Here is a 135,725-nt window from a genome sequence, read left to right on the forward strand (position 1 = left end):
TCATTTTTACTAACAGGATGTTGCCCATTGCTGCTTCCATGTCACTCAACAGGTTCAGACACCTTACCATGTGTAACTTCAGACACAATGCACACAGATTATAAGTATTCCTGCATCAGAAATACTCTCTTTACTTGGCTGTGACTCTCAGATATGTGTTTTATTGTTTATGGAAATCAAATGAGTCAGCCCCAAGTGGCCGCTCAGTGAGCTACAGCCTTAAGCTCCTTGACAATTTCCTCTCCCTGTACTGAAAGATACTGTTTGGGTCAGACGCTCAGACATTTTGAAGGGCAGGAGCTAAAATAAAAATAAAAAAGGCATATACAGCAGCTTCTTGTCACTGAAGAAGGCGCTTTCAAGCATGCATTTTGCCACCATAGAGGGCAGTTTATCATGCTTTAACCAGCTAAAGGGGCAGTTAGGTGTGTGTTGCCGGCCTGGAGGGCATTTTAGCACGAGTTTTGGCTCTGAGAGCACATCAGCATATGTTTTCAACAGCTGTGCCCTGCACACCACTGGTTTGGGTGTAGAAAGACACTTTTCATTCATAAAACACACACACAAAAATGTTTAGTGTAAAAAGTTAAATTATTGAAAGATTTTCTATGCAAGGTAATAAAATGAAAACAGGAAATAGGAGTTACTCTAAAAAAATATAATGAATGGAAAAGAAGATATTCTTCCTCCCTTTTTCATCCTGCTTTAACTATAACTTGAAAAAAAAAGAATAAAAAATCATTTAGGAAAAATGAGAAAAACAAGGACTGAGGGAGTTTTCTGTTTTCTGCTCTGGGGGGAAGATGTTTGCATGGAACAGCTGAACCCTGCGCTCAGGTACACGCAGCCAATGAGCGCTCAGGAGGGAGTGCTCATCAGAGAGGAGGCGGTCCGCCCCGGCGCACACACCGCACACCTTCAGATGGAGATGAAGTAAGAGCAGCAGTCGATCAGCAGAGCGTCAACAACGTCTGTCCCGCGGATCCGGAGGCTTTCTTTTCTTCAGGGGGGACAGGTGACGGACATTCACTCAGCTGCTTCATCGTCCATCGGTGGAAATTACCGCTCTTTCGCCTCCCCTCCTCGTGCGCACCCACCGTTTGCCAGTAGATGTTTCTCAACTACATGCATTCCGACCTGATCATCTAAGCCCGGTCCACCACCATGGAAAATGCGCACACTAAATCGGCGACCGAAGTTTTGGACTACTTCGGCGTGAACGAAAACACTGGGCTGACTCTGGAGCAAGTCAAAGTCAATTTTGAGAAATATGGACCAAACGGTGAGTACTTCAGGGCATTAATTCCCTCTTTATCTCAGCTGCTGATGCGTAGTACACAGCATGAATGGATCGATTAATTCGCCAGGAAATCCTTCTACTACCGCTTAATGTCAGGCTGTTGCAAAGTGAGCGTAAAAAAACAACCATCCTCCCTCTGGCGCTCTTTTATTGCCACACTCATTGATGCACATGCGTGTGTTGAAAGCAATTATTGCGTATCAGACTTTAAAAGTTGGCACACCTGAACGGAGGACGCTGAAAGTCCTATATTTAAACCTCTAAAGCGAGTGTTTTATTTCCCTCTTCACCTGTGGTCACCTCATGTCGAAGAATGTCAAATAGCATGAACAGTATTTCAATAAAGAAAGCTTTATTGTCTTTGCAAACAAACCTGCAGCCCTCCCAAGCCAGATATTGACACAGTAATGTTGCTCCTGTGCGTGTGTTTATGAGTGTGCATGTGTGTGTGTGCGTAAAGACAGACATCCCTGGCTGAGTCTCAGGGATCAGGAAGTGCAGAGCAGGCTGGCTCAGACTGCTGGAGTGGAAGAAAAAGAAGAAGATGAGGTGTTGGAGATAATGAAAGAGAAAATCTTGAACAACCTGTTTTCACTTTCAACAGTTGTTCCACACATGGCGTACACTTTCCAGCTCCAATTACAAGATAACAGACAGAAATGATGCATGAAGCCATTAAGAGTGATACACATCAGATAAATAAGTGATGGCCAAACAAACTGAGGTTCAGATAACCTCGCTTCTGTCAGCTGCAGCTTTCATTCACAACTCCCCCCAAAATGTCATCCTCTCAGACTCCCAGCTGGTGTTTTTATGGGTATTTTTTCACGCTGAGCTCCAACCTGACATTGCCACACCTTTCCTCCCGGCCTGTCATTTGCATGTGTGGCCAAGCTGTGGAGTGGAGCGGCATATTGTGCCAGTCGAACAGTAGCCCTTTTGTTGCAGCCAGCCACTCTACCCAGGGGCTTGTGATGACTTCATGGAAAGAAAGCAACGTCTTGCCACAGATAACATCTCTTTCGCGCTTGCTGTGAACTTCCTGCCTGTACCGTGTGAGCACGGTTCAGATGCATGCAGCAGGGAGGGGATACCCTTGTTCCCTTTTTGGGGTCCTCTCCACGCTCAAGCTTGATCCTCTGTAATCTGAAAAAGAGGGAGAATTGCAAATAACCTTGGAGTTATTTCTCATCTTGGTGCATGTCAGAGCAGAGTGATAAAGATCTGTTAGACATCTCTTTCCCCTCTCAAGCAGCAGACTCTGAGGAGTCATTATCAGCAGGATCATTAACCTAAATCAACATGTCCACAAACAAGACCTCATCTGCGCAACTCCTCTCACATGGTCGACGTATGTCAGAGTACGGGCAAGAGGAGGCAAACAGGAGGTGAGACTGACATGATCTGCTGTCACTCCACCGCCGACGCACTGCTCAGAGTGTCCGCAGGAGGAGGTGCTGATGAGTTTGAGTCAGGCATCGCACTCCTCCTCCTCCTCCTCTTCAGTGAGACAGTGGAGGCTTTACAGGCCTCTTGATGAGGGAGTTTAATCACTGTTAAATTCTAGAAACATCCGAGAGCTGAACGAGTATCAGACGAGCCCCCATCAACCCAAATTGTGTGATTCACTAGCGTGCTAGTCAATGCACCTCCGTAAATAAGCCTCTAAGTACTTGTTCTTCTTGTCTTAACACTGGCCTTACCAGCAGAGACATAAACCATGGCTGCCATTAGCAACTTCTGTGCAGGAAAGACGATGAAATTTGAGGTAAGCTTTCAGAAAACAACAGCACAGTGTCAGTGGAGGGGTTTTCATGAGCCAAAAGTAGCTAAATTATTAGCAATAAATGTTTTCCATTTATTTTAAAGGGGGGGTATTGTGTGTTTTCAGGCTTTACACTGACCCTGCTGTTCCCCTGTGGTAGCTGTACATGATTGAATTACTTTGATTCTCTCACTGGTGTTTTAGAAAACCCTTATTTCAGCCTCTGTTTGAAACACTTTTTGCTGCTGTTTCTTTAAGACTCCTCACTCATCAAACCCCCTTCACTCTGATTGGCCAGCCCTCTGGAGGCCTGTTGTTGGGATGGAGCTCTGGGCAGGTCTGAGTGTTTGAGGCCTGCCTCTCAAACGTGTCATGAAACAGTCAGCAGATCCTCATGTGATGACTTCATCATTTCAGCTCATTTATTTAATATTGTAATAATTATTATTATTTTTCTACTACTTAAACTCTATTTTTCTACTCTTGTAATTCTATCCATGTTTGTACTGAGAGAGTGCAGTTTAAACCGGAGTCAAGTTCCTTGTATTCTTGAAAATACTTGGCCAATAAAAGTGATTCTGATTCTTCTGATTCTGATTCTGATTCAGAAAGTCGCTACCTTTAGAACAGAGCATTTTGATTGGTTTAAAGACAGATTCAAGAATTTTGTACGGCATGTGAACATGAGGTTTGAAATCTTCATGAATTTAATCCGAATATCCAATATTATTACTTTATTCCCATATTTCACATATAGAAAAGCATGATTACCCCTCTTTAAGGTCACCTTGTTGCTAATATTAGCCTAGCATGTCATTCAGTGCCCTGAGCCAATTCATGCTCACTTGTTGGTCATCATTTTACATGTTAACAGGATTTTTGTAATGCTGTGTGTTCCTCTAACAAAAACTGGTCACATATAATTCTGACTCATGCATAGCAGTGAAAAGAGTCCCAGTTCTTATCTACAGTCTTATCTCACATCACAACTTTTCGGCCCCTCACTGTGGTGTTGTTGACATTAACTCTGCTCTTTTTGGGGCACTTTGTGGCTCAGACATTGTGATTAATAGTTAAATGTTTTTCCTGAAATTTTAATTATCTCAGACACGGGTGCTGCCTTCACTTTGCTAATCTGTAATTATTTCCAAAGGCTTCTGTCAGTTATAGGCATGCAGTGCCCCTGATGGTAGGAGTGCTGGATCCAGTATCATCTTCACATGGGGTCTGTTTCTTATTGTACCACATTGTGAGCTCCTCTGTGATTCATACCTTCAGTCGGCTCAGTATCTGGAGTTTCTTTGTTCTGGACAACACTCAGGATCAGGTTTTGGATTCAGTAACACAGAGAGAGAAATGGCTTCAGACCATGTCTGTGTAGATTTATCTGTTCTCTGCTCTCTCAGCCCAGCAGGTAAGATGTAATGCGAGTGTTCAGCCTCATTACTTCAGTGGAAAACTTATTGTTATGGTCTGGATATAGGCTTCTTTTCCTGTGTTAGTATGCAGGGCAGCATCTTTTCAAACTTACGCCTGATCTCTCTCATTAATTATTCTTTAAGGGCTCCTAGTTCTGGCAATGGTCTTATAAAGAGAAAGATTTGACCTTGAGCTTTTATGGTACAGATGCATTCACTTTGGAGGCTTGTACTTAATCTTACTGACACATAGGAATGGGTGCCGAATTACGAACTATTATAGGTACTGACTGAATTCTGTCTGTAGTACCAAGCACTGATTCACATAAAATCAATCAAACAGTATAGAGATAGACCAATATGGGTTCTTTCGGGCTGATACCGATTATTTGTTGTCAAGGAGGCCGATAACCGATATTTGAAGCTGATATTAATTTGCAGTCAAAGTACAAATATTGGCGTCAAAATTTTGAAGAATACAAACTCCAACACTTAACTTCATTCAAATACCTTTAAGAATGAGTTTGTTAAACAGCTCCTAGGCTTAGCAGTATGTTTTAAAAAGTTAAATGAAAACTTAAAAAAATTAATAGCTAAAGTTTTTTACAGTAAATATTGGTGTCAAAAAGTTCAGTGTAACTGCAATAACTGTAATAACTGCACTGCTGATTGGCTGTTTCCCAAGCCATGGCTCTGCTTGTAACCAATCAGATGGTAGTAGTAGAGTAGTGATTGCATTTAGCAGAGCGGCTGCATTAGAGCTGCAACAACGCAGTTTTAAGTTTATTTCTTATCGACCATCTGATTAAAAAAAGGCCGATGCCGATATGCCTCAAAATTCCAAATAATCCTCCCTGATAATCGTTAATCGGTCTATTCCTAAAATGGTACCATGTTTACGATACGATACAATATACTTTATTGTCCCCCTTGGGAAATAGGTTTTGGACTCGCCTGCTGCTTACAAGTCTCCGCAATCTGATAAAACAAACAACACAAAATTGCACATCACCAGTGTTGCACATACAGACACATATTGCACATATCCCACAATAAATAAAAGAAAACCACATAAATATTGCTCAATCCCTGCAGCCTTAAAAAGCACCATTCAAACGCTTAATGGAAGTAGGAACAAATGAGTTTTTTAAATCTGTTTAGTTTACAGTGGGGGACTCTGTATCATCTGCCAGAGGGTAAAAACTCATACTCCAAGTGCAGGATGTGTGATGACTCAGTGACACAGGTACCTAAATGCATCCCTGTGACTGTGAGGGAGTGGGAGAGTAGGCGATTTTCCTACTGGACATGAACACAGCATTCCAAGTTTATACATTCAGAAATATGTTAAACTGATTATCGGCCGAGCCAATTATCAGGGCCGATAATTGGCATTTTGAGGCATATCGGAACCAGCCTTTTTTTTAATCCAATGGTCGTTAAGAAACACATTTAAAATTGTGTTGTTGCGGCTCTGTTGCAGCCGCTTCGCTGTCTGCAGTCTTTACTCCGTCTCCAGCACTGTCCCACCCACAGCACCATCTGATTGGTTACAAGCAGAGCCATAGCTTGGGAAACAGCCAATCAGCAGTGCATTTATTACGTATATTAATGTAAATTAATATCGGCTTAAATAACGGTTATCGGTCTCCTTGACTTCAAATAATCGGTATCGGTATCGGCACCGAAAAATCCATATCGGCTTATCTCTAATATTTATTATCACATAAACACACAAAAGTACCAAAAATCAATACTGTTGGGTTCTGACCAGGCACCAGTAATGTATCATTCCAAATGAGAAAGGTATCCATCCCTACTTATACGTAATATCACAGTGGAAGGTGAGACCAGCGAGCAGTGAGGCTTCATGTCTCTGCTCTCTGAGCTAAGACTGCTGCAACATCTGGAGACGCTGCTGTGCAGAGAGGAGCCTGCTGACCTTTAACTCACACCTTTCATTAATGCTCCAATGTAACAGCTCCTTTTTTCCAGCATATAAACACACATACACACACCCCAAAAAAATGCAGCTAATTTACTGTTTACAAGCACCTTAATTTACAAGACACTTTATCACTTTCATTGTGAAGCAGTCGGTTCTGATGTTGTGGGGAAAATAAAAAAGCCTCTCAGCTTCTCTTTCTCTCTGTCTCTCTCACACACACACTTTCACACACACACACACATTTTCTATCTGTGTGTGGGTGCACCAAGAATGTTTGTGCTGTTGCAGCTCGCGGTGCCTGCTGATTGGTTCCTGTACTCTTTCTCTCCCTGTCTCACAGCCCTAATTTAAAAAATAGTCTGTTCAGTTTTATAAGGTGTCAGTGAGGGGGAATTGTCCTCATAAGTAATCACATTTTTAGTGGGGTGTGACCTATAAAGCAGCTTTTTCACCCTTTTTTCAGCTGACGCATGAGAGCAGAGTCTCCAGTAAAAAAAGTGGAGTTAATTTATTGATCCCTCTTCTTCCTTTAAACGCTTTGGAGAATATATTAAAACTTTTAATCTTTATTATTTGACTTATTAAAGCCCAGTGTCTTCAGACTTATGAGTACAGATCGTTATAAAGTAGATGATGAGGAATTAATATTAAAAAACATAAATTAATCAGCTCTCATCTCAGAAACATTTGAAATTAAAGGCAGTGTGTCCTGACACTCCCTCGTGAAGAACACAATTGCGCAACATTTTCTGGTTAAACAAGCTGGTGATGCTTGTAAACACACTGTAGCGATACAGTGTGTCATTTTAGATTCGATGTGGATTTTCTGAACTTATATGATGCTCCAAACACACATAAAACACTCAGACACATGTAACAGGGCTTTGGGTCGGCTCTGTCTGGTCACACAGCGTCTGCTGAGGTCACAGACATTAAGTCTTGATAATCATTTGATTGGTTTGATCACTCTGAAAGTGGAAATGCAATAATCCCTGTTCTGTCAGTAATCCAGGCTGTCAGGTGTCTGCTACCTTGCTGCTTGCTAACAATTTTTAATGCTACCCTCCCTCTTCAGTTGTGAAGCTTTTCACTCTGGTGTTCAGCACAAACAACAATTACTACTTCCTGTAGTGAAACCTCACTCTGTGTTGTCTTACTTCCTGATCTGCAGCCTTACATAAATGCAGCCCGACTTATGTTTGCGACAGTTTCCTGCTCCTCCTCCTCCTCCTCTCTCATACTGACACACTTTTTATGCTGTGAATTATTTGCTGTTAATTTCACTTGAAGTGAAAACGGTCCAGTTGAGAGTTGGACTGAGTTGGAGTTGTGTGTGGGCTGAGGAAGGAGAGCGAAGTCGTAGAAAAGTAATTTGAAGTCCTTTGGGTGTTGAGTCACTTCCCTGTTCTAGTGGGCTCTGTGTGTGCCTGCCCGGCTGCCTTCAAAGACGCTCTGATCCTGTTTGAGCTTGTCACTAGTCTTATTTTCCCTCCCACCTCTGCAGCTGTCACTCACGGCCTGTTGGCGAAATGATGTTGAGTCACAGAGCTCCAATTCGCTGCTAAAAACACAGCCCGGTCCGCTGAGGAGATGTGTACTTAAACATGTTTGTGTTTCGAGCAGGGGGGTGTGTGTACACAGAGCACATGGTGTACAGTGTGTGTCTGCCTTCAGGGCACCATAAACTGAACAGGAGGTAACCTGACACAGAGACATAAGCTGTGTGTGAGGTGCAATAAGCTGCATGTAAAGTAACTTTTGTAGCTCTTCAATGTCTGTGACAAAAAGTCAACACAAGCTGTCATGAGCTCTGAGCCGAGGAGTCAAAAAGTAAACATGCTGTGTGATGGGAAAACAACTGTTTCTCAACTGTTTATCAGCATAGAATTTGTCTCAGATTATTTATAATATTTTCAGGCTAGTTTGATTTCACGCCACCTTGCACAACCTTTCAGACGCAGAAGCATCCTGACTTCTTCTTCTTCTTCTTCTTCATCTTTTTTACAGCCATTAACACCCAAGATGGGTGCATTTAGACGACTTAATGATTTGCTGTTTTCATCCAGCCAGTCAGCAACATTACTGGTTTCATACATTTATTTTTATTTCATTTAACCTTTATTTTACAAGGAATACTCCCATTGAGATGCAAGAGCTCAAAATGTATTTATTTATTTATAAAATTATTTATCATAGCCCTGAAATACAGATCATTTATTGTTTCCAAGGTGTAGTGCAGCTTTAGCTCCATCTGATACTGCTGTTTGAAAATGACGTACAACCTGGATGTAAACAAGCACAGATGGTGTATTAAATCTTGCCACAGACAACTTCTCTAAATGAAGAGATTTTTTTTTTCAGATTTAGAAAGTGGAGATAAAGTTGTTTTTAGGATGTTTGGTTAAAGTGGTGTATTACCACTCAGCCAGCCTACCAAGCAACCAGCACGAGCATTACAAAGCTAGCCCGCAAAGAGGAATGTTAGCTCTGCTCTCAACCCGATTTCACATTGTTGACTTGCAGAATTTGTGTCTTTGTGTTGAATAAGTTATTCTTGGTTTTGTCTGTTTGAAAAATTGTTTTGCTTTTTTCTGGTTTTTGGACTAATTTGAAATTTAATGGTGGTTCAAATCATGGGAAATTAGTTGCTTTGGGACATCCCTCATTATTCACTCCATCAATTATCTTTTGGATATTAGACTGGAAGTATTTCTCTTGTTTTTTTTACCCCCAAATCTCATTAAAAGACCGAGATGAAAAATAAATATAATTATTGATTTTTTGATTTCAGTCTCACTGGGCTTTGGGGTTACAGAAGCTTAAGTATTTTTTTTCTATTAAGATGTTAATCTTGAAAGAAAAAGTTCATTCTTTAACAGCTAAATAATTCTATATCTATTTATAATGTACATGTTTGGCACTACTTTTATCTTTAAAGAAATGCAACTCATAGAGCAGAATTTATGTCTTGAGCATTTCCAGCTTCTTTCATGTCTTTACTGACCTGGGCCTGTGTGCACGTCCAGTCATGACACAAGCAGGACCGTTAGCTTATTTTGACATAGCATTAGCCGCATGCACGAGTGCCAAGAATTGCCTGTTACCTAACTGCACCATGAAAGAGAGGCATGGGCAGAAGATCATATGTCAGTGGAACCGCCTTTATAAACAGTGATAAATATGGTGAGCGATAAAGGTGTCACTGGGAAAAGAGCATGAAGAAAACATATTTCTGCCAAGGAAATTGACATTTTAGAAGAATGTAGTCTGAACAAACAGCTGTTCTTGCCACATATTTCTTCTTAAAGAGTCATGTCTAAGCATGATGTTGTCCATCTTCAAAACAGCCCAACAGGTGCAGTGATCTTTTTGTTAGTGCCTGTAATGATGGAGTCCACTGCTATTAAATGTAATGCTTTGTAGGGGTGCCAACCTGGCTCATACATACCCCTAATAATTTAATTTTACTACTAACACAACTGGTCCAGTTTCATTTCTGATGGCTGGGCATGTATACAGATCCAATGCTCTGCAGTTCAGGATTTCAGTGACAGTTTCTTGTGGATTTGCAGTTTAACTTTTGGCCAAGTGTTGACAGAAATTCCTTACAGAAACAGGAAATGATTCTTGACTGACTTCAGAATCTTAAAGAGAGGTTGCTCCTGAAGTATCTGGTTGTTTCCCATCAGGGTTACATTGGAACTTCAGGTGGCTTTATGCTGTCCTCGCAGAACGTGTCGTGAGTGCAACTAGACAGCTAGCTAACAGGGATCCACACTTTTGAAAAAGACACAGGGCTTGCTTTTCCAAGACTTTACTTAGGGTTGAATCCACCACTGTAAAACTGTAACATCACAGGGGATAAAACCAAATCAGTATGAAACACTGACCAAGCTATGTAGCATTCACAATTACAAAATGAAATTGACTAATGTTCTTGCGTGCTGTACTTAAAAAGGGTCTCCAAGGCTTAAACGTCAAGAAAACGCATATAAATCAGAGCAGAAATCAAGTGGGATAGCACAATATTCGTAGAAAGAAGCAAAAACAAAACACAAGCTAACAGGCTAACGGATATGTCAGAGATCGTCTACAGAACAGAGTGCGCTAAGAGCGCTCACTACGACGCAACTTTACAAAACCAAAACATAAACCATGACAGAGGAGTCACTCTGGCACTTGTTTCCAAACTGAACTGAAACTGCTTTTAAAGTCAGCACAGGCTTCTTTAGTCTGGTTTTACAGCTGCAGGTTGATGTATGTGGAGTTATCAGAGAACTACAATACCCAGGGTCACCTTACCCAATCCAACACTGCTGCTAACAGAGGTGCTTCAGAAGTTTTTGGACAACACCAAACCTGTTTCCATTGAGCTATTCAGTTAAGTTTGTCTTGGTATGTCACGCCTTTTGTGGTGTTTCCACTGACTAATCCTGGGACAGATCCCCAAATAACCGGGACAAGCCGCCCCACTTTTTGAGACCCTTCTGTTGGGATGCCAGACTAAACTGATCTGACCCTAGGAAGTGGAGCTACAACACGCAGTCCATTGACTGGTCGAAAGAATCGTTACTTACCATGAGACAGCTGCCGTGTTTCTCCTCGGGGCACACAGTCTTCTCTGAAACAAAACTTGATTGCACCACATGGAAAACACATCGTTACTTTTTGTTTAAGGTGTCACATTGTTTTTCTTCTTTGTTGGATTTATTAGCGATGTACGCTGTGTTGTGTTGCTATTGCATCACCATATTATGGAACTGTTGGGGCTTTCGGTGTCTAACTTACACACTGCCTACCATGAGGGGGCGCGGTCGTCTGTGGAAACGGCAACAGAATCGGGCTTAACCGATCCAACCGGACTGAACCAAACCGATCCAACCGGACTGAACCAAACCGAACTGTTTGGTGGAAATGGGGGTGAAAGTCTCTTTTTGACAAAGAGGACTAAAACACTTTATTTCACAACACAAAGCGTTTTAAAAAGATTAAGTCTTTATCGATATCAAATGAAAGAACAAAGAATTTCACTAAACCATTTTCAGTGAAGTTTTTGTAAGTTGCTCCAGTTTTTACAGTTACATATCCAGTGATGTAGTGGTTGTATAAATATAAACCCTCCACAGTGAGATGTTGATGAGTTTGACTGTCGTCCAGTACTGCAGAGCTCAGATCAGTAAAGTTGTTCTGTACCGGCCGTCTGATTGGATAAAAGTGCCGCTCTGGTTTCTAAACCTAGAATAAACCCTAAAAATAGTGGGGTGGTAACACAGATATTTCAGTCCGCCGTTTGGGGCTTTGCTGACTATTTTTCACAGCTTTCAGCCTCTGTGATTGGCTGCTGCGTGGCTGGGTGCCATCCTCTGCGCTGGCCTGTTGGGATGTTTAAAAACTGGTTCTTTTCACAGCTGCGACCTTGAAGAGGAAGCTGCGAGCCCTGACGAGATACCAGCTCTGTGCTAATCACCTCATGCATGTCCTGAGCGGTTGACAGGCCTTTTCCTTTTTCCTCTTTGCCACCACGGTGGAACTCATCGTTCTGCAAGGGACAAAATGAGCAGCTAGATGAGTGTTTCTCAGTGGCCTGAATTTGATGTGCAAACAGGCAGTGCACGCATAGATAAAAGATCTGATGCAAACCACAAAGTCGTAAACACAGTTATCTGAGATGATCTATTTCCTCGTGGTACATAAATTTCCAGTTCAGACAAACTTGAATGTTAGTTTCAAGATAGAGCATCAAGGAGTGAGCTTTCCTGTGAGAAAATGTTCATCTTGATTGTGTGAGTCCTCAAAATGTGCATCTTAAACACACACACACACACACACACACACACACACAGGTCAAAGACAGAATGATACTGCTGTGTGCATTCAGCAGGCAGAGTCCTGCTCGACACCAGGAGGAGTCTCTTTTTCTTTCCCTAACCACAGCGTGGTGATGTCAGGAGCAGCTCAGCCTATCAGCAGTCACAGCAGCCACTGAGCTGAATCCTGTGTCATTTTCTTTCTTAATGGGCTTGAGGGGATAAAATCTCCACTTTCAGACTAATTCTCAGTTTCTGACAGGACGGCCTCATAAAAAACTTATCTCAGTGCAGCTTTGACAGCTGGTGGTATTTCCTCTTTGTGCTGCCTCCACCGAGGGAGTTTCAGGGTGATCGGCTTATCAAACTCTGCAGCCATAAAATTGTATTGAGCAGGACATCTCATCAGCCCGGTCTTCTGTAGTCTCTCCCTGAAACGAGACCATTATTGTCCTTCTTTTGTTCAAAGTGCACTGTGCTGAAGTCAAAGTCATTTCAGCCAGAGAGTCTGGATGTGTCAGCAGGTTTCTAACATTTGGCCGAGGTTGGTTAGGAGATGTCCCTGCAGCTCAAAGTTATTCCCGTTTCTGTGAATCGTTCAAATCTTCCCTCACTCTGTTTTTAGGATGTTCTGAAAATGTTCACTTGGCATTTTCAAAAAGTTAACCTCGTCTCCCCTTTTTCTTAGGGTTCTTACTTTGGTTTTATGTGTGTATATGAGACTTGGATAGTGTAGAAAACTTGAAAAAAGGGTGAAGGATGATGGGACAAAGGCAGAGGAGAGGAAAGAAATCAGGACTGTTCAGCCTCTGCACACAACTTCACTGCTCTCTTCACCTATTTCTTTAAGTTTGAAGAATTTATTTTTTACAACTTCCTAACCGAATGAAACAGTAAAACAAAAGACTTGATCCTTTCTTAACATGGGCACTGCCTCTATAAACCCTTTAATATCAAACAACCTTAATCCAGTTAAAATAATTTTAACAGCTCAAGAAATGCAGTCAGAACAGTTGTCACTGATGATAGTAACTTAATTGTTTTTGCTTGCATTAGCCATGGCTATTGGGATCAATTATGTTGATCCCTTGGTTGGTTTATTGGCCCATATAGGATGAAAGAAATCCTGTTGAACTGTTAAGGCTCCTACCTATGAAATACTGTGCATTCATTGTCCCCAGAGGATGAAAAACTTTGACTGTCTCTAGTTTCTAAAACCACCGCAGGGTCAGAAGTTTCCTATAAAGTTCCCTTAAAATTTGTGAAATTAATTTCACTGAAAATCATAAAGACAGTCCCCTGAGGATACACCTCTGTGCCTCAGTAGTGATTCCCCTACATTTCTTGTCGTGCTACCATCATTTTATTATCTCTTAAATACTTCATTTCCAAGAGAGGGATTTCTTTAATCGTATCTTCTTGCAGATGGGGCAGACATTTTTAATCAAAACACAGTTTAACAGCAGGATGGTGCCACACACTGCCAAAGATGTAAACGTATTAATTTCTTTGCTTGCAGTGATACTGTTGCATTGCAAAGATATCCAGACCTGATTTTTGTGAATTCTGTTATTTTACTTTATTTAAAGGTCCCATATTCTGCTCCCTTTCTGCAGTTTAATATGAATCATTGATGTCTTCATGAAATGATAGCAACATGTTTTGGTCCAGAAAGCCAATAAATCAAGCACAGCAGCATTGTTTCCAGGCTCTCATAGCCCCTCTGTTCAGAACGCTCTGATTTAGTGGGCGTGGCCTTCATATGTAAATGAGCCACAGATGATACCACCCCGCTCTTCAGCGTCACTGAGAGCGGCGCCACAAGCTCTGAGTGCACAATGTTTAGAAAACAGCGAAGCTTGTTTACCGTAACATTACAGGCTAAAACAACAGGCTAACCGCAGCTAAAGTTAGCATCCTGAAGCTAACACAGAGACAGGGGGGACACTGAGGAAAAGCTCTTACATCTGCTCCACAGCACACAGCATTTAAAATACTCACATTTCCAGGGTCCGAGGTTTGTTGGCAGATGGTTGGTAATGCGCCGGGATTCAGGACCAGTCTATTCGCTAGCCCTCTGTTGTACGGTCCAAAGTTGGAAAAGCAGCCGGCTGTGAAGTGACTAGCACACACATGCACATTTTACTAAGTGTAGCTGACACATTTCCTTGATAAATGAACTCTAGCCACTTAGTCTTGCCTTCTTCTGAGATGGGAAGCTTGTGCATGGAACTATGTGGCTGTTTACAGCCAAAAACAAAGCAGTGATGGCTCTTCAACCTTGGCGTTCTCCTACCCGCGGCTGAAGAGATTTTTCTCCAGCAGGGGGGAGGGGAGTGGGCGGGGAGGGGGTGCGGGGATTTCTGCTTAGGTGGACCAATCATGTCAGACTTGCTCCTGATTGGTCAAAAGAGGGACTTGCTGTCATCGGCAGATCCCCAAATTCCAAACAGCTTTTTTTAGGTCAGGATTTTACATTCACAAGCACTACTAAGTAGAGGTTTTGTCATTAAATGTCACATTTTGTGGGCTGGGAGGAAAGCCAAAGACCCACTAATTTAACTTAAAGACTTAATAAAGTAATCTTGCATTATATGGGACCTTTAACCAAGAGGTTAATCCATTGAGATCAAAATTCTTTTTTTTTAAGAGTGTAAAGCCTGTACAAACGGCACCACTGCTAACAAATTTTCAGTTAAATATTAGCTGCTATACCACCAAGAAAATGCTTAAAACAGTGAAATAATCCAAAAAATGAGCCAGAAGACAGGAATGATAAGTGAACCATCAAAAGCCAGATGTGTTTGCTGTAGAAGATCCTGTTTTCAAGATGATTTCCCCAGAAAGGATCAATGTTACGCTTCACAAGTTTTGGTTTTATAACCATTGATGGTAAATTCAAGACCTTACATAGTTACAGTTTTCTTTATTGTTTTTTTTCTCCATGCAGCCCTATTGTAGATGATTTTTTCCTCTCCTTTTTCTTTGTTTGTCAATACTCAGTGTGAAGGTTGTTCAAAACTTATTACTTTCCTTAAAATGATTGCATCTGCAGTATTCTTCAACACACCAACATGTCAGAGTTGTAGCCTGATATTTTCTGTCAGTTTGTCCCAGATATTTGGATGCTAGGCTAAATGCTACATGCTACCCTTTAACTTGCCAAATTTGAAATTGTTGCAGTTAATTATGATTTCACCTTATCTTCTCAGCACATTGTTTTACGTATTTTCACCATAGACTGTAAAAAAAATGGATGTCATCTTGCTCAGCTCAAAGTGAGGTCGCCTCAAAAACTGCTCCCTCTGGTGGCTGGCTGCAGTATAGGTCAAAAAATCCATCTCTCCAGTCATTTCAGATGAGCTGTGGTCAAACTTTGAAGAAATCAATACACCTTGTAGAAATGTTTCTCATGTCTGGTTGTTGCGGTGATTCGAAGATTACATTTGGCTGCCTTGTATTCAAGTCCTCTTTTTTCTGAAAAGTTTAGTTTTCATTAGTTATACGAGGTTAAAAACTAGGTTTTACGTCACATTTAACAATGATTGACAGCTGCTGTTCTCGTGTATTTTTTTGGGGGGGGGATTGTAAAATAAGTTGGGAGGTAGAGTCAAGAATTGATTAGACTCTTGGAAGACAAAAAATATATATTATTTTTGTAACCTGGCTCCACTCATATTCTCCCAGAATCCTTCACAGTCTCTACTACGCAACTCTAGACTCATGAAGTCAGGCAGACTAGTTCACTAAAAATCAAGATGCTGATTTCAACCAATCAGAAACATTCAGTTGCAGGAAGCCCAGCTCACAGAGCTCCTCCAGTTTGGAAAGTACAACCAGCGAGAGACTTTCAGGTTGAACAGTGAACCTGAAACCTGAAGTGGAAACACGCTGAGTTTAAAGCTTTGTAGTTTCTGGGGGAAATTATTGTGATGGAAATGTGGCTTTTTGAGATAGTAGCATTTAATGCAGCGGTCATCCTCCAGAGAAATGCTAGCTTGGCTGTAAACTCGTGGTCTGATTGATTTTGGTGTTTAATTCAGCAGCTTTAATCCAGTGTGAGAGGTTTCAGGGCTTGTGGTGACCGTGGTGTGAGTGGATGTCATGGCATCATGTCCTCACTGCAGAGGAGCTGACTTTGTTCACTTCCTCTTCTGCTCCTTTTCTCCTTCTTGAGGTGACCGTTCAGAAGTTGAGGCTCCTTAAAATAATTGTTTACATTTAGCCACTTGACATTGAGTTGTGTATGACTTTCCCCCCTCCTCTGACATCCAGTTAAATGAGGAAAATATTGACTTTGTCAGGCGGTGGACGGCCCCTCTTCTGTTACCTGCCATGCCTTCTAAGCAGCAGAGATAACAAGGTTAGGGAGGGGAACATTTATAATTCACATTTGATATGGTTAATGCGTTCAGAGCTTTTTTCCGATGGGGGAAGACATTAGGAGAAGAGCGGATATAGGAGGCTATAGTAGACTGTTATTAGAGGTTACATCATCATGATATTTATAGGCCTGTTTTACATTCTCGTGGTTTGTGGATGGAGTGAGATGCTGGAGGAGAAGCCGCAGCTGGGTTTAGACTACAAGAAATTTTAGCCTTTTAAGACTTGATATATCCCCCCATCAATCATAGGAGATGCCTGGTTTGGACTTGGGTCTGTGTGGATGTTTGGCCCAGACAGTCTCACTCAGCAGTCTGAATAATTTGATGCATGTTTAAGATGCAGATTGTGAAATATATAGGTTTATGTACTTCTAACCCCAATACTATATAAGAAACTACTGGAGAGAAGGAGGCGGGGCTATTGATGGTAGCTCCAAGCAATGATAAACAAAGGAGCCGAGGCAGATGCTAGTTAGCATGCTAGTGTTGACAGAAAACAAACATGTATGACCTTTCTTCAGTTCTTTACAAAAAAATAAAATCAACATCCAGTGTTGACTGAGGTTCAAAGACATTTTCTCACTCAGACTTGTTTTGCTGTCTGTTTTTTTTTTTTGGAGCATTACTCAAACAGGTTGTAGTCAGTGTCCTTTTTGTTGGCAGCCACAGTATTTTGAAATGTTGAGCTGGTCCATTGTTTCCTTAAACTCAGATATCATACTGTTATCATGAGGTTGTTTTCAAACTGTGCTAGTTCAGTCAGTCTAAAATCGACAGGTTCATTTTATATTTGGTGAAGCTACAATTCCTTTAAATCTTTACATCCTGTACATATCTTGTTGTATGATAGTTTAAAGTTAAAAACCTAATTGTTAACATCAGTAATCTCCAAAAGCAGGATAAAAAACGTCTACAGGAAAGAATCAATGTGAAGCGTTCTTGCACTGAGGCTAACGTTAGCTAGCATACATCTTTTGGCAGAAAAAAATGGGAACAGTGTTAGGCTCAGTATTTGCTGAGTAATCAGCAGCCTGTGTTGACTCAGTTTTTTCATCCAGATCTGTTCTGCCTCCTTATTTGTATTACCTTAGAAATACAAAGTTATTTAAAAAAAATCAAATCCACAGCTAAATCGAGCAAGTATGCAGTCTGGAACATCAGTGGTTTTTGGCCCGAGGCCCCGTTTAAACGACAACGTTTCATCTGAAAATGCTGAAACGCAGTGAAAAAATCTGCATTTACACAGAAACACAGAGGGACTGAGAATGCTGTAGTAAGCATGCCAGGCATGTAGGTGGTGCTATAACTGTCTTATCCAGTAGCCGCTTTTGGGAGATCTCCACCAAAGTAGAGTTTAACCAATCATCTGGTGTATTGGGGAATACTAAGTTCAACAGTGGAGCAACAGATGCATATTTTGTATAAAGACAGTCAGCAGATTGAGCAGCACAAGCACAACACAGTAGTTCGTGACGATCGTAACAACGGTACTGTTCTCCTATTGTATGCGCTTGCGTGAAGCGGAGTGTGGCATCAGCGTTTCCACTGAAAACGCTGGCTTACTGTTTACTTTTATGCTTTTTATGACCGGTGAGTCTGTGCTTTTGGGGCCAGCCTCAAGTGGCCACTTGGAGAACTGCAGTCTTCACTACTTCTGCATTGACTTGAGTTTGAAAGATCTGAGGTTGCTGCTTTACTAAGATGAATACATGCATATTCTTCTGATTCTATTACTTCTTCTTCTACTCCTTGGTGCTATAAAATTAGTTTTTCAAATTTGGAAAGCCCGAATACGACTTGCCCTCCAACCTGAGGTTCCTTTTTCATGTCCCCAAAAAGGAAAAAAGGTATGATAATATCAGGACTTTCCAAGCTTGAAAACGATGACCAAATCAACTGACAAAGTTTTAAAGAACAGATAATGTTCAAGCTCTAGCAGCTAACTCTTGTTAGCATACCACTATCTGTGTTTGATCAAGATTTGTTTAGCTCTCTGGGTAATATTTTCTAACTACTAGAGCAGGCTGTTACCTACTTTAGTTCACATTTTCTTTTCTTATGACCAACACTGATCTCAGTATTTGGTTTAAATTTTGAAACTCCTGTATCTTTACCCTGGCCTTAAAGCAGCACAAGTCTCGCCTGACCTGGTCAAGGTGTGCCTGCTTGTTTTCATGCTAGCTGTTTATTAGCAGCATGTGGAGGCTTAAAATGAGCTTTATCACAGCAGAAAGTGTGTGGGGAGTTTGATGCCTGCGTGCTGTATGTAATGATTGCATAACCAGTATTTTTGGTAATTTTTGACAGACATTGGCACATTTCCTCCTGAAACATTTTTAAAGAGGCTGAATGAGCAGAGTAACTATGGTAACAGCCGAAAGTTTCTCATGTTTGAAGTTTACAGAGAGGGGTCTGAACTCAAGCTTGTTAGTACAACCCAACCTCACTCTGATGTGATGTTTACAGGGGGCCCCGAGTAATCCGGCTGTAATTTGTTAGTGGACATGGTCTGACAGAGGGTGTTAAAGCTGCTCGTTGTTGGATTCATAATCTTTAACAGGGAGGATGCCTCGCTGCATGGTGCCAATACAGAGCATGAAGGTGAAGGTTTGAATCTTTAGAGCTGCCCTGAGTTGAGTTTTTAGTTCTTTTGAACACAGTTTTTTTTTTTTTTAGGTTCTTTTGGTGCCTTGTTGTAATGCATTTCTCCTGTCAGTTGGTGGCTGTAGCACACCCAAAAGCAACATGCTTACAGTCTGCTTCAAAAACAGTTTTGGTCTCAGTACTTAATCAAAGATGCTGTGAGGAGGATCTGTTTTAATTGGACTCCCTCACCACCTTCTGGCCTGGGGTCTCATGCACACTGTTGTAAATTACTTTTAGTGAGGCATGTGTTTGTTTTGGAATTAAATAGAGATATGAATGAGACTAATTTTATTTGTTCAAGACAACTTTTTACTGGATACAATGCGCAGAGGTAAGGTATTAATCAGTACAGTTATAAAGCAAATGACATCAAGCTAACGTTGTAGTAGCTGGCTATATGTTAGCCAGGTGCTCTAACGTATCTGTAGGCTAAGTAAAACTGTCAGTTTATACAGTAGTTAAGTAGCTGTTTATATTTAGCACAGCTGGCAGCCTGGTGCTCTAAGACATGTCTGTAATGTGTAACATTAGTGAATCCTGGTTATGTCCTGCCAGTAATCTACCAAGCAGAGCTAATGTAACCTCACTCTTCATTTCATTGATAGACTCTCAAGTTTGAACAGACCACTGCAGAATAACTGCTGACTAATGGTTGGAATCGGTTGGAATCAAGCTTTTTCAGTATTACGTCAAAAATAGGCCTCGAAACATTGTATCAGAAACAAATGGGTGATGTCAACAGCTGAAAGCAAAAGAAGGCACAGTATGGTACAAAATTCAGAGACAGGTCATTTAAGAAATAAAGTATGGTTGACATCTTTAATTGATTTATGTTGAAACAAAGTGTAATGAGCTCGCATATTTTTTTCTATCTGTTCATATTAGAATTAACATTCGCTAAAGCAAAATAGATTCAATGAAAGTTTTATTCATCACTGCTCATCCCGTATTGCAATATGTTTGCACATGGAGGCTGGTCTTACATGAACAATGACCAATTACATACCAGTGACTATAGAGTTGTTTTTGAGCTTGAAAATCCCTTCCTTAACTCATACGGTGTGACAGGATGTTCAGTACAGTCACATGGACTTAGCCTGAGTGATGTCATACATTGGTTCATGAAGAAGCTTTATGAAGTGAGAAAGCTGTCACTGCTTTTGAAATGTTGGCTCCAACAAATGTTAGTCTCATTTATATACAGACAGTGGAGTGAAATCTATAGCCAGGCCAATTTGTTAAATCCCTCCAATCATGCACAACTGCCAGCTTTGATAACATCAAACTAAATGAGTTGCAAAAAAGTATATCCACTGATTGTTTGTATTAGAACCTAAATCCAAGCCTTCACAACATAGCTATTAAATGAAACTGTGAGCATGTCAAATTCTGTGGAAGAAAAAAAAACATTTTAACAAAGAGCCTGATGGGATTTCTTAGGTTTTGGAGCAATTCCAAGCGGACACGTAAGCAATTGCTGATTTTTAGTCTTTTATATTGACACTTAAGCCCCATTTCCACCAAGTGGTTCAATTTGGTTTGGCACAGTACGCATTTTACGGTGTCTCCACCGACTTATCCCAATTGGACAAATCCCCAAATAACTGTGACAAGCAGTTCCACTTTTTTGGACCCTTCCTTAAGGGTGCCAGACTAAACCGATCTGAACTCTGAAGATGGAGCTACAACACTGCAGACTGTTAATTAGTCGAAAGAATCGTCACTTACCATGTGACAGTGGCTGCATTTCTCTTGGCGGCACACAGACTTCTATGAAACAAAACTTGATTGCATTTTGTATCAAAGAGCCATCGTTGCTCTTTGTTTACTGTGTTGCGTTTTTCTTCTTCGCTGGATTTATTAGCAGGGTACACAGTGTCGCGCTGCTATGGCATCACACTGTTATGTCATAACGGAGCTTATAGGTTGCTGTGTGGTTCAGTAACATAAAATCCTATAACACCACAGTTTGGAGGATACAGTTAAGAACATACAGTATTTCTACTCATCAGTATGATGTGGGAAACTGAGTGCAGCTTAGTTTATTGCCAGCTCTTGACCTTGACTCTTGACCTTTATTGTGACAGATTTTTGTTTTTAATCTGGTGTCATCCTATTTCAGTTGGTGTTGTTCCAGAGTTGACAGCTTTGCATCATTGAAAGCTTCTGTATTTATCAGCAGCTGGTTAGTTTGCAGAGAAACAGACGTCCTGCCTTCCTTCCTGATGTTCTGGACTCAGAAACCAGCTCCCCGCTGTTGTTGGCAACCGTCTCCAGGAAGTGTCTCCCCTCTCTGTGCTGCGCTGCGTGTAAACAAGCTCTTTTATTCATTGTCTGGGCCAAGAGGGGTGGGTGGGGAGGTGCTGTGGGGACACGGAGAGAGAGATAGAAAGAGAGGAAAGGGAGGAAAGGGAGAGTGAGAGGGAGGTGAAGTCAGTGTTGAGGAATGCGCCTGGGCAAGCCCTCTGGTTGACACAGCCCAGATGACTGTGAGGGAATCCTTGGCAGAAGGAAGCCGGGGAACCCCGTTCACCACCTCCAGCCTTTCCCTCCCTCCCTCCCTCCTTCCCTCCCTCCTTCCCCTTTAGTCTGTCTGGTCCTTTCACTCAATCCGTCTTTGTCTGCAGCCCTCAGCCAGCCTGTCTGCCATAAAAACATTATACAACCAGGGAGGCGCAGTAATGGGGAAACCGGCTTATGTCCGACTGCTGGAGCATGGAAAACAGCAGAACCCACTTCTCCACATTTCTGCTGCCGCTGTGGGCAGAGTGCAGCCAAAAGTCCTCCGTGAGTTCATCCGTGTCCAACCTGAACTCTGAAAAGCTTCCAGACGGCAAGTTTGAAAAGCTTTTCACAATGACTCATCAGCTGTGATTACACGGGAGGAGGACGGGCTCTTGTGGAGCAGAGACACGACCTCTACGACGGGTCAATCTGTTCAAAAATTCAGTTTCATGGAGGCGTTATCGAATCAAAGCGCTCGTTTTTATGCCTTTTAAGTACTTGACTTCTCTTAAATAGCTTCTTTGTGATGCAATAATGTGCTCTCTGGTTTTTATTACAAACCAAATTAGGAAAGTTATTCCATCTACCAGACAACTTTTTCATTACCTCTGGCAAAGCCTGCACTCTCCCGACCACCCAATAACAACATTTGGAAGCACTAGAGGCGTCCCAGGACTCTTAACGTGAAATGAATTTCTTTCCGCCAGTGGCACGTGTAATGCATGTGGCAGCGAGGTTTTCTGTTTTTGGAAGGAGGCTATAAGCTCACGTCATGGCTCTTCCCCTTTCCAGCCGCTCTCCTCACAGGGTCACGTTTAAGACTCATGTAGCCTGGTCCTCCCAAAACATGCAGAGAAACACGAGGTTTCCACTGCTTAAAGGAGAACTCCCACTCCACCAGAGAGAACAAAAACAAAGACTTTAGAGGGAAAGAAAACACATCAAACTGAGCCTAAATTAACTCCATCAGCTGAATATCACCAGTCTTCAGAGAGGATGGATGGTGTTTGTTACATCACAACCTGTTTGGTCTTTCTTGTGTTTCTGACAAACTCGGTGACTAATCACATCTGTGTCTCTTTTATGGTGACACAAATCAACAGCTCCTGTCGATAAAAATGGTTTCAGATAGTGACTGATGTGTTTTCTGCTCACACTGACTCATGTGTTGTGCTCTGGTTATCAAATCATCAGAGAGGAGAAGATGCCCAGTCTGTCTAAAACGCTCCTGAAAATACAGCTTTTCATTTGAAGGGACAGATGAGGAATGACAAGACGATGTGAAGGAGCGAAGCCGAGTGTTGTGTTTACCGAGGGAGTTTATCCCCATGTACTGATGATAGAAAAGGGAGGTTAGCGCTGCTGATCACTGAGTAATGAAGTCAGGCTGTTCGAGGCCGAGTCTGCAGCATGAATGTCAATGACATCACCCAAGTCTGGAGAAGGGAAAGCGTTGACTAGATGAGCCGACCAAGGCTGCTTCTTTCTAAAAAAGTCTTTTCAGGTGGCTCACAAACTATTGATTATTTCCAACATCGAAGGTAACTTTTCTCTTTTTAGCAACATCTGAAGAAAGTCACCTCTGAAATAAAATATCAGAAGGGCAAGAAGCTGCAGCCTGTCAGGTGTTAACTGTAGGCTTATTTCATATAAGGAGAAACCAATGGAGCTTATATGCTTCTCTTAACTTTAGCAGCAGGAATCTACATATTTATATCTTGGCATCATGATTTTTGTGCATAATTTCTTCATCCATAATGACTCGACGAAGCCTACATTTTTTGAATTGAGTTGTTAAAGGCTAAAAGTTATTAATATTTTGGCATAATCAGAGCTGTGGCTGATTTGGGCACATTGTAGCCATCGCTTAAGAGGCGCACCAGCTCTGATCTGTGGCCATTTCTAGATTGGATGTCAGTTGTAAAGAGTCATCAGTTTGGCCATCTTTACTGTTTATAACAGCTGTTCTTGACACTGCCTTCTAAACTAGCTGTACACACTGATTTGGGAAAATTTAGTATGTAGGAAAAAAAAATTCTGTATCCCAAAAATATCCAGATGTCCGACTGATTAAGAAAAATTCGGTCTACCTTGCATACTTCTTTTTCTTTTTCTGTTCATGGTGTGGCACCCAGTTATAGTAGTAGTCCTACTTAGTAGGATGAGTTAGTACGACTACAAAACTACGATTCTAACATTCAACAGCTGGGTTTAACAGTTCAATACATTCACAGTGGAGTAATGTTAAAGAAATACCCACAGGTAACTGCTGCTGTTACAAAAACAATTCAGCGATCAAATTAACTTCTGTTTTTCCAACACTAAAAACCATAACAGCCAAAAAAACACAGATGGCGTTATTGTATATTTCATATTTATAAGACATCATCAAGATTCACAGTGGACTACGTCCTTGTTGAGAACAGCTGATGCTCAAAATTCTTCTACTTATCACCTGCTTTTTTTTTTTTTACAAACTTCAAGCCCAATGAAAAAGACACTTAAAGGAGCTGTGAGGAGTTTCTAATTGATCTTATAAAAAGTCTCCCGTCTAGATATATGCCTGATTGTAATACACACTTCAAAATGAGATTATCAGCACCAATATAGCTGGTTACGGGTTATTTAAAAAATGCTACTTCTAAGCCTTACGATCAGGTCGAGCAGGACCGGGTTGATTTACAGCACACCTAGGTCTCTATGACAACACCATGCTGGCTAATTTTGTAGTGATGGTGGACACTGGAGCCTAACTGTCAGACAGAAAAAGGACAGAAGAGCAGAAGAAAGATAAACAGGAGAGAGATACAGCGCCAGCTAAAGGCTAACACAGGAGCTAAACTGTTTGTGATAATGTTCATTCCAACCCACAGTCAGCAGTTATTCTGCAGTGGTCTGTTCAAACTTGAGAGTCTATCAATAAAATGAAGAGTGAGGTTACGTTAGCTCTGCTTGGTAGATGACTGGCAGGACATTAAGAAGATTCGCTCACGTTACACATTACAGACATGTCTTAGAGCACTGGACCGCCAGCTGTGCTAAATATAGACAGCTACTAAACTACAAACAAACTGGTAGTGTATACTTGTTATCACGTTAGCCTGCAGATACGTCTGAGCACCAGGCTGCCAGGTCGCTAACATATAGGCAGCGACAACAGTTGTTTGATGTCAAACCATATCGCTACCTAACTGTAGTGATCAGTCCCTAACTAACTCCCTAACCCATTTGTTTCTGATACAATCTTTCGAGGCCTATTTTTGACGTAATACTGAAAAAGCTTGATTCCAACCGATTCCAACCCACAGTCAGCAGTTATTCTGCAGTGGTCTGTTCAAACTTGAGAGTCTATCAATAAAATGAAGTGTGAGGTTACGTTAGCTCTGATTGGTAGATGACTGGCAGGACATAACCAGGATCCACTAATGTTACACATTACAGACATGTCTTAGAGCACCAGGCTGCCAGCTGTGCTAAATATAAACAGCTACTTAACTACTGTACAAACTGACAGTTTTACTTGTTGTCACATTAGCCTACAGATACGTTAGAGCACCTGGCTGACATATAGCCAGCTACTACAACGTTAGCTTGATGTCACTTTTCAAACCGTATGTGCTATATAACTGTACTGATTAATACCTTATCTCAGCGCATTGTATCCAGTAAAAAGGAAATTTGTTTTGATCCGATCTCCATTTAATTCCAAAACAAACACACCTCGCCAAAAGTAATTTACGACGGTGCGCAGAGACTCCTGGCCTGAAGGTGGCGATGCAGTCCAATTAAAACAAATCCTCATAGCATCTTGAACTAAAATGAAAACCTGAAATCATAAAATGATTTTTATTTTTTGCTTTGTTAATCACCTCAACAAATGAGCATCAAAACTAATCTGAAACAGTGTTTAATCACCATCAGCTGATCTAAAAACTGTCGTCTGTTTCTGCACCACTTCCTGGTTTGTTTGTGTGCATCTAAAAACAATGTAAACAACACATTCAGCTAACTGGTCGCTACATAAGTAGTTTTGAGTGGGTGACTCAATGGTGGTTGTAGCACCAGTTTAACCTCTAAGCTGGACGGGACATTTTTCCCACCTGTGCTCAGACGCAGAGAGTCAGTAGACAGCAGTATTGAATGTATACTTCGATAGTGACCTTCAGTGTTCATCATTTTGATAAATCCACTCTACAGTTTTGGTATTGACACCATGGTAATTTATTACCCATTACAGTATTGAAATAAACTATTCTCAGTATACTGGCATAGTGCGCATCAACAGCAAAAAGGAAGTAGTATCATGGTTTTCTATTTTCTTTCTTTTTTGTTGTTTTGTTTACATCTTGTACAGTATGGATAAGAATGTGAAAGAAGTATTAATATTTTTTTTCCTTTTTTTGAATTTGTGTTTGCTTGTAGATTGTAGTTTGTCTTTTTGGTGTTTTTGTTTCTTTATGTGAAGGCAGCTGAGGCGAGTTTTGACCACAGAGAGATTCATCTGAACAGACCGCACTCCTCCATCCTCTTCACAGAAGATATATTGAGTCCAATCCTGCAGATGATTTAAAAGCATTGGGTAGCTGACGGACCCTCAGTGATCTCAGATAACCTTTTGCAGGAGCAGGATATGAGCAATCAAAGTGGTATCAGAGGCCCTGGTTAGGTCTTATGAAGCTGTTTGTTATTACACTGTCTGTATGCATCAGGTTTCTCAGAACCCAGAGGCTACACGAAAGGTATTAATGCCTGAATTTAAGACATACAGAGTAGAGAAGAGGTCGTTAATAGTTCCTCTCTGTAGCATACTAACAAACAGACAAAGCAGATGAAAAACAACATGCTGCCTCTGTTTTTCAGCTTCAATCATCTTTTACCAACTGATAAATGTGTGTGTCTCTGCTTTTTACAGCCAAGCTCAGTCGATCAAATGTATTAACTGATTTCTTTTTGTCTCTCTCCTCCACCCTGTCCTGTCCGGCTGATCCCTTTACAACCGTGGTGGTGTGACATCCACAGAGCTCCCAGCTGAAGAAGGTAAATATTGATTTTTCCTGTGAGCTGCAGGTCCTCCTCCCTTTTACTACCTGATTAAGTGTCTCACTGCTTTTCTCTTTGGTGGACTGAAGGGCTAAACTTTGGGAGGGGACACCAGTGAAGCGCACACATCACTTCTCTTCTGTAAACACAGGGATTGTCTCTCTTTACAACTGCTTATGTGTAGCAGAGAAATAAAGTTGATGCATACGGATACTTTCCGCCACTTTTAAGTACTAAAGCATACTCTGGCTCCTCTCCTCTCCTCTGTGAAATCCTTTATTTTATTTCACTGCCATGCGTAGAAATGATGTGCATTTGTCTTTGCATTTTCCAGGGAAGTCCCTGTGGGAGCTGGTGGTGGAGCAGTTTGAGGACCTCCTGGTCAGGATCCTGCTGCTGGCTGCCTGTGTCTCATTTGTAAGTACGACACAGATCATTAAAACTCCACTAGCCCTCATCTTATTTGTTCTTAATCTTGATTCTCAAATGTACTCTTCCTGTGGGACTTGGAAACCAAATTGGACAGTGGACAGGAAATTGCCACTTAATAGAGTCCTCCATTAGCTTTAGGTAGCAATTATTCCTGTAAGAGCGCTGCTCGCCTCGGTTAGGGCGCCTCGTTCATGCTGAAGATTGTCTATTACAGCTTTTCTACACAGTGTTGTATGGTTCAGCGAGAGGCTGAGGTCCCTCAAGTACTCAGATTTCCAACCTGAAGTGCCTGAACATCTTAACAATGGGCTATATCAAACAGGACCGTCACACTTTGTATCTGAAGAGATGTTTTAGAGCGCCACGACAGCGGTCACCATGTTGGAAATAGTGTCTCAGCTTAACTTTGGCTCAAACTTGAAAGGGTGAAGCTGAGACAGATCACAAGTTTCCTTCACTTTGATCACCTGCCAGCTTCCTATGTCCATAGTTGTTCAAAAGTCAGCCTCAATAAAATCAAATGTTTAGATGATTGGGTTTCTTTACAGACAGCCTCAAGTGGACACTCAAAGAACTGCATTTTGTTTTTGCTCTGCCACATCGGCCTCATTTTTCCACAGCAGGGATCACTGTTTGGTCTGATAACCCTGCAGTCTGAATGCCCACATTGTTTTTTTTTTTCCCAATGAAAAATAACTTGCTCTTTATCACTTCCTTCAATATTTGCTGTGTGAATGTCAGTGTGAGAATAAGATTCACTTTATCTTAAAACTGACCCAGCAGCAGTTACAGGCGTCAAAAGGCTCTATGTAATAGCAGTTTTTAGCCGTTTACAACATTTTCTAGCAAGAGTTTGAATTTAGTTTCATAAATCATCAAATATCAAGACTCTTTTTAGGATCTGCAGCCATCCATGCAGTGACCTGAGTAGGTGGGGAAACTAAGAACAGGAGCACTTGCATCGATCTTTGGATTGCGTCTCTTTAAGTCCTGAACTCATGAACAAATTACATAGTGCATTTTCTTTGTCCTGTTGAACGTTAATTATCACAGTTCTACATACAAAAGCTTTGAACTGTCTATTTTCTTTGCTTTAAAACACTTTAAAGTGACTTAGAGATCACATAAGACATCTTTCACAAACTGATGTGACACAGAGTGCAAAACCCAGGATTGCTCATCCATACTCTTATCGAAGTGTTATAGCTCAATCATAAATGTACATTGCACTTTAGACTGTAGATCATTAACTCAATACGACTGGTTCTGAATTACAAAACAAATACACATCTTAAGAACATTTAAACTAGAGATAGACCGATATGGATTTTTCCGGACTGATACCGATTATTTGTAGTCTAGAAGGCCAGTAACCGATATTTGAAGCCGATATTACAGTCGAAGTGCAAATATTGGTGTCAAAATTTTGAACAATATGAGCTCCAACACTTAACTTCATTCAAATACCTTTAAGCATGAGTTTATTAAACAGCACCCAGGCTCAGCAGCATGTTTTATAAAGTTAAATGAAAACTTAAAAAAAATAGCTAAAGTTTTCAACGGTAAATAAAGTTTTCCAAAATTTCAATGTAACTGTAATAACTGTAATAACTGCACTGCTGATTGGCTGATTCCCAAGCCATGGCTCTGCTTGGAACCAATCAGATGGTGCAGTGGGTGGGACAGTGCTGGGGACTGAGTAGTGACTGCAGACAGCAAAGCCGCTGCATCACAGCTGTAACAGCAAAGTTTTAAATTTGTTTCTTATTGGCCGTCACATTTAAAAAAAGGCAGATGCCTATATGCCACAAAATGCCAAATATCGGCCCCGAGAATCGGTCCGTCCCTAATTTAAATGCACCTAAAGTCACATCAGGAGCCGTCAAACATGAATGGGAGCGTTATGCCAAGTATAAAAACACTACAGAGATTAAACAAAGTGCAAGACTACATTTTGCCACCCCGATTTCCTGTGATTCAATAAACTTATGTTTAATTTAATACAAACACAAACTGAAACTACAATCTATGTCCTGCAAAAGTAATATGAAGCTTAATGCTTTCATTTACTGCGGTTTTAACCGGCTACTAACCTGTAGAACAAAGGTAGAGTCTCAGAGTCAGAAGAACAGAGCACTTGTATCTTTCTCCAGATTGCGTCTGAGGGCAGGACGTCTGTCCACAGAAGGCAACCAGAGTGCGTGACTACAGTGACAAAAAGGTTCCGCTTTTATGTTTCTCTCCTCTACTCAACAATGTGTTCACAGTGACACATCTTGAAAATACTACATAATACTCTTGTCATATACAAAACATATTTATAAAGACTGGTGCTTGACAAAGGTTGATTTATTGATCACAACAAAAACAGCAATAACACTAAATGTAGTTACACATGTTTAGGTGTACCACAGATGCAGAGGCGGAAAAGCACCGAAGCAAACATGGCGAGTGCCCTAGGGGATCCTGTACCTGCACACAGACAAATGCCTCTTTACTAAAATGTGAATGCTTTCACAAAGTGGCAGCATTACAAATTACAAAACTTTTTTAAAGATGTGTTTGTGAGGAACAGTGTCACACCAATCTCAGCTCAGTTATGCTGACTTTTGTTACTGAAGCAGTCTGAGGTGAGGCGATCTTCACAGACAGATTAGCACCAACTGTGGACAAAAATTGAGTACATTTTTGTTTGTTTTTGTATTTTACAAAAAAGCATCTGGTGTGTCCATCTCTAACCTGTGACCTCTTGACTCTGCAAAGTAAAACTAGAAGAATCAGGGAATCGGAGGATACAGAATCACTTGTGAAGTGATAGCGGGGTGAGCTTTGCATGCATGGCTATGCAAATCAATAGTCCTTAAGCCACAGGTACAAATTCAAATTGACTTCCAGAGGTGATCTTTTCCTACAATGTATGTTACAAAAACAATTCAGAGGTTTCAAGCAACCATACTCTTACATATCCACACTGAAAAATGTGTTTTCACGATATGAGACCTTTAACAAAATAAGTATGAGACTATAAAAAGGGCTTCTGAAGGTTAAAAAAATCAAACAGCTGGATTAATTTAGCTCAAAGTAGAAGTTATTATAACTGTGTTAAACAGGCATGAGTAAGAGAAGGAGTGCAGTTTTAACTCCTGAACTGAAGAAGACATAAAAAAATACACATGGATATATTCTGGCTGTAAAAGGTAGAAGTCAAAAAGAGCTCCTTTGAGGGACATTATTACAGACCTTCATCTACAGATAGCTCAACCATACTTTTCAGAGACTTTCATTTGTAACTTTAAACTCTAAAATATGATGTTCGTAATAAAAAAAAGAACAAAATTAGATTCAAACTACTAAAAAGACCTGTTTGTGTTTATCACTTGGAAAGGAGATGTTTTGCCTGATGCTTTAAATTCTTTTCCAGCACAGTAAAAAGTGTTTATGTGAGATACCACCATCTCTGCTGATAGGAAACAGGTAGAGCTTTTCAGCCACGCTGGAAACACAACCATCCATCATAACTCCATCTGCCGCCGCTGCACCTGGCACCGCGGTGACCCTGCTCTGTGAAAGTCTGAGAGGGGTGGAGAGGGGGAATCCTGCCTGCATAATGACTTTTTTCCATCTGTTACGACACGTCCCCGGAGTCCCTGGATGGAATTGCTGTTTCTATTCCTGAAAGTAGGAAAATTGCTCTATAAATGTATATGACACAATGTATCCTCCCTGGTTGTTGGTGAGAGGCTCTTCGAGGAGGTGTGGGCGGGTTGTTAGAGCAGGACTGTGCAGTGTGGGCTCACTTTACCTCATGTAAACCAGGCTGTCCTCACTTTAAAAAGCTGTTTTGAAGAGGAACAAAGCCTCTGTTAGACTCTTAAAGCTGTTCGACAGCGTCAGCCCTGCCTGCTTTGTTTTTAGTCAAGTGACCTGATCTGACTTTAAATAAGGAATATATCACCCTCTGCAGATCCTGCCTGTTGATAAATCATACTTTTTTAATCCTTAAGCTTTTAAACTTTTCCACTGGCTCTCAGTTTTGTCCTGGGTATTATCCGGGAGTGGCAGGAAAAGAGAGGACAGAGGAGTAAAAGTTGAACCCTTCCCTGGGACTCATTTGGCTGAAATTTTGAATATTCAAACTGCGATGATTAGACTCTGCTTTGCATGTAATGAGACTGAAGCACATTATCAGACAAAACGAGGCCGGCTCTGGGACACGTGTGGCCTTCATATTTTCCACTTTGACACACAGACTACAACAATTCATATGAAAGAGGGAATATTATCTGAAAATGAAAAGCTATGTTGCAAAAAAAAAAGTTTTAAAGTTCTGCTGAAGGAATGGTCCCTGGGTTCATTCAGTTTGTTATTTATTTTTTGCCAGATATGATTAGACATTTCCAGCATCTGCACAGGCCTAGCTAGAACAGTTTGTCAGTAAACAAGCAACGTACAAAAATTTAGGATTCTGATGATATGCCAAATAAACACAAAAAAACTTTTTGCTGAAATATGCAAGGTTGGGCCTTTAGAAGACCTTGTCTCAATAGCAAAATATCTCTCTCACAGACCTTGTACTAATTGTTCAGCATCAATGGAGCCTTCCCAGATAAGTAAGCTACTTATGTCATGGGTATTAATGTATCCCCATACCTTCAGAGTTGCTTGATAATTCGCCAGGCTGATTATTTTGGCCAATATTTGGCATTTTGAGGTATATTGGCGTCGGCCTTTTTTGTTAGTTTGACGGCAGATAAGCAATAAATTTAAAACTCTCTTAATGTTTAGCTCTGGTGCAGCCATGCTTCTCTGTCTGCAGTCACTGCCCTGTTCCTCGCATTGTCCCGCCCACAGACTCCTACCTCCTACCATCTGATTGGCTGCTTTTTTTTTTTTTTTTTTTTTTCTGTCTTAAGTACTGGGTACCAATACTCATGTATTCATGTACCTTGTTAGGTACCTAAATGCATCCTTGTGGGGGAGTGGAAGAGTAGGCAATTTTCCATGCTGGACATGAACACAGCATTTCAAGGTTATATATTGAAGAATAAATATGTTAAATTGAAAATAATATATTTATTTTATTGTCAAATAAATTGATATTTTTTACCACATAAACACAAAAAAAGTACCAAAATTTGGTACCATTGAGTACTGGTACCAATTCCCAGGTGCCAGGCATCGGTACCGTATCGTTTCAAATGTGAAAGGTACCCATCCCTAATCTCTAACTTGATTTGAACTGTGTGTTCATAAAATGTTGGTTCTTCTCTTTAGAGTGCGAGCATGGCTGCGTCCATGTCTTCCAAAAAGAATGTCAAACTTTTTTGCTCAACTACAGGATAGTTTTTACTTCATCTTAAATGATCCTAAACCAGGGACTACAAAACCTTTCGGCCTAAGACCTCAAAATAGTGATGCCACATGAACAAAAATGATATTTAATTTTCGTGATCGGCAGAAAATCCGACTACCTATGTGCACATATTTCTGTTTCCTAAATTAATCTGCCTCCAATGTTACCCCAGTTATCCTGGTTAGATCAAACATTTTCTCATTTCATGGTTTCATAATAATTCGAACCCCTTGTTTTTTGCTTATATTTTCCCTAATGTTGTTAAAAATGCAATTATAAATATAAAGTTTCTGATTGAAGATATTTTGTGAACCCCATCCTCAGGGAATCTTAACTGACTCCAAAAGGTCACCACATGTCTAAATTGTATCTGTGGTATCTTTAGTGGATGCAGCAATAGACTGAGTTCATGTCTGCTTTTAATGCAGAGACTTCCACTACAGAGTCATGTCTGCTTTTGTGCCTTAGGGCATTGAAAGTAGAGCTATCCAGTGTTTTTTATTTGCCCTGTTCAGAGATGTTTACAGATTCTCTTGTGTATTTGGTGATATTGTGTGCTTTAGATGATAAAACCCTCAAATCTTTTGCAGTATCACCCTGAAGAGCATAATTGGGGGTTTGTTGGACCAACACTTCAGATACTCAGCGTCTCTGGAGTGTTCTTCACACAACTTTACCAGTGTCTCATTGTCCCTGTCCCCACATTTGAGGCTGTAAGCTTGCAGTCAGACCACTCTCCGATATGACTTTTAATAGAGTATGGCCTCACCAAAAGCCACAGCCGCCACCTGAAACAATCAGAGCACTTCCTCCCTTTGAGCTGAGGAAAGAAACATGGTTGAGCTTTTATTTAGTTTTCCACGTCACTGCACCAAGCCGAGCTAATGCTGATGAGGTCAGGAGATTGAAGCAGGAGTGGACTAAAGGGCCGAGTCACTCTTAGATTACATTTTGATACTTCTTTGTTTGCCGTTCATTTTTCAGTGAGTGACCTTAAGAGTGTTCCTTTGGATCAGCGTGCTATGACTTAATGTGTTTTTCTGTTTTGCAGAGCTCTGTGTGATGCTCAGAACTCAGGAGATATTCAGTCATAATGGGCCATCTGTCTGCATGTGTCTCAGCGTTCAGTAATACATGTGGAGTGTGAGAACTGCAGTGTTTTAAGCTCTAAAGGGTTTTTTTGGTGATGTCTCAAAAATGTTAAATCGTTGCTTCATTTTGCCTGGGAGATAAATTTCCTCCTCAATGAGTTCTGTAAAACCAGAAGAAATTCTCAATTTGAAGCCTTATTCAGAGCTGGATATGGAAGCCTCTCTCTGAATGAAATGTCTTTGAATGGTTTTCTCGGAGAGGACTGCTTTTGTTGCTCTCAGCTCAGTCAGAAGGGAGATTTAGTGTCCCAAATCACGTGGAATGATGAGCTATCGACCAGGCCCAGGCTGCCGTGACGTAGGCTCCTGTGCTCAATACTCTGCAGAGAATATACTCCTTTATCATGTGATAAGCCCCATCAGATCAAGGAGAAATACATCCACATCATCCCTCCTTTTCTGCCTCTGCCTTTGTGGTGCTGTAATTTTAGCCTCTGTACCTCCCATTCATAAAATAATGGGCATGGATATGTGGGGTCATTTCTGTGCTGCAATGATCTCCCTGAAATGTAGTCCGGCATTCTTCATATCAGCTATTTCAGCCATTCCTGACACTTTTATAATCTGTTTGGTTCAGCATTCGTCACTTGATATTTCTGGCTGCAGATGCATGACAGAACTATAGTAACAGAGGAGTGCATGTTTTGTTTGTTTGCCGTCTCTATGGAGAAGAAGCTGAGGCTCCTTTTTATAAAGTTTCATAGAGAAAGCTGCTGTTTGATACAGTGGGGGAAATAAGTAATGAACGCATCAACTTTTTTCTCATCACATTTATTTCCAATTCAAACAAAATTTCTACCAGACATTGGTATTAACTCAAATAATCCTCACATGAAAAGAAATCATGACATTCAAGTCCATAAATAATGATTATGTGGAATTAAGTACGATAACACAGGAAAAAAGTATTGAACACACCATGGAAAGGCTGTATACTTTGGCAAGGAAATGAACCATACCACCTGAAATCTGTCAGTAATTATTACTTGAACTTCCAATTAGTGCAAACCAACATCAGCTGGGCTAGAGCAAATTGATGGTCCTATAAAAAAGGTTGTTTTTCACCAAGCAGTTAAATACCACACACCTCATGATGGGTAAAGGCAAAGAGCTCTCTGAAGACATTCACAACCTGATTGTTGCTCAGCATCAGAATGGAACTGGTTACAGACTTCTATCAAAGCACCTGAATATTCCAGTCAGCACCGTAGGGGCCATTATTCACAAGTGGAAGAAGCACCACCTTACCATCAACAGGCCACGCACAGGAGCTCTGTGCAAGATTTCTGACCAGGGAGTCAGAAAGATAGTCAGAAGAGTACTCAACGAGCCAAGGACCACCCTGAAAGTGCTCCAGAAAGACTTGGAGGCAGCAGGTACAATTGTTACAAAGAAAACAATAGGCAATGCACTCGACTGCCATAGTCTCTATGGACGCTCAGCCCGCAAGACTCAATTCCTCAAGAAAAGGCTGGTTGAAGCTGGTTTAAAATTGGCTAAACAGCATCTTGACAAGCCTGTAGAATACTGGGAGAATGTTGTCTGGTCAGATGAGACCAAAATTGAACTTTTGGGCTGTCATACTACATACCATGTTTGGAGGAGAAATGGCACTGCACATCACCCAAAAAACACTACACCAACAGTGAAGTTTGGAGGTGGAAGCATCATGGCATGGGCTTGTTTCTCATCTCATGGTGTTGGCAAACTTCATATAATTGACGGAGCAATGAATGGAGCCATGTATGGGGAAATTCTTGATATGAATCTGCTGCCATCCACCAGGATGATGAAGATGACACATGGCTGGACCTTCCAGCAGGACAATGATCCAAAGCACACGGCAAAGTTGACTCTCCAATGGTTTCAAAAAAAGAAAATCAATCTGTCAGAATGGCCTAGTCAATCACCTGACTTAGATCCAGTTGAACATTTGTGGAAAGAAGTAAAGAAAAGGGTTCACCAGAGGGCACCAAAGAATATTCCAGATTTAAAGACAATCTGTGCAGAGGAATGGGCCAAAATCACACCTGAGCAGTGTGGGCCATTAGTTAAAACATACAAGAAGTGTCTGGAAGCTGTCATTGCAAACAAAGGCTTCTCCACTAAGTATTCGATGAGTCTCAGTTAGTGTGTTCAATACTTTTTTCCTGTGTTATTGTACTTAATTCCAAATAATCATTATTAATGGACCTGAACGTTGTGATTTCTTTTCATGTGTGGATTATTTGAGTTAATGAATGGTAGAAATTTTGTTTGAATTGCATCTTTGGAAATAAATTTGATGAGAAAAAAGGTGACGTCTTCAGTACTTATTTTCCCATTGTACGACTTAAGAAAGCAACTCTAAATAACTCACAATTGCAGTTTTATCTGAAATCTGCTGTTTCTCCTCGTATGCCTGAGCATTTTGAGGCCTTTTGGCTCAGGTTTTGGTTTGCTACTCCAAAAGTGATTAACTGGCATCATCATTTTCAGCCACAGAGAGCAGCTGTTGTCAGCTGTAAAATGTCTAAAAAAGCATTTATTTGTTTTCAGCCCAGTGCCAAAACCCAGCCAGACAGAAGTTAGCCACTACCTGTTGAACATAATTGAGCATTTAGCAGCTGAACAGCCAGGGTTTCATCTCCTAGAGATGAGTAGAGACAAATTAAGAGCTTTGAGAGAAGGGTGCAGATTAATTTAACATTCATCAGATGAAAACAAAAAGGAATCAGAGCTAATTTTTTGGACAGATGAATGTTGAAGATGATTTGTTAAGCAAGGGATAAGTGAGCTGGATGGGACTGCAGAGAATCCTCACAGAGTAAGAGACCCTGATGTGAAGCAGAGGGGTGTCATCTCACCCTGAGGGGAATCTTATTTTGCATAACCACCCACTAACTCTACATTATCCCATTAATGACCTGTTCACTATCTCAAGACATTTAGAGTCTATTCATTAGTTTTTAAAAAAGATGGATTAACACAGCTAAAACAAAGTCCCTTGTGTTTTTACAGATGGTAAAGCTTCCATAGAAGCAGCATCTTGTCATTGGCTTCCTTGTTAGATGAATGAATATATATTAGATACGTCGTTTTTATGACGCATGATTCATCGTAATGCAACGTGACTTGAATGTAGGTACAGTGAATAAATAAGGAGTAAAAAAGTTGTGTTATTGGTAGCTTTCTTTTTTTTTAGTGCAGGTTGGGGAAATGGGACTGTTCTGATCTGTGACACTGACTCGAAAACTGATCTGAAACTGAACTTCTGCAGAAATATTTTTGTTGAGCTTTGACTTTGACTCAAATTTTTAACAGGAATGAAGCAAATTTCTCAATTTCCAACATTGTTGCTCTTGTCACTATCTATTATATGTTTTTATAAAAAAAACTTGTTTATTTAGCGGTAACAAATGCATGAAACATTTTCTCATAAAATAAACAAAGTAGATGCCATGAATTCAGGTATCTAGCCATGGCTAGTTTAGGGATGCATCGACCCAACTTTTCTGGTACCGATACTGATACCTGGGCTTTGGGTATTGCCCGATACTGATACTGATCCTGATTCGATACCAACGTTAAGTAATAACCTGCATGCTCTACTGTGGAATAAGACTGGCAATGTTTTGAGTAATAGAAAAAATGAGTACATATGGAATTTCTGAAGTTAATATTTATTTAGACTATAAGTGTTTAAATGTTTAACAGCAGTTTGGTTTAAAAAGATGCTTCATAATTTACAGAAATGACTATTTGATTGTAAAATTTTATACCCTGTAGACTAAATCATAGTTTAGCCTTAGTGTCAAGTTTGGAGTGATTCTTTTCCACCAATACCTGATCCCGTTTTGAGGGGCTGGATTGGCACCGATGCCTAATACCAGGCTAAGCTAGTTTGCACCTTCTGTCCCTGGTTAGATCTCTAAGACTTGAACAGAAGTTACAGAATGTTGGGATTGAGATATTTTTCTGTCGTATTCGTTGTATTTGTCTCACACTGTTTTGCACTGACTGAAGGACAAATAAAGTTCTATTCTATTCTAAACAACAGCTGTTACCTTTAATCCACACATGTAGCGTGAGCGCTGGGCTGAGCAGTGCATGATTTTTGGGTGCATGCCAATTCATACAGGATACATCTATGAAGCACAGGCAGCTAACTAGCATAATTTTCCCACTCTGACACCAGCATGAGACGTTTCAACCACAGTGTCAACAGGCTGAGGAGGATTTTTAAAATCTTATTCTTATTCTAAATCTCTGAAGTGATTTCACCAGATGTGTGATCAGATTGTGCTGTGAGTTGTTTTTGCTGTTGAGGATGAATGTAAGTGGTTATGGGCTGAAAGATGTAGTTCTTCGAGTGTCCACTTGAGGCTGGCTGTAGGAACACCAGAAACCACTTACACAACCAGTTCAGAGAGGATGATTTTTGCAGCAAAAATAAACATTTTTACAGCCTGGCTCAAAAAACGCTTTGGGTCTGAATAGCAATCTATGACAATTCAACTGTTAAGAAGATGTTAAGATTTTAAACTTTGTCCAATAAGAGGCACAGCTGACCTCACTGGCAGGAGGACACCCTGAAGCTGTTCGTGAGGAGACTCAATACGATGCAATGTTTCACTCAGCTTTAATGTTTTAAATGTGAAAAAGCTTCATTCTTTCAGGTTTTTCAAGACTATACATCGAATTTCAGAAAAAGAAAATTTCAGAATTTTTTTCTTGATGCCCTCAAAGATGTCACTGTTTATCACTGTTTGTGGTAAATTCTAGTCGCACTTGTGTCATTTGTGTGACAAGCATGACTTATTAAAATCTCCAGTTGGAGCCTGATCTCTCTCAAAGATCAGTCTTCATTTCCCTAAAGCCTTAAACACTTAGTTTGTACTCCAACAAACTTTATGGTTGTGTTTATATTTTAAAACGTACAGGTTGCTGTTTGTTTTAGCCATCAGCTGTCTCTGCTCGGGGTGATCCTCACAGAGACAGAAACTGGTTATATGTACAGGTTAGAAAATATGAAAATACAGTCGGTCTACAAACAGCCGGATAAGGATCACCAGTAAAACAGGAACTCGTACCTCCTTTAAGAAAAGATAAAGTCATAATCTGGACAAGGTCAGAGAACAGATCCTCTGCTGTGACATCTGCAGAGTGAATAATACTCATGGAAACCTATTTTTCATCACATCAGTTTTTAACTTCCATCAGGACTCAATGTGAAGGTGTTAATTACATGTGAAGGTCAAAAGTGCTCCACATTATTATTTGAATGAAGTACATGTAATGAGACATGTGTTAAATATTTGTGACTCATTAAAACCCCTCATCTGTATTTAAACCTGCAGGTAAACAAAGCTCAGGTTTTTCACAGAGCATTCCCTGCTCGCTGTTTGAACTATCACGCTGCGTGAAGTGTTCAGACTTCTAGTTTCTGCGCACGCTCGCCTGAACAAATATGGCTCCTCAGAAAGAGGAAGATCCTACAAGAGTCTTGTGTAAATGTTAATTCATGTTTAATTTTCCTACCATCCAGGAGCCTTTGTGTTCTGAATCTTAACCAGGCCGGGCTGCTAAATGCACTCCTGCACAGCTAAGCTTCTTAACAACGACTTCAAATAAGCTTTTTTTTCATGCAGGGGTGATCCCAGTTGTTTAATTTTCCAGAGATTTCACTTTCTGCAGGATTTCATTTAATGTTTGTTCTTGTCCTGACTTTTTTAAGGCAGATTCATTCTGCTCTGGGTTTCCTGAAAACAAAATTATGATTCTATTGTCACTATAACTGGAACAGTTTACCCCCTAAAGACATCAGGACACATGGGAGACACATTTTACAACTGCAAAGTTGTCCTAGGCTAATTTGAATAAGCAATTTATTGCAAACAGGCTGATGAACAACAGGCTGTTCATCTGGGGCCAGTTATTCAAAGAATTTAATGCGGATCAAAATGATCTGGATTTGGAAATCCCATTTCTTGCTATCCAGGATCATGTAAGCCACCTCAGTTTATTACTGGTTTTTCAAAGGAACATTGGATTGGATCACCCTGACCCGAATACACAGTTTTTAAGATTACCAAATCCAGATTACCAGTGCTTTAAACGGGACAAAATATCAGCTCTGTAAAGAAGAACAGGTAGGAGAGCCAACATGGGGTCATTGTAGGTGTTTTTTTTTATTTTGGAAACCAAAAAAACAAAAATAACATAAACATCCAGTCCATTTTAATTTCTTTTATGACCCCTCATCTGAGCCACAACATTGTACATTAAAAAAATACATGGGGGACATTTGTCTGAAATGTTTTTTTTTTAAAGTTAGCAAATGAATAAAAAATGTTCAGGGTTCTTCTTTATCTGTGAAGGAGAGCCCAGCTTTCTGAAGCTCTGCTTCCAGAAAGCGAATCTGAAGTTTTTCTCTGGTTTTCTGCAGTTTGCTCGGTTTGATTTGTTCCTCTGCCAGGAGTATCTCTGCTTCTGCTCTTTCAGTTTCTCTTTTTCTTTACTTTACTTCACTGAAAGGCTTCAGTGGTAGCCTAACTTACTTTATCTACTTTATCACTGTCACGGTCAAACAAGTCAAGTGCAAAATACATTTAAAAGTGTTGACACTAAATTTAAAAAAATGATGTATTATTTGATTAGTTTTAAAGTTTTAACATATTTTCTTACTGGAATCCACCTTAAAATCCTGCCCCCTGTTGGGATCAGGATAATCCTATTTTTTAGAGTAAAGTGATCCAAATCCTACTGAAAAGTCTTGAGCAACACAAACTGAAGGTTTGATCCGGATTAAAACTAGGATTGGACATGATCCAATCCCATTTTGAAATTCCTTCTTTCCCTTTTGAACAACCCATTTTCAGGATTTAATCCTATCCAATAACCAAAATCTGATTGGATTACCTTTGTAAAACTGATCCCAGCCGATCAAAAGTACATAAAATACAAAAATACAAGCAGTATTAATAGTAGTGTTACGAGTAGTACATACAGAAGAAAAAAAGCAGAAATTAAAGTTTCCAAGAAGAACTCAGCAATGAGTAGCTCCACCGTTCTTGTTGATCACTTCAAAAGTTTGTTTGGGCATGCTTGATGTGAGTGTTTCCAGGAGGCAAGTGGAAAAGTTGCTCCAAGTGGCTTCATGAAGGGCATCAACTGTCTGGACCTGATGTCTATCTCTGTAAACGTCCCTCTCCATCCATCCCCAAATGTTCTCAGAGTGATTTAGATCAGGGGAACATTGTGACCTGCAGCGTTGTCCTGTTGAAAAACCCAGTCATTACCACACAGACCAGGGCCCTCAGTCATGAAGGAGGCCCCCTGCAACATCTCCACAGAGCCAGCCGCTGTTTGACGCTCCTGACCAACCTGAAGCTCCATTGGTCCATTGAAGTAAAAAGCCCAGATCATGATGGCGCCCCCTCCACTGTGCCACCATGAAAACATCTCCAGTGGGCTCTCCTGGTCATGTCAGTAATGTTGAAGCCATAAGGTTCAGGTTTTTCTCCTTAGAGAATAAAACTTTCTCCACGTTTGCTGCTCTCTGAAAAAGTCCAAGTGGACAGTTTTGTGGCGTTGACTGAGACAAGGCCTTTGAAGAAGATTCCTTAAAGCTCTTCTTTCTCAGATGTCGTCTGATGGTTATTGGGCTGCAGTCGGCTCCAATAGTGGCCTCAGTTTGGTTCGAGTATCGTGCTGTGTCTTGACGGACAGCCCATCAATCCTCTGGATAAATGCTGGTGAATTTTTTTGGATCTACCTCTTGACTTTTTTGTTCCCTAACCCTCAGGATCTCTGAAGAAATTCAAAACGACTCTTTTACCACATCCAACAACAGCAGTGATGGTCTGTTGAGGCCTTGCTGATACAGGCTTTTAAAGGATGTGGTCTTAAACTTTTGATCAGCTGATGAACAGACTGTTTCAGTTTAATTGTTGTTTGCAATAGATTGCTTACTGAATTCTGATCTTACTCCCATTTCCTTCCTGTCTGAATTTTAAAACTGCTTAAAAACCTTTCAAGCTCCAACAGGGTTGATTACAAGATTCTGTAATCATGACTGTTTGAACCTTGTCCCTGAAAACGAGCGACCACGTATGAACGTGAAATGTCATCTAACTGATTCGTGCTCTGTGTTTATCTAGGTGTTGGCTCTGTTTGAGGAGGGAGAGGAGACAACCACTGCCTTTGTTGAGCCACTTGTCATTCTTCTTATCCTCATCGCCAACGCTGTTATCGGAGTCTGGCAGGTGAGATCCACCTTTCATCCTGTCTGTCTGTGTAAATGGCACACTCGTGAGTAACACTGTCTGTCTCTGCAGATGGTCACAGAGGCTCAGAATAAACAAGAAAACTCTGAATGATCAAACTGAAACCTGTTCCCCTGCTCTTCAAACAAACATGAATCCACTCTTTGTGCTAAAATCTGCAGGACAAAGTGTTTTACTGTATTAAAACTGTTCAGGAAGAAGCTCTTGAGTCTTTGTTACAAATTAGAAACAAACCAGCGACCTTGTGCAACGTGCCCTTTTTGGTTAGAATGAGTGAAAGCAAAACAACTTTTCTTCTTTGGTGTGAAAAAATGACTCAGAGATGGAGCAGGGATACTTCCCAGGTGTGAAGGATTGTTATATCAAAAACGTTTACATCCTGCAGTAATTCTACAGCCAATTCAAAGTGTAGAAAAAGACGTTAAAGACTCCATGGAGATAATTCTGTCTGAATTTCTGAACCAGCTCAGACTGATGACAACCAATAGGCAGGTAACAGCTCCAGATCCACCTCAGTTTCTCCTTCTTTTCCCTCCATGCTCAAAAACATCAGCACCAGACTTGTCTCTGTTTAGTTTAGTAGAAGTTTACACATCCACCCCATCTCTCACCAGTTAGCCTGGTATACTTGTTGCTTTGCAGTGGCACAGATATGTCGAAGCCATGCTGATGTGTACAGCTTCTAACTTTTAGCTAAACTTTCTTCCCATAGTATCCCAGCTCATGTGGTAATGGTCCCACTCCTCTGCCCCCGACGCTTTTTGTACCTTTATTCAGAGAGGAGAGTGGACAAAGCAGAAAGGAGTGTAAGACTGGAAAGTGTCACAGCTAGGGCTGAACGATTGGGACAAAATATTTTATCCTCATGTTAATGCCAGATATCTAGATATCAACACAGTGCGATATGACTATGGGTTCAGTAAAAACTTGCCATTTTTCCAGGAAAATAAAAACAATATAATACAAAGGATGTGGAAAGCAGAGAAAGACCGATATGGATTTTTTGGGGGCTGATACCGATACTGGTTATCAGTAGGCTGGTATTTGAAGCAGATATTAATTTGCAGTCAAAGTGAAAATATTGGCATAAAAATTTTGAGCAATACAAACTCCAACACCTAACTGGATTCAAATGCCCTTAAGCATCTGTTTATTAAACAGCTCACAGGCTTAGCAGTATGTTTTATAAAGTTAAATGAAAACTTAAAGAAATAAATAGCTAAAGTTTTCTATGGTAAATAAAGTCTTCCAAAAAATTTTTATGTAACTGCAATAAAACTGGACAGAATTGAGTTTGTGATGCCTTTTACAGCCATGTGATGCAGTTAAATTGATTTTCTGTTTGGTTTAAATGACTGATTTAAAATGTTTTGACCATCCAGGGCTTCCATAGTGTAGACAAGGAGAAATTCTGTGCAGAGAAGCATCAACAAGCAGCTCCTGAGTGTCTCCAGTTTAAAACATTTATCATTCCTTAAGAGGTAGAAAAACATATTCCTGTGTGTATTGATAAGAGGAGTGATTTTTGTGTCTGTGGAAGTTAAAATAAGCTCATACACAGTAAGATAGTCACGATGCTAATTGCATTAGCCTGTCAATGGGATTTTCCATTGACATTAGCATTGTCAGCCATAGGATTAAAAAAAAGTCTGATGCCGATATGCCCCAAAATGCCAAATATCAGCCCAGATAATCTGCTGGCCAAAAATCGGTCCATCCCTAGTGGAAAATGCAGTTTTATTGCTAGATTTTACTTTAAGTCATCAACATTAACATACAGACACCAGTAGTCATGTGACTGCCTGAACTGTACATGCAGGGAGAGAAGGAAAAATCTTTATTGTTGATTTTGCAATTTTAATGTATTCTATATAGAGTTCTTTATTTAACCAGGTAATAAGCCTCGTTGATATTAAAATCTATTTAACCAGAGTGACATGGGATGTTCAGGTCTAAACAAAGATACATTAAAAATATACCTTTCAGCCTGAGTCACAGCTTAGATTTTAACCTGGGCTGTCACCTCACAGGGGCGTGCTACCTAGCAGCAGGCTATTCCAGCGCCCCATGCTGCATCTCATTACCAGGTTAACTTTTTAATACATAAACAGTTTTCAGTTCACAGTGTTATGTTCATGCAAATAATAACAAATTAATCTAACATGAGCAGAGCAAACTAGTCATTGAAGAAAACTGGATGTTTATGTCTGATTTATTTATTTTGATGGGGATGCAGCAACTTTTTAAAAATGTTGAAAGAGCTTACAGTTAAAAATGATAATTGTTCCACAGAGGCTTCATTCTACTTTTGATTAAGAAATACATTTTGCATTTTTTTTCCAGCCTGATCTTTGTTTTTTAAAACTAGGGATGGGTACTGAATGAGGTTCTTTTATAGGTGCTGACTGGACTCTGTCTGGAGTACCAAGTACCAATTCACACAAGTTTCCCATGTTTGGGTACCTGTATGCATCCTTGCGACTGTGAGGGAGTGAAAGAGTAGGCGATTTTCCTACTGGACATGAACACAGCATTCCAAGTTTATTCATTGAGAAATAAATATGTTAAATTGAAAAACTTTGAGATTTTATTATTAATCAAATTAATATTAATTACCACATAAACACACAAAAAGTACCAAGAATTGGTACCGTTGAGCACTGATACTGTTTGCCAGGTACTGGGCTTTGGTAATGTATCATCTCAGATGAGAAAGGTACCCATCCCCACTTTAGCTTTAAATTAAAACCTCAGAGAACCATTGTGAGCATACTTTTGATGGCATCCAGGATAAAACATAACGCAGGTTTATGACGAGTAAAAAAACAGACAAGAAAGAAAAGAAAAAAACGTAGGAATAATGTTTCTCGTTTTTGCTGCACAAAAAGTTAGAGATGGTTTCTCTTCTCTAGTATCTGCTCGAGAGACTTTAAACATTAGCCAGCCACTGGATCGACGAGTAACGACTGTAAGATAAGTTCAAAAAAGAAGAAATGCATGATGGTTAATTACCAGGAAGGAAAATCCTTGTCAGCAAACTAATGTGCTTAACCCCGAAAGTCCAGGTCATATATGAGACAGCAGATCTTTCTCCTCTTAACATAGAAATGTGTTGTTTCAGTGTATCAAGCCCAGAACTATAAACTAGTGGAAAAGAAAGTATTTCGGAGTGTAACAGACTGTTTTATGGGGAAATGAAAGGTTTGGGGCCCTCCTTTAAGACCACTTCCAGATTGTCTGACCTTTATGCAGGGGTATTTGCACTTTAGCCTGTTGTTCTTCAAATGTAATGCAGTGCTTTTCATTTGTAGGCTACACAACAAACTGCTCCATCTCCCCTGTTGGATATGTTAATCTGTGGCCTTGGTAGTTCTTGTGGTTTGTTTTTATTTTCTGCTTTAAAATCAAGTAAAATATTCCACTGAATAATAATTTTCTGAAAAAGAAAGCAGTAACAACCATAACAGAATAAACACTGGAAAAGTTGAGATGTTGAGTTTGTGCTTGTTTGAGAAAAAGATTCAGGACCTCCATCCGTATTTTTCACCATAGTGACACATTGCACTATCAAACTAAGTGTTTTTTAAGCGTGAGTAATAACTTTCACTACTCTATGCCTCACATTAGGAGAGAAATGCAGAGAACGCCATCGAAGCTCTGAAGGAGTATGAGCCAGAGATGGGGAAAGTGTACCGCATGAACCGCAAAGCCGTCCAAAGGATCAAAGCCAGAGACATCGTGCCAGGGGACATCGTAGAGGTGGCAGGTAAGCAGCAGGCCAAACTCTGGCTGTCACTCACTGAGACTAATTTATGCTCAAACACTCACAGGAGCCCACTCAGAACCCCGCTCAGCCTCAGCCATCCATTCATGAGTCTGGAAACGCTGTAGGAATATCTCTGACTGGATTACATAAGAGTCTTTTCTGGATGTGCAGGTGCAGCAGCTGCTGTTTGTGTGTGAGGGTCTGTGTAAGTGGCTGTGGTCACCCCTTCGTATTTAAAGCCCAGTTTGATTTTCCACAGCTTTCCCCCGTTTCCCTCTGCTTTCCATGCGCTCAGTCTCACCACCTGGACACTGCTGGATGTTTGTCTGCTCCTCATTCACACTCCTCCAGGTTACACTCACACATACGTACAATCCCCTCGCTGTGCGCCCGCCCACGTGTGGGCAGCCCGGTCTAAAAATAGCCACCCTGTCACTCTGCTTCCAGAGCATCTGAGTGTGTCAGAGTTGATGAAGGAGCACACACACACACACACACACACACGCAGAAAGATCAGTTCAGGGTTAACACGGCTGGTTTGCAGGGTGCAATCCTGGGCTGCACGTGGAGCTGATTGGGCCGAGACGGCTCAGAGTGATGTGAAGGAGAGGAAGGGAGATGAGAGCGTTCATTCATAATCACAGCACGCAGAATCAGGGAGAGGGATTTTACACGCTACGCTGGTTACAGTGGAGTCTCGGCGCTGTTCGATTTCAGCTCCAGGGCTCAAAAATGGAAATGAGATCATCCATCCAAATAAGCATCACTGAGGAATCCTCAGAGCGGCTTTCCAAGAAGCCCTGCTGCAGCCGGGCTCACACAGACTTTTGGTTAATGTTTGTTTTTTGAACAGAGATGAGGTGATGAAGCCGATAGATGTACGTCATCCTTTACCATGGCAACACAGGCTGCACAATAAATCATAATGTCATTGTTACTGTGATATGAATATACACAGTAAACATGTTGAAAGAAACTTCGTAAATTGGTTAATTTGACGCAGTGTTTTGATGATATTTATAAAGATTACTCAAACTTCAGCCTGAAAAATGATCTCACTTGTGCAGAAAGAGAAAAGAGATGAAAATGTTGGAAACAAAGACCTTGCGGTGGGAAAGAACAGTTATTATAAACTATTTTGATCCAGAAGAAACAACTTTTAAAAATTGGAAAAGATGCCAAGTGTGAGCAGGAACAGAAACTTTCAAGGTCCCCAATAATGAAAAACATGTTTTTCTTACCCATAGAATCATGAATACATACTTTTATCATCTTTGGAGTTGAGCCATAAGATGTCTAACCTGACACGCCAGAAAAACAGTTTCATATATCCACCAGGCCATCTGGGTAGCAGCTCTTCAGATTTGTTTTCAGAGGCGGGACCTTCAAAAAATCAGCAACTGGTGATTGGACGACCGTTCTGATTGACACACTCACCACAGACCAATCCGCATCAAGCCACGGTATGACGTCGATTTTGTGTGTCTGAGAAACAATAGACGAACAACTACAGGAACATGAGAAACAGCTGTGATAATGGCGTTAGACAACTGCTGCTGTTTTTGTAAAGTTAACTTAAGAATCAAAGGAACCCTGACAAGAGCGAAAGTCTGCTGACTTCACGTCTGCTCCCAGAGCTCCAGCCATTAAGAATTTAGCCAATGGAATTCATTGGTCATTGGAGCCTGGCAAGATGGATCTGCAGGGTTCCAGAAACTAAGAGCGTAATCAAACCTGGACTGTTTGGTCCACTTTAAACGGACCAGGGTTCGTTTCCCACGCTGGTGCAGACTTTTCATGGAGGTGTGAATAGATCCAAACGAACTCTGGTGCGGACCAAACAACTGGACCGAGACCCACTTTTTGAGGTGGTCTCGGTCCGCTTCCAAACAAAGTCTGGTGCGGTTCGTGGTTCTCCGATGCAGGTCTGAATACAAACCAAGGTCCATCCGAACTAACTACAGGATACATGCGCCTTTTGGGCCTATAAGGCCACCGTAACCTAACCATCTTTAGTTCATACCTGATCCTCCGCCTTCTGTTTAGCCACACTGTTGCTAGCATGTTGTGGGTCAGGACACGCAGAGCATAGCGTCTCCTTGCTGCGCGCTTTCGTCTTTGCTGTTCCAAAATTGTAAACGTTGTTGTTAAGCCTGCTTTGAAGGAGCTGCTCTTGAAACTGGAAATGATTTTGCAGCTCTAATAAGAGCACAAACTCACGTTTACCTCCATTTCCGGGTCTGTATTCTGTGTGCCGCCTTTGTCAGTGCCGTCCAATGAGAGCACTGATCGTCACACGTGGATGTGTTTACAGAATATAGTCCACTTGCAAAAAGTACAATCTGAATACGAACTGCACCAAACAAAAAAAATAAAGTCCACTTTTGGTCCGGACCAAACAAGTGGACCAAAGGACTTTTCTGGTCTGAATACAACCTAAATCAGGCAGGTCCATCTGCTCTGCAAGGTGAGAAGATGTCCATGTAGAAAACACTTTCAGATGCTTCGGCTGAAAACAAAGATACCGAGGTTAGAGAGGATCTGAGAGACGTCTCATGCACTTCAAGCAGCTAACGTGTTTCTCTTTGGAAACATCTCTGCAACCCTGAAATTGAAAAAAGACACAAACCCTCTTTGTTGATTTTGTGGCCCACCTGCACAGACATTTGTGTTAAACCACCCCCACTCTTAAAGATGCTCTGCTGCCTTCTGTGCCTGTGTGGTTTTGATTTGATATTGCTGAGTCATGGTGTACACAAAGGGCAAGATAGTAGGATTTACACTTAAACCAAGTCTGCAACAATGTTACAGTTGCGTCCTCCTGCTCAGGGTCAGATTTTAGATCAAATGCAGCATTTCATGCACATAGATGTGAGGGGTGCTTGAAAAGATTTCAGTCATCCAATCATATGTCAGTTATTTACATTTCAGGATTTCATTTTTTAACCCCTGAGATCAACACCTGCAATCAACGTGATAAGCAGTCTCTCATTCTGCACTAGATTAGTCATGGTTTGTTGCGAAATCACATCATCATCATCGTCAACAGGCCGTGTCCACGTGCAGATCATCTATCGTGATAACAGAATATGGAGTGAAAGATTTCAAATGGGAGTTGTATCATTTGGGAATCTTACTGAAACATGCTGTTAATGAAGGGTTGTAACAAAATTTGAAGAACCGAACAGGTGACCTTATAAAAATACTAATAAGACAAATAGATGACATAATACCATATAAATAATGTATAAGGGTAATGTCTTCAAAGCCACCACCTCTACTACAACAGGTGCAGCGTCATTCAGTGGGAAACAGACGTGTGGTTTGGTGTCAGGTCTGGACCTGTTAATGATTTTGGAAAGTGATTTGGAGCTATGTAAATAAAGATTGATTAAATGAGAGTGTGTAGTGACTCTTCTGGTGTACTCGGCATATTTGTTTTGGCGTTTGAGATTTAAAACCTTATTTATGAAACAGCTTGGCTATGTTGTAAAAAAAAATTAATAATACTTTTATACTGAACTTAAAAGTTAAAGACAATGTGCTTATGAGAGTGTCTTATCACACTTCATACCATCATTTCAGTGTAAAGCTGTTTAATTCTAAAATTCAGATTGTTCTCAAAGCAATGCAGCTCTTATGGCAAACATACAGCTTTTGTAGCATACACCAAAGCCCACTAGGTCTGAGGGGCAGGATTTTCTATTTCTTATACAGAACAGAAGTGGAAACCTTACCTAGTTTGGCTCTTTGCACCCTGGGACTGACACCATTACAAACTAGACATTCTCAGAAAAAGAAGCTGTAACAGTGATTAACTTTAGTGTTGTATATCCTGTTGGTCTTAGTCGCAGGAAGTAAAGCCAAAAGTCTTATCACTGCAATCAGTGTATTGAGTTATGTATATTTGTACTAAAAATCAATGTGACCTTGCCACCAGAAACACTTGGAAGAAGTTCATGAATTTTGACCTTGACCCAACTGCAACATATCGAACTGTGCCAAGAGCTGGTACAAACTTAGAGTTTGATGTAAAGGACTTAAATTATCCCTTACAGTGTTAGCATAAAATTTTTAACCTGGGGCACAGAAGTAAAGAGGTTTCTTAAAAAAGTCATTTTGGCTCATCGATCTTGTCAGGAAAGGACTCAAAGACATATTACATGTCAGGAGATTTTAGTTCACTTAAGCATGGTGATAAGTTTATTAAAGAGGAGCTGCTGTGCTTTTTCAATTCTTCATTCTGGTAGCTTCCCATGATCTGTAGCTAATAATAATCCCTAGTTTTCCCTCCCATGTGGTGTTTTAGAAAACCCCTATATCAGCCTCTCTCTAAAGCACTTTGCTTCAGCTGCTGTCTCTTTAAAGCACCCTGCTCCACTAACCCCCTTCCCTCTGATTGGCCAGCCCTCTGAAGGCCTGTTATGGGTGAGGCTATGGGCAGACCTTGGTGTTTGAGGCCCACTCCATCCAATGTATCATTAACCAGTGAAGTGATCCTTATGTGATGACATCATCATTTCAGCGAGTCTTTTGAAGACTTCTTGAAGATTTTGGGAAGATCTCGTGTAATTTTTTTGGACAGAGCATTTTGATCAGTTTACAGATGGATTCAGGGATTTCTACAACATATGAATACGTAGAAGTTTTGAATTCTGCATGTTTAGTATGAACTTCATGTACATGTTGAAATACAAGAGAGCAGATTCCCCCCTCTTTAAATATTTTCCCCTCTTCTTACATGGAGCTTTGTGAAGGTCATAGATGTTGGTAGCGGTCAGAAGCACCTCCTGCGTGTGGCTGTTCATGTGACAGCTCACACTAGTGTGGAATTCAGGCTTGTTTCAGCTGGTGTCCTTATTCACACATGTGTGTGCAAACACTGCCAGCCTCAGACAAGCCCACACAGGTGAACCTGATCCAAAAGTACTCCACGCTCAGCTCCCCCACTATCACCTACCACCACCACCACCACCACCACCACCACCAGCCTCGTCACTGTCAACACCAACTGTGTCCCCATGACAACGCTGTGTGCTCATTCATCTCATTTCCGTAACGCTGAAGTTCACGAGGGGTTTAAACAGCGTTTGTAATGACGCCGTGGAGCAGAGACTGATACGACTTCAAATCAACCATCTGCTGTTTGAATAAAGGATTTGGAGTTGTTGCTGGTTTTCAGCTGCTGCTGGTGATCTGTGCTGTTTGTCAGGAAGTGAGGGGCAGGAAAACAACGCTGACACCTTTTTTTTATTTAATCTTCTGTGAGTGTTTTAACCCTGTAACAGCTCAGAGTGTAAATATAACACAGAGGTGGGGACATGAAGGACATATGGTGTTATTCAGTGAAACCATAGGATACAGGTGTGAATCATAGGAGAGAAAACTGGGGAAAAAACAGTTAAGTGAAAGTCTCAAATTACCACAATATCATAAAAAACAATGAGAAACATGTGGAGATTCACTTTTTGAGCTATGTAGTCTCTTTATTTACAAATCTAACAGATATATGATAATTATGAAGACAGTCTTCAATGGACTAAGACACAGCTAAATGATCAAACTTTATTTATTGCGATGAAAATAAAAGCTGTATTGTTGAAAACACAAAGTATTAGTTTTACAGAACTTCACTGATGACAAAGTGATTTCTAGTCTTGTGTTTGTTTACGTTGGATTAAGTGTCTCTTGATAAAAGAGACAGATTTGGGGATGTGAGGTAAAGTTTATTCAGCCTTGTTTCAAGAGATGTTCCCTGTCTATATATTTTTGTTATCATGGTGAAAAGTGTTTTCCAAAAGAAAATACAACTAAATGAAATGAATTAAGATGTAGTTATTTACATTACATAAGAAAACAATCAACCATTATGATGTAAGGGGAAATCAGAGCTAAATGTAGCTCATGCGGTGACTCCCACTACAGAGTCATGTCTGTTGTTTACACAGTACTGCATGGGACTCCGGGGGAGGAAGGCCATCTAGCGTTGGTTGAGATTTCTCCAGATTCAGAGCACAGTGTTGAACCAATAGACTTTAAAAAAAAAAAAAAAATGGACGTCATATTGCTCGGCTTGAAGTCAGGTCTCCACAAAAACTGCCCCCCCCCTGGTGGCTGGCTGAAGTATAGGTCAAAAAATCTGTCTCTCCAGTCATTCCAGATGAGCTGTGGTCAAACTTTAAAAAATTAATTCACCTCGTAGAAATGTTTCTTAAGTCCGATTGTTGTGGTGGTTTGAAGATATTGTTTGGCTGTCTTGTGTTCAAGTCCTCTTTTTTTCTGAAATGTTTCATTGTCATTAGTTATAGAGGTTAAAAACGAGGTTTTACATTACGTTTCACGATGATTGACAGCTGCCGTTCTTGTATAATTTTTTCTTGAATTATAAAATCTGTCGGAAGGTAGAGTCAAGAAGTGATAAGACTCTTGAAAGGAATTTTTTTTTTCTTCACCTGTCTCCACTCAGATTCTCCCAGAATCCCTCACAGTCTCTACTGCACAGACTCTGGCTACACAACTACTGCCAATGGCTGCGCCTGTGACGGGGGTATTTTGGCTTTAAAACCGTACAATGGCAAATAGTGGAGCCACGCTGTCCACTCTATATACATAACCAAAAGAACAAGATTGCGGCTACAATCGGCTGAAATTAGCTTTCTCCGTAGAGCGTCTGGGCTCAGCTCAGACAGGGTTTGGAACTTAGACATCTGGGGGAGGCTAAGAGTAGAGCCACTGCTCCTCTACATTGAGATGAGCCAGATGAGGTGGTTCGGGCATCTGGTGAGGACGCCTCCTGGACGTCTCCCTGTGGAGATGTTCCGGGCATGTCCAACTGGGAGAAGACCCTGGGGTAGAATAGGGCTGGACGAGTAATTGGATTTTAATCGTGATTTCAATTTTGCCATCTGACAATCATAAAAACAATATAATCGAAGAAAAACAATTAAAATGCCACACAGTGTAGATGTATGCAACTTCCTGTGCTTCAAAGCTCTTATTTGTTCCATGTGCAGCCACAGCGAGTGTGTGTGACTTATGTGTATCAATAATACTGTATGTGCCACTTGCTGGTTCTTTAACGTTGTGTTTAAATCAGTACTGAAGTTTTTGAATAAATGAATAATTGTGTATATTAATTGTGATTTCAATATCACTTAAAATAATCGGGATTCTTATTTTTACCATAATCACCCAGCCCTGGGGTAGAACCAGGACATGGTGGAGAGATTATATCTCTCGGCTGGCCTGGGAACGCTTTGGAATCCTCTCAGAGGAGCTGGTGGAAGTGGCCTGGGGACAGAGGCCACTGGTCTTCACTGATGGCATGGCTGCCTCCGCAACCCCGGACCGCAATAAGCAGTCGAAAATGAGATGACATGACCTGAGTTTGGAGATGTTCCTCCAGGTGTTTTTGTTAGCAGAGGACAAGTTTTTCAGTGTTTTGTTGTTCTAGTCTCAACTTTTTTGAAACCAGCCACTGGAGTAAAGTTTACAGTTGACAAACATTTTCTAAAAAAAAACAAAAACAAACCCTAACACTGATCACTTTCATCATTCAAAATTTCATCCCTCCTCTATTTTTAATTTTTTGAAAGATGTCTAAACCATCAAAATCTGATTTGTCAAACTTTTACCCAGCCTCCAAACTTTTTTGAAGTTGTTAATATTTTTTTTAACTGCTGTCAGTATTGTGCACTCTTTTTATTGCATTCCCAGCTGCCCTGAATCCCCATATACGGCTCAGAAACGAGAACCTTTCTCTCCCAGTCAGTGGAGATCTGTCTGCATAGAGACAAAATGTGAAGCAGTGTTTTCAGTAAAAGCTTTACCTCCAGCTTCTTTTAATTACAGAGAGCATTAAGTGCCTTTAGTTTATTTTAAGAAGAGGTATGACTGTGCTTTTCTGCACTCCGCCTCATTTTTCTAAAATCAACACCGTCATTTATCAGGCCGCTTCGTTGTTTCTGACACAATCTTGTTGCTAAGCAGTTTTAAAACACAAGTAAACAGCTGAGGTGAGGTGGGCACTGACTGTATACCACACACTCCTCTCACTCAGAGTGTGTGTGTGTGGGTGATCTTCACTCACACACACCCTCCTGAGTGAAACATGTGAGTTATACGGTGACAAAGAAAGCACGTAAATATTTTCCTTCCCTTCAGTGATTTCCCGGCTTTCCTGTGCTGCAGATCAGCCGGCGGTTGTTCCATGGGAACTGGAAGCAGTGTGAAGGTATCGGAAAAGGACACTGCCGACCACGAGAGCTTTTGAGGAGAGAAAAGAACATAAATATATTTACTCGAGTTTCCACCGCTGCTGCTGAAGCCTTCTTGTAGGTACATTCCTGCTGATGCCAGCCATGGTTACAGCACAGTTGTGATTTTACGCCTCTGCTGGAACTTTCCAGGTTTCAGATGCAGCGGTCGGGTCGTCAGGGACTCCTGAGGGTTTGAGTCGGACCTGAAGAGATGGAAACCTGCACCAGACTATTCCTAGTAGCAAGTCACGGTTATCCTGCATGTGAGGGGAGACCTATCTGCCAGATTATTATGCAAGACATTCAGATTCTGATTCAGGCTCGTTTTTACCAAATGGAAGAAGAGCTGCGTCTGGCCAAACCAGCTGACCTCCTCATTAGTTTCCATCAACCCTCAATGTTCTTTACCAAATTTATTCATGGCTTTTGAAACTATTAATTGCTTCTTTGATTCTCTGAGTCGCAGTCAGATGGATTACAGATCTTTCTAATATTCAAAGACTGAATCTGCAGTTCCTCCTCCAGCAGATGGAGAGTTTCTGTGGGAGGCTGGATCGGGGAGCAGGAGTCTGTAGGTAGGCGTTTGAAAGCCTCTCTTTTCTGCCCTCGGCCAGTCCTGCTGCAGTGAACCTGTAGCCCCCAGCCGTCTCCCACACAAACACATCACATACTTCTCTCCCCCTCTCTGCCTCTCCCACTCCTGTTCTCTCACAGCCCATGGGTGTCAGACGGAGCGATGTGGAGAAATGCAGATATTGAAGTGCAGGCTATTCAGCTAAACACTGCAGTCTCCTCTTCTTCTTCTTCTCGCCTGTTCTGCGGAAAAATGTCCTGAAGTTTCAGAGTGTTGAGTTAAATCATCCAAAGTGAACACTCAGTGGCCTAGCAGTGTGAAACCGTTTTCAAAAGTTTTCACTCTGAAGTGTGTTACAGAGGAGAAACAGCCTGTCGGGTGTCTCAAAATGTGAGCGAGGAAGAGCAGAAATTCAGCGAGGTGTCCAGGATTAGTCATGTTGAAAAGGCACTGCAGATTCTCTGGGAGCGGGTGTTTTCAGAGTAAATGTCTTGTATAATAACTAGAGAGTACAAAAACTTCATGATCTGTCTATGCAGATTTTTCAGGTATGGATCTATACTTATAGATCTGATGAAGAAATGAAGAATCTTTTCTCATTTTATGCATTGTAAGGGTTGTTTTTCCTGTTTGTCCATAATTTTTTAATCTAGTGACCAGAGAGGCCTCGAGGGCAAAGCATGTCAGAATAAATGTTGATGTCCACCATAAAAAGCTGTGGCGCAGAAGTGAACATTGGCTATGTTTGCATGCAGTCAATTTTCGGGTTAGGGTCAACATCCTAGTTTTTGAAACATGATGACTGCATACATACGTATACAGTGACACAGATATACTAAGAGAAACCTAAAGTTTTGGACTCTTCTCTTTCCCAGAGCATCACTGCTGTGGTGTAAGTAACGCTGTGGTTATTTTTAAAGCTATAGCTATCCATGCAGTACATACTCAACTAACCCAAAACATGTTCGTTAAAATACTGAAAATTAAGTTTGAAACTTGTTTAAGGTCATAAAGTTTATGATTTCACCTCTTTATGTTTACTAACCCTATTGGTAACTAGCATTTTTGCCACATTGCAACCAAGATTATAATAGTTTTGGATTTGTCATTATAGTTTAGTTTTAGTTAGTTTTGACATTTTATTTTCCATTACAGTTTAGTTTTAATTAGTTTTAGAGAAGGCGTTCTAGTTTTTATTTAGCTTTGATTTCTGCAACAAGGCTTAGTTTTAGTTTTTTCATACCTTATTAACCAGGTGCAGGATTCAAAAAGGTCAGAGTAAATATTTTGTCATACTGTTTATTTTCAAGTCCAACATAGTGCTCACTGCTCAGTCAATGCTGATACTGAACTGTTGGCTGCTGCCTTAAACACATGAAAATAATATAAACTTAATATAAAAAATATAAGCATCAATTATGTAAAATAATGTTGACATAAATTACTTAAAAATGATATAAACATAAATTATAAAAAACAATATAATATGAGCTTCAATAAATAAAAACTTGGACTCTGTAACAATAAAGGCAGACTCAAATACAATAAAAACTTGGACTCTGTAACAATCAAACTATTACAGATGCTCTGATTCATTGCTCCACTACGTTTGGTCGCAGCACAGAGCACAGCCAGTCAGTGCAGTAAACAAGCTCGTCCCTATACGTCGCTATGATGGTGGTGTGCGGCACTGACAACTGCCTAAAACTGTCTAAAATTGGTTGGGAAAATGTGTCAGATTAATTTAAATCCTGAAGGCTAATAATGTTGTCAAAAACTATAACTAAGGGAATTTTGTCTATCATTTTAGTTAGTTTCAGTTAGTTTTGTGAACACCGTTTTAGTTTACTTATCGTTTTTGTTTTCTTTTCTAGTTTTTATCAGTTTGAGTTAACTGCAATGTATTTTAAATTTTAGTTTCTTTTTAGTGAACTATTATAACCTTGATTGCAACCACACTCTACTGTGAGCATTGTCACCATAGACTGTGTATTGAATGGACAGTATCGCTCCGTTATTTACAATTGTACGGTTTTAAGGCCAAAATACCCACGCCAGAGGTCTGTACAATAGAGGCCATGAGGGATTCTGAGAGAACCAGAGTGAAGCTGGGTGACAAAAATAACATTTATTTTTTCTTTTGAGAGTCTAATCTCTTCTCAGCTCTCCCTAACCCCACATATTTTATGATCCCTGAAAAATATACACAAGAACGGCAGCTGTCAAAAACTCTTCAGATAAAAAGAGGACTTGAACACAAGGCAGCCCAATAATATCTTTACATCACCACAGCAATCTGATACAAGAAACATTTCTACGAGGTGTTTTTTATTTTTAAGTTTGACCATGGCTCATTTGAAATGACTTAGGAGACTGATTTTTGACCTGTACATTGGTTGGTGTTATTTTAAAGCTGCAGACTAAAATACTGAAAGCTGCAATGTTTTCAGGAAACAAGTAAGGGTGTGTAGCAACACCACAAACTTCTGTTTTTTTGTTACCAGAACTCAACGGTACCAATTTTTGGTACTTTTTAGTGTTTATGTGGTTTTTTTTTGTTGTTGTTTTTTTGATAAAAAAGTATATATTTTTTTCTATTTAACATATTTAATCTTCAGTGTATAAACTTGGAATGCTGTGTCCAAGTTCAGCATGGAAAATCACCTACTCTTCCCTCACAGTCACAAAGATGCATTTAGGTACCTAAACATGGTACCTTTTGATTTTATGTGAATCAGTACTCGGTGCTTTTGACTGAATTCGGTCTGTACCTATAAAGATACCTATAAAGGTACCTATAAAGGTACCCATCTCTACTTGTGCCTGGAGGTTAGGATATTTGGAGGACAACACTGAATTGAGCAGTAAAACATTCTCTGTACAGCTAATTTAGGTATTTCTGGGCATAATGTGCTTTTGTAGTTGGCCTTTTTCTGAAATTAAATTTAGTTTAATTTAAAGTAATAATGAACTGTGTTGGTTTATAATGATGATAGCTGAGGTTGCTTTCCACCAAAACAGATGTTTGAAGTGTCCTGGGTTCAAGATCTGACGTGTTTTCTTTAGCAAAAAGGTTGAAACAGAATTTCACTCTTTAAGATCTTATTCTGGAGGACTGTCTTTACTGCTACCTAAAGATTGGGTCTGTTTTTACCACTTTTGTGATAACAGGATGCATGTAGCTTTAAGTTTTGTTCTCTCTGTCCTTTAACTCTGGATAGGAACAAAAGCATGACGTTAGTCTGGAGTGTTTGAAGCATGTTCCTTCTCTTCTCTGAGATCATTACCGTCATCGTCTTCATCCAGCTCTGCATTTCTCAGCAGCGGGCTCTGTCCTACTGTTAGGGAAGCATTTCCATTAATGTTCATAGTCTGTCTCTTTTTTTTAAAAAAAGAGGAAGCAATAACCATTCTGTTTTGGGGCATTAGACATGTAAAATCTTCTAGTTTGAAATATGAGTTTAATATGCAGGGTGTAATAAGCTGCCTGTTAGGCTGTGGCGGAAACGAAGGGAATATATTTTGTAGATTTAACACAGAATTAATCTGTGTAAATCTGACAGTGTTTCAGACAAGCAAAGAGAGCTGCAGAACGAGGAAAAAAAGGAAATAAATGTTTTTGTCTCCAAACAGCAGTGTATCTCCATCAAGGTTACATCCAGCTGTTGTTTACCTGCAGCTGCATCCTGAGCGCCGACTAAATCTGCCAACGAGTCTTTGCTTGAGTATTTATTCTTTAAGCACACTTTCAGTGGTTGGTGTACGCCAATGATCGCCTGCAGCTACACTTATAAGCACAAATGGGCTGAACAGTATTTAAAACTAGTCTCACATTTGAAGTCGATGTCAAGGTCAGAGGCCAAAATACAACATCTCAGCACTGGTTGCCTAAAGCTGCATTTTTGAGATGTAGATTTCTTCAGTTTGTATCAGGGTATCTAATTTATTTGTTGGTGTTTCTTGTTTTTGTGTCGTTTGTTAGTTGGTGACAAAGTGCCTGCTGACATCAGAGTGACCTCCATAAAGTCGACCACGCTGCGAGTCGACCAGTCCATCCTCACAGGTATTTCTCCTCTTTATATCAGACTCTGAATCTCTCTGCTGCAGGGCTTTCACATAATCCAGACAGAGTTTGCCGCCTTGTTTCTTTATTGCCTGAACTTTGAAAGCCTGAGGTTGTAAGTAACTTTAGTTTCTGTAATAACATCTGTGATCCTCTACCCTTTAAACTGAGAGTGTAACTTTGTTCGGCTAACTTATTGTTGAAAAACGCCGCTGTTTTTTCTACTGAACACCTGTCGCCCTTACAAATCTAATCCTGTTCTCCTCTCTGGTACGATCTCTCCTTTAGGGGAGTCTGTGTCCGTCATCAAACACACCGACCCTGTCCCTGACCCCAGAGCCGTCAACCAGGACAAGAAGAACATGCTGTTTTCTGTAAGTCCATCCCCTGGAGCGGGCTGAGTCATGTGTCTGCCGCCTTCGTTTATTTACTTTATGTGTTATTTGTTTAAGGATCAGTATTTAGCTCTTAAAACAGAAAACACACACACACACACACACACACACACACACACACACACACACACACACACACACACACACACACACACATTTTACTTTTATTGGAAAGTCTCATACGTTCTCTGTTTCCTTTTTTGTCCCAGTTTGTCTACACAGTAGATGACTTTTGATCTAAAAACCACAAAAGACCACACACACACACATGTGAGGACAGTTCAGTTTTGGTTCTTAAAGGGATAGTTCAGTTTTTTTGAAGTGGGGTTGTATGAGCTCTATGTGACCACTAAGGACATTAGATACAGTAGAAAGTTGTCTCCTCTCCCTCAGTAAGACACAAACTGTAATCGATGGTGACGAGGAAATAGACGCTAACAGGGACAGACGGTACCAAATTCAAAGGCTATTTTCTCTGCCTACAAGAACTAAAATCAAAAAGTAATACCACAGTTTAAGAGTACGATACATAAAATATTTTTTAAGTGCATTTAGTCTTCGGAAATATAAACATTTATCTGGACCTAACTAACTCATGTGTCCTTACGCGCAGCACTAGTGCGCTCCGTCCCCCCTCCTCCTTCCAGCTGTAGGGAATGTAAACAAGCTATGCTTCGAGCGCTGGTTTTAGCCTCGTGTAAGTTTGATCAAGTATCGTAATTCTTTTGTTTGTACTCTAAGGATTGTGAGGCAGCGTAGGAAATTCAAAATGAGTGACTATGACAGCGACGATGAAGTTTCATTTACTTTGGAACCAAAAGGATACCTGTATGAACCGGAGTAGCTACACAGAAGAGCTGCTACAGATGGAGACTGAAAGAAATACAGAGGAAACATCCGTGCTGTCATAGTCACTCATATTTCCTCGTCACCATCGATTAAAGTTTGTGTCTTACTGAGGGAGAGGAGACAACTTTCTACTGTATCTAATGTCAATAGTGGTCACATAGAGCTCATACAACCCCACTTCAAAAAAACTGAACTATCCCTTTAACATCACAACACACTGTAGAGGCCTCCATAAGACCACTGGACCACACACCTCACGTTTGAGGAAACAATTCAGATGATATGAGATCTCACAAACCCTGTGTGGCACTGTAGCCCCATTTACATGAGTAGTTTTTCTCAATCTAATCGATCGGATTAAGTGAATCTGATTTGATCTGTGTACATGAAGTTTAACTAAAGAGATCCACATCATGGATCTCTTACATGGCCTTAGCTGAATCCGGTTGTGTTGGTTTTTTTTACCTGCGCATTATGTCACTCTGCCACTACCTGTTAATGCATAAGAGAAGTAGAGGTGCACTTCTTGCTTCCTGTTTCCCTCTGGAAAGATGGATCCAGGTCGTGTTTTGTTGGGGACACTTATTGTGTCCAGTGTTTCTGTTTGTTCACCATTTTTGTTTTTGTTTGGCAGCGTGTTGCTCTGCGTACGACACTTACGTGCCTCTTACGTACTACTGAGTGCAAGCGCAGTCTGAACAATCCACTCTATCAACCCAGTCCGCCCCACTCAGCCACGGTTTCTAGTGGTACTGCTCTGATCCGTATCCGTAAGCTTAATGGAAAGGTTCAGAAATACAGACAGAATGAAAGCAAAGCACGGAAGGAAAGCTCCGTACGTATCTGTATCTGTATGTAACGTTGAGCATCAATTGGCATTTAGTCTTAAGCCCTTTGCACACCAGATGCATATTTTTCACGCAAATATTTCGCACATTATTAATGTTTTTTTTAACCTGCTGTTTTTCAAGGCAAGCTTTCACACCAGCAACGTTCTTTCGCCGAGCGAAATTGCGGCTTTTATTTTTTGGGACTGAGGTCGATTTTTCCAAAGTTTTGCTTGCAACAACATCCGACCAATCAAAATGCTCAAAACGCAGAATAGCTGGTTGCCACGTCAAATACCAAAACATTCAACATTGGTTGTGTTCGTGTCCCAGCACCCGGTGCTTTCTGACAAAAGACTTTAAAACTACAAAGACAACGATTACAAAGATATCGTTTGGAGGAGAATAGCTGGAGAGATTGAATATGACACCTCCAAATTTTGAATGCAGACTAGAGTGACATCCCACCTCCACCCCCTGCGGGTCACAGGAATGGGGGTCTTTCATATTATTTATATTATAACCAGTGTGGTTGCTGTTATAATAACAAGCTTACAGAAGTTTGACACTAGGCACCGAATATTAAACCAAGTAGAACATTGTTATTGAATTTCTGTGTTTGTGAATGTGCTGTTGGCTATTGGTGGAGTATAGACCGTCGTGCAATACGGCTCATTTCAATATCCAATAACATTTTTGTTTTTCTACATAGACGCCTCAATCTACTGCTATTTTAGGAGATGACAGCCCTTAACAAATCACAACAATAAATACTACGTAATAATAAAAAGAAACTCAGCAAATCTTCATCATCAACATTTTGCCTTAAAAAGACAAATTTCCAGATTTCAATCAGATTCAATGGCTCTCTCATTTTTGCCTTAATAAGACATTTCTTAAGAAAATCAAGAGGTAAATACTGCATGGATTTCAGTTTTTGCAGTGTATGCAGAAAATGAGAGAAAAAAAAGAGATGGGCGAATAATTCTGGAAACTGTTCTTCTTTTTTTGATAATGCACTTGTCTTGGTCAAAGTTGTGTTATGTTCACTTTAAGGCCCCGTTTACATGACACCGAAAACCGTCGATTCCGCAAACATTTTGTTGCGTTTTGGCCTTCCATTTAGACGAGACCACGTTGCGTTTTCAGTGAAAACGCAAACTTTTGAAAACGCTCCCCAGAGTGGAAAGATCTGAATCCGCTCCTCCATCCAGCTTCGTGTAAACACAGAGCGGAGCGTCTCAGGGTGAAACGCTGATGTCACCGCATGCGCACTCGCAGTTTCAGGTGAAGGCTCCGCGCTCAGCCACATTTCCAGTTGAGCCAGTAGGTGGCGGTAATGCGCGTTATGGTTGGATTGCCGACCATCTCACCCAACAAAACGGCAGAAAAAGAAAGAACAGAAGAAGTGACTTGTCCTCCTGGAGTCGTATGAACGCGGATCGTTTTCACGCCGTCCTCATGTAAACGCGGGTGGCTTTTGGAAACGCAAAGGAAGAATCGTTGCAGGAGTCTCCCTGTAAACGGGGCCTTAGAATCAAACTTTTTGATTGATGATGCTCCTCCCACTGGTTATTTTGGGTATTACGCTCAGAGGCTGACCTGTCTGACCCGAGGACTGTAGATACGGAACATGTTCGATAGTTGAGTTACCGCGTCTGGGAGGCTCTAATGTAGTCTGGAGCTATAAACAAGCTGTATTGACAAAACATACTTGAGTATTATTCAGACAAATAGTCAGTGACATTAAGCCCTGAATCAGATAACACCCCCAGATTATTGAGGCGGGATGCTCCTCATTGAAAAGACTCCTTTTAACCTCACTGACCTTAAATTCATCATGACTGTTTGTTTTCCTAGTGATCGTACTGTTAATGTCTTTATATGTTTTATCCATGTAACCATGTGTTTGACTCCAGTTTTTATGTTTTCTATCTGAATTTACTGAGCAGCACTTTGGTAAACTTGGTTGTTGTTTTCCTCTGTGCTGCTCTGAATTGGATTGAATCAGACTGGAAGTGTCTTTCTGTGGTTTATTACATAATTTGTTCAGAGAGATGAATTTCCTTCATCATTGAATTTCTGTTTTTAATTTTCTGCCTCACTTCCCAGCATCCATTTCTCTCTCCTCCTTCCGTTTCCCTCAGGGCACAAACATCGCTGCAGGCAGAGCTATTGGTATTGTTGTTGCCACCGGCGTCTCCACAGAGATTGGTAAAATCCGTAACCAGATGGCCGCCACAGAGCAGGAGAAGACGCCGCTGCAGCAGAAGCTGGACGAGTTCGGCCAGCAGCTCTCAAAGGTCATCTCTCTGATCTGCATCGCAGTGTGGGTCATCAACATCGGACACTTTGGGGACCCTGTTCATGGTGGGTCCTGGGTCAGAGGGGCCATCTACTACTTTAAGATTGCTGTGGCTTTAGCTGTGGCTGCGATCCCAGAGGGCCTGCCCGCTGTCATCACCACCTGTCTGGCCCTGGGTACACGGCGCATGGCCAAGAAGAACGCCATCGTACGCAGCCTGCCATCAGTGGAGACCCTGGGCTGTACGTCTGTCATCTGCTCCGACAAGACAGGGACCCTCACCACCAACCAGATGTCCGTCTGCAGAGTGAGTACAGACCACATCTGGAAACTTAAAACTTCTTTAGACCACATGTGACTGATTTTCTCAGAGTGACACGGACAGACAGTTTATTTACCCCTAACAGTTCAATCGCTTCGAGAATTAGAGCTGAATACCCACATCTCCTCACGCCGTCAACGCTCCGTTAAAACCTGCAGCGAATTTCCTCAGAGAAATTGCGTCAGAGTTTACTCTTCATTAGTTTTCATGATATCTGTTTCTGAGATCTCCCCCTCCCGTTTTTCTTTCTTCGTTCTCACTCAGCTGAGGCCTGAAGAAGAGGATCAGAAAATCCTGGAAGTGTTGTAACGTTTGTGTGTGTGTGTGTGTGTGTGTGTGAGGCAGGTTTGAGATAACAGCTGCTGGAGTAGTACAGGCTGGCATGACCCAGCAGCTCTCAGAGGTATCACCAGATCAGATCAAAACACACACACACACACACACACACACACACACACACACACACACACACACACACACACACACACACACACACACACACACACACACACAATCACAGGGAAGGTTTCCAAAATGTCATGCAGACTCAACAAACACAATAGAGTCGATGTTTCTCACAGAAACGTGCCAGAAGTAATTTCTTATTTCCCTATGAATATAACTTTATCAGTAATCAAACTGGGTGCACTTGTAGAAGTAATTAAAAAAAATGATATAAAAGTTGTTTTCCCTGTGCTGACTCCTTACAACCAAACACAAAGAAGTCAGGCATATGCAGTAGGATATTTCATAACCTGAGTGTGTCACTAAGTGACCACTAACAAGCCTTAAAAACAGCAGCGTCGCTGGGTTTAGATCATTTCCTCAACCTATGTACAGTAGTTAGTAAGTGTCAGACCAATTACAGAAACAACTAGGGATGCACGATATTATCGGCACAATATCGGTATCGGCAGATAAAAGCTTAAAAACACGTTTATCGGTATCGGCAGATATGAAAATTTCTGCCGATATGCACAGCCGATAATGTGCTGTTCAGTTAGCATTATTATTATTTTCCATCTGAAAAATAAGCTCCTTAAATAAAATGTAGCACTTCATTTATTTGCATTGCAGAGCTCTGTGTCTGTCACCAGGTTGTTACAGTAGCTCTAAAATAATCAAATGCAACTTGGTTATGTTTAAAAATGCATTGTACATTTAAAGTTCATGTGATCTAAAGAAACTATTTTTCTGTATTTCAATACTGAATGTGTTGAGTTTGAAAAAATAATACATTTCTTATTTATGGTAAAATCAAATATCTTTTGTCTTGTTTTATGTGTGTTTCTTAAACAAATAAGACCGTCACAATAAGAGTAACATATAAATCCCAGTACAGGATAGACTTAGCTTTCTTTACAGTGAAAAAAAACAAACAAACTTGTGATTATCGGTATCGGTATTGGCCAAAAGGGGTTCCAATATATCGGCATATCGGATATCGGCAAAAATCCAATATCGTGCATCCCTAGAAACAACAGCATGACTGGGAATGTCTCAACACAACACACAACATGACACAACACAACACAACACAATACAGCACAACACAGCAAAACACAACACACCACAACAGAAGTTTAAAAAGGTCTGTTTTTCCAGTGGACACAGAAAAGTTGTGACAGTAAACGATTGTCTTCCTTTTTTGACTTCATCTATGATAAATACAGCTTCACCTTGCGATTTCCTTTATGGTACATTTATTTTTATATTTGCTTATAATATGTCATCTTACATTTAGGATTATGATTCAGTTTGCCATAGCGTTAGCAGTATAGCTACATTTATCATAGCTGAAGTTAAAAAAAGAAAACAATCATTTACTAACTTTCTCACATTTTCTGTGTCTGTTGGGATAACTGACCTCCTAACTTGTGTTGTGGCTGCACTTCCGTTGTCTTGTAGCTTTTGAATGAATTTGCAAAATAATTTCTATCAATTTTTGGTTTACAACATCTCCAGACTAGCATTTGTGTCTGTTGAGTCTCAGTTTAACTAAAAGAAGTACCTTTAGAAATTTAAATGAAAAAAAGGAAACCAACACTTTTTTTTATTTACTTCAATGGTTGGTTTTAAGTGTGCCGGTGTCATGACACAGATTTGCAAAAAATGCCAACTTTGACAAAAGTGTCCTTAAAGGCTCTGTGAGGAGTTTGAAACACGTACACTGAAGGTCCCTTTGATGACACCATGCTGGCCAGCAAAGTTAAGCTGTGAGATCTGTCTTTTTTCTAGAAGAAAATTATTTCTGGGGTTTATGATGTAGTCACTTTTTCAGATAGAAAAAGGAGGCCAGAGCCAAAGAAAACTCAACAGGAGAGTGATAGAGCACGGGCTAAAACACGGGTTAAACTGTTTGTGCTAATGTTGATTCCAACCCACAGTCAGCAGTTATTCTGCAGTGGCCTGTTTAAACTTGAGAGTCTATCAATAAAATGAAGAGTGAGGTTTCATTAGCTCTGCTTGGTAGAGGCCACATTTCAAACAATAGCTCTAAATAACAACAAATAAATACGTTATCTCATCACTTTGCACCCTGGGAAAAGCTGTCTTAAACAAAGAAAAGCAAAGATCAAAAGAAGATCTGTTCTCCAAAACAAACGCACGCCTTGGCAAGATTCATGTTTTCACTTCAACGAGTGATGGAGCTCATGGGAAACAAAGTCTTTATCCCTGAAGAATACTCCTGATTCTGGCCACAGGTGTTGATGTAATCAAAGTCACAGAGATAGTCTTTACTGAGCCTTTAAGAGGAGAGGGAAAGCATCTTTGAAATGTTCGCTTGAAGAAAAGTATACATTTTCGATCTGATTTAATCTGTGATGTCGCGATGCTCTTGCTCTTCATTTGATCTGTTTTTCCTGAATGCACTTAAACTCTGAAAAAAGAAGGAAACAACTTTTCTGAATCTGGAATTTTAAATATAGATCCTACATTTTGTGTCAGACCAGGAATTGTGATTAGCTCCATATTTAACAGTAAAGACTTTGTGTCAATCAGTCTGTGTGTGTGTGCAGTATGTGTGTGTCCACTTACAGCCTGCCCTGTTATTCTCTGTGAATGTGAACGCTGACATTGACGTATGTCCTGGAACATTTTGCAGGTTTAAGCCTGTAAATGACCTATATTTAACTTAGACGACAAACAGAAAGATCTTATCCCAAACTATTCATGAGTATTTTCTCCAGCAAATAGCCTCGCCCTTTCCTTTCTCTGCTGATGTGTGTGTGAGTGCGTGTTTAAGTTTTGCTTGCTCAAAGTCTTTGCTCCAGGCACAGAGTAAATGCCAGAGCTGCTGTTTGTCTTGGCTCCTGTCTGAAACTCCAGCTCTACTCTCACACATGCACGCACAGTCACACACAGTCACACACACCTAATCAGTTAACACCTCCTTTCCTAACATCCTCCAGCTCACCTCTCACCTGGGCTAATGATCTTGCAGGTTAGCTGCCAGTATGAGCAGGGAAGCTCCTGGATGATGTCCACATGACGCTGGTATCTCAGGACAGGAGCTGGCATCTGTAAAACGCATTTAGCCTGAACAGCCACCAACAGCGACAGCACCTTTAGCAGCAGCAGCATGAGGCTCTGTATGTCTGTCTGTCTGTCTGTCTGTCTGTCTGTCTGTCAGCTGTGGGTCAAGAACCAATAATTTCCTAGAAACATTAAGTCATGAAAACACAATTTCTGTAATTGCTTCTAACTTTAATTCAGAGAAATAATTGAAAGTCAGCGTTCAGTGGAAGTGGCCAATGATTATTGTTTCCTGTGCCTGAGTATTTCACCTGATAGAGTTTGTTTCATTAAGTCCTTATCACTGCGAACTCTCTGCAGCGCGTCGTCTCATCTTTCTCCCTCCGTCCGTGTTTTCTGCCTATCTATGGTTACTCTTATCTAATAGAGGTAAAAACTTATAATCGTGTTCTTGACAGTTTAATAACTCTGCTCCAGAAGCCGTGGTACATTGTCCTTTTTTTTGCATCACCTATGTATTTACATAAAGGTTAAATGAATGTTTGACATCAGGACATTTCAGCTGTGGGATGGAAAGTGTATTTATCTAAGGAGGGATGGGTGGAATAACTGGGTGTGAAAGTAGGAGCTGCCTGTCGATCAGTGTGAACGGTGTGAATCTGTCCCTCACAGGGGAATCTAATGTGATCCAAACCCCTGACAGAATCAGGCCTTATTCATTCATCTATAAAACAATCCCATCTAGTCTGTTATAACACGAAAGAGTCACATGTAACTATAAAACCACGATCAACTGCATTTCATAAAAGGAAAAAGGTTAGAGTTAGTTGTTTCAAAATTTGGGGTTGAAACTTGAGGTATATCAGTAAAATTTCTTCTTCAATCTTGTTTGTTATTATTTCTCCCTCTGAGACTGTGTTACCAAATCCTCAGCAAGGGAAGTCGCTGCTGGCTGTCCTAAAAATCACTCAAAGTGGCTGAATTGAGCCATAACCCTAATTAACACAATTAACAATGTGTGTGTGTAATTATAAAGGATGCTGTAGGAAAGAGGGATAACACCACAGGGGAGACAAAAAAGTGAATGAGAAACAGTCTTAATATGTTTCCAACTACAAATAACCTGCTACTATATTGTTAGCCCAATAGCATTGTTCCTTAAGTCATGTTTCAAGGTTTTCAGAAAATAAGCAAAACCACATTTATTATGTACATTTATTTGTCTTTCATAACCCTTAAAAAAAAAAAAAAAAATATATATATATATATATATATATATATATATATATATATATATATATATATATATATATGTGTGTGTGTGTATATGTGTATATATATATATATACACACATATACATATATATACACATATACATATATATATATATATATATATATATATATATATATATATATATATATATATATATATATATATATATATATATATATATATTATTAACATTTCTTTGACTCTTCAATCAAATTTTGAAGCTTACAAAATAATAATTTAAAGGTTCATACTGTCTTGTCAGCAGCTGGCAAGTGAGTGAGTAGTGTCCCAAATGTTGTTTCAATTTAGCTGATGTAGTGGACTAAATAGTCATCTAATTCACTATATAGTGAGTAGGAAATGAGTGAGTGATTTCGCATACAACCACAGTCTAATTATTACCTAAGTCCGATGACATTTGCAGACCTCTAAAGTGAGATGTTACCAAAAATAAAGCTATTAAAAGTTTTTTTTTAACTGAATTGATTCGTTTGAGGACAGCTGTTGCCTCATCTCTATCCCACTGCACCAAAATGATTTGATGAACTTTTATCTGAAGCAAGAAATTGTGATCTAATCTCTTTTTTTTTTGTTGTTGGAAAATAATTAACCCACCTTTAGAATGTTTACTGCATGTTTTAACACTAACTCTGGCATCCTTTTTTTTCACTACTGCAACAATTTCAGACTGTGCTGATTATTCCAAATGCTCACACTGCAATAACACTGACGCTGTGAGTTACTGTACAGCCTGCCTTATTACCATAAGATCTCAGCCTTTAAGTCTAACTCCTGGTTTTCGTGTGGATTATTAGTGATGCTGAAGCTGGCTCTCCTGCAGACAGCACTTTGTGAAAAAAAAGAAAAGGAAATAACTTGAGACCTTCTGTTTGCTCTCTTTTTCTCTGCGTTTCTCTTTTTCTGAGTGTGCGTTTTGTTATCTGGCTGTTTGGGAATGATGCAGTTGGTATCAGAGGACTGCATTTCTCACACAGCACATTAGTATTCTTGCAGTTCCCAGTGAAAGCTCCTCCTTCCTCTCTCCCCTGAGTTGACTTGTAGTGTGTGTGTGTGTGTGTTTCTGTGCCTGTGTGTGTGTGATTAATGCGTAGCAGCAGGGAGTTCCCTCTAGCAGGAGGGACATGGAGTGGTGATCTCACTGCAACCCTGAAATCCTCTCAGACAAAAAAAGAGCAAGGCAGGCTGACGCGGGTAAATATTGACCTTCTGCTTCCCTCTTTACGCCCTGACCGGCTGCTCTCTGCTCTCTGGAGGGAGATAAGGGAGTGAGCACACACTCATGCAAAGAAAATCAAACTTCCGCTTTGCAGCTTTTTTCATCACGGTGTTTCCTGGAGATAATAATTCTGGTTATTTCTTAACTTTTTGTGCTCATAGTGTGCGTAGACCTCTTTGGTTTTATGAGCTCTACTGTGGAAAGGTTTAAATCATTCACATTAATGTTTACCCAGGCTCATCCATGTGTGATATTCTTGGTGCTGCTCCATGTGTCTCCCCTGCCTCAGGGGTTGCCCCATATATCCACAGGATTTCCAGGGATTCCCCTCTGTATCCTGCTGACAGTGACTCTGCACTTCCCCCTTCACCCTCTACAAATACACACAAACGGAAATAGACTTGCGCACACATTAAGAGGGTTACTTTTCATTAATCCCCACGTAAGCTCAAAGGGAAGTGAGCATGAGGACACAAACTTGTGCCACCGCCGCTGTCTCACATGGATCACACTGTGCCTTGTTTCCTTGGAGACTGCAGCGGATTAGATAGTGAAGGAAAACTGACCTCAGATGAAAGGACAGGCTTATTTTGTTCCCCCAGCCTTGCTGTGAGGGAGCTTTTGTGGAAGTTTCTGTGTCCCTGAGTTGTCAGTGTAGATTTTGGCAGAGGAAAGGGGAACTGAGATGTCAAAGCAGGAGAACTTGTTTTCAGTGGGGTTTTATTGTTGTTTGAAAGCAGATTGATCATCCAAACTGAGTGATTCAGAAGTCAGACTGGCTGTTGAACACTGAACTAAAATTGACTCAAAAATTAGTTTTTCATTTTCAGATTTGATGGCAGCTTATTGAAAAGAAGTCTGGTTAAATATCACATCAGACAGAGTGAAGAACTACTTCGACACAAAACAGATTAGTGGCTGATTAGATTTGCTATCCTCAAAGAATTGTTTTGATAAGAGCTTGTTTTAACTTGTTTTTTTTTCTGGCACGTTATTAACAAGAGGGGACAAGATCCTGTCATGCATCAAAAATGAATTGCCCAGAATAAATAATGCTCCATCCAGTGTTTTTTTTGTCACATGTGCATTGTTTTGAAGCAGAAACCTCTAATGAAGAAGTGCTAAAGTTGCAGTTCTTTAACTGTCCTCTTGAGGCAGGCTCAAAAAGTCATTGAGACTCCATCACCCCCTGGTTAAATTGCTAATTTAATAGACCATGTCTCTATCTGTTCACATTGTTCAGAGAGACTTTTTTTTCTTACCAATTTGTACTGAAGATAAGGGATAGATGAGTGCCGGTATCAGGTATCGGTGCTGATACCAGCCTTATTTCAAGGTATTGGTACCTGCGAAGCTTGCTGATACCAGCAGCTGATACCCAAGGCAAAAAATCTTATGCCTAGTAAGTCCTCCTTACCAGTAGTTGGTGCTACATTGTTACGGTTTGATACCACGACAAATGTGTGTCAGGTCCTGTTCAGACAACATGAATGAACCACAGAGAGTTAGGAGTTAAACTGTTTAATTTTGTATTTCAGTGTATTTTGAAAAATTACTAAAACTCTGACAGTTGTAAGCTGTGTTTTTTATTTGGGACTTAGTGTCAGAGTGACTGTGCCGTCTTTGCTCAAAATAATTTGTCATTATTAATGAAGTTTTTTGTATCAAAGTATTAGTGGTATCAGTGTTCGGTTTCGGTGAGTACTCAAGAGGGAGTACTTGCTAGAGGTATGCAAAAATTTTAACATGGCAATATATCATGATACTTTGACCCGTGATAAAATATCAATATATTTTAACTCTTGATATCAATATTTTTGTGAAAATTCAAATTCATATTTTAGGTGAGTTGGAAGTACAATATGTCTTCCGCACCTCCACTGCTGTAGATGGTGCTGAAGAGCTACTCCACTGTATCTTGTTCATAAACTGTATTATTAATTTAGATAGTTTAAAATCATGTTAAGTTTAGTTGTTATAATAATCATAGTCATGTTTTTTCACAAGTAACATTGGTTACACCAAGCGTAAGTTCACCATCAGTTCCACCAGCTGCCCATGTCTTTCACCTAATTTTTTTTTCTCATAAGTTTAATGCCACAGACTTTCATTATTTCAAACAAAAAACATAAAATAGAATTTGTTTTTCCAATCACATAGTTAACTGTCAACAACATCCCAATATATCATAATATTGTGATATTATTGTATTGTACTTGTGACCCAGGTATTGTGATGTGTATAGAATCGTTTGGTTCTTGCCAAAACTTACCCCTAGTACTAGTACTTGTATTGATCTGAAAAAAAAAAGTGGTATTGAACATCCCTACAGAAGATGTCAAGGCTATAAGTTGGGGGCGTGGCTGACTTGACTGGCAGATGGGAGCATCATAGCCTGGTCGTTAAACGCCACCTCAACTCTGTCTCTTACGAGGTTGAGAAAATAGTAAAATTAAGACAGCGTTTCTATCATATCAGCCCTTCTCTGGGCTTCTTTGCTCCATATCTGAAACCATAGGTGGGATAAGTCTTTCCTTATTAAACACATCTCAGGTTGTTTGAGTGAATAACTCCTGCATACACACAAATATAAACTGTGCAGGTGCAGGATTTGAAATATTTGGGATCAGAAGTGTAACAGTATCTGCCAAACAAACAGAATTGTTTAGTCCTGCAGCATCTCGAGATCTTGGGGTGTACACCAAAGATCAGTCTGTAAGGGATAAAACAGACATGTAATACACCACAATGCAATATTCAAACCCATGAACAGTCATCTAATCCAATTGATAAACTGTCCCTCTAACACCCTCGTAGTTGCTTTACATGATCAACAGCTCGGTCTATTTTTCTCTCATTGGTGTTCTAGCAAAAAAAAAAAAATTCCGTCTGTCTGAAACGCTTCATTTAACTGCTGTCTCTTTAAGACTCCCAGCTCCACAAACCCGCTTCACTCTGATTGGCCAGCCCTCTGGAGGCTCGTCAGGGTTGGAGATATGAGCAGACCTTGATGTTTTAGGCCCTCACCTACCATGTGTCATGAACCAGTTAGGAGATCCTTATGCCATGACCTCATCTATGGAGTTAGATTACTGCCAAAACCTCACAAACACAAAAGACTGTGTTTTATTTGCGGCCAGTGATTCACAAACAAACTGGGTGTGATTTGCAAAAGCAAAACATAATTCACAACTAATGTATTTAGTTTTATTAGTGAAAAAAAAATATCTCTCCAACAAATACATCTTGCTTCACAAATACAGAAAAATGTATTTTCACTTAAATAAAAATATCCTTGAGGCACAAAAATAAAATCTTTCAAGTACACAAAAAAATATTGTTCAAGATTTAATTTTTTCTTCTGGAGTTCAAATAAAATCTGCAAGTAGGAGAAAAAAATCTGCAAGTAGGAGAAACAGTTTTGACATGATTCTACCACATCACGTGACTTTTGGCACCATCTTCCCGCCGTCACGTGACTTTTGGCAGTAACTTTCCGCCGTTCTGATCCGCATCCGCAGGACTTGGATTTATTCATGAACGCCAGCACACGACTCGAGCAATGTTATGCAATGTGCGCGACACAACAGCAGGTGGCACTGTTGATGCTGTTAGACCATAGATCTATATCATAGATACGGCAAGGAGCCCAGGAAAGAGGGCAGCAGCCAACAGATGAATTTGGGACCATGGTTGGTGAAGTTTTTGATTTTACTGGCATTTCCTCCGTTGATAAATGTAATTTGCGGCACTGCCGGAACTAACCTATCGAGCCAACTTAACCTTATTCCTGTTTTCTCACCAAATAAGTCTTGTTGGCCGCGTCAGTCGCCTCATGTGTTCATGAAATGACTCAAACTGGATCACTCACTCAGTGACATCCATAGACTGTAAACCTCAATATGATAAACATGGACGCAGCGGTTTGAACACTATCAGGGTATCATTCGTTCATTCCATATCCGTTTTAGAATCCAAAATTGGAAAATGGATAACGACTTAATCCGTGTATGGTTCGTTCTTTCGTTATTCTGTTTCAAAACAAAATCAAAAAAACGAAAAAGACTGACTTGTTTTTTCTTTTGCAAATCACACTGAGTTTGTATGTGAATCACTGGCCGCAAATCAAACACAGTTTTTGTGTTTGTGAGGTTTTGGCAGTAATCTAACTCCATACTCATCTTTTCAGCAAGTGTCATGAAGATCTTGGGCTATTTTTCAAAACTGAGCATTTTGATCAGTTTACATGCAGATTCAGGGATTCAACATATGAATATTTAGAGATTTGAAAGTCATTGCACATTTAGACTGAACATCTAGCTTTGTTACTTTATATACATGTTAAAATATTGGAAAGCAGAAATATTCTTTACCACAAGCACCATCAAAGCCCTAAAGTAAGTCAAAGCTGACGGCTGATGGGCTTTTAATTTGCAAACATAAAAACAGCTCCTGTTTGTAAAGAGTTGATAGTAGTTCTGACTAAGATGAAAGTGTATCATAAAAGGCCATTTGATTTCCTTTAACTCCTCAGCCTACTTCACACGGCTGACTGTTATACTTTGCTGAAAATAAATTACATTTTCACCAAACAGCAGAGCTCTCAACTCTTCTTTTAAAGCCGTTTTTTTTGTGTGTGTGTTTACAGCATCGAGCCATAGAAGTGCCTTTAGAAGTCTTTGTAAATGGAACAAAAAGCTTAAACTCTCTGTTTCCTTTCTCTTTTTATTAAAATGTTGATAATGTTGAAAAAAATAGTTTAATGTCTTTACTGAAGCTTTAATCTCAGACTCTCTGATCTTTACTCAGTCTAACAGTAATAGCTTCAAAGTAGCCTTCATTAGCCGATTGACTGTTGTCATCTGGTCCCTGCTCAGGGTAGTTAAGAAATAATTACTCCATTAAAAGGCTAAAACATTCCTTTGAGCTAAAAGGGCCAAAAGCTATGTCTCATCTGAAGTGTGTCATTGATTATCTGATTCTTTTTAAACAGACGGTAAATCAGCTTCAGAGAGACGGACGGAAGAATCGAGACAAGTTTAACCAAGCAGCTGCTCCATTAATTCTCCAATCAGTCAGACTTTATTCGGTCTCAGATTGAGTTTAAACGAGTCGTAGGGGAGTTTCCCTCTTTGTGTGTTAGCTGAGGAAAGTTGAAAAATGCTGTGTTTCATTCTAGTGAGCCACTGGTCACAACGCTCCTTGTTTTCATCACTAAATTAGCATTAGCCGTGCATCATGGACTATTCCTCCTGAGGGAATTTCCCCGAGAAGATCTGCAGACGAAGCAGATCCTCGGACAGCTCTGAGACTCCAGCTCCCTCTCATACTCCCTCTGACTTCTCCTTTGTTTTTGAGCAGTTTAATGGAGCGTGTGTGGCAGTTTGAGTGACTGATGGAGCTTTACATTCAGACATGTTAGCTGTGCAGTTCCCCTGTGGTCTGCGTGTTGAGAATGTCTAATCAGGAAATGTGTTACTTTATAGTAACTGTTGCAAAAATGAACGTCCTGACTCATTTTTCAGCTTTTTCTTGATGTTTAAAGTAGGGCTGGGGGATATATCGAATATACTTGGATGTATTGCAGGGTTTTGCACGTGAGATGTATAAAATGACTATATCGCAATCATCGAGTATACACAGCGACCTAAATGTTTTCAGAAAAATTCTCCTGTGCTTGCATGTTTTGGTATTAGGAGAGGAGAGAAGAAGTCACTTGCACGTCTCATCAGTCGCAGGTTGGGGTTTCTTGGGGCTTGTTTTCGAAAGTGTAGTTGCTTATTTGGGTTTGATTTGCTGGCTGTATGATCCCCGATTCTCTCCCAACTCTCCACAACGAGAAACAAACGCATCATGTTTTTGAGTTTCACTTTCGCTTTTCTGCGCACTCTGCCCCCCCTCCCCTGCCTGCCGTTCAGTCACGGCACTCAGCTGTGCACTGCCCGAAACATGACGGCAGATGAGTTTGATGCTATTTTACAGTTGAATACTAAAATACTGCAAGCTTGGATATTATCAGTAGACAAACCCAACTCCAGTACAATTTGACAAGACCCCAGGCTCAAAGACAGAAGTCATCAGAGTCCTTTCAGCATGACCAACATCATCCAGGTAGCTGATTTATGGAAATAAAAGTAATATTATCTCCAACTTTAGTTCATGGTATTTTTAAATTGTGATATAATATAATATAATATAATATAATATAATATAATATAATATAATATAATATAATATAATATAGGGATGCAAGATATTATCGGCACAATATCGGTATAGGCTGACAAAAGCTTAAAAACATGTTTATCGGTATCGGCAGATATGAAAATTTCTGCCAATAGGCACAGCCGATAAGGTGCTATTCAGTTAGGATTATTATTATTTTCCATCTGAAAAATATGCTCCTTAAATAAAATGTAGCACTTTATTTATTTGCACTGCAGAGCTCTGTGTCTGTCACCAGGTTGTTACAGTAGCTCTAAAATAATCAAATGCAACTTGGTTATGTTTAAAAATGCATTGTACATTTAAAGTTCATGTGATCTAAAGAAATTATTTTTCTGTATTTCAATACTGAATGTCTTAAGTTTGAAAAAATAATACATTTCTTATTTATGCTAAAATCAAATGTTTTTTGTCTTGTTTTATGTGTGTTTCTTAAACAAATAAGACCGTCACAATTAGAGTAACATATAAATGCCAGTACAGGATAGACTTAGCTTTCTATACAGTGAAAAAACAAACAAACTTGTGATTATCGGTATCTGTATCGGCCAAAAGGGGTTTCGATATATGGGCATATCGGACATCGGCAAAAATCCAAAATCGTGCATCCCTAATATAATATAATATAATATAATATAATATAATATAATATAATAATATAATATAATATAATATAATATAATATAATATAATATAATATAATATAATATAATATAATATAATATAATATATAATCAGCCAGTTGAGTAAATCTGAATGAATTCGTTTCCTGGAACAAAAAATATGTAACTACATAAAGTTTGGTTTAAAACAAAAGGTTTGCTAAACTTAACCTGATTGAGATTTCCCCTTTTTCTGCTCTTAAATTTTAAAAATCCAACTAAACGGTCTGCTTGAATACTAATGTCATTTTATGCATCAAATTGTTGGATTTAACACTAATGTTGTGATTCAGAGGAGAAATCAGAATATCAAGATACATATTGTGTATCAAGATATAGCCTAAACATATAGAGATATTGGATTTTGGCCATGTCCTGCAGCCATAGTTTAAAGCTGTTATACCTCACCACTGTGAATAGCACTGAATATGTCAAGAAGCAGCGGTTTGATTTTCAGTGTTTTCACCATGGACTTTAAAAGATATGGGCGTAGTCTCTGTGACATCAGCTGTTGGATTTTTAAAAAGGAACAATGAAGCACAAAGATGAGGGTTGCCATGTTGGAAAAGCTGACTCTTACTGGATAACAGAAACAAGCAAAAGGGTGGAGATGAGGCCTTTACTGTGCTGCTTTGCCAACATCTACAATGTGCTGACCCATCTGTCATATAAACCTACCACTATTCTATGATAATCAAAACAGATTAGTTATGAAAATGTACCAATGGCACAGTTCAGACGGAGTGAAGATACTTTTTTACCAGGCTTTAAACTTGTGAACTTCTGTTTTAAAGTTAGGTCGTAAACATGAGACCACATCTTGATACCTTGGCTGGTAAAACCAGTTTCTATTGGACACAAGAAGAGCTGCAGTTATTCACACTTCACTACTAGCTTTATTTTTCAACAGAAAAAGTTGCAGCTTCATTAACACATAATTCAGTCTTCACTCTCTGTTCAAAGTGTCTGTGAAAGTGATAAGTACAACTAGAAGAGCGCATCTGACATTCCCACTGAAAACAGTCTAAAAGATATGAAGGATTGAGGATGAGCATCTTAAAGCAGTAATTAAATGAATGCAAATTTAAAGTAAAACTAATAAAAAAGTCTTTAACTGAAGAAAGGTTGAATTTATTAGAATGATTCAGACTCTCGCCCTGCTTTATTCACTGAGTGAGTTTTCTCCTGCAGCCGTGTTGCACTCTGGGAGCTTATGTCTAATGTAATTTGAAACTTTTACAGGTAGTTGAAATAGATTGAATCACTCTTTTAATGTTTACTTCATTCATATCAGAACTGTTTTCATATGATGTTAATGAGGCACGTGTTTCCGTATCTGGAAGTTAGGTCTGAAGGAGTGACTTTAAATGTTGAGGTGATGTTTCACAGCTCTTGGTCTTAAGCTGTTGTGGTTGTGACAGACGAATGTGAAACAAGACAAAGCAGAAATCATCCTTCTACTTTTTTCTTCACTCAAACTCTAGAGGGATATTTGACAAAGTATAAAAAATAAACACCAAGAAAGATGGATGTAGCACTTTAATTCAGCTGACTTCTTGCATTAACAAACTTTGAAAAAATGCTGCTCATAATTGATATTACTGCTTTGCTAAGTTAGCATTTTAATTTTTTATTACTGTATTTGAACCTTACATGGAGGACTGGAAACTAGCCTATCTGTCATGGGGTTACATGCTCACACCTATGGGCAACTTAGAGTCACCGGTCATGGCTTTGCAACTCAAGCATGTGTTTGTACAGTGGGAGCTGAGAATATCTATCTATCTATCTATCTATCTATCTATCTATCTATCTATCTATCTATCTATCTATCTATCTATCTATCTATCTATCTATCTATCTATCTATCTATCTATCTATCTATCTATCTATCTATCTATCTTGTCATGATCATGTACTATATGATAAATGGACACGGTTGCTGTGACATCACCCATTTGTTTCTAATGCAGAGTTTTGAAACCTGTCATCAACAGCATGATATTAGAAAAGCCAAACTCAACCCTGTGTAATTCAAGTTAGGATGAGGGAAAGAGGCTGACCTTTAGCCTCTTTGCTACAGGGTTCACACCTGTCATTCAATTCAGCAACGCCCTTAAATGAAAAATACTTTATTTATCCCAAAGGGAAATTCAGGAAATTCATGTGGGCAAAACTAGTAAATTTAATAACTTTGAAATTAAAATTTGTGAACAAATCTGCACCCATGTTGTGTCCTGATGGAGAAATGAGCTTTATATTTTTATTTTATCTATTTTTTTTTTATTTCAACCACAAGCTTTTATTTGAACCAGGCTGTAAACAAGTGTTTTTTTATTGCTGTCAAGTTCAGCCTTTTTTGTACTGGTGTGTAACTGGTTTCCGGTGTTTCTGCAGCCACCCTCAAGTGGACTCTTCAAGAACTACAGTTTTGAGCACTTCTTTGTATTGCGCTTCATAGTTTTAGACTGTGGGTTGCAGTTTGGTCGACATGCAGACATGTGTTAACGTTGCTCTTTCTGCTCCTGAATGAAGCTTTCTGTTTGTGTTAAAGCAGAAGTTGTTTGTAGTCATTACCTCCCCCCTATGTTGTTTGTTCCCCCTTGTTGACAAAGCAGTAACCCTTCAATTTCTACTAGTTTTGTTTTGTACATGTTTACAAAGTGTTTTCCGACAAAGAAAAAATATTATTCATTGTGTAAATGCACAAAAGTATCAACAAATGTGAATATTTCTGTATGAAAATACAGAAAAAAATGCTGCATCTATAGGTTGCTCTGAATCACATCCTCTGACACCAAATCACTCAGTTCTTTCAATTTTTACCTGTGGTTATGTTCTTGTGTGCATTTGTAGGCCAAAGTAAATTGTGATCAAATGTCTTTTTTCCGCTCTGTTATTTTTTAGATGCAATTCTAAATATTCTCTACATCAGTCTTTTCTTAAATTAGAACTTTCTGTAACTGTATACCTGTTTTGTAAAAGTTAGATTAAAAGATAAAAACTGAGACAGGAAATACAGGTGCTTCCTTACAGAGCTAAACTCAATAATAAAGGTACACGAGGACCTGATACAGCCATAGATTATTAATCCTAATTGCTGGAGCTCAGTCATCACGGCTCTGTGTCAGCTCATTAGCTCACTGCTCTGTTTTTTCCTCTCCTCTCCAGATGTTTGTCACTGACAAGGTGGAAGATTCAGGCTGCAGCCTTCACGAGTTCTCCATAACCGGCTCTACGTATGCTCCCGAGGGACAAATGTAAGTGTTGCAGTGTGAACAATCATCACTTTGATGTGGGGAAATTTTTCATTATAAGACATCTTGACATTTTTTCCTTGCTTCCTGCTTTCCATGAAACCCTGAGCAGCTTTATTTTACAGGAAGATGTTTTATATGAATAGTTGCACTCAGGAAAACTGTTAGTCCAGGGTCCAATGTTAGTTCCAAAAAAGTGTCTTCTTGTGTTTCTATGGTAATTGCTGCAAAAAGCAGGAATAATTCGGGTGCAAGCTTATTTCTCTCATATATGAATAGAAAAAGATTGATTCATAGTGCTTTCATAAAAGCTCAGCTGCTCTGTTTCCCTGTTGCATCACAGCCTCTTTGTTCTGAAAGTTTCGAAGTGTGAACTTGTGCAGAAAAACTGAACAAAAGGCTGAAACAGTCTTCACTCGTCGGGGTTCAGCTGTGAGCTCTGTGTTGTTTCTCAGTCAACATGCATTTGTGTAGGATCACAGGTAGGAGGCCAGTCATCAGGTAGGAGAGGGTTCATTGTGTACACATGTTGTTTATTTGGCTGTTTGCTGAGTGACTCTGCATGAACCTGTCGATTTCATAACAGCAGAGTGTGGGTTAGTGTGTGGGAGCCGCGCTAGCAACCGTTGCAGTCTCTACTGGGAAGAGATCCATGGTTGTCATGCAATCAGCACTGCCTGTCAGGGACACACACACACACACACACACACACACACACACACACACACACACGGATGCACTGTTTACTACAGTGCAGGCACTATTTCTTCACTCAACTTCTGAATGCTTAATGACTGAATGTCTCCCTCCCATAAATATGGATGAGGTTACTGTATCCGAGGTGTAGCTGACTGTGAAGTGTTTCCCTGGTGTAACACTGTCGGGGGTAACATGCATAAATGTGTGTGTGTGTGTGTGTGTGTGTGTGTGTGTGTGTGTGTGTGTGTGTGTGTGTGTGTGTGTGTGTGTGTGTGTGTTAATGTGTGTGTTGTGTTTGATCTTCTTCAGACTGAAAGGAGACAAGCAGATCCAGTGTGGTGACTTTGATGGACTTCTGGAGCTGGCCACTGTGTGCTCCATGTGCAACGACTCTTCACTGGACTACAATGAGGTCATTAACACAAAACACACACACAATCTTACACACAGAGAAATGTTTTTTACTCACCACTAATTGGCCCCAGAGAAGTATTTTTGGCAATATTCACTGTTTGTAAAGATGGACCATGTGCCAGCACCTTCTATCAGTAGCCACGGTTACATGAGGAGTTTTTCGTCCTTCCGAATGGAATCTTTCTGAATGACTTTTCCGAAAACAATAGTATACATGGAAAGGAAAATTCCAATCTTTGGTCTACATGCCCCGCTTAAATCAAACAGAATAGTCAATGGGGCATGTGCAGAAAAATGTAAATATACAAGATTTATCAAAGCTGGGGGACGACAGTTTGTTTATCACGGTGTTGCAATACTCCGTATTACGAGTTTGTCGTCCGTCCAGTCTTGAAATTATGTTCATTTCTTTCAAAGTTTGGATCAAAAACAAACTTTCCTCCAGTGCTGACGGCTCGCCGCCATTTTTAAAGTTGAGGAACTTCTCTAGTTGCGTCTTATGTCATATCTGAGCATGCGCTGAAAGAACGTACTCCGACAACTTTCCGCCTGAGTGGATACATGATACCTCAATCAGTTTGGGGAAAGGAATATTCCACCCTGTGAAACCGATAAAATGTCCATTCAGATTGGCACTTTTCTTTCGGAATGAGGCGTATACAAAGGATAAATTCTTTCCATTTGAGCAAATAAACGGAATGCAAGCGGAATATTTGGGTCCATGTATACGTGGCTAATGTACAAAAGTGAAGCCAAAATAATGCCCCACAGTGGACACTTTTATCTTGTGCTTGGGGCATAATTTGTAGCCAGAGTCTACCCAGTGGAGAATGGCTGGTGATGCCATGGTTGATGCTCTGCAGGTGCACAGGAGGGGACTGCCTTCTTAGTAAAGAGTCAAACTAAACAAGATCTACAAGTTGTAAAAAATGGAAATTAAACTGGATAAAAAAAAAAGATGCTACAAACCAGATATGCAGTCTAATGAGGAACTGCAACATGAGCCATAATGAGCCAACACTGTGATATGGTTGTTAACTTGACTTCCTACTGTCATTTAATCAACCTTCACTTAATAATATTTGAATAATCAATTATTGCATTTTATGAAGTCAAAAGTTAAGATTTAAACTTGGCCAACACAAAGTTCACACTGAGCCCTGTAAGGACTTTGGTCTTGAAATACATAATCTCAATTTTATATATTTGTCCGTTCATAATCCAGGATTTAAAAGGAGATCATCAGTGCCATTTTTTCCCAGAATTCTAAATCTCAGCATCTGTAGTAGGGTAGGATCAAATTTCCCGGAAGAGCAAAAATCCACTTGTGGCACGTAGACTGAAATCCCTTTGATGAAACAACACAGGCTGCAAAAGTTTAGCAGTGAGGAGCAAGATCTGGAAATAATCTCTTGGGTTTATTTTGGAGTAACGATGGACCCAGGAGCTGGACTGTCAAACAGAAAAAAGACAGAAAAGCAGATGAAAGCTAAACAGGAGAGTGATAGAGCACAGGCTAAAACACGGGTTAATCTGTTTCTTCTAATGTTGATTCCATCTAGGGATGGGTACCTTTAACATATAAAACGATATGGTACCGATGCCCGGTACCTGGCAATTGGTGTGGGTACTCAACAGTACCAATTTTTGGAACTTTTTTTGTGTTTACACAGTCATCACAGTCACAAGGGTTTAGTGTGTTTAGGTACCTAAACATGGTACCGTTTGATTTTACGTGAATCAGTACCCGGTACTTTTGACAGAATTCGGTCGGTACCGATAAAACTACCTATTTCGGTGCCCATTCCTAATTCCAACCATAGAGTGTAAAAAGAAATGGAGGCTGTCTTGCTCAGCTGAAAGTGAGGTTGCCACAAAAACTGCTCCCCCTGGTGGCTGGCTGCAGTATAAAAGGTATATAAGGTTTAAAAAAATACGGCCCCCCAGTCATTCTAGATGGACTGTGGCCAAAATTGTAAAAATTTAATACACCTCATAGAAATGTTACTCACATCTGATTGTTGTGGTGATTTGAAGATATCATTTGGCTGCCTTGTATTCAAGTCCTCTTTTTGTCTGAAAAGTTTTTTTTTCATTAGCTATGAGAAGTTAAAAACAAGGTTTTAAATCATGTTTAACGATGATTGACAGAAGCTGTTCTCGTGTATTTTTTCAGGGATTGAAAAATATGTCAGGAGGTAGAGTCAAGAAGTGATTAGATGATCAGATTCTCCTAGAGCACCTCACAGTCTCTACTGAACAGACTCTGGCTGTACAACTGCTTCAATGGCTGCTCCTGTGACAGGGGAATTTTGTTAGTTATTCTGGTTACTGGCGCTAAAGTTTATTAGTTATTCTGCAGTGGTCTGTTCAAACTTGAGAGTCTATCAATAAATGAAGAGTGAGGTTACGTTAGCTCTGGTTGGTAGATGACTGGCAGGACATAACCAGGATTCTGGACACTAAACTACAAACTGAGTTTACAAAGTTTGATTGTTGTCACCTTTCAAACACAAGCTCTACATAACTACAAATAAATGTGTTATCTTGACACTTAGCATCCTGTGAAAAGTTGTCTTGAACAGACGAAAGTAGAGTCCAAGAGAAGATCTACTCTCCAAAACAAATGCATCTCCTCCTATAAGTAATGTCTTTATCACCGTTTGTGTGACCATAGTTACTTTGGGTCGTTGGGGATCACAGCTGTTGGCTTTTGGATGTTTAGTGATGACAGAGGAAAGTTTTTGGCTTTAAGTAAAATCAACCAGTCTGAATCTACACACAGCTTTCTGGCATCTTCAGAAATATCCTTCAAAGTGTACACACATTCACTCACTTATAAAAGCTTCTCTTTGTCTGTTCGGAGCTAATTTTACTTCATAGTTTGATCTCTTCCTCTTGGTTTGGATTGCTTTTCTCACCTCTTTGTCATCACCATGGTATCATGGTAACTGGGCTAAGGGGAGGGATGAGGCACTTCTCAGCTCCTGTGAATCTTTCAAGACTGTTTCTCCTGTCTTAAATGGTCGTTTATCCGCATACTTGGAGCATTTTTCTACAAAGAGCTGAGAGTGGGATCAAAATGTGCTAAACGGGGAGTGAGAGGGTCTAGAGGAGCGGAGGGTTGAAGGGGGATCCAGGTGTTTTATTGATGTCTTTTCTCAGTCACACAAACAAATGATGTGTGGTATAGTACGTCATTACCTCTTCATCTCACCTACTCTGAATCTCAGCCAGCGAAGGGCACACACTTACAAACACTTAACATGTGTGACTCAACGCTCGACGAGGCAGAAGTGAATAACGGGCTGATTCGCTCAGGCGTCACTCAGAAGAGGGTCGATTACGTCTCACAAAGGAGACAGCTTATGGGATTTAAGCATCCTCTTCTTTAGATTCTCCCAGGAGAATTAAATGATTCAATCACTCCTCACATGCTTACCGTGTCACCACGCTTTAAGACACTCTCTGAATCTGAAACGCTGCTCAGCACCATGTTCTGATGTCTGTTCTCTTGTAGGCCAAAGGAGTGTATGAGAAGGTGGGAGAGGCCACAGAGACGGCTCTAACAACCCTGGTGGAGAAGATGAACGTCTTTAAGACTGACCTGTCTGGACTCAGCAAGGTGGAACGAGCTGGTACCTGCAATGCGGTAAGGTTAATGTGGATTTGTGACATTTGAGTGTTAGCATCTGTTCAAAGAAGAGATGTTGTATGTGTTTTAGTTTCTATCCTGTCGTAGCTTTTCATGATTTGCAGCAGAAAAAAAACCCACCTTTTGGGGGCAGACCTTGGTGTTTGAGGCCCACTCCTCCAACACTTCATGAACCAGTGAGGAGATCCTTCTGATGACCTCATTGTTTCAGCAAGTCTTGATCTAATGAAGACCTTGTTAAGATCTCTTAAAGACCTCGTGAAGATCTTATGCCATTTCAATAACACAGTGATTCCCAACCAGCGGTACAAAAACACATTGTCGGGGGTACGTGGAAATATATATATATTTTTTTGTCTTACTTGTAGAGAGATGATGGTGGGTTCCATTTACATTGGAACTGGAAAGTGGGGAGGTCCAGGTTAAAAGTGTCCCAGTCACCAACTGAAAAACTTGCCCTAACAGCAATATTTCAAAATATAAACACCAAACAATACTGTATGGCTGATTTATTGCAACAAACACCAGTCAGAAATGCTGAAATAAACTTATTATAAAAGGAGCTTAATTACTGTTTACACCAGGGGCAGCCATCTTTGATTGTAAACTCAGGGTGGTATGGATCCTCCGACTTCCCACTAGGAAATTTTGACCTTGGGGGGCGTTCCAGTTGAAGTTTGCCACTTAGAACTTTTAATTACCAACTTCTGAGTACAAATGGGACATATCATAAGCTTTGATTATTTTGATATTGTATTTATTTATGTTACTTATTCATTTTCAAGGCAACATTAATCATCTTTATTTTTAACTTACGTTGCCACATAATTAAGACACCTAATTCAAATTAAGGAGATAAAATAATTTTCATTTAATAATGAATTGTGCGACGTTCTACTTTTGAAGAATCACCAACAGGCATGAGTGAGGGGGAACTCATGGTATAACAAAAAGGATCAGGGGTTTCACAAGACCACTACAATAATGGACTGTTTCAATCAGTTTACTGACAGATTCAGGAATTTCTACAACATGTAAATATTTAGAGGCTCAGCAATCAGCACACATTTGGTTTGAACACTAAGCATTGTTACTTCATATCCATGCTTAAAATATAGGAACACATAATACTCCCTCTTAAATATTGTGTAAGGATATATTTGGAAAAACGTCACAGACCATCTGTCCTTATTACAGTAGAAGCTTTATAAAGTTTAATAAATAGCCTGCAAATAAGCTTGCAGCATACTGTAGCATGAAAACCGAGACCATTAATCTGAAGGTAAAAAGATGATTCACTGGACGTAGAGTTAAAAAGATAAGATTTTATCAGACCAGATCCTCATCTCTGTACCCCAGGTTAAACTGGCTGCTTTGGACATTTTAAAAGTCTTTAAACGTTCCCCTGACTGTTGTTGTTTGAGTTGCACAGTGGGTAATCAAAGTGTCTTGTTTTGACACGAAAATAGAACATTTGAAACAAAGGAGTTTAAGAGCTGGCTGTTGGTTATTGCTGATTTTTATAACTCTCTTTTCTATAACTCTAAGTACAAACCTTACCTTTATACCAGTTAGCGGGCATTTCAGCTGATGTTGGCCAATTAGTTTGAGCAGTTTTTATCGTAACTGACAATTGATATCATTTTGAACTTTGTGGCTCACACAAGAATATGTGACTTGATAAATCATCATACTCTCAGCGCTGTCTGCAGCACGTCCAGCAGAGCATCAGCACTTAGTATCTTTAATATCTAGAAACCTTAGTGTTTTACATCCAATTGACCAATTAAATTGTGGTTAATACTGGTAAAGGCTGAAGATCATACTGAAAAATCCAGCTCATAGTGTACATCACCACACACCCACACACATTGGCACCTGTACCCAACCTGTTGGATGCTGCTCTGCAGTGTTTGAGCTTCGCACAGCTTTACCTAGATGTTTCCACACCTTTAACTTGAGTAAATTAGCATGTTTATGCGTAACATCACTGCCTGAGAGTTATAGATAATGAAACACCTTTCTGAGTGTAGCTGTAGGCGCCTCTTTGTCTCTCTAGCAAAGATATTTACTGTCTTCTCAAGTGAATGAGTCAACCAGATCTTAGTGCAGTGCAGAAAACGTCTCAGATTTTATGTCCATCTTTTCAAAGTAGATTGCACCATTCAGTGTTTTTATGTAAGGTGAAATATTCAGCTGAGGGTTGGGCTTAAAATTAGCTGACGACGATGATGATGATGATCAAAGCCGGCACTAACCAATTTGGTGCCCTAGGCAAGATTTCATCTGGGGCCCCTTATATTCCAGCACCAATAACAATTTTTACATACTTAAATAAAACTATCATACAGCTCTATGTATTAGTGACTTTACTTTTATAAATGAAAGACCTGCAAATAAAAATTTTAATTAAATTGAAATAAATACAAAATAAAAACAAGAAGTACAAAGATTTGTAAAAACAAGTTGAAGATTTATAAATATGTATATCTCAAGAACCTATAACAAAATACAATAAATAAGAAATACAGTTAGTCACATATATCAGTCAAGTTAGTAATAGTGAATATTTATTGTTTATAAAGCAAACGTTTGAAAAGCTTCAATCCAGAAGTTCCTAGGTTTGTTTTCTCTACGTCAGAGCAGCTGGGCAAGTGTGCTTCAAACTATTTATTACAATATTTGTATTTGAAATTAGCCGAATGTTAGCTTACTAAGTGCACAACGATGCTAATAAGAAGCAGGACTCTAACGATACCTGCCTCACAAAAGAAAAACTGTAATTCTGTACTTGGTTATTTTATCTACACGTATAAAAATGTTTGTTTACCTGATTAAAAAGTAGTGAAAATCACTGAGGTTAACTTTATTAGAAGTTAGGACTTACACAGTCAAACGTGGCTACCAACCGATAACAAGCTAGCATAACTGCGAGTAAAACTCCTAAATAACATTACTCACATACCTCTGTCTTTTTAGCATTTCTCCTTCTCCTCTCTTCTTCTTTTTCAACCCTGGGCTCCTGAAGGCTTTGGCTTTTTTGACATGATACTTGTTATTTAGCGTACTGTCGGTCAGTATCATTTAAGCAGCATAAACTGCCTGTTCATCTCGTCCACAAATGAGCAGGTGAGAAGGAGCGGTGTTGGTGTTGTGATCATGCGCCCTTGCAGGAAAATATAGGTTGTTGTCATGTTTTGCTGGATTCTTTTGTAGCATTACTGAATTTAAGTCTGGAAATTCTTTTATACAAAAAGATAACCTTAACTCGTTGTAGACATTTTTTCTTCTTTTCTTCTTTACATATGATGATCTTATCATCCGCCGGCAAATCATGAGTGCCCCGCCCTGGCGCCCACATGTTTGCCAGCACTCCTAGCATTTGCCTATACTGCCTGTGCCAAGGGCCCTGATGATGATGAGGCTGTTTTTTGGTGTGAAGACACTGAGCATGTAGGGGTGTGACATTTTGAAGAGTGTGTAACTGTGTTAACCAGTTGCGGTGAGTAAACAGTAGAGGGTTCAGTGTCTCAGTCCAGGACAAGGTTATTAACTGACGGTTTGTTTGACATCAGGGTGTGACCGTCCCACACCAGAATATTTGACTCGAAGCTTAGATGAGCTATAAAACAGTAGAGCTGACTGTGACTTTGTGTCAGTGATGGTAATTTTGCACAAAGCTGCAGCAGGTCATTAAAAATTAAATGTTTCAGGAGATGTGAGGTCAACATGGAAAGTGACCTATAGCAGGAGTGTTCAGGTATCTGTGCAGCCCCTCATCTGTGGTTGTTTCAGTGCAGAGGGAGCTGTCATCCACTGTGTCGTAGTCTGTTACCCATGCCTCAGAGACTTCTCACACCCCTTCACATAAAGGTCATTAAAAGCCCTGTGGGACTGACATCCAGGAAGAACAAAGCTTCTCAGTGTCAGACACTTTAGACAAGATTATCCTCATGGTGACAGGTACCGGACTCCTCTGCTTAATGCATAAAGTATCAGCATGAGCATGCATCCTTTGCAAACTCGTCCACGTCTCTGCTCCAGAGACGCTCTGAGAGAGCAGGAGCGATCGGCTGAGAATAGTCTCCCAGCATAACTCTCACAGCCCTCCTCCTCCTCGTTTGATGGAGAGGAGAAGTTCGTCACAATGACAGATTTCAGGACATCCGTCAGATGTTCGCAGTCCCCTGACAGGGTGTGTGTACATCATCACCATCTGGCTGGACTGAAGGGGGATCAATGCTCAGCTCTCAGGCCTTCATGAGAGCTGAGACCAGCACAGGGACTGAACTAGAGAGACACCTACTGGAGGAAGAGGGGAATACACCAAGATTGATCTGTAGCTGCATCCATTATGAAGTTGACTTCCCAGTTTCTTCAAAAGACTGCAGCCTCTAAATTTTACATGCAAATCATCTTAAGTCTCTGGAGACAAACTGAACCTGAGTGCAGCATCGTAGGAAGACAGACAGCTAGTGTTCTCTCTCTGGTTTGACTTCAATTTATCCGCTTTTTGAACATTTTTTGCATGTTTTGTTCTTCTTATCTGTCTCTTTCTGACAGCCCTGGGCAGGTGGGGGGTTAGAAGTGACTGTCAGATAATTGCTAGTCTTTCAGTTACAGTTAAACCCTGATTTTCAATCCATGATTAAGATTAATCACAACTGTAATCATATTTGAAATAATAATAATAATAATAATAATAATAATAATTATTATTATTATTATTATTATTATTATTATTATTATTATTATTATTATTATTATTATTATTATTATTATTATGAAATTATTATTATTATTATATTTAATTATTTATTTTTAAAATAAGTATTATTTTATTTATTTTATTTTCCAACAGTTAAGTTCACGTGAACAATGTCATGCAATTTTTTGCTGTATCTGAATTTGAGAAACAAATGAATCTAATGAAGTGTCCTTTATGATTTTGACTTTTATGTTTTTTATTTAAATAAGCTTAACTGATTCACATGTGTGACCTGGAACCTTGACTCAGGGGTTGGAGACGACCACAGCATGTTTATTCTGTGAAATACAGAATGTATTATATTTGCATACACAGTCACGTATGAGGAAACCTATAGAGGTGTGTTTGTAAAATGTGTTGAATAGAATAGACAATACTTTATTTATCCCCAAGGGGAAACCCAGGAGGAGTCACAGCAGCAATCAAGAAAACAAAAGAAAAAAAGTGTATAGAAAGTACAAAAAGGTCCATAAGAAAATAGATGCTGACAGCTTTTCCATCATTGTCCAGTTTAGCCAGCCTCCACCTCCACAGGGTCCAGGACTGAGCTTCTTCAGCAGTCTGTTCAGTCTCTGTCTCCTGGATCCTGTCTGCTCACAACAGGTGAAGTTCACCTAATGTGGTGTTGGTGTCCATTGTTAGCTCTGTTAGCCATGTCTGTGAATAGCATGATGCTACTCTGCCCTCTGGTATTCCCTCTGTTGCTGGGTTAGCACAGCCAGCTTGTCTATCTTATAGGAGATAGATCTTACATTCCCAATAACGATGGATGGAAGGACAGGTTGATGTCCTCACCTCTTAGCACACACCTGAGAACCAGCACGTCATCTTCACCTCCTTCTCCTCACCTTGTGGGGAAACATCAGGCGTTGCACCGGTTAGCATTGACATGCTACAGGCTGCTAACAGATGAGTTCACATGTAAACAATGCAGCCATGGTTAAATGTATGATCTCCAGAATAGAGGAGGAGCAAAAATAGTACAAATATCACTGAAGACAAAACCAGTTTGGTGAGAGTCCACTCTAAATGCAAAAACAACGAAAAAGAGACGAAAAAATTACAAGAAACGGACAAGTAAGTGAGAACCTCTGCAACAGGCAGCCACAACCAACAGGGCGGCACCTAGTTAGTGCTTAGTGTTGGCTTTGTTTCAGGAAGAGCACAACTAAACATCACAAAGAGCTGATATCTTTGAGATTTTCTTTTTTTGAATGTGAAGTTGGAGTAAAAAAAATAGTGTTGAATGTCTTGTCATTGTTTGAATGGTTTCTCAAATATAAACCAATCAAAAACACGTGTATCTTTCATTCACATAAAGTCTTCTTCCGCCCACTGACCTCAGCCTGATCACCTGCGCATTTTCTCAATTCACAGAGGGAAACTTAAAGAGGGGGTGTTGTACTTTTTTTTTGGTCTTCATACTCTTCCTCCGGTCCCCCTGTACTTACTTTACATCAGCTCAAAATATCCTGTTTGTCTCTCATTTCAGCTTCTGTCTGAAATTCTTAGTTTCAGCTACTGACCCTTTAAACCCTAAGGTCCTCTAAATGGGGGTCTTTGAGACCACACTGCAGAAGGCATAAAACAAAACATTATCATGTGTAAATATAGATCACATTACTGAGACCTCTGAACAAATTTCCCAAGTGTTTCCTTTATCATGACACCAGAATGATTGAGGTAGACCTTGTAGATGTAGAGATAAATTCTTTTCAATTTGCATAATTTTCCTAGCAGAGACCTAAAATAAGAGGCCAGGGCTTAAAGGGTTAAAGCTCCCTGCTCCACAAACCCCCTTCCCTCTGATTGGCCAGCACTATGGAGGTCTGTCAGAGGCAGATCTTCAGGCAGACCTTGGTGTTTGAGGTCCGGCCACTCCAACATGTCATGACCCAATCAGGAGATCTTCATGTGATGACCTCATCATTTCAGCAAGTCTTGTGAAGACCTTGTGCTATTTTTAGAACAAACCACTTTGATCACTTTACAGACAGATTCAGGGACTTCTACAGATGTGAAAATATAGAGGTTTAAAAATCTGCAAACATTTAGTTTGACCATCCAGCATTCTTACTTTAAATCTGTGTTCAAAAGATGGGAAATCAGAATTTCCCCTCTTTAAACTCAAAGTAGTTTGGCGATATTTTTGATTTCAATTTGACACAAAGAGTGGATTACTGAAGCCTCACAAACTGAGTCATCTGGCAGATTTTTAAGGCGAAGTATTACATTCAGAAGTGTTGTGGTGCTGTTATTTGTAGAGACAGGAAAACTCTTCCACAGCTTAACTGAGGTGTTACAAAAGAGACAAAATAACACTTGAACCAAAGAGAAATGAAAAAGACATCTGAATGTATTCAATAACACATTTATGCTCACAGCCTTTTTTTGTGACTGCTTTTGTCCACAAAAAGAAATTACGAACTTCATGAACACTTTTTAAAGATGCTTTAAAGCCTGGTAGACACAGAGACGGACACACTGTTGGAGTTCTTGGTCTAAAGTGTCGTCCTTCAAATGTCGGTGACTTCACCAAATCATCCAGTTGACCCTGTGACTGCCAGCCTTACAGCTGCCAACAAATTCAGCCGCTCAGCTGACTTTGTGTGTGTCTCCTTCCTTTCCATCATTCCTCCTCCTCCTCCTCTTCCCTCCCTCTGATTCATCCATCAGGTGATCAGACAGTTGATGAAGAAGGAGTTCACCCTGGAGTTTTCTCGTGACCGCAAGTCCATGTCTGTTTACTGCACTCCTGTCAAGCCCGGATCCCAGAGCAAGATGTTCATCAAGGCATGAATTAACAACCAAAACACACACACACACACAGCCAGTTTTCTTAGCCTCTGATTGTTGATGTTGTCATTTGATGTTCCTCCCTCTCATGTTATCGTCTCTTTTCCCCTCAGGGAGCTCCGGAGAGTGTGATCGAGCGCTGTCAGTACCTGCGGGTAGGAACAGGGAGGGTGACCCTGACTCCAGCTCTGCGTGACCAGCTGTTGTCTAAGATCAGGGACTGGGGGACAGGCAGGGACACGCTGCGCTGCTTGGCTCTGGCGACTCATGACAACCCGCCTCGCAGAGAGGACATGGACCTGGAGAACTCCTCCAAGTTTATTCAGTATGAGGTAAAGCACAGAGAGGCTAAGCTGAGCGAGCCAAAAGCACCCACATCCCAGTCTTTGCCCTCCTTTTTCACAGCGATGCACATTTTCAAAAATATCAGTCTAGAAATAGTTTGACATTCAGGAGGATCAAAACAACTCGAACGTCTGTTAACAAAGTGTGAGTTTGCAGGAAAGTAAGGAAAACTGCTCATGATGTCTGAAACTTAGCAGTTAAGTAACTGAGCCACAGACAGCTGAAGTCATCATGTCCTCCCATCTGTTCCACCATCCCCACTCTCCTGCTTTCAGCTGAGCTTCTAAAAAACTCAAAGTATGGATCTGGAGTTAACAGAACTTATCTCTGCACACAACACAAATCATCACACACACCAGCTTTAAAATCTGTCATGATGATCAAATAAACCCATCACTTTTCACTACAGTTTACCAGATTTGTAGCGTTGTTTACCAACTATTAATTTCATTGTAGCTTGATATTAATTTGTTTTTATCCAACTGTTTTAAACTTACCTTGCTGTGAGGTCAGTATGGCCTATCCCAGCTCTATTCAATCAGCGGCCTGCAGCTCAAATTGGGCCCAAAAGCAGCAGCAGAGTGATTGGGACCTGGGTCTGATGAGAAAAATATCTTTTAATAACACTAACAAGTTCTGACAAAAATTTCAACATTATCAAAATATACTGACTACAACACATACTGTAATCTAGCATCTTACCCACAATGCATTGTGTCATTGAGCATGTGCATTTGAAAAGCTAACATTAGCAATCCTACACAAGTGAAAATAGCACATTTTTAACCCTTAAGCGAAAATCAGCAAGGAAAATTGTCAGTTGATTCCTACATGGACTAAAGAGTATTTATTTTAGCACCAAGTCCAAAAATTAAACGAATGTGTTCGTTCTTCAATGAGTGTGTTGCAGTGCTGAAAAACTGAAAAACACTGAAAAACAGGCCTTGTTTGGGCAAGCTTTCTTCAGTGATCTCACGAGGGAGCGCCTAAAATTCAGAGTTTGACTGCGTCTTACAACCGGAGCTGTACCACAATAGAGCAGATTTGCATCGCTCAGGTGAGGACCACAGCAGCTTCACTTTGGTGCTAAAAATGTGCGGCCCAGCTCTCGTCCTTAGTCTGAAAATCCAGACAAGTTTTAATGAATAGCCCTTGCCTAGTCATTCAGTTGCCCCATGAAGCTGTAGCTCTCACGTGGTCCACCCAGTTTCAAGTCCAACCTGTAGCACCTGTCCCACATGTCATAGCCCACCCTTGCCCTGCTTTCTGGTCTATCCACTGCCGGTCCACTCTGGATAAAGAAATGAAGCAAAAAGAGGCTCAAAAATAAGACTTAAAAAACTAACTTTGCCCCATGACTCCCTCAGAAAATTCAACCAACAAGAGTTTAGAGTGGGGATGCATCCTTGTATCAGTCCAGTACAGACTCAAAAAGTTAGATCAGACTTCGTTACAAAGGGCTGATCCAAAGAGCAGATCATTTCCTTACTCTCCTGTGTTTACAATAACCAAGTGTTTGTATGTTTGTTTGTGTGTGTGTGTGTGTGTTTTACGTTATCAACACTTGTGGGTCTGTGCATTTTGCCAGAACTAAAATATTTGAATGAAGATAAATTTCAAGCTTGTTTCACCAACAACCGACTCGGATGGAGACTTTCTATATGTCCAAGTTTAATTCCTCACTTATCTACTGCTGAGGTTCACAGTTAGACTGTACTTCCTGTTTGTGTTGGAGACTCACCACACATTTACACATTTACAATCCCATAAAATAATTAAAGGGCCAGTTTAGGTATTTTTTTAATGTTATTTTGGTTCACAAAGTGAAAAAAGCCTGAAAACATAATTCTCAGTGTCATACTCATATTAGAAAATAGAGGATGTAAATATAATGCTAGTATCAGATCTGATCAGGATCAGTATTTGCTGGTTTCAAAGCCAGAGTATCAGTATTGATATTGGGCCCGAAAAGTTGGATTAGTTCATCCCAAGTTAAAGCTGTGTAAAGTGCATTTTGAAACCTTGTACATCAGATCCTAAAGCTAGAAATGCACAGTGTGTGAAAAACAGAACCACCGAAACAATTCGAGTTTAAACAAGGAGGCAGTACTCTTCCAAAACTAACTTTATTTTAATCCTTCATTTTTAAATGAGCTTTGAGGTTTGTTAGATTTTAACTGTGGTTATTTTTCCTCCCCTTGAAATGTCTCTTGAAAACATCATACAAGTTATAGAGGATATAGAATGTCTATACTGTCATTATACAATGGTACATCAAAATTCTAAAACTCTGCTTTATTGTGCAGCAAACAACAGAAGTAACATGTGTTGTTGATCCTTTTCAGAGATGTTGTGCTACTCTCACTTTGCTGAGATTTTCTTCCCAAATGAAAAGAAATCAGTTTGTCAAAAACAGGAGACCTCCTCCATCCAGTACACTCCCCTCTCTAAATAGAAACATACAATACCAGTAAATATAATATGACATATACAGATAAAAAATGCCTTTCTTACCAGCATCAACACATAGTGCAACTTTCAGCTGAGCTTCTGTCTGTCAACAGGGATTTTATCGGCTTATGCCAGTGCTCAACCAATAAATCCAAGTATCCCTAAATGTAAACAAACAAACTTTGTTTTTGTCGTCCACAGAAACTTTGATTAAGCTAAACCAAACACTCATTGTTGATGGCACACTCAGGCGGTATTTTAGGTTATTTTTACAATAAGATTTCTGAACCAAAACCAAAAATTTCCATCAGTGCATTGGTATCATCATCAATCCTGACGTTTTGCTCATTGCTAAAGCTGTATTTCCAAAGATGTTTTGTCTCTGAACCTCAGTATTGATCAGATCTTTTTAAAGCCTTCAGCTGCCTCGCCCCTAAAACCGTCTCCCTTTGTCAGTTATGAAATAATCTCTTCAGTGTTCAGCAGCTGAACTGAAAAGAGTCGGATGTGATTTCAGCGACATCCTGTTTTCAGCCATGGTGTCTGTGTCGTCTCATGTCTCTCTCCTTTCTCTCTGACATTCAGCTGGGTCTCACCTTTGTGGGCTGTGTGGGCATGCTCGACCCGCCAAGGAAGGAGGTGATCGGCTCCGTGAAACTGTGCAACGAGGCGGGGATACGAGTAATCATGATCACAGGAGACAACAAGGGCACAGCTGTGGCCATCTGCAGACGGATCGGGATCTTCGGTGAGGAGGAGGACGTGACAGGGAAGGCTTACACGGGGCGGGAGTTTGACGATCTGCCGCCGGAGGACCAGAGGGAGGCGGTGAAACGGGCCAGGTGCTTCGCTCGGGTGGAGCCGGCTCACAAGTCCAAGATTGTTGGATACCTGCAATCGTTTGATGAGATTACAGCCATGGTGAGGAGAATTGAGGATGACACTGAAAATAATCTCTTCACTTCACTCTGTTCTGGTTCATGCAGTCAGTGCACGAGCTGGCGCAAGTCTTATTTATGAAAGATTTATTAAAGAGCAGAATAAGGGAAAGTTGGGATTTAAATTTATTTTCAAATGAATCCTTCTACCTTTAAATTTCTATTCTTTCATCCACTTCAGAGACTTATAGAAAAAACGTATATTGGAGATTGTTATGACTCATTTTATTTAAAGAAACAAAAAAACTTGAGTATTGTTGCGGCTGTCTTACAATTGTTCAGCTGCTGGGCGAAGCTCTTCCTTTTGTGACGCGCCCAAAAAAGCTTAATAAAAGTCCAGTGATCTGTTTAAAGGGTTTATTGTGCAAAAAAAAAAAAAAATAAATAAAAAACGAGCCAATATGTAATTCGGGCAAAAAATGTGAAAAATACTGGATGAAAACTAAACAAATAATGATGGTGGAATCAAGGTGAAAAAGATGAATATGACGATAAAAAGTGAGGATGAAAAGTGACAGTCAACAAAAAAATCTGAGTTTCCCAACTATGAGATTCTGCTCTGTCTTTATTCTAATTCCCGCCACCATGTGTAATAAGAAAAAAAAAGAATAATCACACCCATGGATGAACTCAAAGCATTGATGTCATCAAAGTGATTGTGGTTTACACTACAATAACCAGTGTTAATTTCACTAAAAAAGACTATAACAAAATATATATCCATCAACAAACCTTTTTCACAGACAAAAACTCAATAAAAAGTCAGACATGATGACAAAAACTGTGACGAAATTTAACTGGACTTCAACGAAAAAGGACAAGATGAAAGTGTTTGGGAGGGACCCAGGCCTGGAGTGGCACTGGGTTGAAATGTATCACAGAACCCGCTGACTCTGTACCCACCTGCAAACCCCTGTCCAAGTTCATGAATGGTGTATCGTGATGGCTGTTAATCTCTCTTCACTGGCTTCCAGTTGCAGCTCGAATCAAATTCAAAGCTCTTCTTCTGGCTTACAAAACATTGACAGGAACGGCTCCTGCCTACCTGGGGTCTCTCTTCCAGGTCTACACTCCTCCTCCCAGCCCAGAGCGGCTCCAAATCTCTAGCCAGACTCTTCTCCTCTGTTGTGCCTAAATAATGGGATTAATTACCTAGCTCTATACGATCCACAGAGTCCCTTTTCATCTGTTCAGAGAACACTTAGACCCTTAATCTGACCCTTCTCCTTTGTGTCCTCAGCAGTGTTGGGGAAATTACTCTTAAAAAGTATTGTTTGCTTGTTACATGTTACTTCTTGAAAAAGTAGTCCCTTACTTTACTTAGTTACCCTCTATAGAGAGAAGCTTTTAAGTTAATCTTACTTTTACGTTACTTTTATGGTGCTTGGCTTTGGGCAGAACCCCATCTCATTTCCTAAATGTGTATAGTCTGCGTAAAGTTCTCCTATGGAGGACATAACAGGTAATTCTCTTGTGCTATTTATTCTGAAAAAAAGTACAAGTACAAGTACAAAGTTGCAAGTACAAGTCTTAGTGAGAGGCGGCGACATAATGCCCATGTGCGCAGCTGAGGGAGTGTTTCTGTCAAATTAGTCCCTGGGAAAAGTTATGTTGTGCCCAACTGAAAAAGTAACTATGATTTGTTATTATATTTTCAGTAGTAACATGTTACAATACTTTTTACCCCCCCAAAAAGTAGGTAATCTTGCTCGGCTCCAAGTGAGGCCGCCACAAAAACTGCTCCCCCTGGTGGCTGGATGCAGTATAGGTAAAAAAATCTGGCTTTCCAGTCATTCCAGGTGGGCTGTGCACAAACTTTAAAAACTTAATGCACCTCGTAGAAATGTTTCTCAGGTCTGATTGTTGTGGTGATTTGAAGATATCATTTGGCTGTCTTGTGTTCAGGTCCTCGTTTTTTTTTTTTTTTAAGTTTCGTTTTCATTAGTTATACGAGGTTAAAACTGAGGCTTTACGTCATGTTTAACGATGATTGTCAGCTGCTGTTCTTGTGTATTTTTTTCAAGGATTGTAAAATATGTCAGGAGATAGAGTCAAGAAGAGATAACACTCTCGAAAGAAAAAAAATATTATTATTTTTGTCACCCAGCTCCACTTACATTCTCTCAGAATCCCTCACAGTCTCTACTGCACAGACTCTGGCTGCACATCTGCTGCCAATGGCTGCACCTGTGACGGGGGATTTGGCTTTAAAACTGTACAATGGTAAATGGCGGAACCACGCTGTCCACTCTATAAACAGTCTACGGTCCTCAGGGGTAGAATGAGTCAGAAGGTCTCTGACGTAGCTCTTAGGGATTTTTCATAACACTAAAGTATTTAAATGATAGTGTGATGCAGTTCCATATACCTTAACTGGTAAAAGTCTTTGGCTGTAGCACCTCAGCAGCAGCAGCAGTTACACAGGAGGAAAACTAAGATGAGTCTTCATACAGGACGTTTTCACAACAGTTAGGTTGTTAACATTACGTTGGACTAAAATCTGCTGATATGTGGTCTACTGAAACTAGACTAAGACTAAAAGACTTCCAACTCAGACTAAAACTCTTCTGGGATTTAGTCGGTTATAACTAGACTCAGACTGACAGGTTTCAGATGACTAAAATATGTCTAAAATTAAATGGTGTGTAATTCAAAATGTTAAGACTAAATCAGAATTTGTTGTCAAAATTAACACTAACAGTGGCTTGTTGTTTGTAATTTTCAAATCTTAATTTAGGTAATAAATACTAAAAGAGACTGAAGATGTTAACTTCAAGAAGTTTCTCCCCTCCAAACTGGAAAACTGCTTCCTGTTTGTTTTTATTTCTATCTTTTTATTCCTTTATCGAGTAAAAAACACATCTCTCCTTTCTTTGCCTGTGGGTTATATGACACAGTCGTGGTGAAAGCTCTGGAAGCGTCTGTTGAGGTGTGACATGTTTCAGGACTGTGTGAGCGCTTCTCTCAGACACTGCTATCAGGAGCTGTCATCTCCATCCCGCTCGGCTGCTTCCTATCCGACACGCGTCCAAAGAAGAGGCGTTGATATGAGAAAAAAAGACAGCGGGGAGGGAGACAACAATATCAGCACGTGGCTGTCAGACTAACTCCTCCATTCAGCGGCGTCTAAAGCTGCTTTAGGCCCTGACATGACAGATTAATACTGTATATCTCACTTGTTCAGCTTTAGCTTAAGCCTGCCTGGATCAGCTACGATAATGAGACTTAGCGTAATGACAAAGCGGTTTGTTTCCTACCTTTGATTGGCTGTTACATTCAAATCTGTTAAGACAAGAATCTACCTTCAATGTGCAGCATGGGCTCAGTATTTTAAGAATAGATCCAGACTTTTAACTCATCAAAATGAGTTTGTGCATGTCACAGAAGTTATTTGAACTTTAGATCCTTAAAGAACTTTTTCTTCTTTTTGATATATTCATGTTTCCTTGAACAAAACATCTCTCTTTGTTTATAATTCCTGCTGCGGTCTCAGGAAATTAGCTGAGTCAGAATAATCAGTCCTGATGTTTGTTCGTACACTTTGTGCATATCAATGTTTTTAACAGCGCCTCAAATCAGGATAACAAATGCAAAACTGTGGCTTAAGTTTTTGATGACTTTGTGACAGAAGTAAGTGTTTCTCGTTGCAGACAGGAGATGGTGTGAACGACGCCCCGGCCTTAAAGAAAGCAGAGATCGGTATCGCCATGGGCTCCGGCACAGCGGTGGCGAAGTCAGCGTCAGAGATGGTTCTGTCGGATGATAACTTCTCCACCATCGTGGCTGCTGTGGAGGAAGGCAGGGCCATCTACAACAACATGAAGCAGTTCATCAGATACCTCATCTCCTCCAACGTTGGGGAAGTCGTCTGGTGAGGGACTGAGACGAGACACAGCCTCCATCCTACTCTACGTTCAGTCTGACTGATGTTTGTATTAAATGCTCCATCTGCAGCATCTTCCTGACAGCCATCTTGGGTCTTCCTGAGGCTCTGATTCCAGTCCAGCTGCTGTGGGTGAACCTGGTGACTGACGGCCTGCCAGCCACTGCTTTGGGATTCAACCCTCCAGACCTGGATATCATGGACAAACCTCCTCGCAACCCCAAAGAACCCCTCATCTCTGGATGGCTCTTCTTCAGATATCTGGCTATTGGAGGTAGTTCCAGCTCTGACCTTGACAAACCAGAAGATACTGCATGTGGTAACTCTGTTTCAAAGTGTGGACGGGTTCTAAGTCCAGATAGTTGCTTTTGACATAAGCCCTGCCGGTCATCGTTGAGGTTTTTGGAGTAGTCGCCATCCTGCTGTCAACTCTTGTCATTATTATACAACAAGTCAGGGAGTTTAAGCTCATTGAAGACTCTTAGGCAGAAGTGCACAGGCCAAGTTAGAGCTGCTGCAAAGGTAGACGCACAGGTAAATCATCAAAGATCTGCCAGCCAATTTCAGAACCAGAGCACCGAGTCGCCTCTTTTCTCATATTTTTTGTGACTTTACTCATCTTTACGTTGATTTAAATGATGACATAACATCTGTTGAATACAAACTGTGTGTCTGTCACTGTGTTTCCTTCAGGATATGTGGGTCTGGGCACAGTGAGTGCTGCTACATGGTGGTACCTGTTTGACGAAGAAGGACCACAAGTGACTTTCTATCAGCTGGTGAGTTGAAATACAGTCTTTAATATGCAGACTTTCCGGAATCTTGACACTTGATGAAGAAGACCCAGGAGACTCAGATGGCTTAAGTTGAGAGTTTATATAGCTCAGCCGAGGAGAAGGAACAGACAGTACACATGGGTGTCCAGTGTAATGCAGTGTCAACTCTGACAGACCAGTGCATGTGCTCAGTATTTATCATTCCTGAGATTGGGATGTCCATGTCTATCTATGAGCCAATGGGTTCAGCTTAGCTTGGGGTCTCAATGTGTGAAACAGTTTTCAAGGAGACAGGAACGTGTGAACTCAGTCTGAAAACACACTGTCTCTGTGTACCGATAACTTTAAGGCCAAATACAGGTTTGTGGCTATTATTATTGTGACACATATAGAGGCAATTTACAGAATTAACTAAGAGGAGGAATAAAGCAATATGAAAATTCTACCACAAGCAGGACCTTGGCACATTTTACAAAGCTTCCCCTTTAAGAAATCACCTGTTATAATATCAATTTAGCTGTCTAAATAATTTTGACTAATATACACTCACCGGCCACTTTATTAGGCCCACCTTGCTAGTACCGGGTTGACCCCTTTTGCCTTCAGATCTGTCCTAATCCTTCATGGCATAGATTCAACAAGGTACTGGAAACATTTCTCAGAGAGTTTGGTCCATATTGACATGATAGCATCACACAGTTGCTGCAGATTTGTCGGTGGATTGAGATCTGGGGACTGTGGAGGCCATTTGAGTACAGGGAACTCATTGTCATGTTGAAGAAACCAGTCTGAGATGATTCCAGCTTTATGACATGGAGCGTTATCCTGCTGGAAGTAGCCATCAGAAGATGGGTACACTGTGCTCATAAAGGGATGGACATGGTCAGCAACAATACTCAGGTAGGCTGTGGACTTTAAACCATGCTCAGTTGGTACTAAGGGGCCCAAAGTGAGCCAAGAAAATATCCCCCACACCATTACATCACCAGCAGCAGCCTGAACCGTTGATACAAGGCAGGATGGATCCATGCTTTCATGTTGTTGATGCCAAATTCTGACCCTACCATCTGAATGTGGAGCAGAAATCCAGACTCATCAGACCAGGCAACGTTTTTCCAATCTTCTATTGTCCAGTTTTGGTGTTGCTGTGTGAATTGTAGCCTCAGTTTCCTGTTCTTAGCTGACAGGAGGGTCACCCGGTGTGGTCTTCTGCTGCTGTAGCCCATCTGCCTCAAGGTTGGACGTGTTGTGTGTTCAGAGATGCTCTTCTGCAGACCTCGGTTGTAACCAGTGGTTATTTGAGTTACTGTTTTCTTTCTATCAGCTCCAACCAGTCTGTCCATTCTCCTCTGACCTCTGGCATCAACAAGGCATTTTGTCCCACAGAACTGCCGCTCACTGGATATTTTCTCTTTTTGGGACCATTCTCTGTAAACTCTAGAGATGGTTGTGGGTTAAAATCCCAGTAGATCAGCAGTTTCTGAAATACTCAGACCAACAACCATGTCGCGTTCAAAGTCACTTAAATCACCTTTCTTCCTCATTCTGATGCTTGCTTTGAACTGCTGCAGATCGTCTTGACCATGTCTACACGCCTAAATGCATTGAGTTGCTGCTATGTGATTAGCTGATTTGAAATTTGCCTTAACAAGCAGTTGGACCGGTGTGCCTAATAAAGTGGCAGTGAGTGTATAATTTTTATGGTGACGGTGAAGCAAAACAAGGTGAACAGGACTAGGTGAGTCAGGTATCAACCTTCAAGTTTCATCCTTCCATTCCAAAATAAAGACATTTCTTAATGTCGTAGTCCCACCAACTATAGATGCCTGAAGAGATGTAAAGACATGGGGTATTTGTGATGACCGGGTCAGCTGATCACCAACAGTCAGCCGTCAGCCAGCTCTAACTGCAGTTTGTGTGTGAACACGTGCACTGTAATAATTCTAATAACATAAACCGTAGCTTTGTTTTCTCCCTGTTTGACAAACAGTCTGTTTATTTTGTGTCCTGCTTCTGCCTCGTTGGGTCCCCTGCTGTTGGACTCAGTAAGATCTGAGGGTGAATCCCAGCAGTGTACAGAAATAGAAAGGGGAGTCAGACCCATGTGGTTTGATTGCACACAGAGTGGGAGTAAGGCCAGGGCTCTGCAGCTGTTCTCCCATCAAACCCTGAGCTCCATCACACCAGGTCACAGAGGTCCTCCTCACATCCCACAGACACACACACCCCCTCATTAACTCTGCGTTCCTCTCTGCAGAGACACTTCATGCAGTGCACAGAGGAAAACCCCATGTTCCAGGACATCGACTGTGACGTGTTCGAATCCCGCTACCCGACGACCATGGCTCTGTCTGTGCTGGTCACCATCGAAATGTTCAACGCGCTCAACAGGTCAGTCAGCTCATCCTTCAGGTCGCTGCTGAAACGTCACAGCTGTCAGGTTTTGATTGAAAGACACTGTCACAGGCGAGACACGGCTGTGTGAGGGATAAGACGTCAAGAAAACAGCTCCGTCACAAACATCTCTCTCCTCTGAACCTAATGTTGTTTATGTCGAAGATTCTGTTTTCCTGAATGTGGAAGAGACATCAGGCTGAGCCACGTCTTAACAAATGGAATAATGCTTTTTCAGGACACAGAATGAGGGGAAAAACTCTGATATCTGCCAGGTTTGTTCATGGAGAAATGCTGTCAGTGACTCTCTATAGAAACAAACACGACTGTCTCATTCAGGAAAGAATCTGAGTATGGGACCAATTAAAGCTTTAAACTCTGCCAAAACAGTGAGGGAAACGTTTTTTTATGGCTGTTATCAATCATAAAAGGAGGGATTAATTTAGAGTTTTTCATTAGTTAAGTGCAAAGACTTATTTATCAAATGTCTACTTATGTCAGGCCTGTCAGTTACTGTTTTACAAGAAAGAGGGCCTAGTGTTTGTATTTATCAGGTTGTACTTGAAAAGTTCCTGTTTCTCAGTATCCATGGTCAGATAAGATCTTCCCAGGAGAACATGAATCCATTTACAGCACCTAGGCCTTTTGGCCCTGTTTCCACCAAGAGGTCCAGTTTGGTTTGTCTCGATACAGCATGCAGTTTGTGGTGGTTCCATTGACTAATCCTGGAACAGATCCCCAAATAACCAAATAACTTAGAACTAGGGATGGGTACCTTTCAAATTTAAACTGATACATTACCAATACCCGTTACCTGGCAATCGGTTCCAGTACTCAACGGTACCTATTTTTGGTACTTTTGGTGTTCATGTGGTATAAAATATCAATTTGTTTAATAAAAAAATACATATTTTTTTTTAATTTAACATATTTATTACTCAATATATAAACTTACAATGCTGTTTTTATGTTCAGCATTCAAAATCGCCTACTCTTTCACTCCCTTACAGTCTGAGGGATGCATTAAGGTACCTAAACATGGTTCCCCTTGGATTCTATGTGAATCAGTACCCAGTACTTTTGGGAGAATTCAGTTGGTTCCTAGAAAAGTATCTAACTCGGTACCCATCCCTACTTATAACGAGCCATCCCACTTTTTGGTACCTTTCTGTTGGGGCGCCTGTCTGTTCTGACCTCAGAAGGTGGAGCTACAACACTGTAGACCAAGGGTCACCAACGTGGTGCCCATGGGCAACTAGATGCCCGCAAGAACCACTTATGGTGCTCGCAAGGCATATTCCAAAAAATAGCACTGGTCACAATAGAGCTCCTTCCTATCCTTCATTGTTTTGTAAATCATTAATAAAAACTGTGAAATAGTTAACATTGACATGCAAGCAGACTCTCTGCATAGTATTACCACTTCTATGATGATTAATGCTATTAAAAAGTGGTTTGAGCAATTTTGTTCAGTAAGATTTTATCAGACAAGTAGCCCTTTGTGCCACTTATTTTCCGTGAGATAGCCCTTGGTCTCATAAAGGTTGGTGACCCCTGCTGTAGACCACTGATTGGTCGAAAGAATCGTCACTTACCACGGATACAGCCTCTTCTGAAAAAAAGCTTGATTGTTCTTGGTAACAAAGAGCCATATGCCAATCACAAAGAAGATGAACGGCCCGATGCCTCCCATTGTTGCTCTTCGTTTACTGTGTCGCATTTTTCCTCTGTGGCATCCGGCTAACACGCCACTTACAAAAAAAGACAGGGTTAGCTGTGGAAAAACAAACAAGGTCAGGCTTTGTCGATCTGACCCGTACCAAACTGTACTGATCCAAAGTGGAGTGCTTGGTGAAAACATGGAAACGGGGCTTTTTATGACGCTATGCCGACCAGGAGTTTGTCTCCTGAGAAAAGTCATCTCGCGCAAAGAAAGTCCTGTTAAAAAGGAGATCTGCTCTCCATCCATTTGATTCAAAAACAAATGCAAGCTTAGGCAAAAGTCGTTTCTTTTTGACAGTGGGTGACGGTGCTCATGGGAAACAGAGTCTTTATCCCAGAGGAATACTACTGATTCCAGCCAAAGGTGCCACTGCAGTCAACGCCAAATACATAGTCCGCACATCACCTTTAGTTTTCTCCAAATGAACTCATTGGCTGTCATTGAAGCCAATAGTGTTTTTTACCAGGGCAGTTGGGGGACGGTTTGGCTGAGCTTGTCCATTGATTTCAGTCTTGTAAACAAGTGAACTGACAAACTGACCCCTGTAGGTGGCAGCTGTGCTCTCTGTGGAAGAGATCAGCATAGATAATGAGAAGATGATGGAAAGACAATGCAGAAATGTTGCAAGTAGTTTTGGTGTTTACATTGTCCAATATTCTGTGGGTCTTTAAAGATCAGTCATGATGCTCTGGAAACAGCTGGCAGCCAATGAGTGAAAATTGACATGTTCAAAACTCCTGTGAGGAACTTAGTTTGTGTTGATTCTGGTGCAATCATGGGGAAAGAAATAATACAAGTTAAGGTTTTTGCAAATTATATCCAGAGCATTTAGAAAATTTTGAATTTGGGACACCTGATTGGCTTTGTGGTAAGGTTTCATGGTAGATATGCGAGAGATGTGATAGAGGCTTTTGCCTTTAAGTGTCTTTAAACCAGACCTGCAGCTGACCTACTCCATAGTTGAACTTCTGAGAGTTAAACACCACAAACAGCCTTTTCACTGATGGTCTTGTTTGCCTTTAGGGGCCATAAAAGTTTTTTTCTTTTTTTTAGGTTATTTTCTAGTTGTTGTTTTATTGACAGCAAAAAAAATGAAACTTCACAGGATCCTCAACCAAACGGCCACCAGCTGAGAGGGTCAGGCTCATTATAAAATCAGAAGCACTTCAGCTTTCCTGTACATGAAGTTTGGGTGTTATAAGCCTTGTTTCCACCAAGCGGTTCAGTTTAGTTCGTCTCGGTGTGGCATGCATTTTGTGGCGTTTCCACAGACTAATCCCAGGACACATCCCTAGATAACCGAGACAAGCAGTCCCACTTTTTGGGACCCTAAACCCAACAAAGAGCCAAGGCATGGCAATCACAAAGCAAACACTTTTCACAAAGAATAGGTCAAGATAAAAAGTATGAAGTAAGTTATAAATATGCCACTTAAGGACAAAATGTATCAAAGTCATCATTTGTATTTATTAAACAATTTATGGTGTAAAACAGGGGAAAAATAAATGCAGTTATGAGCGTAATCATAACTGTGAAAAAAGTAAAGGTAAAAATATGCACTCAGTATGATAGAAATGACCAGAACAGGTTATGGTTAGGTTTACATGTAAATGATAAAACAGCTGATGACTTCTAAACAAATATGGCTGAACTACAAACAGTGATAAAATAAACAGTATAAGGCGAAGAGTTAAATTGTGGCACATGTCACTACACAAATAGATGTCCAGTTTAGATTCAGTGTTTTGTATTTTGAATTGTATTTACTGAAGTCTGTGCGTGCAGCAGAGGTGTTCTCTGTTTGTCTGTGCAGCATCTTAGAATAACTCCTGTGTTAGTATTTAATATGTAAGCTGAGCTTCTGTGTTTTTAACTTGTCCTGATCTGTGAAAACTTCTTCCCCCACAGTTTGTCTGAGAACCAGTCCCTGCTCAGGATGCCTCCCTGGGTCAATATTTGGCTGCTGGGCGCCATCATCCTCTCCCTGTCCCTCCACTTCGTCATCCTCTACATCGAGCCTCTGCCGGTGAGTTTCTGCACATGTGACTCAGACTTTGTCAGCAAGAGGTGAGAAATGAAAACTGACAACATTCGTGAATCAAGATCCACATAAACCTGGGTTGTCAAACTCATTTTAGTTCTGGGGCCATGGACTGGTCTGAGGTGGACCAGAAGAATCAGAGCATAACAACCCATGAATAGCATCTCCAATGGTACAAAGCATTAAGTCAGAGGTATCTGGAACTAAAGGGGTTTGAACTTAATGATGAAAAAAAATTGTCAAGATGTAGAGATGGATTTTAATTTAACATTTATTTCTATATCTGTGACGACATCCCGAGCACCTGACCTGACACACCGTACAGACAAACATCTGATCAGGATCGGAATCAGGAAGCCTGTATTGTCATTGGACCAAGTGTTACAGCCATAGACAGTAAAAAAAAAATGGATGTCATCTTGCTTGGCTCGAAGTGAGGGTGCCACAAAAACTGCTCCCCCTGGTGGCAGTATAGGTAAAAAAAATCCAGCTCTCCAGTCATTCCAGATGGGCTGTGGTCAAACTTTAAAAATTAGTACTCCTCGTAGAAATGTTTTTCACGTCTGATTGTTGTGGTGCTTTGAAGATATTATTGGCTGCTTTTTATTGGTGATTTCCTCTTACTTTAGCTGTTGAAAGACACATCCAGTCCATTTCTGCACTCACTTGTGGATCAACCAATAGGCAAACAGTTTAACCGAAGACACATGCTGGCAATGTCTGCCAAAAACTAAATATATTAATTATAATAATAATAATAATAATTAATAATAATGAATTTAATATGAGAGAAGAGCACTTTTATTTCCTTATTTATTGATATTTAATTCTATTTTTGTATTTATTTCTGTATTTATGTTTACTTTTATTTCTTTATTTACTTTTATTTATATCTATCTATATCTATCTATCTATCTATATATATATACATATATATATATATATATATATATATATATATATATATATTTATATATATATATATATATATATATATATATATATATATACATATACATATATATATATATATATATATATATATATATATATATATATATATATATATATATATATATATATATATATATATATATATACACATATATGTTTTTATTGTCACTTCTATTTATTTTTGATTGTGGCATTTTTGGTCCTCCATATCTAAAACAGTCTGACTCTTTGATCTCATCTCTCCTTCAGTTAATCTTCCAGGTGACCCCTCTGCGCTGGTCCCAGTGGATTGTGGTCCTGAAGATTTCCATCCCGGTCATCCTCCTGGATGAGGCACTGAAGTACATATCCAGGAACCATATAGAAGGTAGTCTGAGACCTTCTGCTCCTGTTTCCTGCAGAAATTCAAGTTTTCAGAGTTTGAAACATTCAAAGTCGTAAAGTTTAATCACATCTCTGAATGTTTTTACTGACGCATCTCTTCTGCTCTTTTTCTTTGGTGCATTTCTTGCTCAGCCTAAACTCTTTTATCTCACCTTCTGTGGAAAGGTACCTGGTTTCTGATCTCTTTGAGCTTCCTAACAAACACGCGCATCTATACTCACATAAAGCCTACCTGCTTCATATTCTGACACATCATCTTTTGTTTTATCTCTGCAGGTGATGACGAAAAGAAATATCGCAGGAGATGGCAGCTGAACTAAGACCTCTCCCTCAGCACACTCACACACTTAGACACACACTCCCTCTCTCTTCCCCCTTTACAACTAGGAACCTTCTCTCCCCTGTCCTCGTTCCCGCTCCTGCATGTCCAACAAACAAACCACCACTAGAAATCCAGCAGCAGGGCTTGCATGTGAGCGAGAGTGCAAGAAAGTACGAGAGCATGCGTGCATGGCTTTGGATGAGTGTGTGAGCAGATGAGGTGTGAGTGTGTTTGTGTTTGTGTGTGTGTGAAAAGGCAGATGCAGGCCTGTCTTAAGCAGTTGCAGGAACGAGAACGAACCGCAGGCTTAAAAAACAAAAAGATGAATCTGCCTTGAGCTCTGCTTTTTAAAGATTTTTGCTCATGGGTTTTCCCAACTGTACAGTACAAACATCGTGGTGCAGAAACTGGACTTTTGGGGAGGGAAGGAGAGGAAGGACAGGGGACTAGAGGTTAATAATAATAGTCGGGATGGGAAGGGAGGGTTTTTGAAATTAGCACAGAGACTGAAAGAGAGATTGAGAGGCCTGTGGCGGAGAAGAGACGCCTGCAAAAGAAGAGCATCAGGAGGAACATGGAGGGTTGAAAACAGCCAGGCGTGGAGGTGGGATGGCCCGTGCAGAGAGCCGCCATACCTGCGTGTGTCTGCACAAACATTATTTGGAGGCTCCGCCCACACTACTGGCACTAAACCCCAGCCAGCTCTGCAGGAGAGCACGGCCTTATCAGCACAACACCATCACATCTCTGGCCAGTTTGTCTCAGCGCTGCTCATTCACCACTCTTCCTCTTCCGTTCCTTTGGCACAGATTTACTCTCCTCTCCTCTTCCTCCGTCTCTCTTTCTGGCTCTCTGTCTCGGAGGCAGCTGTGGGTGGGTGGGTGGGTGGTTGGGTGGGTGGGTGGCGGGTTGTGGGTGTTTGTGATGTTGTCCGGGTGTGGAGATGTTGCTCTGTCTAAAATGGTGTGAATAGCTTTACGCTGCTTAGCCGCTTCTTCCGGCTCTTAATTTGAGGAGCTGAGGTCAGCTCACAACAGAAATAAAGAAAACATCAAATCAATAAATAAATAAACAAAAACCAAACCAGCATATCAGTGGTGTAGTTGTCAGCCAGTGGATCCAGCTGGTCCCACTTGAATGTCCATCTGCTGTGCTGCTCTCTGAGTGTAGCTTTAAATCTCTGCTTTTAACAGGACAAAGGGATGAAGCTCCATCACAGGAAACAGTTTCTGGAGCTTCATGCTTTTTTCCATCTCCACAGTGCTTTGCATAAGTTTAAAAAACACATTTTGTTACATTTTTCATATTAAAAAGGATTTTTATTTGCTTCAGACAGAGAGGAGGGTAGATAAGCATTAGTACTCATGCAGAGCTCTGTCACCACCCCCTCCCTGCACCAGCGCTTCTCTTTGAGTGTGCATTTAGCCTTACTTGAATTAGTCTGAATTTGACCTGCTTTCACTCTTTGAATGGCACAAATATGGTAGTTACATTAAGTTAAAGAGTGGCTTGATCGCCTCACTTTCTGATGAATCATCGATATATTAAGCACATGTATCATCCATGCCTTACTAAGCCCACTGCACCTCCACATCCACCGTGTGGTTGAAATGAATGTTTCTGCGAGCCTTTAACGACCCTTTTCTCTGCGCCCTCTCTTAAAGCGACGGTCGCTCTGATCACCGAGGCTGAGCTGACTCTGAGCGTCCCCTCAGTGATCAACTCTTCTCCTTCTTCTCCTGGTGTTGCTCTGTGCGCTGCTCCCTCAGCTCCTCTGCGCTCTCAGTGCTTTAGCGACTCACTTGGGTATTGTTTTATAAAAACTCATTAGTAATGTATTTGACTGAATGAACCACCTTCGGTTTGGATTGTGTCTTTAAGTCTATATATAGGTTTTGTGTGTTGGGTCCTGGTGCTCTGTGGACGGGGTCAGAGGTGTGTTTGGTCTGTGTTTGCTTCCATACGACAGAGGAGTGAGCACATTCATAAAAGTATCAGAAACAGTGAATCTGGACAACTTTCAAACTATGATCTCTACTTGGCTTTAGGTGATCAGTTACTGACACACTTCACAGATCCTTTTTCTTCTCCTACGTGTTCTCACCTCCAGACTTAAATCAAACAACGATATGTTCAGCAGTGTGTGGTGGAGCGTTATGTAAAATCTGAGGAAAATCCATCTTTAAAACTTTCTTTCACATGTTTCGTTATTTTTTTATGACAGTACTTTCTTCTCTTGTTTCTGTTTTTTTTTTTTTCCGTCTAAATAATAAGACAGACTTTTAAAGCACAACATCATAATTTTTCCATCCCCACATCCTCTCCTGGGGTTTTGTAAATCAGCAGCAGGAATTAACTCCAAAAACAAATAAGACAATTATATAATGAGGGGAAAAGTTAAGTTAACAAAAAAAAAAAGAAAAGAAAAAGAAAAAAAAACACCAGACACATTAGACACATTTTTTTAAATCAGAGATTCATAAAAGTGGAGGTGGAAGACAAAAAAAAAATCACCAAAACAGTTTTAAAAAATTTATTTAAGTCTCCAGTTCATATTCTCATTTGGCTCATATTCTTTTCTGAGCTCAAAAATAACGTCGGGGCACACATTTTTTTATATGTTTTTTTTTTTTTTTCTAAAGTACCTTCTCCCCCCGGAAGCATGCTTCATAACTTCCTGGCACAGCAGGCAGAATGACGGTATCCTCAGTTCAGACACTTCAACACCATTTGAAAAGAAGCATCAATACTTTTAGTCCTATTACTGAGAACATGAGATACTGATGTGGATAAAATGAATAAACCTGACCAAAAATTTTCCCCACAAAAAAAAGAATCTGTCAAAAAATTCTGTTATATGTATTTATCTATTCTTATTTAAAAGGCCTTTTTCCTCCTTTTTTCATGTATTGTGTTGTGAGGCACTTGTTAGTGGGTGTATCACCCCTAGGAGATGCCATTCAGCTCAGTCTCCCCATTGAAAAACTGTCTGAAGAGCTGATGGGGAGAATTCCAGCTATCAACTGCTGCAACTTAATTTTATCAATTATGCAACTTTAAAGTATGGTCCAAAAAATGTCAAAAATGAAGTAGAAGAAATAAGAAAATGTAAAAGAATATTTTGTCATTAAGTTTCTATCCTGAGTTGTTAGACTTTAAGATAAATAGCTTTTTCTTCTTGTTTATCTTTTTGCCCATTGGGGCTACCATAGCTGAAATATGATGAGTTCAGATCTTCTAAGGATGGGTTTTTCTTTGTGATTTTGGAAACAAAGCTCTACTGTTTTTCTCAATTAAAAACAAGCTGAATTGGATACCTTATTAGCTGAAGTCTTAAGTTTCATCAGTCTGAATGTACCCCCTCAGTCCAGACCAGCAGACCTCCAGTCCCCGTCCCAGCTCTCCACGGCTTTGTAACATGCCGGCACTCTGGCCACCAGGCACTATAGGTCTGTATAGCCTTGTTATTTACTACTGAATCCTCAACTCTGTACAGAAGATAAGAATATGATCGCATGGAACCTTGTTACTGTAATAATAACCTATACAGTATATAATATTTAATTTTTTGATAACTTACATCAACGAAACCTAACTTACCAACGACAGACAGACTTGCGAGAAGCGTTTGTATTTTCCTTTGAGCACATGGTATCTAAGGATCTCATTTCTTTTTGAGTTTTGTAGAGTAGAGAGGTTGTTCCTTTGTTGTTCCTGTTTGGTTTTTACAGTTTCTGGGGTTTTGTGTCTTTTACTGTAGGGAGAAGAATATGTTGTTATCATGTTTAAGGTAGACAAGACTCATGCTTACGCTAATAAATGACAAAGATGATGATGATCATTTCAGAGATGGTTATCCGGTGTGAGGATGTTCAAGAGTTTGTGAATGAACTGTGTCTGGTTTACACTGAGCGATAAGCAGTGATGAATCCTGGGATATGAAGTTTTATGACTGTACATTGAAGGGCTTGGTGTGGGTGCAGGCTCTAGAGACCGATGACAATCCTGTAGATGTTTGAAAACTCTTCCAGCATGGTACTCAAAGTTCTCCAGCATCTGTTAGCCGATAAAAACCTTTACCCACAGTGATGGGGAGATCAGGCTCACATCCATCACATCCAGCCCAAAGTCCTCCTCTTTCCTTTGTCCCTTCAGTCTCTAGAGCCCGAGATCCACCTCTGAGAAATTAAAGGATTCTCTGTATTGCCTTGTTAATATTAATGTGGACACATAATTTTATAAATGACAAAGACGTGGAAATAAAGATAATTTATCTTGTTATTTATTCAGAGCTTGTCTTTTTTTTCGTGATATGCGACTATTTGTAGCAACTTTCTTTAAAGAAACAGCCTCGCTGAGACGTATTGATGGAGATATTTCTTATTTTCTACACATCCTGCCCTTCCTCTAATGTTAGGTCTGATGAATAGAAGTGTGAATGACTTTCTGTTTTCAGGTGTAGTAATTTGTACCAATGGAGAAATAGTCTGTAGACATGTTCCTGTTTTATGCTCCAGACCAGTGGTCCCCAACTCTGGGCCGTGGATCGGTAATGGTCCTTGGGTCAATTGGTACTGGGCCGCACATAAAAAATACTAACTTACATTATTTCAGTTTGAGTTATTATCTGATTCTGAATTATATTTTATTTTGGAAACTGACCAGATTCTCTCTGTCATACCCGTCTATGACTCATTCTTGACGCCAAATCAAACCCTTTAGGCAGGGTAAAAGAGCCAGTGAGGAGACAGAAGATTAGCCCATCCATCCATTTTCTATACCGCTTATCCTGTTCAGGGTCGTGGGTGGCTGGAGCCTATCCCAGCTGTCATTGGGCGAGAGGCGGGGTACACCCTGGACAGGTCGCCAGTCAATCACAGGGCTGACACACAGAGACAGACAACCATTCACTCACACACTCACACCTACCAACAATTTTGAGTAACCAATTAACCTGGGGAGTATGTTTTTGGACTGTGGGAGGAAGCCGGAGGACCCGGGGAGAACCCACTCATGTACGGGGAGAACATGCAAACTCCACACAGAAAAGCCCACTGGCTGAGGTGGGGATTTGACCTGGTGACCTTCTTGTTGTGAGGCTGCAGCGCTAACTGTTGTGCCACCATGCAGCAGAAAAATGGCCGGTCTGTGACATTAAACTTGTCCATGGCGCAAAAAAGGTTGGGGGCTACTGCTCTAGACCAGAGGTAGGCAACCTCGGGCACGGTGCCAGAGCTGGCACGCAAGGCTATTTATGTTGGCATGCTAAGAAGACTTACAATGTGACAAAGGACAAAATTAATTAATAAGGAAGATAATAAAACTATTGTGTTGTAGCAATTAACAAGAAATTAGCACACTATAAATGTTCTTATGTAAAAATTTAACAAATAACTTTAAATAATGGATTTAAATGATTGAAGCTAAAAGCGTGCCAATGTGTCTTGCAAGTGCATCTCTTGGGATATCAGTCTACTAGCTCAGAATCGCATTTATTTAGCAACAAAACAGTGTTAGCAAAGTATGCGAAACAAAGCAACACATTCAAAACTTTCTGTACTGTTAAAAACCAGGCAACAGAAGGAAGTTATAGCTAATCTCACATGCATAGCTAAGCATGGAAAACCATTCAAGGAGACTTTCTTATCGACTGTGAATGATTTTATGAAAGAAGTAGATCTTGGCACTTTGGGCATGAGTGTTTTTTAAAGTGGCACGAGTCATGAAAAAGGTTGCCTAGCCCTGCTCTAGACTGATGCACTGTTTAAAAAAAAATTAATGAGGAAAGCGTATCAAACACCAAGGTGGGTTTTTGTTTGCTTGTTTTTGGTAAGAAATACTGAAAATGTGTCATCAAAAATATGGTAGAATTAAATGTTCAAACTGTTCCAAACTGGATCTAAGTAAGATGAATACAAAAATCAGCCCTGTGCAAAGAATTGACCGTCCACATTCTACTTGTCCGGGCGTGTCCAAAGTCAGGACCAGGGCCGATCATGGCCAAGGTCTGTTTTCATATTTTAAACCTACGTTGTATCAATTATGTGACTGAAATGAATCCTGTTTTAAATGATGTGTACTTTAGGTTTACTGTCAAGGTCACAAACAAAACCAAAGTCTATTTAGTGAACTACATTTGGGCTGTGCAAAGGCAGCTTGTCTGAAGCTAAAGCTCTGTACATTCTGCAGAAACTCAGCAACTATTACAGCTGATGTCTTTAATTAAATGGATTTATCACGATGTGAAAATGTGAGAGTTCAAAAAACACATGAGAGGACAAAAGACTAGATAAAAGTCATGAAATAGAGCAGAAAATACATTATAATGCAGAGTCAGAAATATTTAGGTGCAACATGCTGTTTCAGGTCAAAAGAGTCTGAATATGAATACAAATCCTGATCCTGCCATAAAATAACCCTGACATATTTCCCCCATATCGCCCCCTGATGGAGAACACTTTACCTGGTCTGAAGCAGAGTTTGCTGATGTTTGCTCAGCGCAACACAGCAGAAAACTGACCACTGATCATCTGGGATCAAGAGACACCTGAGGGACAGGTGAGTTTTGATTTCATCAGTCTGTGATGATGGAACAAGAATGTTTTGCCACATTTAGAGACTGATTTTTACAGAAATCAGTTAAAGAAATAGTCATCAATAAAATTGATATGTTACTTTAACAGTAATAAATGTGTCAGTAAGTGCTGCTGGACCTTGGTCCTTTTCCTGGGATGAAATGTGGTGCTCTTTGAAACAAGTCTGGACACCCCTGCATAAGTTGTTTTGTCGAATTGTCAGCGTCCACTCACCCCTTACTATTCCTGTCTGTCTGAAGCTGTCCTGTCAGGTCATGGCTAAAAGCCCCAACAGGGATCTCAAAAAGATAATAATAAATAAACAAATAAAAACAGAAAAGTTATCATAGGGAGGAAATAGTTCACAAAAAAAAAAGATTTTTAAGAATGATTTTGTACCCTACATTTTAACATTTGTGTCAGAGAAAAACAATTGAGAGAACAAAATGACATCCTGTGCATAAAGGATAAATATGTAGGAGGCTTTTTGTAACCATAAAATCAGATTTGTGAACAACTAATGATGTTAAAAAGTTCATAAAGACTGTTAAACTTCATTGAAATTTGGTCTCCTGACAACCAGATGTGAGGGAGTGTCACTCAAAAACCAGGTCAACAAATACTCCTGTCAGTGTCCTTAATTTGAAAATAAGTTTAGTTTTGTTTCATATTTGTGTTTATAAGCTAATACTTTTATTTATTTAGCAGATAAATATATGTGTTTTATTTAGTCCAGTATCCTTCAATCAAAAAGAGTTTGTGTGTTCTACCCATGCAAGTGTATCCAGTGTCCTCCCACATCTCTCTCTGTCTCTCTAGGTTCATCCTCCTGGGTTAAGGATGTCATCACAGATCTGCTCAGACGATGTTTGCTCTACAAGTTGAAGCCTTGAGTGAATCAAGTTATACTTTTTGACTTAGGAGGATGGTTGTTTTTGCTTGTTTTGTCTACATTCAGTTAAAGTAGGTTTGTCGAGTCATTCAGGTCATAAAATTTACAGATTGAACACAGAGAGATGTTTTTAATACCTCAGCAACTTGAGTGGTTATAGTAACTTCACTTGGTTAGTGTTAAATGTTTTTAAACGTGTTTATCTGAACAGAGCAGGATTTCTCTTTAACTCTACTTTTCTTTGCTCAAGACAACTTTGCCCAGAATGCAAAGCGACAAGGTAATGCTTTTATTTGTTTATTTTATTTAGAAATACTCAACCTCAGATGCTTTGAGAACTACATGCATAGTAAAATAAAGAGTAACTTCAAAAATGTTAAATGATTGAGGATTTATAAATCATTTAAAATTTTTGAAGTTACTCTTTATTTTACTATTAAATACGTATTTCTGGTGAATTCATCAAAAAAAATAGATATGTATAGTTTATATATAAATAAATATACACCACTCATAAATAAAGGGAACACATAATCATCACAATGTAACTCCAAGTCAACTACACTTCAGTCAGACAACTCATGTTTGATTTTTTTTATTTTTTTATTTTTTTATTTAGCAGCATATAAATTTCTATGTTTGGCATCCAGGCTCTGGCCTCATCACTCCTTACAGATAAGTTTACATAGTGACAATGAGGAGTTATGAACAAAACATACTGAGCACAATCAATCAATTTCATTTGAGTTATGTCCAGTATTCAGTGTACCATTTCTTGAAAATTAAAACTCAAACACCCTTTTCATTTTAATTTGAATACTGTCCCATGATGTACAGTCTTAAAGAGGTAAATTGGATATTTAACATTGAATTTATAATGACCCAATAATGTGCCTGTATTCTTAAAAAGTCAATGTATTTCTTTTGTTGCATTTTCATTTTCCTCTTTGCATTTTTATTTGTATTATGCCCTAAATAAGCGTAAATACACGTTGAGTCCATACACTTTGAGTCCACCTAATGTAATAAACAGGAACACAAAAGGTGAAAAACGCTCAATGTCTTATGGCTCTGTAAACTAAATCTATCCGGTAGGTGGCGGTAATGCAACGGTCGCGGATGCCTACTACCTTAAATCCACACAGAAGAAGGCAATGTCAAACTCAGACAAGCTCCCCATCAGCCCCCCCTGAAAATCACATCAAAAAAAGACATCAGGACTTAGTTTTCTTTCTTTTCTTTTTTTTGGCTATTGCATGTGGGAAACGTCCAGATTTCAGGATCTCAGAGTTTTATTCGAGCGGCGGCTGCTCACTGCGGTTAGCAGATACCTTTATGAAGAAAGAACAACGTCTGGATATGAAGAGGAGCTCCAGCGCTTAAGAAAACTACTGGATTTAATTTTAATCCATAAGATGAAGCCGCACGGAGCAGGTTAGTTCCTGAAAATGTGTGTGATAATGTTTCAGGGCCAGTAGCTGAGGTTCATAGACGTATTATACAATTTAAACTATGCTAAAACCACATCTGCTCTGCCTCGGCCACAAACTCAAGACACTAACTGATGGCAAAATATCACTGAGGATATTGGTTTTTTAACGAATGATTTATTTTGTCGAAACACAGAATACGCCCATTGATCTTGTAGTTAGATTAGTATTTGATGATTGTCCGTCTGAAAGCCCGCAATTCAGAGGGTTCATCCTCTTTGTGAAGCAGAAACTCGGGTCGGTCTTCGTCCTTCAGACCGCACAGCAGGCCAGTGTTTCGGTCGAAGCTGATTCAGGCTTTTTGAAACGGCTTCGCCCGCTGAAGGCTTTGTCACTCAAACTTGTCTCTTCTCAAGTGTCAACAAAACCATCTGCAGGGTAATAAATCACGATCATAACCTGCACCGACTGAATAGCTCCTATGCTAACAGGCTAACTGTTGTGCTACACACAAAGATGGCGGCTTGTCTTTTCTTTCTGTGGTGTTAGTTTTGCTGAATGGCCATTGTTGTTGTGTGTCTGCGCTGCGTACTGAGCCTCACAGTAGAGCTATGAGTCACAAACAGTTGAACATAAAACAGAGGCGTGAACAGCAGTATGTTGCCTAGGAGTGCCCCTGTATTGCCCATAGACTGTATATGCCCCCCTTCCCCCACAGACGGAAAACATGGTTTTAAGATGTCTTATCTATTTTCTACCTGTTTGTCACATAAAACACACACAAGTTAGTGCTTGATTACGTAATCATTGTTTTTGATGACTGCAGCCATGCATCTTGTCATGCTCTCCACCAGCTTCTGACAATGTTCTGCTGTCACAGAAGCCCACTCCAGCTGCAAACATTCAAACAGATCTGCTTTGCTCTTTTTGGCATGTGGTTCTCCATTTAAAGTTTGATGATGTTCCACAGGCTTTAAATTGGATTAAGATCTGATGATTGAGCTGGCCGCAGGCTGCAGGCTCATGGCTGACTTCATAACTACAACTCAAAGCAGACACTAGATGGCCTACTCTGGTCAATAATATGTAACAAAACAGTACATTGATGTCATGTGACAGGTGAATTTCACTTATTTTTATTTATTTAATGAAGCTGTGAGGAGTTTTTAAGTGATATTGCAAAACTCTCCCTTCTAGGTTTATGTCTGATTGTAATCCAATAAAAATGAGATTATCAATTTTACAGGTTACAGATTATTTCAAATAGCTACTTCTTAGCTGCCCCCGATTGGGTTGGACAGGACTGGATTAATTTACCGCATGTTTAAGTCTCTATGACAACACCATGCCGGCTGATAAAGTTTAGTAGAAGGAAGAGAGCTCTGTGTTTTTCTTTGCTGAAAATGATTTCTGTGATTAATTTTGTAGTGATGATGGACACGGGAGCTTAACTGTCAGAGAAAGGACAGAAGAGCAGAAGAAAGATCAACAGGAGAGTGATAGAGCACAAGCTAAAGGCTAATTATTAATTCACTCTTTAACACAGGGGCTAAACTGTTTGTGCTAATGTTGATTCCAACTCACAGTCAGCAGTTATTCTGCAGTGGTCTGTTCAAACTTGAGAGTCTATCAATAAAATGAAGAGTGAGGTTACGTTAGCTCTGATTGGTAGATGACTGGCAGGACATAACCAGGATTCACTAACATTACACATTACAGACATGTCTTAGAGCACCGGGCTGTCAGCTGTGCTAAATATAAACAGCTACTTAACTACTGTACAAACCGACAGTGTTCACTTGTTGTCACGTTAGCCTACAGATTCGTTGGAGCACCGGGCTGCCGATAGCACTACATATAGCTGGCTGCTACAGTGTTTGCTTGATGTTACTTTTCACACAGTAGCACTACTGGCAAATACATTATCTTCTTTAAAAAGTTGAGACTTTGCTATAAGAAATTTATGATAGTGTACATGAGATTTAGGGCTAGAAGGTGGTGAGGCAGTCCACACAACGCCAAAAACGGTCAAACCCGATTACATTTTGTTACGTTTTGGCCTTGCGTTTGAATAAGACCGCGTTGTGTTTTGTCTGAAAACAGAAACTTTTGAAAACGCTCTCCAGAGTGGAGAGTTTTCAAAACGCTCCTCCATCCAGCCTCGTATAAACACAGAGCAGAGTATTTCAGGGTGAAACGCTGACGTCACCGCATGCGCACACAGTTTCAGGTGAATGTTGCACGCTCAGCCACAACTTCCAGTTAAGCCATTCCGGTCCAGTTGGTGGCAGTAATGCGCCTCAAGGTTGGATTGCCAATTGTCTCACACAATAAAACGGCAGAAAAAGAAAGAACAACCACAACAATGATGGCTGTTTCTGAGTAGCATATAAACACACATATATCCACATCGCCAACTACTGGCCTGGCATGGCCACTACATCGTTGTGACTTGTCCTCTTGGAGTCGTATGAACGGGGATCGTTTTCACGCCGTCCTCATGTAAATGCGGGTGGCTTTTGGAAACGCAAAGGACGAATCTTTGCAGGAATCGTGGCCTGAAATGGACTCTTCTCATAGCATCTTTAAGTCCAGAGATCTAGGATCCATGTCCAAGGATTTTAATTTATATTTATTATTTATGTCCAGAGATACCTTGATTAACTGGCCAATTTCATATTTATTTACCCATAAGCTCAATAAAATGTTAACACGGAGAACCTGTAAAGCCTGCTTTTTTGTACACAAAAAATCTACAGGAATTGATGTGTGTACACAGTTGAACTCCACCTTCAGAACTTCTTTTTAGATCATTGAGGATTTTTTTTTTTCAGATTAGCTTTTCTATCAGGAAGATGATCTACTATCTCATTAATATTTGTTCCCTGTGTCCTGCAGATGTTCAGCTACTCATGGTGAAGAAAGAGGAGCTTCCCCCTGAGCAGCAGGATAATGAGTCCCCACTCATTAAAGAGGAACAGGAGGAAGTGTGGATCAGTCAGGGGAGAGAGCAGCTTCAAGGACTGGAGGAGGCTGATACCAAGGTTCTGTTTACTCCAGTCCATGTGAAGAGTGAAAATGATGACGAGAAACCTGAGCCCTCACTGCTTCATCAGAGACTCACTGACCACATGGAGACAGCAGCTGGTGGAGAGGACTGTGGAGAACCAGAACCAGCAAGGAGCTCAGAAACAGAAATAAATTTACAACCAGAGATTGAGGTTAAGATCGAAGCCTCCTCAGATACTGGATCAGGGTTTGAGGATGGAGCAGATGACTTCAGTGAGACCAGAGATTATCTTAAAATATTTAAATCTGCCACAAATGAAAGAGCAGAGACTGTAGAGTCACACACTGGTCCTGAGCCTGGTACAACTGATGATGTGGTTTCTCAGACAGAAAATAGACCTTTCAGCTGCTCAGTGTGCGGAAAAAGATTCACTCTTAAAGCATATTTGGGCAGACACATGATTGTTCACACTAAAGAAAAACGTTTCAGCTGCTCTGAATGTGGGAAAAGATTTAGCCGAAAAGCACATTTGACAAGTCACATGGTAGTTCACTCAAAAGAAAAACCTTTCAGCTGCTCTGAGTGTGGAAAAAGATTTAACCGAAAACTACTTCTGACAAGACATATGTTTGAACATTCAGAAGAAAAACCTTTTAGCTGCTCTTTATGTGGAAAAGGATTAAGAGCCAAAGGAGAACTGACAAGTCATATGTTAGTTCACACCCAAGAAAAACCTTTCAGCTGTACCAAATGTAGAAAAAGATTTAGCCGAAAGAGAAATTTGAAAACACATATGTTAGTTCACACAAAAGAAAAACCTTTCAGCTGCTCTGAATGTGGGAAAAGATTTAACCATAAAGTAAGTTTGACTGCACATTTGTTTGTCCACACCAAAGAAAAACCTTTCAGCTGCTCTGAATGTGGAAAAAGCTTCCACCAAAAAGGAGCTTTGAAAAGTCATATGCTTGTCCACACCCAAGAAAAAGCCTTCAGCTGCTCTGAATGTGATAAAAAATTTAACCACAAAGCTAATTTGACTGCACATATGTTTGTCCACACCCAAGAAAAACCTTTCAGATGCTCTGAATGTGGGAAAAGGTTTAGCCAAAAAGGACACTTGACAATTCACATGTTTGTTCACAACCAAGAATTCTTTCAGCTGTTTTGAATGTGGGAAAGGTTTAACCACAAAGTAAGTCCATTAACACATGATTGTTCCTAAATGAAGGGTGGTCCTACAGTTCTTCCTTAGCTGAATATGGAGCTTCATGTTGCAGCCCACATTTGGGGAGAGACCAAGAGTTTCTCTTTGTTTTCAGAGTTACAGAGCCTGTGTTATTGAAAGTCATTGAACGTATGTTAAAATAAATGTGTGTGTCTGTTAACATGATACATATGAATGTCTTTATTTATAAAGCAGTTTTGTGTATCCTTACAGAGGGGAGAGGTTCTGAGGACAGGTGCCATTCAGTGCGTTTAGTCTGTAAACCTCCTGCTCAGTAGCTCTGTCACAGATCACTCACTGACTGTTCACTGAATGTACTGCAGCTTTAACTGAATTACTCACTGTTGTTTACTAACTGAACATATTGAATGGCACCTCGCCTCTTCTGTGAAATTAAAAATGAAACAACCAAATTGAAGCTTTTTGCTGTTCTGACATTCAATTTTCTTTTTTTTTTTTTGCGCTTAAAGGACAACCTTTTCTTTCACATTATGATCAATAACAATTGACGTGTTATTAAATTTACATCAAAGGTTAATTTCTTAGTTTAAAGTAATATAATTTACTAGAGCGGAAAAAAATGATATCCATAAAGATATTTACTGAGCGATACAAAACAGACACAAACAAAAAGAAAAGGTCCACCTTCCGCTGATGCACATGGTGGCATTCCCACAGGACGCCTCTGTGAAACCATGGCAACGCACATTTCCTATTTCCACCTGAGAGGGGGCGTTTGTCCAAAAGCCTGTTGCTGTAAATATACCTTAATAAAAGGGACTTCAATCAGATGTGAGTGTGACTTGTGATGGAGCGCACGCTGCCACTAAGGGGGTGGGTGAAGAGCTGGTCGGAAAAAGGGCCTTACTCTCTCATGACTCGCAGTAAGTGTGGATGTGACAGAGTCAGGGTGTGTCTCAAAGCGATAATTTTACGCGTCCTCTGTCCTCCTTCCTCCCTCTTGAAGTACTTTCTGAGTCATTTTGAAGGCTGGCCCAAAGCGATAATTGTAGATAATTGGAGGAGAGAGGATGGAGGAGACTGATCAGAGAAGCGATGATCGATGAAACACGAGAGCTGGCTTTGAGGAAGTCTTTTCACTGACAGACACGCCCCCATATGGAAGATCACTTTCTGATAGGACGCTGCAGCTGCTCAGACTTCTTTAGATGAAACTTCACAAACACAACAGAGTTTAATGAGAGTGAAAAGACGAGCTGAAAACAGGCACAAAGGAACATTCAGAAACGGGTCATAAATCTGGTTATAAAGTGTTTGTTGTAAGTTTGAAGCATAAAACACTGAACACAACCATCATCAAATCAATAAAACAGAGGATTTATACCGAAGACTGAAATCTACTAAATATCTTCCTGAAACACAATAAATTGGGTTATTAATAAGTTTCCGAGTTCATGATCAGATGCGCTCTAGACAAAGGCTAAATAATTCATAAATAATCTAATAATGATGCATTTTACTGGAAAAATGATCCATGAACTTCTGAACAGCACACAGAATAAACAGAGAGCAGGTTTTCTTCATGGTAACGTGTGTGTTTAACTGGTTAAAGGAACAGACAAAGCTCTGTTACTGTATATGTTTGATCAGAGTCATTACAGCGCACATGTGCAGACACACAAACAGCTGTTAGAGCTGACTGACGTCGCTTCTTGTGACGCTCCATTGCTCTTAAAACGAATCTCCTCCATCCTCTCTCCTCTCTTTAGTTCCTCACGTCTCTCCATCATCTCTGGTGGGAGGGACTAAGACGTGAAAGGCGCAAGTGGAGGAAGGAAGGATGAAACTTTGGAGCACCCATTGAAGGCTTTATTAGGGTGTGAACAGAAGTGAAGCCTGATGGGAAAAAACATGCTGAGGTATGCACTGTTGGCTGATTCTTTAGTTGACAGGAGTTGTTGAACAGGTCGGAGCAGGAACAGCACAGGTGATAAAAACAAGCACGACTGAGTTTCCTGGCTGTATCAGGTTCAGCCTCGTGTCACACTGTGGGTCACTGACTGTTAATGTTACCTGTTACACCTGTGCTCACCTGACATACAAAGTCCAAACATCTGCTGAGAAAATAAAAATAAAAAAAGCATGTCATCCCTCCTGAGCTCTGTCTTCTTTAAGGAAAGTTCTGCAGTGTTGGATTGAGACTGAGAGGAGGATTTCAGAAACAGACTCAGAGATGTAGGGATAAGGGTGGAGGTGGACTGAAAGAACCACAAAACTCAAAGTGATCATTCTGCTGAAATATTGTTTACACATGATTTTCATTTTTTAGAAGAGCAAGTAAATCAAAACTTTAGAAAAACTGTCATGATGGTACTGTTTCTGAGTTAAAGTATTATTAAAAGAGCAAACTAGTGTTTGTTTTTTTAGAGATGACAAGTGTCTTGCATTTTTTTTATTTCTTCATTTAATATTTCATTCAGGATTTAAACAGACTTATTCAAGTGTTTGTTTTCTAATGACTCCAAAGACCCCAAATTTAATCCCAAAACAGATGATACTACAACCGATTCCATGGGGTTATTGATTTATTTGTTATGTTTTTTTGTTTTTTTTTTACAAAGCTTCAACTCTTTTATACAAGTTAAAAAGTCTGTTTTAACTTGAATTTTTCAGATAGAAAAGGTGATTTTTTTGAAGATGTACAGTGAAAACAGCATCATGAAACAATCCCAAGTTTTCATTAAAGTCACAATTTTTTAACTTTACATCAAATCTCTGATCATAACAAACCTGGACATAAACACTTTCAATCAAACATGCAGCAGTTATGATATTTTTAACCAAAGCAAACAAAAAAGATCCAGAGTAGCATACAGAGCAGAGCAGAAACAGCTCAACATGTTGTAGAGCGTCACAGAGGAGTCGCTCTGTGACCTCCTGTCTACTTTAGCTTAATAAACTCAGCAGAGCTAGGATAAGTCTGAGGCCAAAGTCCAGGATAGAGAGGCTGAGTGAACCTGGTCTGGACTCTGTGGAGGAGAGTCATGGTGTCAGAGACTCTGTAGTAGGACAGAGTCCCTGCCTCATGATCCAGGTAGACTCCTATTATAGAGGACTGAGGGCCTGAGATAGCAGTCACAGTGTTATCATGTCTGAATATGTATCCACTTTCCCTACTGTCACAACTTACTGACCAAGATTTGTTGTTGTAACCAAATCCACATTCATTCCCGGTCCCTGTCCTGCTGATATCTTTGTATGCAACTGCTATTAAAATGCATCCACTACACTTCACCTCCCAGTAACATCGTCCACTCAGACCCTCTTTACTCAGGACCTGCCCCCAATAAACAAACCTGTCTGGGTGATCTGCATAAACCTGCTTTTGTTTCATCAACATCACCTTTCTATCTCCGTCTGTCAATAACAAATGTCTGAAAGCCGTATTTGGATCCAATGTGATTTGTCGAGAGTACCTCAGAAACTGAGCTCTGGTTGTGGGCTCTGCTGGAGAAGGTAAAACCTCCACCTCAGTCACAGCTGAGGAGATCTTCAGCCAGTCCTCCCTCAGAGCAGCCTGCAGTTTGTCCTTCACCTCTGACACAGCTGCTGTCATAGCCTTAAATGAGCTCAGAGGACAGACGTGGATGCTGGGACAGTCTTCAGAAGGACTCAGACGTGACAGTGAGGGGTAGTTGTTGTAGTTGTTGAGGAAATGGAGGTGATCCTCTGAGTGGGACAGCTTCTCCAGCTCAGTGTCTCTCCACCTCAGATCAGAGATCTCCTGCTGCAGCTTCTCCTTTAGCTCTGTAGCTTCACTCACTTGACTTTTCTGCTGGGCTCTGATCTGCTGCGTGACCTCAGAGCGTGTTTTCTCAATGAGACGGATCAGCTGAGTGAGGCTCTCCTCGCTGTCTCTCACAGCTTCATCAGCAGACAGGTTGAAGGCCTCCACCCTCTGCTGGAGCAGCTTGATGTCCCTCTCTCTGTCCTGGACTCTCTGCTGGATTTTCTGCCGACTCAGCCCGAGCTCTGTCTGCCTCTCAGCTCTCTCTGCTGCAGCAGAGACCGTGTCGTGGCCTCTGTGGTCGTCCATGGAGCAGAGGTAACAGATGTTCTGCTGATCAGTGCGGCAGTAAATCTTCATCACCTCGTCATGGCGAGAGCAGATGTTCTCCTGAAGCTTGAACGTGGCTTCAACCAGCTTGTGTTTCTTTAACACAGCTACAGTGAAGTGAGGCTGGAGGTGTTGATCACAGAAAGAGGCCATACAAGCCAGACAGGTCTTGATGGCTTTCAGCTTCTTTCCACAGCAGAAATCACAGGCCACGTCTTCAGGTCCAGCATCAGGAGGGTCAGGTGAAGCAGCTTGAGGTTCTTCCTTCCTCAGTTCCTCCACCAGCTCTGCTAACATGGTGTTTTTCCCCAGAACAAGCCTCTGTGTGAAAGTCTGCCTGCACTGAGGGCAGCTGTGTGTTTCCTTGTGTCTCTCCTCATCCCAGCAGTCGTTGATACAGCTCATGCAGTAGCTGTGCCCACAGGGAATAGTCACTGGATCCTTCAGAAGATCCAGACAGATGGAACAGCTCAGTTTTTCTCGGTCCAGCTGAATCCCTTGCTGCGCCATTTGTCCTCTGAGCAGACGGTGAATGTCGAGGAAGTTTCTCTTTCTGTTCCTGATAAACTCTGTGCTCACAGCCTCTGTGTTTACTCACTGATCTACAGAGGATGTGCCTGCCAGCTTTGACATTTCACCACACGCTGTTTACACCCATCCACAAAGTGCTAGATCTGCAAAAGGGGAGGAGACCACATGTCTGAGCTGAGTGCTGTGAGAGGAGGAGCCAACCAGGAAATGAAGTCTGTGTGGTTCAAACGTTGAGTTTTACATCAGGAAGAAGAGAGTCAGACACACAGAGAGCACTAAAAGAACTACAACAACATGGCTCATTGATTGACTTCCGTGTTCAATCATTTGTTCATTCAAACAGGATAAAAGAAACAAAACAAACAAAAGATAATTAATATGCACTATGTGTTCAAGCAAAAAAACGCAACAATAAACGAGACAACTCTATCATCACATAGATAATCATACCTTGTTTGAAAGGGTGCAGTATGGTTCATAAAACTTTGCTGGTCCTACCTCTTTATTGTTGTGCATTTATAGTTTAATCTGTCAGAGCATGTGTAGAAAAACAAAACAGAAGAAAAGAAATTGCATCATAATAATAATAGATAAATAAAAATCATCAAAAATACATTGTTTATTGGTTTAAGTTTGTTTTCATCTCTCTCCTGTATCCACTTATGATTAGGTTTATATAATTTTTTCACTGCAGTTGTTCCACAAATTAACTCCTTTAACTGATACACTGTGTGTTTTGGTGTTAGTATGTACTGGCTGGTTTTTGAAAAAGCATCATCCTCTGAGATTGGGTTTAATTTCTGTTTTTGGAACAGTTTTTAAATGCCCTGTGGTTACTGATTCTGATTTGCTTTTTGTGTTATTAGAAGTGTTTTTTGAGGTTGACTAAGACCATGAATGTCAGTGCCTTCGGTTTGATGAAGAGTGGGTTTTATGGTTCTCATTCGGTGCTGTTATTTACTATTGATATTGCTTTATTTCAGAGTTTGAATATTGTTCAGTCAGGAACACTCTCGTCATACATTGATCCATTTATTGCCAAATGGACACAGTTAGAATTGGTGTTACAGCTCTGCTTTTCAGAGGACTCTCTGGGTTATGAGCAGCCTGCTCGAGCTTTCCAGGGAGTGCAAAGCAAAACCCCCATACGTACATAGAGATTAGAAAGATGTATACGTATCAATAGGATACATTACGGAGTCGTAATAGGAGGAGTCTGGGGTGGAGGAGGAATTATTAAGACAGTAGCAGCTGGGTAGAAAAGAGGTAGCAGGGATAAGACAGAGTGATGATTTGAATACACCTCCTTGTCGTTAGACACACGCTGTGATTGGTTGAGAGGGGTTAAAGATTGAATATCAGCCTGTCAGCTGATCCCAGCCGGGCATATGACTTCTATGTCCTGCATGAACTTACGCTAACTCCATTTTTTGTGTTTGTGTTGTGTTATTCTGCTGCCACATCTGAAGTCAGATCATGCTGACATAAGGCACAGGACTTGTTAGATCTTTTTTTTTTTGCTCTTTTATCATCTCCTTATTTTATTTTATTAGGGTCCTCGGCCTGAGCCAGGGCACCTTCTAGCAAGCTAAAAGGTGCCCTCGGCCTTTGGCCGAAGGGAATTTTTGTTTTTCGTCCGTTTCTTTTTTTTATTATTATTATTCCGTCCGCGCTTTGAACGCTAATTAGACCCCCAAACGTGGTCCAAAACTTACCAAAATTGGCACGCACCCCAGAATCGTGAAATTTTTTTTAATTTTATTTTTTCTTTTTAAAAAAAGCAAAAAAAGCTTAATGAAAGTTATTTAATAAAAAGAAAAAGAGAGGAAAAAAATAGATCAAATATTTATTAATTTCATGTTACATCAGCATTGTTTATCTTCTTTGACTCTTGGAAGTGAGGAGATGTCCAGGTTTCAGGATCTTAAAGATTCATTTAAGTGGCGGCTGCTCACCACTGTTAGCAGAGACATGGATGAACAAAGATCAACACCTGGAAACGAAGAGGAGCTCCAGTGTCAGATAAAACTTTGTGATTTTAATCCCCGACACAAAGCTGCACAGAGCAGGTTTGTTTCTGAAAATGTGTGTCACAATGTTTAGGTATGCAGTAGCTAAAGTTCACAGACATAAACTCTGACCTGATATTCAATTTAATTCATGCAGAAACCACATCCACTTTGTGTTGGCCTCAAACTCAAGATACAAACTGTTGGTGAAACATTGATGTGGATATTATTTTCTTAACAAATTATTTATTTTGTTGAAACACAGAAGAAGTCCTCAGGAGTGCACCTGAGTTTATTAAAAGTATATGGACCGTTCTGCTAAACTGGCTCAAATACAGAGATGTAATTTGTGTGAACTTTAAATCTTATTTAAACATCTACCATGTTCATGTTGCACCACATCTAGAGGACAAATATAGTATATAGTTAAAAAACAGTCAACTTTCACATTATGTTTTCTAACTTAAACTAAATATCTTTCCTCTCCTAAAGTTTGTCAGTACCAAAACACAGGATTACATTTCACTAAAAAGAATTATATAAATATCTTTTTTTCCAGTTTCCCACTGTACAAGGTATTACTAAAATTTCATATAATGTATTTCTGGATTAAAATAATTTTGAATAAATTTTATGAACAGAATTTTATCTTCATTTTTTCCAAATGTATCAAAATTTAAAAGCCATCTTCATTTGTAAAATGTATCAAATTGATCATAAGGACCCCATAAGTCATTGATGATCAAAGAATACACACACTTAATAGGTCATAATCATACAGTTGTGTTTGGTGATTCAATACATTTTATTTTTGTTAAAACACCTGTTGTTTCAGTAAGACTGCACTTTTTCAGTAATGACCATACTGGTGCTGTAGTTGCAGAAATATTTTGTTTGAGAGTGTAAATGTAATCACTTTACTTTTTTCATTATATTTCAACTTTTAACCAATGGCAAAATTGATTCATCGTTAAAGAAATAACTGATTTAATCTTTCATGTGAAATTTTGATTGGTATGAGGTCACAAGTGTGGAGTAAGGTTAAACCATTGCTCCTTAATATTTTGCCTCCTCTTTTGGTCTGGATAGTAGTCTAACAGGTACCACAGCCTACATGCTTCTTTAATGGGCCCTATGATCAACGTACCTGTCTATGGGGACCACAGGTCTGTATATTTTACTAATTAACCTATTCACATCCTGGTTCAAAAAACATCTCCTGTCTGAATCACTAATTGTACTGTCAGCACACACTGTACGGTAATGAATTTTTTTCAACTCGGCAGTTCACAGGATATTAAGATCGCTAGCTTGCCCAATCAGTGGCACAGCTCAGGGTCACGTGACCAACAGGCGCCCTATAGCTGTACATGAAGCCCTTGCCACCACTAATATGGCTGCTAGAGCCCGAATTTGCAATCTGCGATCTGCAATCAGCATAAACCACACCCCTATTTGATCTATCAAAGGACATCAGATTGATGCACTGGAGATGTAATTCAGCGGTAGAGCGCATGCTTTGCATGCATGAGGTTCTGGGTTCAATCCCCAGCATCTCCAAGGGCAGTTCTCTTGATTACACGGGGGCAAGTCCAAGACTGTGTCAGCCAGAAAATAACACTTGGAGTCAGCTATATCTGGCCAATACCCCTCATGAAGTCACAGATGTTTTCTAAAACAAAATGGTAGCCTTCTTGGTGCACTGTGGGCTCCCCGTCACTGCCGCAAGTCACTTGAGTGTCTTCCAGTAAGGCTCAACATTGCCCCTTGCAAGTGAAAGGCATTCTGCAATTTGGGGCACCTCCTCACTCCTAATCCAGGCCACAAATAAAAAAGAAGAAATTTCAACGTTTGGCATAGGACTGCCAGAGTGGTTGTTGTGGCCGTATACCTCTCAGCGAATGGCCTGCTTTGGCTGTTCCTAACAATTCCTAACAATTCCTAACGATTCCTAACGATTCCTAACACTTTACCGACCAAGTTCTAACCAAGTCCAACAGGGTAAAAAGATGCTGCGGTTGTGACGTCATCCGCAAGGGCCTGCCTTCTGTCAAGCAAACAACTGTGCTGCAGGTTAGACTGTCAGAGAATCCTTCATGTTTGGAAAAAAAGGCATGTTTATCTCCCCGTTTACTCTAAGCTAACGATAGTACATTTAATTAAATTATCATATCTAATAAGAATAAACATTTGGCAGTCTATGCTGGCATATTTGGTCATATAACTCTTGTCGCAGTGGGATAAAAGGTGCTATATGCTCCTGTTTACTGAAGGCTAACGATAGTACGTTTTACTACAAGATCATACTGTCATTTATTTAACAACAACAAAAATGTGTCAGTCCCAATGTAATTGTAATTGTATCACTACAAGGACAAACCGATTCAGAGACAGGCTGGAGAGAAAGGCTAAGATCGCTACCTCATTTGTCGTCATGTCTTTACAATATAACAATTACCTTTATGTCATCAATGCACCTGAACTTTTATAGCAGCTTTTTTGCACTTTACACTGTTTTGCACTGACTGAAGGGCTTTTGCAATTTCGTTGTACTTGTTTGTCTTGTTACATGAAGAAGGTCATCTTGAACAAAGGCAACTGCCGCTATCACCAGAATAACATTGGCAACATCAACCTCAACTACAGCGTTCATCACCGAAGCCACTCCAGCTGCCCCCACCAATGCCACTGCAGCTGCCCCCACCAACGCCACTACAGCTGCCCCCACCAACGCCACTACAGCTGCCCCTACCAACGCCACTACAGCTGCCCCTACCAACGCCACTACAGCTGCCCCCACCAACGCCACTACAGCTGCCCCTACCAACCCCACCAACGCCACTACAGCTGCCCCTACCAACGCCACCAATGCCACTACAGCTGCCCCTACCAACGCCACTACAGCTGCCCCTACCAACGCCACCAATGCCACTACAGCTGCCCCTACCAACGCCACTACAGCTGCCCCTACCAACGTCACTATAGCTGCCCCTACCAATGTCACTACAGCTGCCCCTACCAACGCCACCAACGCCACTACAGCTGCCCCTACCAACGTCACTACATCTGCCCCTACCAACGCCACCAACGCCACTACAGCTGCCCCTACCAATGCCACTACAGCTGCCCCTACCAACGCCACCAACGCCACTACAGCTGCCCTACCAACGCCACTACAGCTGCCCCTACCAACGCCACTACAGCTGCCCCTACCAACGCCACCAACGCCACTACAGCTGCCCCTACCAATGCCACTACAGCTGCCCCTACCAACGCCACCAACGCCACTACAGCTGCCCTACCAACGCCACTACAGCTGCCCCTACCAACGCCACTACAGCTGCCCCTACCAACGCCACCAACGCCACTACAGCTGCCCTACCAACTCCACTACAGCTGTCCCTACCAATGCTACCAACGCCACTACAGCTGCCCCTACCATTGCCACTACAGCCGCCCCCACCAACGCCATCAATGCCACTCCGGCTGCCCCTATCATCACTGCAGCCGCCCCCACAAAAGCCACTACAGCTGCCCCCACTAACGCCATCAATGCCAACATCCAGGCTGTCCCCTCCCCCCTCCTCCTCCTCCTTCTGCCACATGGTCCAAGTTTAAGGCCCCCTGAAGCTAACTGGGTGAGTTTTCTCCCCAGTTATTTCTTGCGGGTCATCAAACCAGCTAACCGGGAGTTGATAGCCCAGTGTCTTTATGAGCCCACTGGAGAGTTGAGGCAACAGATCACCCAGAATGGTCCACCCAATCCACTAAAACTGGCTGCTGCACCACCTGACCCAGGGAAATACTTTATGCAGCGAATGTTTCTGTGGGCACCCATTAGCATGTGGGGGATTCCTCATAAGTGCCATCAGTGCAACGCAAAGATGCACCACTCTGGCATTTACACTAAAGTGAGGGAGGTTATTGATGTCAGCTCTAGATATTACTTGGTCGGTGGTGACTATCCAAAGTGCAGTAAGTGTGTGATCCCTGTGTGTCCCTGGAGTTCAGAGGTCTTAAGCCAGTTAGACCCTGCACACAGAAACAAGTTTACGAAGATTATGAAGAGCTGCAGGTGGCTCACTTGGTTAACACTGAGAAGTTCGGCACAGAGCTTAAAGATACAACCAACAAAATCAGTGCCCTACAGGGAGAGCTCCAGAGGGTGACAGCCTCAAACCAGGAGCTCAACATTCGCTACGACACTGACATCCGAAGCGCCAAACTGCAGGTGGAAAACCTTCAACAAGAGCTCCAGCAGCAAAGTCAGGCTCAAGCTGACAGAGCCGCAAAAGACCAGCAGGTTATCCTGGCACTGAGAACCGAACAGGACCTCCTTCGTCAAAAGATGAGCGAGGAGGTCGCTGCCCTACAACAGAACGCTTTCCAGAAAGAGATGATGTACTGGAATGAGCTGCAAGAGCTGAAAACACAGCTCAGTACACAAGAAGCCAGCAAGGAGTATGGAGAGGACTACAAAACCGTCCAAGAAAACCTCAGAGCCGAGCTTCAGGAGGAACAAAAAAGGAGCAAGCTTCTCCAAGAAGAACTGGAGCAGATGAAAGTTTACAACCAGGAGCTCCAGCAAAGCTATGACACTGATCTATGGACTCTGAAACATCAAGCCGAGAGTCAGAAGCAGGAGCTCCAGACCCAGATCCAGTCTCTGAACAATGAGATGGCAGAGGAGCAGCTGGAAATGTGGAGTACACAGGCTGAGCTCAGTGAGGTCAAAGAAAAGATGGCAGAGGAGATCAATGCCCTGAAACAGACCATCATGGAGAGGGAGAGCGCTTCCCGCAGAGAGCTGGAGGAGCAGACATGTCAGTATGCTCTCCTGCTCTCACAGAACACCCAGCTCCCCAACAAACCACCGGCAAGGGGGGTAGAGAAACCTGAGGAGGACCAAGCCATGGAGTCCAACACCACCATAATGGAGGAGACAGCAGGATCCTCTGAATTCCAGGTTCCAGCTCAAACTTTGGTACCCGAGGGGACTCCTGGATCTGAGGACCCAGCCCAGACTGCAGGAGCTACCGGCCCACCAGAGACACCATCATCCTCAGTCTGGAAACAAACACGACACTTTCTGGGCTTGAAGAAACCTGAGCGCTGGAAGAAAAAATAACACCGCTCCTCCTCTTCCTCCTCCTCCTTTTCCTCCTTCTCCTCTTTCTCCTTCTCCTTCTCATTCTCTCCTGATAAAATTAAAAAAAAATAAATAAAGAAATAAACTGAAAAAAGCAAAAATCTCTCTCCAAAATACCCCCACCACACACACACACACACACACAGAGAGAGAGAGAGAGAAAAGCTTTAAAATAAATCATTTAAAAAATAAAATGAAAAAAGAAAAAAAAATTTAAAAAGAAAAAAAATATTGAAAAAAAAAAAAAACTGTGGTCTGTATAAGCATACTTAGGATACTGAAAAATGGGTCGAGCAAAAAAATGTAATTCAAGGTTAGACCAAATGTTTTGTAAACGTTTGTAAAGATGTTTGCAGATGAAGTTTTCAAAATAAGATTGTATGGTGTTTGTTAATTAGAGAGATTTTTTGGAAAATTAAAGTAGCTGTGAGCAGGGATGGAGCCAGGATTTCAGTTTTGGACCAGACAGATTATGGCTGGGCCTCAAGTTACAAAAGTTTGTAGATCATTGATTTAATCAATAAAAACAAATACCAATACACTACTGTTACTATGTGTGGTTTTAAAGAAGACTTGTTTGCTTTTTACACCTTTAATAGCATTTTTATAACACTTTGGTACATCAGACAGAGCTACCTGCACTTTCTCTCCATGGTAATGACCAAAGGGTGGCGCTCTGATGCACCAGTAGGCTGCACCTCTACGGTGTTCCTTTTATTGTGAGCTGTAAGAGCGGGACCTTAACCAGAGTCAAATACTTTGATTTATGAGCTGAAACCAAGCAGCAACATCCAGTTAAGGAAAATGAAGCCTATGTGAAGAGCTGGAAGTTGCTCAAGAATCCACATGAAGCTGGCTACAGAAAGACCAGAAACCATGTACACACCAAGACAAAAAATGGACTTTTACAGCATTAAAAAGCACATTTACAGCCTTGCTCACACTGTTTCAGGACCAGACAGGCACTTGCTACTACATCAATTTTTTTTTTTTTTTTTTAATAGTCTATGTCTAAAACCTGCAAAACTGATGAGCAAGATTCCACTATGAGGAGTCAGAGTCCTCAGAGTTACTATGGTCTCCTAATGTTAGCATGTCAGCAGGTTAAAGGCTCTGTGAGGAGTTTTCATTGTAGTTCTGGTGACTGGTTTGGACAGATTCAGGATTGTTTTTCTGGTATGAAGACTGCATGCCTCCCTTACACCATCACCCACTGTTCCCATGATGTGTGTGAGTGACTGACTCTGAATAACAGAGTTTATTATCAGTGAAAATGACCAAACAGAAGCTCTTAATGTGAGTATGAATGGTCTGTTATCTTCTGTTTTATAAAGAGACAGATCTCCCACACATATAAGACTTTGATCTTACAGAAGGAACCAGTGTCTGTCACCTCAGGGTGATTTCCAGATGTCAGGAAGTACAACGCTATGTGAGTAACCGCCATTTTGTAGTTCATTTCCAGTAAGCCTACTGTATAATGCAAGTGAAAAGAACTACACTTTCCAGAAGCCAACAGTGCTCCCAGCCGCTGTCTTCTGCCCTCTCGCTTATTGTTTATCTGATTCTTTCATTCTTTCCAAGAAAAAAAAAATCACGTGGCTTAAAAAAAAAAAAAAAGTCTTGGAGCTGAAGAAAAAAACAAATTGGCTCCCAATCAGGAGCCAGCTCCCACCGTTCACGATCGACACATCACTACTACTTTGTATGCACTCATTTCAGCAAAAACAAATGTTCATTTTACTTGAACATACCTAAACCTTAAAAAATCAGGGAAAATGATAATCACGCAGTGGTCCCTTACCTTTCTTCAGAGCTGAATTTGAAAAGTGTCTCATAGAGTCAAAGCAGCTGTGTTTGTAAAAAAAAAGAAGTCTTAGTTGACAGGCGACATTTCCTCTTTTGCCACTTTTCCATAGTTCTTTGCCTCGCTTTCTGTCACACTCACACAGTACAATTATTTTGATTAACGGCTAAATTTAAATGAAAACAACTTTGTCATCAACTAAAAACCAACCTCCAGAAACCTCTCCAGCAGTTCTCTCTTTTTTTTTTACCTGCTTTCTCAATCATTCTCAACAGGTGTTTTTGCATCATAATGAAAAATGAAGGACTCTTGTCTGATGTAAGATAAGACTCTAAAAAAAACTTAACCCTAAAACAGCCTCTGCAAGGGTAAACTGCTTAATAAACAAAGCCATTCATATGTATTGTGTTTACATCAACAGAAATTGATTTGCATATACTGTCAATGACTTCCAATAACAGACTCTAAGGTTTTTCTTTTGCATGAACATTTGTCTTGCCAGATTTAAATTGTGGTAATAACCTTTCCCACATTCAGAGCAGTTAAGAGGTTTTTCTTTTGAGCAAACAGATGTGACTTGTCCAATGTGGGTTTTGTCTAAATCCTTCACCACATTCAGAACAGCTAAAAGTAGACATGCACCGATCGATCGGTGCCGATTTCCTTAATTTTTGGGGATCAGTCTTCGGCCCATCCTTACACACAAAACTGATCTTATATTCCTCCGGGAAGGTCTGACAGCCAGCCATTGTAGCTTTTTGCTCTGAGACCTAAAACTCAGAACACTTTATTGGCTGTTTAGGTTAAAACTAGGGCGTTCAAAGACGCACTTATTTTTAAAAGTCTGGCATTTACAAATAGTGTGTCCTACTTGGAAAAAGAGGAGTTCTCGTCAGATTTTCACATTTCTGACGGTCCCTGAATGTATCACACGTGACGTCAGCAACATGCTTGAAACTGGATGGA

The 135,725-nt window shown here is 40.4% G+C and overlaps 3 protein-coding genes and 1 non-coding gene across 5 annotated transcripts; 3 read left to right on the plus strand and 1 right to left on the minus strand.

Annotated features, from left to right (window-relative positions):
• Nucleotides 1-890: 890 nt before the first annotated feature.
• atp2a3 (ATPase sarcoplasmic/endoplasmic reticulum Ca2+ transporting 3) lies at nt 891-112,338 on the plus strand. 2 transcript variants are annotated; one of them, XM_074671466.1, is made up of 22 exons: nt 891-1,282; nt 26,794-26,811; nt 27,149-27,231; nt 41,892-41,996; nt 45,645-45,783; nt 58,598-58,678; nt 58,967-59,052; nt 62,897-63,361; nt 79,425-79,513; nt 80,519-80,621; nt 84,144-84,275; nt 91,723-91,839; nt 91,956-92,174; nt 95,224-95,559; nt 99,227-99,447; nt 99,531-99,733; nt 100,153-100,238; nt 102,493-102,626; nt 106,261-106,378; nt 107,597-107,714; nt 107,864-107,896; nt 108,008-112,338. In XM_074671466.1, the coding sequence occupies exons 1-21, from the start codon at nt 1,165-1,167 to the stop codon at nt 107,866-107,868; spliced, it is 2,976 nt and encodes a 991-aa protein (XP_074527567.1). In that variant the 5' UTR covers nt 891-1,164; the 3' UTR covers nt 107,869-107,896; nt 108,008-112,338. The 2 variants fall into 2 exon arrangements, with proteins under 2 accessions (XP_074527567.1, XP_074527566.1); XM_074671465.1 differs by lacking the exon at nt 107,864-107,896.
• Nucleotides 112,339-116,645: 4,307 nt separating this feature from the next.
• LOC141792230 (uncharacterized) lies at nt 116,646-123,254 on the plus strand. Its single transcript, XM_074673086.1, has 2 exons — nt 116,646-116,954; nt 119,849-123,254. The coding sequence occupies exons 1-2, from the start codon at nt 116,777-116,779 to the stop codon at nt 121,126-121,128; spliced, it is 1,458 nt and encodes a 485-aa protein (XP_074529187.1). The 5' UTR covers nt 116,646-116,776; the 3' UTR covers nt 121,129-123,254.
• A 708-nt stretch (nt 123,255-123,962) lies between these two features.
• On the minus strand, nt 123,963-126,331 carry LOC141792226 (tripartite motif-containing protein 16-like). Its single transcript, XM_074673083.1, has one exon. The coding sequence runs from the start codon at nt 125,771-125,773 to the stop codon at nt 124,088-124,090; it is 1,686 nt and encodes a 561-aa protein (XP_074529184.1). The 5' UTR covers nt 125,774-126,331; the 3' UTR covers nt 123,963-124,087.
• A 2,960-nt stretch (nt 126,332-129,291) lies between these two features.
• On the plus strand, nt 129,292-129,363 carry trnaa-ugc (transfer RNA alanine (anticodon UGC)). The gene has a single exon. It is a non-coding gene; the product is annotated as a tRNA-Ala (tRNA).
• Nucleotides 129,364-135,725: the final 6,362 nt, after the last annotated feature.

This window comes from Halichoeres trimaculatus, unplaced genomic scaffold (genome assembly GCF_033239565.1).
Source record: "Halichoeres trimaculatus isolate MK-OKI-2021-1 unplaced genomic scaffold, fHalTri1.1 fHalTri1_scaffold_6, whole genome shotgun sequence".
Lineage (NCBI taxonomy): Eukaryota > Metazoa > Chordata > Actinopteri > Labriformes > Labridae > Halichoeres > Halichoeres trimaculatus.

Excerpts from the sequence above, each read along its gene's own strand:
- atp2a3 (XM_074671465.1), top strand. The coding sequence starts at position 1,165 with ATGGAAAATGCGCACACTAAATCGGCGACCGAAGTTTTGGACTACTTC. Across the intron at positions 99,448-99,530 it reads AACGTTGGGGAAGTCGTCTG|CATCTTCCTGACAGCCATCT; the intron begins GTGAGGGACTGA and ends CTCCATCTGCAG. Across the intron at positions 107,715-108,007 it reads ATCCAGGAACCATATAGAAG|GTGATGACGAAAAGAAATAT; the intron begins GTAGTCTGAGAC and ends TTATCTCTGCAG.
- LOC141792230 (XM_074673086.1), top strand. The coding sequence starts at position 116,777 with ATGTGGGAAACGTCCAGATTTCAGGATCTCAGAGTTTTATTCGAGCGG. Across the intron at positions 116,955-119,848 it reads GATGAAGCCGCACGGAGCAG|ATGTTCAGCTACTCATGGTG; the intron begins GTTAGTTCCTGA and ends TGTGTCCTGCAG.
- LOC141792226 (XM_074673083.1), bottom strand. The coding sequence starts at position 125,773 with ATGGCGCAGCAAGGGATTCAGCTGGACCGAGAAAAACTGAGCTGTTCC.